We start from the raw sequence: 121896 nt of genomic DNA, 5'->3' as shown, positions 1-121896 counted from the left end.
GAATGCCACGTAGGCATACTAGGGGTTTGCGTGGAGCAAGTGCACCCTCTCCACCAACGGGCTCGCCTTGTGGAGTCGGACGTGCTTACGGAGAAGCACGGTTCCCGGAACTGCGAGCCAAGTAGGGTGCGACACCCCAGATGTGGACTTCCTGGGGAAGGCAAAAAGACGTTCATGGGGTGTATTGTTAATGGCAATGCAGAGTAATGAGCGAATGGACGGGAGTGCATCAGGGAGGATCTCCTGCCAGCGGGAGGCCGGGAGGTTTCTGGACCGTAGTGCCAGCTGGACGTCCCTCCATATCGTCCCATTCTCTCTTTCTACCTGTCCATTTGCCCGGAGGTTATAGCTTGTCGTTCTGCTGGAGGCGAAAACCCTGCTGAGCAGGAACTGACGCAGCTCATCACTCATGAATGAGGAGCCCCTGTCACTGTGGATGTAGGCGGGGAAACCGAACAGAGTGAAGATTGTGTTGCGGGCTTTAATGACGGTGGCTGACGTCATGTCGGGGCATGGGATGGCAAAGGGGAATCTGGAGTATTCATCGATCACACTGAGAAAATATGTGTGACGGTCCGTGGAGGGGAGGGGGCCTTTGAAGTCCACGCTGAGGCATTCAAAGGGGCGGGAGGCCTTCACCAGACACGAGCGGCCCGGCCGCTAGAAGTGTGGCCTGCACTCCGCATAGACCTGGCAGTCCCTGGTGATTGTCCTTACTTCCTCGACGGAGTAGGGCAGATTTTGTGCCTGAATGAAGTGGTACAACCGTGTGACTCCTGGGTGACTTTTGTAAGGGCCACGAAGAATCCAGCACGAGTTTTAAGGACACAAAGTAATAACATTTATTTACTATAACATGTATACATAACAGTAGCAGTGACTTCCCTTGCTACTTACTCCTTCCTGCTGGTTCCTGAACTGGCCAGCTTTATTTATACTAGGAGTTTACTAGTGGTTTCTCCACCCCCCTCATTGGGGAAGCTCATACTCCCACAGGATTGTGGGATTGTCATTAGTCCCCAGCCAATGGTAAGCAGGCAGGTTATAACATCCCTCCCCCCCAAAGTCCAAGGAATCCACCGAAGACCCTGGCGAAGGAGGGCATCGGACTCATTTGGCCGCAGGCCAGATACCATTTGCACGCGGCGCTGGATCAGGCGGCGTGTAACGAGACAGAGACCGGCGCTTCCGTGATGAACGGCGCAACGGTTGTATATCCACGGCCCGTGGACCCGAGGATTCCCCCTCTGATGCATCCTGTGTCTCCATCTCGGAGTCAGAGCCTGCTGCCTCCGTCATGTCAGCGTCTCTATCTCTATTCGGTTCTGTAAAGACCTGCGCAGGCTTCGAGTGAGGCACCAGTGGAAGATTGTGAGGACTACCTTCCCTTGTCTCTGGTCTCTGCGGCTGTAGAAATGAGCTCCGGGGGCGGGGAATCTTTTGAGGGGATAGTCTTCTGGACCGAACGTGGTCTACATGTTTTCACTGGAGATGACCCTGGGCTTGCACTTGGTAAGATTACGCCAGGAACCCACTGGGCACCACCAGCAAAATTCCAAACGAACACTGGGTCACCGGGCGCAAACTGCCGAATCGGCCGATGCCGAGAAAATCCCTGTCCCTGCCGTTCTTGTGTGCGACGTACTTTTGCGCCAATGTCCGGGAAAACCATACTAAGGCGGGTGCAAAGTCCCGGCCCATTAGGAGTTCTGCGGGAGCTACCCCAGTCACTGCATGGGGGGTGGTCCTGTACGTAAACAAAAAGCGAGCCAGTCTCGTGTCCATTGATCCGGAAGACTGCTTCTTTAGGCCTCTTTTGAATGTCTGCACTGCGCGCTCTGCCAACCCATTTGAAGCCGGGTGGTAAGGGGCAGTGCGGATAAGGCGGATGCCGTTCATCTTCGTGAACCTTGCAAACTCCTCACTCGTGAATGGTGTGCCGTTATCCGTGACCAGCACCTCGGGGAGGCCATGCGTACTAAACGATAAACGCATCTTTTCAATTGTTGCGCAGGACGTTGTCCCCTGCATCTTATGCACCTCTAGCCATTTGGACTGGGCGTCAATTAGTAGAAGGAACATGGATCCTTGAAAAGGGCCTGCGAAATCTGCATGCAAGCGCGCCCAAGGCCGCACTGGCCATTCCCAGTGACGTAGGGGCGCGGCCGGTGGAAGCTTCTGATGCTCCTGGCAAATGGAGCAGTTTTGGGCCACCTTCTCAATGTCGGTGTCGAGGCCTGGCCACCAGACATAACTCCGGGCCAACATTTTCATTTTGGTCACGCCTGGATGCCCATTGTGCAAGTCTGTTAGTATCAGCTCCTGGCCTTTTTCCGGGAGAATCACACGCGTCCCCCACAAGAGGATGCCATCTTCCACGCTGAATTCTGACAGCTTGGAGGAAAATGCCCGCAACTCGCCTGGGAGCTGTCTATGCTGCCCACCATACAGAACTATGTGCCGAACCTTTGACAGGACTGGCTCCGTCTGGGTCCACTCACGGATCTGTGATGCCGTGACAGGCAAGGTGTACATAAAATTTAGGGTTCCAACCACCTCACCGGTCGTGGGGGTTGACATGGGGCCGGTCGATAAAGGCAATCAGCTCAGTGCATCGGCATTTGCTATCTGCGTACCTGGTTTGTGCTCCAGAGAATACTCGTATGCAGCAAGCAACAAAGCCCAGCGCTGGATCCGTGCAGAAGCAATGGGCGGTATTGGCTTATCCTCTCTGAAAAGTCCCAGCAGGGGCTTATGATCAGTCACGATAGTGAAATGGCGGCCGTACACGTACTGGTGGAAGCGTTTCACCGCAAAAACCACTGCCAGGCCCTCCTTCTCGATCTGCCCGTACTTTTTCTCCGCTGCAGTCAATGTGCGGGAGGCGAAAGCTATCGGTCGCTCGGCCCTGTTCTCCATCTTGTGGGAGAGGACGGCCCCAATACCATACGGGGATGCATCACATGTGACGAGCAAAGGCTTTCCAGGATCATAGTGGGTTAGTAACCCAGACGACGACAATTGTTGCTTTACCCGCCGGAAAGCGGTTTCTTGCGTCTGACCCCAACCAAACCCAGGTGTGATTTTTCTTTAGCAGAAGGTGCAAAGGGGCCAGCGTAGTTGCCAGATTGGGGAGGAACTTCCCGTAATAGTTTACGAGACTGCGAAAAGAACGAAGATGCAAAGTGTCAGTCGGGGCGGGGGCATGTTGAATTGCACGCACCTTCTCTGCGACGGGGTGCAGACCTTCGCGGTCCACCCGATAACCTAGGTAGACTACTTCCTTTGCCTGAAATACGCACTTTGTGCGACGTAAATTGACTCCAGCCTCCGAAAGGCGTCGAAGGACAGCCTCCAGATTTTCCAAATGTTCCTGCTCCGACATCCCTGTAATCAAAACGTCATCTAGGTAGACAGCCACACGTGGTAAACCTCTCAAAATGCCCTCCATAACACGTTGAAAAATTGCGCAGGCAGAGGATACTCCAAAGGGCAACAGTGTATATTCATACAGGCCCCTGTGTGTATTAATCGTTACATATGGCAAATGGCGCAATCAGTCCCGACCCAACAGGCTGGGCCCATGGCCGCGCACCACGATAAGTGGGAAACGCCCCTCCTGGCGTCCATAAACAACAGGGGTCATTGTAATTCCTGCAATGTCCAGTGGTTCCCCCGTGTAGGTGGCCAACCTGGCCTGTGAGTCGGTTAATGTAAGGGTCTGTATACCCTGCTTGATGCGGTCGAATGTCCTCTGGGCGATCACGGAGACCGCTGCGCCAGTATCCAACGCCATCTCAAGCGGGTGGCCATTGACCCGTACTGTCACCTTAATGTGGGCCACACGGGGAGCTGCCACACAATGCAGCTGCAGGCAGTCGTCCTCCGTCTCCACATCCTCAAGAGTAGTCGCCGCAGGTTCATCCACATGAAAGGTACGGCCTCTGGGCTGGTCCCAGTTACGGCCCCTGGGCTGGTCCCAGTTTCGGTCGGAACGACGGCAGGACCGCCGTCCGCGACGGGGTCGGCGCCTACAAGTCTGACACGGACATGGCTCCTCATCCATTGGCTCTGGAGAAGGCTCCCTTCGGGGAGGAATGTCCGACAGCCTCTGGCGTCGGTCCGGACGTTGCCTCACCCAAGGTACCACAGGAGTGCGGGGGGACGTTTTCAGACGGAAGGGGTTGCGCCCCAAGGCATGCACTTCCATTCCCTGTAGCTCCTGTACTCTGCGCTCTCTCGGGACAATACTATTTGAATGGCCTGTTGAAAAGTCAATGTTGGCTCAGCTAACAACTTTCTCTGGGTGGCCGCATCGTTAATACCACAAACCAAACGGTCACGTAACATTTCTGACAAGGTCTCACCATAGTCACAGTACTCCGCGATCCTGCATAGCCTGGATAGAAAATCGGCAAGGGATTCTCCAAGGGTCCTCTCAGCGGTATTAAACCGGTAACGCTGGACTATCGTGGACGGGGTTGGGTTAAAATGTTGCCCCACTATATTCACAAGTTCATCAAACGTTTTGGTGTCCGGCGCAGCTGGGTACGTAAAGCTCCTAATCACCCAAACATATGCGGGCCGCAGGCGGTGAGCAATATGACCACCTGGCGCTCGTTTTCGTTGATATTGTTTGCCCGGAAATAGTAACGCATCCATTGTGTGTACTGGTTCCAGCTTTCCAGCGCAGCATCAAAAACATCCAAACGTCCGTACAGAGGCATGGTATAATAGAAAACAACTTCCAACCTGTATCCAACAAAAATCCAGGGAGGTGGCTTCAGCAGTGTAGACAGCTATTCACTTTAACCTTCATCGCCAGTTTTGTGAGGGCCACGAAGAATCCAGCACGAGTTTTAAGGATTCAAAGTAATAACATTTATTTACAATAACATATATATATACAGCCGCAGCAACGTCCCTTGCTACTTACTCCTTCCTGCTGGTTCCTGAACTGGCCAGCTTTATTTATACTAGGAGTTTACTAATGGTTTCTCCGCCCCCCTCATTGGGGAAGCTCATACTCCCACAGGATTGTGGGATAGTCATTAGTCCCCAGCCAATGGTAAGTAGGCAGGTTATAACAGTGACAAAGGCTGTCTTGCAGGGCCCGGAGTTGGTCTACCTGTCGCTGGCACATGTACCTCGTGATAGGGCGTCTGGAGGTTCATTGAGTTTGCCAGGGCGATACATAATCTCGTAATAATAGGTGGAGAGCTCGATTCTCCACCGCAAGATTTTATCATTTTTGATCTTGCCCCGCTGTGTGTTGTTGAACATGAAGGCTACCGACCGTTGATCAGTGAGGAGAGTGAATCTTCTGCCGGCCAGGTTTCATAGATTCATAGAATTTACAGTGCTGAAGGAGGCCATTTGGCCCATCGAGTCTGCACCGGCTCTTGGAAAGAGCACCCTACCCAACCACACACCTCCACCCTATCCCCATAACCCAGTAACCCCAGCCAACACTGAGGGCAATTTTGGACACTAAGGGTAATTTAGCATGGCCAATCCACCTAACCTGCACATCTTTGGACTGTGGGAGGAAACCGGAGCACTCGGAGGAAACCCATGCACACACGGGGAGAACGTGCAGACTCCACACAGACAGTGACCCAAGCTGGGAATCGAACCTGGGACCCTGGAGCTGTGAAGCAAGTGTGCTAATCACTATGCTACCGTGCTGCCCATTGGAGGTAATGCCGCCAATGCCACACAGCTTCAACGATAGCTTGGGCCTCCTTTTCGACGGATGAATGCCGAATTTCTGAGGCATGAAGGGTGCGGGAAAAGAATGCCACGGGCCTGCCTGCCTGATTGAGGGTGGCGGCAAAGTCGAGGTCTGATGCGTCGTTTTCTATTTGGAAGGGCAGTGTCTCATCTACAGCGTGCATTGTGGCCTTGGCAATATCAGCTCTGATCCGGGTGAAGGCCTGTTGGGCCTCAGCCGTTATGGGAAACTGGGTGGATGGTATGAGTGGGTGGGCCTTGTCAGCATAGTTTGGGACCCACTGAACGTAATACGAAAAGAACCCCAGGCAACGTCTGGGGGCCTGGGGGCAGTGGGGGATGGGGAGCTCCATGAGGGGGCGCATGCGGTCGGGATCGGGCCCCAGGACTCCGTTCTGGACCACATAGCCGAGGATGGCTAAGCGGTTCATGCTCAACACGCACTTCTCCTTGTTGTAAGTGAGGTTTAGGAAAGTAGCGGTGTGGAGAAATTTAGCAACCGTCGTGGTCCTACTGATCATGGCCGCAGATGGTGACGTTGTCTAGGTACAGAAAGGTGGCCCACAACCCGTACCGGTCGACCATTTGGTCCATCTCCCTTTGGAAGACCGAGACCCTGTTTGTGACGCCGAAGGGGGCCCTAAGAAAGTGGTATAGGCGGCCGTCTGCCTCAAAGGCGCTGTATGAACGGTCCGATTTACGGATGGGGAGGTGGTGGTAGGCGGATTTCAGGTCTACCGTTGAGAAGACCCGGTACTGCGCAAACTGGTTAACCATGTCAGATATGCGTGGTAGGGGGTACGCGTCGAGCTGCGTGTACCGGTTGATGGTCTGGCTGTAGTCCATGACCATTCGGTGTTTCCCCCCAGTTTTAACTACTACCACTTGAGCTCTCCAGGGGCTGTTGCTGGCCTCGATGATGCCTTCCTGAAGCAGCCGCTGGACTTCGGACCTGATGACGGTCTTGTCCTGGGTGCTGTACCGTCTGCTCCTGATGGTGACGGGTTTGCAATCTGGAGTTAGATTGGCAAAGAGGGAAGGTGGGTCGAGCTTTAGGGTTGCGAGGCCGCACACAGTAAGGGATGGTAAGGGCCCACCAAATTTCAGAGTTAGGCTCTGGAGGTTGCACTGGAAGTCCAGGCCGAGGATTAGTGCAGCGCAGAGGTTAGGGAAGACGTAGAGACGGAAGCCGTGGAATTCTACGCCCTGGACCGTGAGCGTACAGTACCCCCGGATCGCTACGCAATGGGATCCGGAGGCCAAGGAGATTTTTTGATTGGGGGGTTGTATCGTGAGGGAGCAGCGCCTTACCGTATCCGGGTGTATGAAGCCTTCGGTGCTCCCGGAGTCCAGCAGGCAGGAGGTTACATGTCCGTCGACTTTCACCCTGGTGGATGCGTTGGTCAGGTTATGCAGACGAGACTGTTCGATTGACATGGAGGTGAGTCTTGGTTGGTCGTTGGGTAATGGGGCGGCTGGTGAGCCCGTGTCCTGGAACGCTGGTGGTGCCCATGTGCTGAGGGGTAGACAAGATTGCAGCGCCCGAAGATCTTGTGGGTTACAAAATGGCAGCGCACGTGGAACGCACGTTGCAGGGGTGGAACAAGATGGCGGCGCCCATGAAATGCACGTGTTGCGTGGAGGGGAAGATGGCAGCGCCCACTGGCCGCACGTGGTCTGAGGGGGGGAATGGTGGTGCCCATTGTCCGTGACCGAGGGGGGTGGGGACGATAGCGGCTACTGAGCGGGCCTGGCACACCGCGGCGAAGTGGCCCTTCTTCCCGCAGGCTTTACAAAGGGCAGCGCGGACCGGGCAGCATTGGTGGGGGGGTACTTCTTTTGGCCGCAAAAATAGCATCGGGGGCCTCCGGGGTTCGCTGACTGGTGTGCAGCGCAGGCATATTGGGTGGCTGGGGCGGCTGTCTGTGGGGTCCATGGAGCATAGGCGGGGTGGGCAGCGCGGCTGGGGGTGTAGGACTGGATGTTGCGCAGGGTGACCGTCATGGAGAGCGCTAGCGTTTTAGTCTCTGCGAGGTCGCTGGCGTATGAGATCTGACCCAATTCAAGTCACAAAAGCGTCCCGCATAAGGTGGTCTGAGTGTTCCGTGGCCGTAACGGCCTGACAATCACAGTCCCGGACTAGTGGGATTAGGGCCCGCCAGAAGTCTTCTATGGATTCACCAGGGAGTTGAGAGCGAGTTGCGAGTGCGGGCCTGGCGAAGAGCGTGTTCGTTTTCTGTGCGTAGTTGTCCTTGAGTAGAGTCATGGCTTCGGCGTAGTTCGGCGCGTCCTGGATTAACGGAAAGACTTTGGAGCTCAACCTGGAATATAAAATCTGAATCTTCTGAGCCTCCGGTACAGGGGTTGGTGCCGCGTTGATATACGCTTCGAAGCAAGCTAGCCAGTGCTGGAAGTCCTTTCTGGCAACACTTGAGTGCAGATCCAGCTGCAGGCGATCCGGTTTGATATGGAGGTCCATCCTTAGAAACTGATAGCAATAAATTGAGGCACGATTCATTGGACAAAAGACGATAGTTGAATCCAACTGAGGCTTTATTGCTAGCAGATGTGTGTCCTCCCACAGCAGCTGCCGAAATGGCTGCTGGCTGGAGGACATGCATATTTATACCCCGCCTCCTGGGCGGAGCCAGCAGGCAGGGACTACCGGCGAACCTGTAGTACAGGTCCTACCGTACATCACCTAATACAGGTGCAACAGTGGTTTACCACAGAGGTAACCCACCCTCCCCCCAGGACCAGGATGTCCAGGCACTGACCACTATTGCCACGGCCTGCAAGTCAGCCATCTTGCTGCACCCCCCACTGTGGCCCGTGGCTGTGCAGAGTGACACTGGCCGTGGGTGCACCAACCCCCGCACTCCAACTCTCAGCCTCCGGATCGGCCGGGTGTGGGGACGGGGATTGGGGGGGGGGGGCACATGCAGGCGCAGGGTCGGGTTTGCTACAATAAAAGTTTTAAGAAGTGAAATCTTGACCAGCAGTTGTCTTTTCATGACATAGAACGGATTCTTTTCTTTTGAAAAGTTATCAGCCTACAGTGATTGTAAACAATCTGCAGTTCATTTCTGAAGGATTGTAGAGGCTGCTAAAAAGAAATGTTTAATTGTCATGGAGGATTCCGGAAAGGAGAGTTAAAAAGTGATTCATTTCCAAAAGGAAAGTATTCACAAGTATCAGTCCCAGTCCCAGTTGAGATTACTCTGCTGCTCGACTCCTACCTGAGCCGGCCGGCTTCTATGGTACTGAATTAACTCGCCCGCTGATGGACCTCTGCCCTTCAGCGGAGAGCTGGTACTCCTCAAGGCTCACCCCTCGGAGAGATTAATCGGGTAACCCCCGTGCGCCTCGTGGGGGTTAGAACAAAACTGATACTGCATTCACTCAGCATTGGATGCAAAAAAACTAAATGGACATATTAAAGTGACAATTACTAAAATATGATTTTCTAAGGCCTCACAGCCGAATTAAAGTGCAGACTGATAGTGAGAGAAAACAATTGAAACAGTTTTGTAAATATCAAGACTTTATTGAGACATCAACATAGGAATAAACCATGAATACACTTATTATAAGTTTCCTTTTTTTGAGCCAAGCAATTTAGCAGAAGCTTTGCTACTTTCACACCTAAAATTCCTCTGCCTTTTGCAAAAAACTTGAAAATGCAGCAAAACCTGAAAAGCCAGTTTCACAATCATGACTGCAGTGATGCCATGTTGCTCAGAAAAGCCAATATTGGCGAGCATGCCCACGCACAAGTGGTAGGAGCCAGTGGCAGAAATCCAGCTCAGACACGTGTGAAGCTACAAAGGGTCCGAAAACCTCCTCAACATCTTGTGATGCAGTGCAAAGTGATATTTTTGGAAAATGGAACTACTTTTCGGTCTGGCATATTTTCTAATGCTCCCCTCTCACCACCTTCCCCTGCCAGCAACAGCCCCCCCCCCCCCTGCAAACTATGAAATTTAACATGCTACCAGCCACCTTCAAACCTTCACCTGACATTGGTACGAAGCACGTTGGAATATTTGAGTCACTTCCAGTTTAAATTGGTCCCAAATGGTAAGTGAGCAATGTCCGTCTGTGTCTTCCCTATTCAAGTTGTAAACATCCAATGCGCAAGCCTCTTGTAACATCTGTGACAACTGATCACAGGAACATCACACAGATCCCCTTCTGACATCTCCTATTTGCCACTTGATTTAGTTCAAGTCACATTCTTACCTACAAGAGTGATCAAAACTCCTTCAAATAACGTTATTGTGTTTGACAGTGACTTGAGAGTCTAAACCAAATGTCAAATCTGAGCTCAGGTTTTCCGTGACTCCATCCCGACAAGCACAATCCTGATTTACAGGGAAAGATCACAACTTAAACTTTGGGTCAGTAGCTGGCTCATGATTCATAGATTTCAGAGTTTGAACCAGCATGGGCAGAGGCAACATTGAATCCGTTACTATTCCCAATTTAAATGATGAAATGTCAAGCATCTTTGAGCACACATTTAGTCACTCAGTTTTCCTTAAACGGTGAAAGATGTTGCTGTATTTCTACTGGCACTATAATAGCCAGCTCTTCAGCGCTTTACAGCTAGGGCATGCAAATAAAGGAAAGGGTGGCTTGTGTAATCTCCTCTTAGCACTACACCCTGAGGCTGGCCAAATATTTTTCCAGGGGGCTCATATCCCACATTTTGGGGTCCCAAGCTAAGAACCACCCTGTGAATGTTGGGAGTTCTTTTCCTTGCTTCATAATGGTAATAGGAGTCCCCATGTCTCTTCCAGTTGGGTCAGCTTCCAAGTATTGTTTTGCTGGAAGATGAAAAATAAATATATTCGTTTATAAAATGTATACAAGAGGTGACACAAACTCAGTTTCTTCACATTCAATTTTACATACGTTTAGAGTGATTTTATAGTCAGGGGGGTAAGACCTTTTTTTTTACCTATCAAATTTGATTGAGGTTTGATGTCTGCCAGAGAAACCAGAAGATTATATCAGGGAAGAATATTTGTTCTTTTTCGCTTTTTAAAACTTCTTTTCTTGTTAATTTTGTTTTGCACAGTGTTCAAGAGATAAATGGTTCTGGTCCTCACACATATGATTGGCTGCGCAAGCAGTCCAAAAAGCCATTCTATTTCATAAGGCAACAGATTGCATTATCTGTACATGACATTATGACCATGGAGCCAATTCCTGAATAGGTGAGGATCTTTTTAAAGGTGCGAACCAACACATTGCGAACAGCTTCATGCAGGAGACTCTTTTGAATATGGACTATTCTCTGACAAAAGAAAACATTTTTAGTCTTGCCTGAGGTTTGTTCACTTTATGATAATGCCCCTCATTCAGAGTCCGAGTAAAATAATTTATCAACATTATCCATTCCTCTTGGAATTTTAAGACATGAAATTGATTCCGACTAAAGACCTTTTCTCCATAGTGAACAAAGGTTAGTTCATTTCTCCCTAATTCAAGTTCCAAGACCTCGAACATTCCCTGCCATTTTTCTCTTAATGAATGTTAATAATGCTTTCCACTTGCCTGGATGAATGCAGCTCTCATAAGACTCAAGAAGCTCAACACCATCCAGAGCAAAGCAGCCCTCTTGATTGGTACCACTTCCACCACCTTCAACATTCACTTCCTCTACCACCCATGCACGGTGGTGGCAGTGTGTACCACCCACAAGATGTAGCAACAACTCACCATGGCTCCTTCAACAGCACCATCCAAACCCACGACCACTACCATCTAGAAGGACAGGGGCAGCAGACTTCTGGCAGCACCATCGCCTGCAAGCTACCCTTCAAGTCACACATCATCTTACTAGGAAATCTGTCCTGTCACTGTTGTGGGACAAAAATCCTGGAACTCCCACACTAACAGCACTGTGGGTGTACCTACACCACATGAACTGCAGTGGTTCAAGAAGGCAGCTCACCAGCAGCTTCTCAAGGGCAATTAGGAACAGGGAATAAAGAGGGGCAGCACAGTAGCGCAGTGGTTAGCATTGCTGCCTCATGGCACCGAGGACCCGGGTTCGATCCCAGCCCCGGGTCACTGTCCGTGTGGAGCTTGCACATTCTCTGCGTGGGTCTCAACCCCACAAACCAAAAAGATGTGCACAGGCGGATTGGCCACGCTAATTGGGTACTCTAAATTTTAAAAAAGGAACAGCTAATAAATGCTGGCATTGTCATCAAAGCCTACGCCCCATGAATGAATAATAAATAAGTTCACTAGATGGAGGGTTCCGGAGATGGCAGAGAGCAGGGGTTGAGAGGATGGGAGACATGTTTATAGAGGGGAGCTTTCCCAACCTGAGGGAGTTGGAGGAGAAATTTGAATTGACGGGAGGGAATGAGTTTAGGATTTCCTATACAGGAAAGTCTCAACCTTCCCACTCCTACCACCAAGGGGGGATACAGGATAGGGTAATTTCTAGAGTGTGGTTGGGAGAAGGGAGGGTTTCGGACATTTATAAGGAGCTTATGGGGTCAGAGGAGACGCAGACTGAGGAGCTGAAACACAAATGGGAAGAGGAGTTAGGAGGAGAGATAGAGGACGGTCTCTGGGCGGATGTGTTGAATCGGGTCAACGCGTCCACAACATGTGCCAGGCTCAGCCTGATAGAATTTAAGATCGTTCACCGGGCTCACATGACAGTGGCCTGGATGAGCAGATTCTTTGGGATGGAAGACAGGTGCGCAAGGTGTGCGGGAGGACCAGCGAACCATGTCCTGGACATGCCCGAAGCTTCGGGGATTCAGGCAGGGGTTTGCGGACGTCATGCCCAACGTATTGAAAACAAGGGTGGCGCCGAGTCCAGAGGTGGCGATTTACGGGGTGTCGGAAGATCCAGGATTCCAGGAGAAGAAAGAGGCAGACGTTCTGGCCTTTGCCTCGCTGTTAGCCCGGAGACGGATATTATTAGCTTGGAGGGACTCAAAGCCCCCGAAGTCGGAGACATGGCTAACTGAAATGGCTAGCTTTCTCTGTCTGGAGAAAATCAAGTTCGCCTTCAGAGGGTCAATGTCAGGGTTCGCCCGGAGGTGGCAGCCGTTCGTCGACTTCTTTAGGGAAAATTAATCGTCAGCAGAAGGTGGGGGGGGGGGGGGGGGGGAGGGGGGGGGTGGAGGCTGTGGGGGTAGTTTAGTGTAGAGTAGGAGGCTAGTAAAGGTGGGACCTGTGAGAGAGGAAGACGGCTTTTGCACTATGTTTATAATTGTATGTACACTGTTTCTTCTGTTACTGTTATAAAACCATAAATACCTCAATAAAATGTTTATTAAAAAAAAGGAAATGTGGGCTTAAATGGGGTGCTCTTTCCAAAAGCCAGTGCAGACTTGATGGGCTGAATGGCCTCCTCCTGCACTGTAAATTCTATGATGCTATGATATAAACTAGTGGGAGAGAATGAGCAAGAGTTCGGGAGAGACTTCAGGGATATAAACCGGCAGGAGAGAGAAAGCAAGAATTGGAGGATATTTTAGGGATATAAACCAGCGGGATGGAGAGAGAGAGATAAGAGGAGATTTAGTTATATAGCCCATGGGGAGAGAGTGAACGAGAGATCAGAGATTGAGTTGTATAACCCATGGGGAGAGAGTGAGCGAGAGATCAGAGATTGAGTTGTATAGCCCATGGGGAGAGAGTGAGCGAGAGATCAGAGATTGAGTTGTATAACCCATGGGGAGATAGTGAGCGGGAGATCAGAGATTGAGTTGTATAGCCCATGGGGAGAGAGTGAGCGGGAGATCAGAGATTGAGTTGTATAGCCCATGGGGAGAGAGTGAGCGGGAGATCAGAGATTGAGTTTTATAACCCATGGGGAGAGAGTGAACGAGAGATCAGAGGAGATTGAGTTGTATAACCCATGGGGAGAGAGTGAACGCGAGATCAGAGGAGATTGAGTTGTATAACCCATGGGGAGAGAGTGAGCGGGAGATCAGAGATTTAGTTGTATAACCCATGGGGAGGGAGTGAGCGGGAGATCAGAGGGGGTTTGAGGGAGATAACCCAGTGGGAGAGAATGAGGGAGAGTTTGGAGGAAATTTCAGGGATATAAACCAGTGAGAGAGACACAGCAGAGATTTCTGGGTTTTAAAATGGTGGAAGAGAGAGCGTTTGAGGCGGTACAGAATACTGGGAGAGCACTAGAATAAAATCGTCCGGATTTGGGCGTCGGAGTCGATTCTCCGCCTGATCGCCGATTACCATAGTGGCGTCGGGCAACGGAGAATCCAGCCCAGAATCTATTTAGCTGGAGCCAAAGAACAAAGAAGATGTAATTACATTGCTTGGTGTAGTCTATAGACCTCCAAATTGTGGGAAAGATGCAGAGGAACAGATTTGCAAGGAAATTATAGAGAAGTGCAAAGATTATAGAGTAGTTATAATATGAACTTTTAATTATTTGAATATAGACTGGGATAGTGGTATTGAAAAGGGCAGCGCGGGGCAAGGATTCCTCAGATGTATTCTGATGATATCTGAATATAGACTGGGATAGTGGTATTGACAAGGGCAGCGTGGGGCAAGGATTCCTCAGATGTATTCTGATGATATCTGAATATAGACTGGGATAGTGGTATTGACAAGGGCAGCGCGGGGCAAGGATTCCTCAGATGTATTCTGATGATATCTGAATATAGACTGGGATAGTGGTATTGAAAAGGGCAGCGTGGGGCAAGGGTTCCTCTGATGTATTCTGATGATATCTGCATATAGACTGGGTCAGTGGTATTGACAAGGGCAGCGCGGGGCAAGGATTCCTCAGATGTATTCTGATGATATCTGAATATAGACTGGGATAGTGGTATTGAAAAGGGCAGCGTGGGGGCAAGGATTCCTCAGATGTATCCTGATGATATCTGAATATAGACTGGGATAGTGATATTGAAAAGGGCAGCGCGGGGCAAGGATTCCTCAGATGTATTCTGATGATATCTGAATATAGACTGGGATAGTGATATTGAAAAGGGCAGTGCGGGGCAAGGGTTCCTCAAATGTATTCAGGAACATTTTCTCCAGTAGCTTGTTACCAGTCCAATGAGAAAGGAGGCACTCCAAGCCTGGATCTTGGGAATGAGGCAGGCCAAGTGGAACAAGCATCAGTAGGCGAACATTTGTTGTGTCATAAGGTTTAGGCTGGCTATGGAGAACCCAACAATGAAACCATTGTTGATTATCGTAATAACCCATCTGGTTCATTAGTATCCTATAGGGAAGGGAAGTTGCCTGTCTGTCCTACATGTAACTCCAACTTTACCAGGTCTGGCCTACATGGGACTCCAGACGCACAGCAATATGGTTGATTCTTAAATGCCCTCTGAAATGGCCTAGCAAGCCATTCATTTCAGTACAAGGGCAATTCGGGAATAAATGTTTGCCTAGCCAGTGATGCTCACATCCCATGAATGAATAAAAATGAATCCAAAGTAAGAATAATTAAGTCAGGGAAGCCAACTTCAATGATCTGGGCTGAATAAACTGGAGTCAAAGGTTGGCAGAAAAAAATGGGAGTTGACCGGGGTCTACCTTCGAAGAGAAGATAGCTCAGGCACAGTCAAAGCATATTTCCTCAAAAGGGAAAGGTACGGCAAACCAAGCCAGAGTTCCCTGGATGACAAAAGGGATAGAAATGAAGATAAAGAAGAAAAGGTGTGCTTATGACAGATGCCTGGTAGAAGATATATTTGAGAACTAGGCTGAATTTAGAAGATTCAGAGGGGAGGAGGAAAGAAAGCAAATGAGAGGCACAAAGAAAGAGTATGAAAAGAAATTGTCAGCCAACATAAAAGGGAGTCCTAAAGCTTCTGTAGGCATATAAATAGTAAAAGGATGGTAAAAGGAGGAGTGATATCTATCAATTAAGGACCAAAATGGGTACTTATACACAAAGGTAGAGGCCGTAGATGAAGTATTAAATGAACAGTTTGTATTTGTCTTTACCAAGAAAGAAGATGCTACTCAGGACATTTTGTGAGGGCCATGAAGAATCCAACATGAGTCTATAGACTCCTCTCTCTAGCTGGCTCCATATTGGCCAGCTTTATTTATGCAGGGACCAGCTAATGATTTCTCCGCCCCCCCCCCGTCATTGGGGAAGCTCATACTCCCTAAGAAAATGAAATGAAAATCGCTTATTGTCACAAGTAGGCTTCAAATGAAGTGCCATTAGTCCCCAGCCAGTGGTAAGCAGGCAGGTTATAACAGGACAATTGAACAAAGAGACACTAGAAGGGTTTAAAATTTATAAGGAGAGGATATTGGATAAATTATCTGTACAATTCTAAAGTGGGTGCAAGAGCAGATGGTCCTAGGTGCATACATGCATAAGTCATTGAGGTTGACAGGACAGGTTGAGAGTGCAGTTAATGAAGCATCCAGTATCCTAATTGTTATTAATAGCGGCATAGAACACATAGAACAAGGAAGTTATGTTGAAATTCTACAAGACACTAGTTCTCAGTTAGAGTATTGCTAGCAGTTCTGGGAACCGCACTTTAGGAAGGGTGTGAAGCCATTCGGGAAGATGCAGGAAAGATTCCCGAGAATGGTTATAGGGATGAGGAACACCAGTTATGATGATAGATTGGAGAAGTTAGGACTGTTTTCCGTGGAGAAAAGAAGGCTGAGAGTAATTTGTTCGAGGTATTCAAAATCATGAGGGGTCTGGACAGAGTAGACAGGGAGAAACTGTTCCCACTCGTAGAAGGATCAAGAACGAGAGGGCACAGATTGACAAGAGAAGTAAAAGCGACTTGAAGAGAAACTTTTGCACCCAGCGAGTGGTTGAGGTATACAATGCACTGCCTGAGAGTGTGGAGGAGGCAGGTTCAATCGAAGCATTCAAAAGGAAATTGGACGATTGTATCTTAAAGGAACGATGTGCAGGGTTATGTTAACTCACCTGATGAAGGAGCTGCGTTCCGAAAGCTAGTGATTCCAAATAAACCTGTTGGACTTCAACCTGGTGTTGTAAAACCTCTTATTGTGCCCACCCCAGTCCAACGCCGGCATCTCCACATCAGGGTGATGGAGAAAAGGCAGGAGAATGGCACTAAGTAAACTGCTCATTCGAAGAGCCAGACATGATGGACCAAATAACCTCTCTCTGCACTGTAACAATTCCACCATTCTCTAATTCTGCATAATTTTATAGGATGTTCCTGCACAATACATGTTACTTATTCTTGCTCCTCCTACAAATAGCACTGATTTTTTGTTTCTTTTTATAAATTTAGAGTACCCAATTGATTTTTTCCAATTAAGGGGCAATTTAGCGTGGCCAATCCACTTACCCTGCACATCTTTCTGGGTTGTGGGGGCGAAACCCACGCAAACACGGGGAGAATGTGCAAACTCCATACAGGTAGTGACCCAAGGCTGGGATCAAACCTGGGACCTCGGCGCCGTGAGGCAGCAGTGTTAGCCACTGTGCCACCGTGCTGCCCCACAAATAGCACCGTTGCTTCACCGCGCCAGGGTCCCAGATTCGATTCCCGGCTTGGGTCACTGTCTGTGCGGAGTTTGCACGTTCTCCCCGTGTCTGCGTGGGTTTCCTCCGGGTTCTCCGGTTTCCTCCCACAAGTCCCAAAAGACATGCTGTTAGATGAATTGGGCATTCCAAGTTCTCCCTCAGTGTACACGAACAGGCGCCGGAGTGTGGCGACTGGGGAATTTTCTCAGTAACTTCATTGCAGTGTTGATGTCAGCCAACTTGTGACAATAATAAAGATTATTGTTATTAAAATTGATGCTTGTTCTAGTTACTCACCGCATTTCACCGATTCCGCCTTCTCCACTTCATTTGCAGAACTGCCAAGCCAAAGAAAGATCTACAAATTTGTGAATAAATAAAATGTCAATTCTTGACCTTATACTGGTTATAAATCCACTTTGTTACTTGTAGTTTCTGCACATTTCTCGCAGCCCCACTCTGACCATCCACTCACCACAATCTTTCCTCCTGAAGCCATTAGGACCTAAATTCGCTGGTGCCCAAAATCGGGAGTGATTCAAACCGCCAGGCCTGAATTTGGAGGACCGAGGGCCACCCTGAATTTTTCCTTGGGCCTATAGTTATTAGAATTCAGGCTAGCTGTTCCATGGTCCTGAAACAGTTTACCTGCCCTGGTATCAGGCACCGAGGGCCGAGTGGTGGAGGGGTGGGTGCTCAGTGCAAAGGGAGTTGCTTTGTGAAGTCAGGAGGAGGACAGCAAAACTGGGTCTGATTCAGTCCTGATTCTGAAGCTCGTGCACAGACCTCTTTGAGCTGTTGTCTGTCACTCGTTAACATCCCAGGAGCAGCAATTATCAGGAACCAAAGCTGGGACCTTCAAGTCTGCTTTACGTGCTGCACCGATGCCTATAGAAAATATCCATGTTAACACGCAGCAAGTTAAACGAGCCAGAACTTTACCTGCTCCCCAGTATCTAAAAGCATCACATCATCAACTGCCAAGTCACCCTGCGTGAAGTCACCCGGAACTTCCTCAATCTACATGGAAAGAAATGGACATTAACTTTGTTCAATAATCAAAGCAGCAATGCTTTAGAAATGAAATCAGTCTTGAGGAGAAACAATTTCAATGTTCCAGGATTCCAAGTGCATCAACTCACAATAAATGTTCCAGTTTTGTTTGAGCAGCCAAACAAACGAATTGGGTGGGTTGCAACTTCCTCCTTCAGGCCTTTGGAACTCTGATATGGCTTCTTACCACCAAGACCCTTCCAGAATGAATCTATAGTTGGGAGGAAGCAGAGAGTGAATTGCAACGATGGGGTAGGTTTTCCACAGCTATTTCTCGCCAATCACCCACTTGGTGGAAATCCCAGTGGAGCAGGGGCAGCGGCTGTTCGCGCCATCTCTTTGAGAAGGTCCGCCGAAGATACGACGGGAGAGTGGGAAGACCCACTGCCGAAACTGCAGGTGAGGGCATTTACCTAATACTTTGCAACTATTTACAGGATGTGCTTGATGGCCGGCACAGACACAATGGGCTGAAGGGCCTCTTTCTGTGCTGCATGACCCTATGTCAGTATTATCCTAAGATAAGTTGTGGCTTGGTAATTCAGAGGACACCAATTACATTTCAGATTTGAATGGTGTCGATGGTGGCCAAGTTGGACACAGTTATAGTTCAGAAATGGACCATTTGGCCATCCACTCCATTCCTTACTGGCGGTTGTTCCCCACTCAGATTGATATCTGAATCCAGGCCTGTCCCTGCATATACTGCACAGAAAGCTGCAAGAGCAAACATCCAGGGTTAGGGGGAATAAGCAAGGGGGGAGGGATTAATTTGCGAGCTTTACCAAAAAGCTAAGAAGGGCTAATGATGAGCTAAATGGCCTCATTCTGTGCTCTTTAATTCTACTTGAGTCTACAACACAGGCCATTCAGTTCAACAGCTTTATATTGAACTTCTTGCCCCTCCCACCCTACTTCACCCAACCCCGTTGACATACCATTCTATTCCTATCTCTCGTGTGTTTAGCGAGTTTCTCCACAGTTATTCTCCATGCAAATTATTTCCACATTCTGACATCTCTCTGGTAAAAGCGGTTTCTCCAGAATTCTTTATTGGATTTAAAGGAAGAAGTGAAAAGTCTACCTGGCTCATTTCCTTCTTGGATCTCTGTTACACTTCCTCCAAGGACACTAGCCACGTACTTTGCAGTCTTTAATTCAGCAGCACTGGCACCCGTGCCCTTCCAAATGAAATTCCCTTGAGGTGTTTTCAAAACAAATGTGTCGTTGCTGTTTAGTGAGCTCGAGTCAACATTCACCTGGAACGTGGACAAACATACTGTGAGCAACCGCAGGTCATTGTAAAACCTTAGAAAACTGAGAAGTTGCAATGATTCATTATTTTTTTGAAGTTGAATAGATCAGACTTCTTAATAAAAGGGGAATTCATGCTTTGTAACTGAAAGTGATGTAAACAGTGGTCCCGGAGCTGTGCTGTGGGTAGGGGGCGCGGGGGCAGTTGAGCCAGTCCATTTTGGCCCTCACCTTTACCCAATCCCCAGGACCATCTGAATTCTGCTTTTCACCAACAACAACCATGATGTCTGAGTGAGACCAGGCCAACGTGTTGAAGGGGAAGCCAGACTGGCTTCTCACCAAAGTTGCGGACCTGCCTGAGGCTGATCTGACTATGTCGCGGCAGCGACCAATCTCTCATGTTGTTTTGGAAAAGGCATTGTAATAATAATAATAATCGCTTATTGTCACAAGTAGGCTTCAAAGAAGTTACTGTGAAAAACCCCGAGTCACCACATTCCGGCATCTGTTCGGGGAGGCCGGTACGGGAATTGAACCCGCGCTACTTGTCTTCTGCAATACAAGCCAGCTGTTTAGCCCACTGTGCTAAATCAGCCCCAGACACAAACCTACAGCCACAGCAAGCAGCAAACACGACTGCTAACGTCCTTACAGTGGGGCAAATAGGCTGGGATTTCGAGGGAAGCTTGACATTCCCGCTCCCAGAAAACTGACAGAAGGAGAAATGGGTCGTAAAAATGCCAGTCACCACTCCCTTTACTCCCCCACATTAATTTGTATCAGAACAGCCAGAACAAACCATGTCTTAAATATTCCCAATTGCAACCTCTTTCTCCCACCCACCCTACTGAATCACTTCAACTTCTAAGTTTAGGTCTTCACTGAAATTGCATTTTAGTTAGGCAAGGGAATCAAAAGTTATTGTGGGTGGATGGGTATGGGAATGGAACATGAAACTCAAACTGTTCAGCCATGATCTTATCAAAAGGCAGAGCAGGCTCAAAGGGCCAATCGGTCTACTTCTGTTCCTGTTTCTCATGTCTGTATGTTCGTATTGTTTATGTGAAGTGAAGTGGAATGAGACAGTGTCCTCCGGGGAACCTCACCTCATGAGGAAAGAACATCAGTGCAAAATGGAAACCGGTCACATCAGCGTGGCGTCACGGTGGTTAGCAGTGCTGCCTCACAGCGTCAGGAACCCGGTTTCGATTCCGGCCTCGGGTGACTGTGCGGAGTTTGCACTTTCTCCCATGTTTGCGTGGGTTTCCTCCGGAGTTCCGGTTTCCGTCCAGAGTCCAAAGATGTGCAGGTTAGGCGGATTGACGGGGTGACACGGATAGGGCAGGGGGAAGTGGGCTCAGCTAAGGTGCTTTTTTGGAGGGTCATTGCAGACCCGATGGGCAAAAAGGCCTCCTTCGGCACAGTGGAGATTCTATTTTTAAAATCTCCAGTTGTACTGTAAATGGGGGAAAGGCAATGGGCTGGATTTCCCTGCCCCTCCCACAGGCTGGGTCCTCCGTTCCTGCTGAAGTTAACAGGGATTTAAATGGATCTGCTGTGGGCAAACGTGCCGCAGCGTGGCCGGAAAGACACGGAGAACGTCTTTACAATGCAATAACGACAGTCAAGACAACGGGCGGCACGGTCGCACAGTGGTTAGCACTGCTGCTTCACAGCGCCAGGATCCCAGGTTCAATTTCCAGCTTGGGTCACTGTCTGTGCGAAGTCTGCACGTTCTCCCCGTGTCTGCGTGGGTTTCCTCCGGGTGCTCCGGTTTCCTCCCACAAATCCCGAAAGACGTGCTTGTTAGGTAATTTGAACATACTGAATTCTCCCTCTGTGTACCCGAACAGGCGCCGAATGTGGCGACTAGGGGATTTTCACAGTAACTTCATTGCAGTGTTAATGTTATCCTATTTCCACTTCCAGTTGCGGCGATGCACTGCTAAGCCGCACATTTCGGCAGCTCCCGTTCTAACGGACTTTTGGGCTCTTTTCGGGAGCCCCAACGGAAATTGTTTCCAGACCAAACCCAGTGTGGGGTGACGAAGGAAGGTGTCCCCCCGGGTGTGTATGGAAAAGACCAGTGGCAGTGGCCAGATTGCGAAGGATCCTCTGGAGCAGCGGCAGAGAAGAGAAGGAAGAAGCAAGATGGCGGCGGATGGAGCCCAGGCGACATGGGGCCCGGACCAGCAGGAATTCCTCCGACGGTGTGTGGAGGAACTAAAGAAGGAGGTGCTGGCGCCGATGTTATTGCCAATCGATGGGCTGAAAGAAACACAAAAGGCCCAGGCGATAGAGCTCCGTGGGGTGAAGGCAAAGGCAGCCGAAAACGAGGATGAGATACAGGGCCTCGTGGTAAAAACGGAGACGCATGAGGCGCTACATAAGAGATGTAGCGAAAGGCTCGAAGTCCTGGAGAACAGCTCGAGGAGGAAGAACCTCCGGATTCTGGGTCTCCCCGAGAATGGAGGGAGCCGACGTTGTGGCTTATGTGAGCACGATGCTCCATACGCCAATGGGAGCTGAGGCCCCCTCGGGCCCCCTGGAGGTGGAAGGGGCTCACCGGGTCCTTGCGAGAAGACCAAAGGCTGGAGAACTACCAAGGGCGATAGTGGTGAGATTTCACCGCTTCACGGACAGAGAGGCTGTCTTGAGCTGGGCCAAGAGGGTACGGAGTAGCAGGTGGGAGAATGCGGTGATACGAGTGTATCAGGACTGGAGCGCGGAGGTGGCGAGAAGGAGGGCGAGCTTTAATCGGGCCAAGGCGGTGCTTCACAGGAAGAAAATAAAATTTGGGATGCTGCAGCCGGCGCGATTGTGGTCACGCACCAGGGAAAGCACTACTATTTCAAAACGGCAGATGAGGCATGGACCTTCATCCAAGAAGAGAAACTGGACTAGATCTGAGAGTTTGATGTTGGGGGGGAGACAACGAGGTTGTTGTACAGAAGTGTAAATTGGGGAATGGGAGGTTTATAGTATTGAAACTATAGACGGGGAATGTTTCTCCTCTTGATGGGGGGGGCACGGAGAAATGTGGGCGCCGGTGGAAAAAGGGACTGAAAGGGGGGATGGGGAATGAGGGAGCTGTGCCATAGGGGCGGGGCCGATAGGAAAGCGCAGGGTTTTTCCCGCGCTATGGAGATGATGGCGGGAAGATAGGCGCAGGAAGGAAGAGAGTTCCACGCACAGGGGGGTCAAGGAGAGAACGGGGGAAGCCGGGGTCAGTTAGAGTTAGCTGACTTTCAAAAGCATCATGGGGGGAGTAACCATGCTAGATGGGGATCTAGTGGGGGGGGGGGGGAATTAACTGGGTTGCTGCTGCTGAGAGCAAGGGGGAGCTGGCAAGAGAAGAGGTGCTCGGGACAGGAAGGCGCCGCCTGGGAGATGGGTGGGTGCGCGGGACCCGGACGGGGGGCTGGCCAGAATAGGGGATGGCCCCCCAATCCGGCTGATCACGTGGAATGTGAGAGGCCTGAATGGGCCGATTAAGAGGTCCCGGGTGTTCGCGCACTTAAAAAGACTGAAGGCGGATGTAGTCATGCTTCAGGAGACGCATCTGAAGGTGGCGGATCAGGTTAGGTTAAGGAAAGGATGGGTGGGACAGGTGTTCCACTCAGGGTTGGACGCGAACAATAGGGGGGTGGCGATATTGGTGGGGAAACGGGTGTCGTTCGAGGCTAGGAATATAGTGGTGGATAACGGGGGTAGCTACGTGATGGTGAGTGGTAGATTGCAGGGAAAGGGGGTCGTGCTGGTAAATGTATATGTCCCGAACTGGGACGACGCGGGATTTATGAATTTATGGCGAGGGAGATTGGGGGAGTTAGGGATGAAACGGGAACTACGGAGCGGAGAGCAGGGAAGGTAAATGAGGTGTTTAAGACCTTTTATGAGAGGCTATATAAGTCCCAACCCCCGGAGGGAAAAGAGGGAATACAACAGTTTCTGGACCAACTAAGGTTCCTGAGGGTGGAGGAGCAGGAGGTGGCAGGTCTGGGGGCGCCAATTGAGGTGGATGAGGTGACTAAACGGCTGGGGAACATGCAGGCAGGGAAGGCCCCGGGACCAGATGGGTTCCCGGTGGAATTTTACAGGAAATATGTGGACTTGCTGGCACCGCTGCTGGCGAGAACCTTTAACGAGGCCAGAGAAGGGGGGACGCTACCCCCGACAATGTCGGAGGCGACGATATCACTAATCCTGAAGCGGGATAAAGATCCGCTGCAATGCGGGTCATATAGGCCTATCTCACTCCTAAATGTAGATGCCAAGCTGCTGGCAAAAGTGCTGGCGATGAGGATTGAGGATTGTGTCCCGGGGGTGGTGCATGAAGACCAGACAGGGTTTGTAAAGGGGAGACAACTGAATGTCAACGTGCGACGGCTGTTGGGGGTGATAATGATGCCCCTAGCAGAGGGGGAGGCAGAGATAGTGGTGGCGATGGATGCGGAGAAGGCATTCGATAGGGTAGAGTGGGAGTATTTATGGGAGGTGTTGAGGAGGTTTGGGTTCGGGGAGGGGTTTGTCAGTTGGGTCAGACTCCTATATGTGGCCCCAGTGGCAAGTGTAGTCACAAACCGGCAAAGATTGGAGTATTTTCGGTTTCATAGGGGAACAAGGCAGGGGTGCCCCCTGTCCCCACTACTGTTCGCGTTGGCAATTGAACCACTGGCCATAGCGTTGAGAGACTCTAAGAAATGGAGGGGGAGAGGAACATAGAGTGTCACTCTACGCAGATGACCTACTGCTATATGTTGCGGACCCTGTAGAGGGGATGACAGAGGTTATGCAGATATTGAGGGAGTTTGGAGATTTTTCGGGATACAGGCTAAATATGGGGAAGAGTGAGATTTTTGTAATACACCCCGGGGATCAGGGAAGAGGAATAGACGCCCTGCCGTTAAGGAGAGTGGAAAGGAGCTTCCGATATTTGGGGATCCAGGTAGCTAGGAGCTGGGGAACGCTACACAAACTTAATCTGACGCGGCTGCTGGAGCAGATGGAGGAGGATTTCAAGAGGTGGGATATGCTGCCGCTCTCATTGGCGGGCAGAGTGCAGGCGGTAAAAGTGATGGTTCTCCCAAGGTTTCTTTTCGTGTTTCAATGTCTCCCCATTCTGATCACGAAGGCCTTTTTCAAGAAAATAGACAGGAGCGTTATGAGTTTTGTGTGGGCAGGGAAGACCCCGAGGGTAAGGAGGGGGTTCCTGCAGCGTAGCAGGGACAGAGGGGGACTGGCGTGCCGAACCTGGACGACTACTACTGGGCCGCCAATGTGGCGATGGTTTGTAAGTGGATGGGGGAGGGAGAGGGGGCGGCGTGGAAGAGGCTGGAGACGGCGTCCTGTAAGGGAACGAGCCTAAAGGCGCTGGTGACGGTGCCGCTGCTGCTCTCCCCGAAAAGGTATACCACAAACCCAGTGGTGGTGGCAACCTTAAGGATCTGGGGGCAGTGGAGGCGACACAGGGGGGTGACGGGTGCCTCAGTGTGGTCCCCGATCAGGAACAACCATAGGTTTGTCCCAGGAAAGATGGACGGAGGGTTCCAGAGCTGGCAATGGGCAGGAATTAGGAGACTGAGAGATTTGTTTATCGACGGGACATTTGCGAGCCTGGAAGCGCTGGAGGAAAAGTATGAGTTGCCCCCGGGGAACAATTTTAGATACATGCAAGTGAGGGCGTTTATGAGGCAACAGGTGAGGGAATTTCCGCTGCTCCCGACACAGGGGATCCAAGATAGAGTGATTTCCGGGGTATGGGTCGGGGAGGGCAAAGTGTCCGAAATATATCAGGAGATGAGAGACAGGTCCACAGGTCATTGAAAGGGGCAACACAGGTGGAGAAGGTAGTCAAGAAGGCATACGGCATGCTTGCCTTCACTGGCCGGGGCATTGAGTATAAGAATTGGCAAGTCATGTTGCAGCTGTATAGAACCTTAGTTAGGCCACACTTGGAGTATAGTGTTCAATTCTGGTCGCCACACTACCAGAAGGATGTGGAGGCTTTAGAGAGGGTGCAGAAGAGATTTACCAGAATGTTGCCTGGTATGGAGGGCATTAGCTATGAGGAGCGGTTGAATAAACTCGGTTTGTTCTCACTGGAACGAAGGAGGTTGAGGGGAGACCTGATAGAGGTATACAAAATTATGAGGGGCATAGACAGAGTGGATAGTCAGAGGCTTTTCCCCAGGGTAGAGGGGTCAATTACTAGGGGGCACAGGTTTAAGGTGAGAGGGGCAAGGTTGAGAGTAGATGTACGAGGCAAGTTTATTACGCAGAGGGTAGTGGGTGCCTGGAACTCGCTACCGGAGGAGGTAGTGGAAGCAGGGACGATAGGGACATTTAAGGGGCATCTTGACAAATATATGAATAGGATGGGAATAGAAGGATACGGACCCAGGAAGTGTAGAAGATTGTAGTTTAGTCGGGCAGCATGGTCGGCACGGGCTTGGAGGGCCGAAGGGCCTGTTCCTGAGCTGTACATTTCTTTGTTCTTTGTTCTTTGTTTGAGGGGGAGGCGCTGGTAGAGGAGCTGAAGGGAAAATGGGAAGAAGAGCTGGGAGTGGAGATAGAGGAGGGTCTGTGGGCTGATGCCCTAAGTAGGGTAAATTCCTCGTCTTCGTGTGCCAGGCTTAGCCTGATACAATTTAAGGTTCTACACAGAGCACATATGACGGGAGCAAGGCTGAGCAGGTTCTTTGGAGTGGAGGACAGGTGCGGGAGGTGCTTGGGAAGCCCGGCGAACCACACACACATGTTCTGGTCGTGTCCGGCACTGGATGAGTACTGGAGGGGAGTGGCAAGAGTGATTTCAAAGGTGGTGAAGGTCCGGGTCAAGCCAGGCTGGGGGTTAGCGATATTTGGGGTAGCGGAAGAGCCGGGAGTGCAGGAGGCGAAAGAGGCCGATATTCTGGCCTTTGCGTCCCTGATAGCCTGGCGAAGGATCTTACTCATGTGGAAGGAAGCGAAATCCCCCGGCGTGGAGGCCTGGACAAACGATATGGCAGGGTTCATAAAACTAGAACGAATGAAATTTGCGCTGAGAGGATCGGCTCAGGGGTTCTCCAGGCGGTGGCAGCCGTTCCTTGACTATCTCGCGGAACGTTAAGGGAAAATAGATCGTCGTCAGCAGCAGCCCAGGGGTGGGGGGGGAGCACTATTTTTTGTTACTTTGTTAGTTCACTATTTTAGTTAAATGTTATTTATCAGTTATTGTGTTATTTTTCTGTTGATTTGTAAAGTGTAAAAATTCTGTTTGAAAACTTTAATAAAATATATATATTTTTTAAAAGTTATCCTATTTGTGACACTATTTTGGACACTACAATATAGGACACGTATCAAGACCCTGAACAGTGTACAAAGAAGACTTACTGAAGTGATACCGAGAATCGGGGATTTCATTTCTGTGAAACTAGAGAAACTGTGCTTGTTCTCGTTAGAGCAGAGATGGTTATGAGTTGCTCGAGTAAAAGCGGAATACTGCGGATGCTGGAAATCCATATGACTATTTCAGCTCACCATCTGTGGAGAGGGAAATAGAGTTAATGTTTCAAGTCCGGATGACTCTTCTTTAGCTCGGAAGAAGAGTAATACGGACTCGGAATGTTAACTCTGTCGCCCTCGCCACAGGTGCTGCCGGATCGGCCGTGTTTATCCAGCATTTTACGTGGTTATTTCATATTTGAAAAAAGCTTTCAAAACCGTAAAGGATTTTGCTGGACAAAATCAGGAGATACTGTTCCAAGTGGCAGAAGGGTCAGTGACCTGAGGACATGGATTTAAGATAATTGGAAAACGATTCCGAGGAGCGATGACGAGGATTCTTTTTAAAGAAGCAAGCTGTTATGACACAGAATGCGTTAGCTAAAAATGGCAGTGGAAGCAAAACCAATACTAACTTACAGAAGGAAATACTTAGCAGTAAAAAATTGGGAGGGTTATGTGCGAAGGGCAAGGGAGAGGGATTATTAAAAAACCATGTGGTGCTGTCAAAGCGGCAGCATCAGTACAATGGACTGTATGGTCCCCTTCTGCACTAATCATTTTATGGGCACCATTGTCCGGTCATGCCCATCCCAAGACCACAACATCCCGCCTGAGGTCAACGGGCCTCTAAATGGACCGCCATACTTTCTGTCTCGTTCGCTACAATTCCCGCGACTGGCAGGACCAGATAATTTACCCCTATGATTTGACATAATGGGCGGGATTCTCCGAACCCCTGCCGGGTCAGAGAATCGCCGGGGGCGGGGGGGGGGGGGGGGGAGTGAATCCCGCCCCCGCCGGCTGCCGAATTCTCCGGTGCCGGGGATTTGGCGTGGGCGGGAATCGTGCCATGCCGGTCGGTGGCCGTTGGCAGTGCCCCCCCCCCCCCCGGCGATTCTCCGGCCTGCGATGGGCCGAGTGGCTGCCCGTTTTCGGTCCCGCCGGCATAAATTAGAGTAGGTACTTACCGGTGGGACCTGGCTGCGCGGGCGGCCTCCGGGGTCCTCGGGGGGGGGGGGGGGGGGGGGGCGCGGGGGGATCTGGCCCCGGGAGGTGCCCCCACGGTGGCCTGGCCCGTGATCGGGGCCCACCGATCCGCGGGCGGGCCTGTGCCGTGGGGGCACTCTATTCTTCCGCGTCGGCCGCTGTGGTCCTCCGCCATGGCCGTCGCGGAGATGAACCCCCCTTGCGGATGCACTGGGATGATGCCGATTGGCCTGGCGCCAAGCACGGCGCATACCACCCCTGCGCTGGCCTAGCCCCTGAAGGTGCAGAGGATTCTGCACCTTTGGGGCAGCCCTATGCCGGAGTGGTTCACGCTACTCCTTCCCGCCGGAGTTGCCCACCCCGCCGATTCCCGCAGAATCCCACCCCTCATCTTTGTCAGCCAGGAAGCAAACTGCCTGACTCTGAATTGCTGATTGAGCTCCTGCCTGAATGTCTGATTATGGAAAGTATCCTAAATATAAATGTCCCAATAAATGTGACTGGGAGCAGCACGGTGGCACAGTGGTTAGCACTGCTGCCTCACGGCACCGAGAACTTGGGTTCGATCCTGGTCCCGGGTCACTGTCTGTGTGGAGTTTGCACATTCTACCAGTGTCTGCGTGGGCCTCACCCTCACAACCCACAAAGATGTGCAGGGTACGTGGATTGGCCGCGCTAAATTGCCCTTTAATTTGAAAAAAAGAATTGGGTAGTCTAAATTTATTTTAAAAATATAAATGTGACTGAAATTAGTGCCAAAACGTATCAGTCACAAATTATATCGAAGTACCACAGAACTTATTTAAACTAAAACCACAATCTGGGCTGGGATTCTCCCCTACCCGGCGGGGCGGGGGGTCCCGGCGGGATGGAGTGGCGTGAACCACTCCGGTGTCGGGCCGCCCCAAAGGTGTGGATTTCTCCGCACCTTTAGCGGCCAAGCCCTCATCTTTAGGGGCTAGGCCCACACCAGAGTGGTTGCCGTCCCGCCGGCTGGTGTGGAAGGCCTTTGGCGCCACGCCAGCCGGGGCCGAAGGGACTCCACCAGCCGGCGGAAGCCACGCATGCGCGGGAGCGTCAGCGACTGCTGATGTCATCCCCATGCATGCGCAGGGGGGGAGGATCACCTCCGCGTCGGCCATCGTGGAGGCTATGGCCAACGCGGAGGGGAAAGAGTGCCCCCACGGCACAGTCCCGCCCGTGGATCGGTGGGCCCCGATCGTGGTCCACGCAACCGTGGGGGCACCCCTGGGGCCAGATCGCCCCACGCCCCCCCCCCCCCCCCAGGACCCCGGAGCCCGCTCGCGCTGCCTGGTCCCGCCGATAATAGAGGTGGTTTAATTCACGCCGGAGGGACTGGCATTACAGCAGCGGGACTTCGGCCCATCGCGGGCCGGAGAATCGCCGGGGGGGGGGGGGGGGGGGCCGCCGACCGGTGCGGCGCGATTCCCGCCCCCGCCGAATCTTCGGTGCCGGAGAATTCGGCGGGGGCGGGATTCCCGCCGCCCCCCCCCCCCCCCCCCGGCGATTCTCCGACCCGGCGGGGGGGGTCGGAGAATCCAGACCCTATTTCCTCATCCTTCCGTCATTTCCTTATTTCATATTTTTAATCTGAGTTGAAAAGGCTACTTAAAATGTAATTATAATAGAGGTCTGTTGTAATGATAGTAATTTATAGCAGATAGTCCCTTTAATCAAAGTAGACATTAATCAAACATTTCCTTTGATGCAGTAAATATTGAGTAGAATGGAGTCACTTTGGGTTGACTCACCTCAACAGCTCTAGTTGCTCCCGTTGAGCTTTTCCGAATGTGGAAAAGTCGGACTGCTGCAGCAGCACTCTGGCCATCCTTCCGGGAGGTCCCTCCAAGGTATACAATGACCGGCTTATCTTTGAATATGCTCAGTAGGTGAGGAGGCTCCTGACCCTGTGACACTCGTACCTAGAAAGCAGACAACAACCCTCTTACAATATTGAAGTAAAAATGAATGTTTAAATCAGAACCACGGTGACCAGAAAGGTTTAAAAAAAAATGAAGTGAAGTTGAGGTTGATGAGGAAGTAACGATGCCAGGCTTGGCTTATTAAAAAGCTTAATGATTACCAGATGAAAGCAAATCTGATGGAAGGCCAGAGTTCTGAGGTTTTGTGGCCCTGAGAAATGAGTTAGAGAAGGAAAAGTTGGATACCGAGTCTTAGACTTGGAGTATCATCGGAGGTGCAGTAGAGCTGAAGGAAATCTGAGGAAATCCATGTCTTCAGGGATACCTGTCCCTGTCTACCGGGCGGCACAGTAGCACAGTGGTTAGCACTGTTACTTCAAAGCGGCAGGGTCCCAGGTTCGATTCCCGGCTTGGGTCACTGTCTGTGTGGAGCCTGCACATTCTCCCTGTGTCTGCGTGGGTTTCCTCCGGGTGCTCCGGTTTCCTCCCACAAGTCCCGAAAGACATGCTTGTTAGGTAAACTGGACATTCTGAATTCTCCCTCTGTGTACCCGAACAGGCACTGGAGTGTGGTGACTAGGGGCTTTTCACTAACTTCATTGCAGTGTTAATGTAAGCCTACTTGCGACAATAATGAAGATTATTATAATTATTTCACTGCAGTGGGAATATATGGGGGGGATGAACTGTACATGATATTGGTTTTGGAGTTTAGAAGGGGGAACAGTAAACCTAGTGGTATTAGATGATAGATAAAGGGGAGAAAGTAATGACATTCCTTACTCCATTCTCCGTTATATTCTCTTGCATATTCCTCCCAACTGAACAAATCAAGGCACAGTCCTCAAGAAATAGAGATGAATGTTCAAAAAAAAATGTTTCTAAACATCTGAGGCTGAGTTTTACTTCAGGCTTTGAGGCCCCGATGTCAGGACCAAACTGGTTCTCCAACCCGTAAATTGCAAGCAGCGACACCTGCTTATCATTGATGCCCGAGGTACTCATCTAACTGGCAGGATCTAGACCTGGTTAGGCCAATCACGGAATTTAAAAAAAAAATTTAGAGTACCCAATTCACTTTTTCCAATTATGGGGCAATTTAACGTGGCCAATCCACCTAGCCTGCACATCTTTGGGTTGTGGGGGTGAAACCCAAGCAAACACGGGGAGAATGTGCAAACTCCACACGGACAGTGACCTGGGGCTGGGATCGAACATGCGACCTCAGCGCCGTGAGGCAGCAATGCTAACCAGTGCGCCACCGTGCTGCCCGCCAATCACAGTTTAAAAAAAATATATATTTATTTATTTGTAACACAATTTTTCTCCCTTACAAACAATAACCCCCCCCACCCCGTAACAAAGTAGCAAGAAATCGCACAGAGCAAGATATATACATGGCAAAATGATATGTTTACATAGCTTTGTACACTGGCTCTCTCCCGTACGTGCCAGTTTCCCCAACCCTTCATGTTATCTCTTGCTCATCCACCCACCCAGGCAGTCTCCCCCCCCCCCCCAGGGCATTCCCCCCCCCCCCTAGGTTGCTGCTGCTGCTGACCGACCTTCCTCTAACGCTCCGCGAGATAGTCTAGGAACGGTTGCCACCGCCTGTAGAACCCCTCAAGGCAAACTTAATCCTCTCCAGCTTTATGAACCCAGCCATATCATTTATCCAGGCCTCCACGCTGGGGGGCTTCGCCTCCTTCCACATTAGCAAGATCCTTCGCCGGGCTACTAGGGACGCAAAGGCCAGAATGCCGGCCTCTTTCGCCTCCTGCACTCCCGGCTCGTCCACTACTCCGAATATTGCTAGCCCCCAGCTTGGCTTGACCCGGACTTTCACCACCTGGGATATTGGTCCCGCCACTCCTCTCCAGAACGCCTCCTGTGCCGGGCATGACCAAAACATATGGACATGGTTCGCCGGGCTCCCTGAGCACCTTCCACATCTGTCCTCTACCCCAAAGAACCTACTCAACCTCGCCCCCGTCAAGTGAGCTCTGTGAACCACCTTAAATTGTATCAGGCTGAGCCTGGCACACGAGGAGGAGGAATTAACCCTACCTAGGGCATCAGCCCACAGACCTTCCTCGATCTCCTCCCCCAGCTCCTCCTCCCATTTACCCTTCAGCTCTTCTACCAGCCCTTCCCCCTCTTCTTTCATCTCCTGGTGTATTGCCGACACCTTGCCCTCCCCAACCCATACACCCGAGATCACCCTGTCTTTAATTTCTTGTGCCGGGAGCAACGGGAATTCCCTCACCTGTCGCCTCACAAATGCCCTCACCTGCATATATCTAAAGGCATTTCCCGGGGGTAACTCGAACTTCTCCTCCAGTGTCCCTAGGCTCGCAAACGTCCCGTCGATGAACAGGTCCCCCATTCTTCTAATCTCTGCCCAATGCCAGCTCTGGAACCCCCCCGTCCATCTTCCCTGGGACAAACCGGTGGTTACCCCTGATCGGGGACCACACCGAGGCTCCCATTGCACCCCTGTGCCGTCTCCACTGGCCCCAGATCCATAGCGTTGCCGCCACCACCGGGCTCGTGGTGTACCTTGTCGGCGAGAGCGGCAGCGGTGCCGTCACCAACGCCCCAAGGCTCGTTCCTTTGCAGGTCGCCATCTCCATCCTCTTCCATGCCGCCCCCTCTCCCTCCATCACCCACTTGCGGATCATCGCCACATTTGCTGCCCAGTAGTAGCTCTCTAGGTTTGGCAGCGCCAACCCTCCTTGGTCCCTACTGCGTTCCAGGAACCCTCTCCTTACCCTCGGGGTCCTATTCGTCCACAGAAGCCCCGTTATACTCCTACCTACTCTCTTGAAAAAGGCCTTGGTGATCACGATGGGAAGGCACTGAAACACAAACAGAAACCTCGGAAGGACCACCATTTTGACCGGCTGCACTCTACCCGCCAGCGAGAGCGGTAACATGTCCCATCTTTTGAAGGCCTCCTCCATTTGCTCCACCAACCTCGTCAGATTCAGTTTATGTAGGGCCCCCCAACTCGTGGCTATCTGGATCCCCAGATACCGAAAGCTCCCCTCCGCCCTCCTCAGCGGTAGGTCCCCTATCCCTCTTTCTTGGTCCCGTGCCTGTAATACAAAGAGCTCACTCTTCCCTACATTGAGCTTATAGCCCACAAACTCCCCAAACTCCCTTAGAGTCTGCATGACCTCCACCATCCCCTCCATTGGATCCGCCACATACAGCAACAGGTCATCCGCATATAGCGACACCCGATGCTCTTCTCCCCTCGGACCACCCCCCTCCATTTATTAGACTCCCTCAATGACATGGTCAAGGGTTCGATCGCCAATGCAAACAACAGGGGGTATCCCTGCCTCGTTCCTCGGTACAGCCGAAAGTACTCCAACCTCCGCCGGTTCGTCACTACACTCGCCACCGGGGCTCTGTAAAGGAGCTTAACCCAGCTAATAAACCCTCCCCCGAACCCAAACCTACGCAGCACTTCCCAGAGGTACTCCCACTCTACTCGGTTAAAGGCCTTCTCCGCGTCCATAGCTGCCACTATCTCCGCCTCTCCCTCCTCCGATGGCATCATTATCACGTTTAAGAACCACCGCACATTAGTGTTTAATTGCCTGCCCTTTACGAATCCCGTCTGGTCCTCGTGGATCACCCCCGGGATACAGTCCTCGATCCTCGTGGCCAGCACTTTTGCCAGCAACTTTGCATCCACATTGAGGAGCGAGATCGGCCTGTACGATCCACATTGCAGTGGGCCCTTGACCCGCTTTAGGATCAAAGAAATTGTCGCTTCCGACATTGTCGGGGGCAGGGTCCCCTCCTCTCTTGCCTCATTAAAGGTCCTCACTAGTAGTGGGGCCAACAGGTCTACGTACTTCCTGTAGAACTCCACCAGGAACCCGTCCGGTCCCGGGGCCTTCCCCGACGGCATACTCCCCAAACCCTTGCTCAGCTCCTCCAACCCAATTGGTGCCCCAAACCAGCCACCTCTTGCTCCTCCACCCTCGGGAATCTCAGTTGGTCTAGGAATCGTCTCATCCCTTCTTCACCCGCTGGGGACTGGGATCTGTACAGCTCTTCATAGAAGGCTTTCAATACCTCGTTTATTTTCGTTGCACTCCGAACCGTGGCTCCCCTTCCATCTTTGACTCCCCCTATTTCCCTCGCTGCCATCCTCTTACGGAGCTGGTGTGCCAGTATCCGACTAGCCTTTTCCCCATACTCGTAGGTCGCCCCCTGTGCCTTCCTCCACTGTGCCTCCGCCTTCCCTGTGGTCAACAGGTCAAACTCCGTCTGGAGCCGCCGTCTTTCCCCAAGTAATCTTTCCTCCGGGGCCTCTGCGTATCTCCTGTCCACTCTCAAAATCTCCCCCACTAACCTCTCCCTTTCCATGCCCTCTGTCTTCTCCCTATGAGCCCTGATGGAGATTGGCTCTCCCCTGATCACCTCCAATCACAGAGTTGGCAGCTTCATTGAGCGAGGCAGGTGCTGCTGAGCTCGGGTGAGGTGTGAGGGGCCGCCTCAAAGTGGAGACACCCACAAAGGTGAAATTGTAGCTTAATGTTCCGGGTGGTCTGTGGGAAGGCCTCCAAATGTAGCATTAGGGCCGCAGGGGATGCCTTTTCCCTCTTTGGGGCCTCCAGCTTCAATGCTCTCCCAGCCCCACAAACTGAACTGGACCAGCCATATAAACACTGTGGCTACAAGAGTAGCTCAAGGGCGAGGAATCCTGAGGTGTGGAACTCACCTCCTGACTCCACAAAGCATGTCCATCATCTACAAGGCACAAGTCAGGATTGTAATGGAACACTTTCCATGTGCAGCTCCACCAACTCTCAAAAAGCTTGACACCATCCAGAACAAAGCAGCCTGCTTGATTGGCTTCTATCCACAAACATTCACTCCCTCCACTACCAAGTACAGCAGCAACGGTCTGTACCATGTATGACATAGGCACATTAAGAAGTCTTACAACACCAGGTTAAAGTCCAAGAGGTTTGTTTCGAATCACTAGCTTTCGGAGCGCAGCTCCTTCATCAGGTGACTCAGTGATTCGAAACAAACCCGTTGGACTTTAACCTGGTGTTGTAAGGCTTCTTACTGCGCCCGCCCCCAGTCCAACGCTGGCATCTCCACATCACATTCATGAGATGCACTGCAGCAACTCACCAAGCCTCCCGAGATAGTATCTTCCAAACCCACAACCACTACCACCCAGAGGGACAAGGGTAGCAGGCACATGGGAATACCACCACCTGGACGTTCCCCTCCAAGCCACACACCATGCCAACTTGGAAATATATTACTGTTCCTTGACTGTCATTGGGTCAAAATCCTAGAACCTCTGTCCTAACAGCACTGTAGGTGTACTTACACCACATGGATGCAGTGGTTGAAGAAGGTAACTCACCACCAACTTCTCATGAGCAATTAGGGATGGGCAATAAATGCTGGCCTAGCAAGGACACCCACACCCCGTGAATGATTTTTAAAAAGCAGCCTAGGAGGGTGGGCATGGGTTGGGGATTGGATTGGCCTTTTCAGAATCAACTGGTGCAGTCTGTGGTCATTGTGAGCAGTGGGCCGTCTCTGTCGTTGCCGTCACAAATAATTAAGAACTGATAGCCACATGACTCTGTGCCTGTAGGTGGCACTGTGATGCCTACATCATGTGGTTCACAGAGGTTAATGCTATCTCCCAGGAAACTCAAGGCTCTTGAACAGAAACCCCTCTAGAGACAGTTAACACATACCTGGACAGGCAGACCACTCATCTGATCATCAAGTTCAATCGTGAGGACAGCTGATGTTCCCAGCTCATCTTTTGTTGCTTTGGTGCCTTGCCTTAAAAAGTAAACAAAAGTAAAATATCCTTGTTTGCTTTTCAGTCCGCCATTTTAGCTTTCTTACTCCGTCCTCGGGGAGTCAGCAAATCAGATGGTTGAACCTCACCGGGTCCTCTCTCTCTCTGTCGGACAGTTCCTATCTGCCCAACCGTACATACAACATGGTTGTCAACCCCGTAGTTAGCGGGGGAGCTCATACCCCTCGAGCCACACAGAGAAAACAATCGATCCCACCTCAGTTGTCCTGTGCAAGTTATTACACTACTTTTGCATTTCACGTGCAGGTGAAGAGGCTTACCAAGTATAAATGAGGTGCTTGTCTCTGTTGTCCAATTTGTAAGAGTAGAGAATAATGTAACAGTCTCCGCCATAGAATTGGCCGTATAATGAAGGGTCAACGGGCTCTTTCTTGAAGTCTTCAATCCGCCAGATCTGCAGAGAAACATTGAATACATTTTCATGCACATTACTGACCCTAGGTCCCTGCGCTTCAGCAAGATTGAAACATACAGCGAGAGCTGTGGACTTGTTACCTGGACTTTGCCTGATCCATCATCCACCATGTTGTGTTGTGCGGCCATGGCGGCTGACGTGTAAAGCTTTGTGACATCAAAGGGAACGGATTTGATTTTGGCAATAGTGCCAATAGTGTACACGTTTCCAAGCCCTTCACTCTGGTCTTTAACCTTCCAGTCTGAAAAGAATTGGGTGAACAGCGGTGTCTCACCAAATTCTGGAAGTATTTCTATCTATAAAATAAAGCAAGACTTAGGTTTCTGTCCTTCACCTCATTCCCATATACCACCCATACCCCCATCCACCACCCGATAAATGAGAAAAAGAGTTCAGTAAGTACGTAACTGCAATCACGGTATGTAAAAATTCATCTGGAAATGTTCTCCTCATGACCTACAGAATTGTACATCGTTTGGACCTTGTCACGCATTGTCAAACTCGGGTGGGTCGCGGGCGGGTGTTGGAGGGCCGCGGAGCCGTCCGTCGCGGCGCTCCCGATCGCGCAACAGCCGGCTGTTAAGAACGCCAGCTGCAAGCGGCCTTCAAAATGGCCACGAACATGTAAAAAATATGCGACCGCATTGCGCATGCATGCCAGATCATCGGCGCGCATGCGCAGTGTGGCCGCTTTTTTAAAAAACGGTCGCAGCTTTTTTTTTTACAAGTTCGGGGGAGTTTTATTTGATAAAATTTTACAGGAAAAAAATGCAGAACTTTGGACAGATTGAGACTCCATACATTCAGACACCGGAAGGCTTCACCTTCATCCAACAGGTTCCATTGGAGGGGAGTGTACGAGGGCCAAAGGGACCCAAAACCATTTCCTCTATTTTTGTCAGCAGCAAACAAGGTATGAGAAAATGGTGGGTTGCGCAGGTCGGCCGGCGTGGGTCGCGAAGGTCGGCCGGCGTGGGTCGCGAAGGTTGGGCGGCTGGTAAAAATGGGTCCCCAGAAAAATAGTTTGAAGAACACTGCGCTAGAGAGAGGTGTGCATGGATGGTATCATTGGCTTTTAAAAAATTATTAAACAAGAACTGGGTCAAGATCTGGGTTGTAGGGCAGCACGGTGGCGCAGTGGTTAGCACTGCTGCCTCACGGGGCCGAGGTCCCAGGTTCGATCCCGGCTCTGGGTCACTGTGCGTGTGGAGTTTGTACATTCTCCCCGTGTTTGCGTGGCTTTCGCCCCCACAACCCAAAGATGTGCAGGGGAGGCACTAAAACTAATCTGAGTTGTACTTGTGGCATTTGGTTGTGTACCATAATGGTAACGTGCAAGGCTCTCGTGTATTGGTTCTCAGGCTTTGCCATAATCAAGCCAATCAGCCAAGACTAGTGAAAAATCAGACCTCTGCGAACATTTGTGGCAGCATTGGCTGCCTCAGGGAACACCAAGGGCATCAAAACATTCATGAGGCTCCTTATTTGCATATACAAATCATCTAACATCTGCTTCAATTTGGAGGAAAGGGTAGCTCTTCGTTGTCTACTTTCTAATACTTTGTTTGCAGGCCTGCCCAAGGAGTCGCTGAACATTAAAGGTCTGATTCAGCAATGATGGAGGAAACTACCAACGGTTTGTGCATCCTTCCCATGTTCATCTGATATCAGATAATCATGTATCCCATTAGATCATCTCACAAATACAGTGATCATTTATCAGTTAATCTACAGCACAGACTGTGTGCTCTCCTTTGAAAGAGGATGTGTGTTCTTCACAGAGGAGGAAATGGAAATCTACAGAGAAACATGCACTTCCTCAATAAATTGAACAAAAATGATGGCACCGTTTGCTACAGACATATATTAAAAGAATTACCCGATTTCAGAGCTAAACAGTGATCACAATACGGATAAGGATGTGATACCATGCAAAGTGGAGGTTAAAACCCCTCTTTAACTTGAATCTTGCAAATAGTATTTTATCTTAATTAGAAGCTAAGGAACTAGCACAGGCCTCCTGTTACTTGCCTATTCGGAATCATCTAAAGGTTTAAGAAGGTGAATTCAGTACCCTCCATGCCTTTGCCCCTCCCTATCTCTATAATCTCTCCAGCCCCACAACCTTGCACACTCATTTAATTTCAACCATTTGATTTTAATGGCTCAGTAATTGGTGGCGGTGGCTTCCGTGGCCTTGGACCCAGTCTCTGGAATTTCCTTCCTTTATCTGTCCATCTCTCAACCTAATTTTCCTCCATTAAGGCGCTTTTTAAAACCAAGCCTTTGGCCTTCTGTTGTAATATCTCCTTATGTGTTTCGATTTGTTTTATAATGTCCTTATGAAGTGCCTTGGTGTATTTTATTACTTAAAAAGGAACAATATAAACGAGAGATTGTTGCTATTGAATTTCCTCAGAGCTATCCTGATCAGCTACCAGACCTTTGGTGGGAATCTTGGCCAAATTACTCTCATACTTTTTTCCCCTTGAAATCGCACTACTCTGAAGTGGGGATATTTTTGAGGAGGTTCACCCCATAGTATTTCCTACTGCTGTGTCCTATTAGACTTGTACATTTTATATTGGCAATGATGCAATTTCACAGACTTTATTAGAAACACAAAAGGATTTATTAACAAGAAGAATTGTACAGCAGCCATACAGCAGCACCTAATCCCCTCCATATCTCCCGCTTAAGAGAGGGCTCCATCCCCCTGGGGTGATTACCCACTCTGAGTCCTAATTGGCCGCACAGGTCATATGACCCAAACACTAGATACACAAACTGTGGGGTTTAACTGTTTCTTGTAGGGCGGCATAATTCTGTAGTTTGTTCCACAGGATTGACATACAACAGGAACTGTAATAAAATGGGTACCTCTTCTGGCACAGGTAATTCATCACTACATGTTTCCACGGAGATATCAGTTATGTCTATAAACAGGTTGGATCAGCTACTTTGGTGCTGATGGGTTTGAAAATGTTTCTTGATGGCTACACTAATTACTGGAGCATCTCTCTACTCCTCAAGTGATCCGTCCCAAGTCTCGAAAGACGTCTTGTTAGGTGAATTGGACATTCTGAATTCTCCCTGTGTACCCGAACAGGCGCCGGAATGTGGCGACAAGGGGCTTTTCACAGTAACTTCAGTGCAGTGTTAATGTAAGCCTACTTGTGACAGTAAAGATTGTTATTATGTTAATTAACCGTTCAGAAGTTTTAGAAATACCAATGACATCTCGCAAATTCTTATTTTAAGCATAAGAGGAGTAGCCCAACCTTGGATAGTTCGTGATTGGGTTACAAGACAGACGACTGGCCATCAAAGACCATGTTAATTTTGAATGGAATACACGGCATCCATTTGAAGTGTACATTACCACACCTTTTAAAATATTGTGGTGATTTGTGGTGAATCTCCCTTTAAAGGCAATACAGTAGAGTAAGGGTCACATGGCCTGTGCGTCCATTTGGGACTCAGAGTGGGAAATCACACCAGGAGTGGAGTCCTCACTTAAGCAGGAGACATGACGGCTGTGTGGCTGCTGTACTGCGATACAATTTTCCTTATAAATAAATCCTTTTGTGTTTCTAATGAAGTCTGTGAAAGTGCATCATTGCACCTGGTGACGAGGATGGGATTATCATGACACTGCCCCCTGTAGGTGAAGTGGGCCAGGAGGCTCAGTGCATTTGAGGGGCAGACGCAGAACAAACTTGAGTTGCCGATACAGTCAAAAGTTTTGAAACGTATAGAGATAAAAAAATCAAGAGAAAATTACCCTGCAAAGCAGGAGCTGTGGCTTTAACTTTAAAAAAAAACTTGAGTAAAGAAAAACAGTGTTGCTGATAAGTTTTGTTTACAAAGAGCACAGAAAATAGTGCTTTAAGTTCAAATAAAAAAATGCCCCAAGTGAGCTGCAGCGAGGTGTCCTAATGCAAGGGAAAATCAAGGAGCTCGAAACTGACAAGCTCCCGATGTGGAGGATGGGAGCTGAGCTGTGAGGTTTCCATGGCAGCAATTGCTGCACTGATGGGCTTCAAGCAGAGAAGTTTTCAAAAGTTAACAAGTTTTAAAAAAAACAACGGCCCCTTGGATCTCAAGTGGCTCGGTCTCCGAGTGAAAGCGACAAAAAAAAAACAGCACCTTAAAAAAAAAGAACAAAAGAAAAAAATAGACTTTCCAAATGGTCAGAGGAGACAAAATCTCAAAAGATCGCTGAAAGAGCTTGCCATCAGTAAACGTGGAAATTTAAAAAATTCAAAAATGAGCAGCCAGGTTCACAGCAAAACTCCAGCAAAAATGCGGGAAAAGCAGAGAGAGAGAAAGCCGACAAGCTGTTGACTGTTGAGGGGAAAAGATGGGAGTCTTAACGTGAAATGCATTCAAAGTGGTAATGCATTGAAATTCACTGTAACATGGGTTACAGTTCAAGTGACTCCCGGGCACCCACTGGTTTTCCCATCCAAATGACTGTTGTGACAGTGAATGTTGGAAAATTGTTGATTACCTGAGTATTTTTGGAATATCCTTTGGAATTTATGAAGAACTCGCATGTCTCAAATCCAACCTTCCGTTCTCTCGTGCTGGATTCCTTTCCTGAAAAAAGAAGAGTGGTCTATATCTGAACCTTGAAGTCGTTAATCTGACATGGGGGTCATGGTTAGCCTAGTTGGCTGGATGGCTGGTTCATGATGCGGAGAGAAGCCAACTGTGCGGGTTCAATTCCCAGACCGGCTGAGGTAATTCTTGAAGGCTCACCGTCTTAAACCTGCCCATCACCTGAGATTTGATAACCCTCAGGTTGAATCACCACCAGTCATTTCTCAAAGGAGAGAGCATTCTATTGTCCTCTGGGTCTGTGGCAACATTTACATTACTAATGTAGAAGCTCGTGCACGGTAGCTCAGTGGTTAGCACTGTTGCTTCACAGTGCCAGGGTCCCCGGTTCGATTCCCAGCTTGGGTCATTCTCTGTGCGAAGTCTGCACATTCTCCCCGTGTCTGCGTGGGTTTCCTCCGGCTGCTCTGGTTTCCTCCCACAAGTCCCGAAGGACGTCCTTGTTAGGTGAATTGGACATTCTGAATTTTCCCTCTGTGTACCCAAACAGGCACCGGAGTGTGGCGCCTAGGGAATTTTCACAGTAACTTCATTGCAGTGTTAATGTAAGCCTACTTGTGACAATAAAGATTATTATTACGAGTACAGGCCTCTTATCACCTGTCCATCTCCATTTTCCCACTGCTCTTGGGTCTCCCTTTATAAATTGAATGGAAAAAATCAGCAGGATCACCAGAGAGAACTTTGTGACACACCATCAGGAATTGGACATGGAATGCATTGGGCTTTGAAGGAACCTCCTAGCCATTTGGCCAGGGCACACAGTTGGTGCAATTTCAATTTTTATACTTCATAGAAAATGCAGAAATTAGACCAAACCTGTGTTCTAGAACTTGTTAAAAACATGTTAAATTTGCAATTTCCACCCCTCAATGGGTTACAGTGGGAGACCAGGAGATTTCCTGAGGAAATTAATGGAGTTAATATTCCCCATTGCTGTACAGAAATGTTAATGGGGTCACAGGGCTATTTACGGCAGAGGAAGAGGTCACTTGGACAATCAGGCCCATGCTTGCTCGCTGTTGGGCAATCCAGTCAGTCCCATTCCCCATGACCCTCCAAAGTATCTGCGCCCATCTAATTCCAACCACTTGAGCAACCCCCATTTTAATCTATCTCCACAGCCCTGCACTTCCCTTTTCCTTCAAGTGCCCACACAACTTCCCGGTGGGCACTGAGATCTGTGTCAGTACCACTTGCTGCGTACATTGCCCTGCCCATCGCTCAAAATTCTTTACAAAATGACTAAATTGATTTTGAATCACTGGAAACGAGAGGTGGCTAAACTAATCAAAGTAAAAGGGTTTGGTTTCTTTGGGAGATTTAACCGCACTTTGTTGAAAGTAAAATCCCTAAAATTCTTAATATTCATATGTGGCAGCAAAGAATACAAATATAATTTGTTGACATCCAAGATGTCTGATTCACAGGTCATGTTCATGATTCTGTCAGAACAAGGGCCACCAGTAGAGAGCAAATTTTGCCTTTGAATCAAGGGGTGTGGAAAATATTGGGCAGTGGTGGAGAAATAGCGCCTCAGGTCCATTTCATGAAATGCATGCAGTAATTGGTGGAGAGCCCATCATGAATACATCATTTGGCTGACCCACTGTAAAACTTTGAAATTAACATTGCTAGAAAATGATGATAGCATCGCGTTTGTCACATGATTGGTCAACTGTTTTTTCTGACCTTGGACAGGCCAAAGTGGTGGAGCGAAGGCCAAAATCAGATCTGCCACCATCTTACTGAGTGACGGAACAGGCTCGAAGGGCTGAATGGCATACTCCTGCTCCTATGTCTCGTGTTCAGCACTGAGTATCTGACCTTTAGTGTGAATACACGAGTAAATGCACAGGAGAAAATAAAGATCCCTATGATGAAGCACAGTCAAGTGATTGGGGAGGATGTGCAATTAAATTTAGCTGTTTAGCACAGGGCTAAATCGCTGGCTTTGAAAGCAGACCCAGGCAGGCCAGCAGCACGGTTCAATTCCCGTAACAGCCTCCCCAAACAGGCGCCGGAATGTGGCGACTAGGGGCTTTTCACAGTAACTTCATTTGAAGCCTACTTGTGACAATAAGCGATTTTCATTTCATTTCAAAAGGGTTTGGTTTCTTTGGGAGATTTAACAACACTTTGTTGTAAGCAGAGTCCTGAAACAGGTGCCATTATTAATCACTGTCAGGGGAAAAGGAACCTGATCAACTCAGGGGAGGCTTTGATCTGGACGTGATGTGCAAATATTGACTGAATGTGGACGTTGTTTGTCTTTTAACTAATCTCATAAACTGCGATACAAAACATGCAATTGCTCTTGATTACATTTAGCTGTACCTGAAAATCACTGGTGCGTTGCCCACCATTTCCTATCAAGCTCTGATTGGCATCAACCTACAGCACAAAGCTGCCCCCAATCCTCAAGAGATTCCCCCCCTGCAGTATCCACTTCCACTTGTACTTCAGAGGTAAACAAAGGGCCTTTTATGTCTTATCACATTCATCAAAACAAACAGAAAACCTTTCTCTTTCACTGCACCTGTAGAAAGACTTCTCAACAAAGAGCTCTCACAGAATTTGAGCCTTTGTGAGTGCATTGCAGATAAACAAATTAGGTGAGGATAAAGGCTGCTTTTTGTGAGCTCTGCAGCATTTGACAGAGGCGATTAAAAGCTTTCTCTGTGATAGTCACAAGGGACACACTGAACGGCTGCGTAGGACATTGCGCAAGAGTGGCATGGTATGATGCAAACAGTTACCATCGCCTCGGTGAGACAGATATCCTGAACCAAAAGGTCCATGCTTGGGCTAGCGAAACACGCCATTTGCTGCCATTTGCTGCTTCATTTCCAACTTCACCTAATTGATGGACCTTACTCGTCAAACGAGAGAAGAGACTGCAGAGGCCAGTTGAACAATATAAGCCTGAGAGTATGTCTATCCCAGGGACTAGGAAATTAGTAATAGTGTTGAGATAGACTTTCCGAGGCAGCACTCTCACCTATGGACATCAGACGGCTAAAGTGCCTCAACATTAAGCATCTATTTGAACATGCAGGGCATCAGAAGGCATAGGGTAGCAGTAGAAGGGTGTTTTTCTGAATGGAAGGTTGTGACTAATGGGGCCCGATTCTCCGAGCCCTGCACTGGGCCGGAGAATCGCCACGACCGCGTCCCGACGCTGGCGCCAGATTCTCCGAGGTGCGGAGAATCGGCGCCATTTGCGCCGGCGCATTTGGTGCTGCGCCGGCCGCTGGAATCGGCGGGGCCGCCAATTCTCCGGCCCAGGTGGGCCGAGCGACCGCGCGGATACGACAGAGTCCCGCCGGCTCCGTTCACCCCTGGTCGCTGCCGGCGGGTACTCTGCGCGAACGGTCGGGGAGGCGGCCTGTGGGGCGGGGAAAAGCTCTCCTTCACCGGTGGGGGGGGGGGGGGGGGGCTCTGATGGGGTCTGGACGGTGATCGGGGTCCACTGATCAGCGGGCCGGCCTCCCACGCCCCCCGGGCCTACTTTGTTGCGCGACCGGCCCCTGAACCCCAACGTCATGTTGAGTCGGGGCCGGCATGCTGAAGAAGTCCCCCGCACGTGCGCGGGTTAGCATGGCGCCCATTTGGCGCCGGGAAGGGAGGCTGGAGCGGCGTGAACCACTCCAGCGCTGTGCTGGCCTCTTGTGGGGGCCAGAATCAGTCATCCCTGTGCCCGTTTCGCGCCGTCGCATTCACAACGCCGCAAACACTTGGGCTCCATTTTGGAGAATCGCCCCCATGGTGCTCTACAGGGATCGGTGCTGGGGCCTCTGTTGTTTGTAGTATACATAAACGGTTTAGAGGAAAATGTAGCCGGTCTGATTAGTAAGTTCACGGATGACACCAAGGTTGGTGGAGTGGCAGATAGTGTTGAGGATTGTCAGAAGATACAGCAGGACATAGATAGGTTGGAGGCTTGGGCAGAGAAATGGCAAATGGAGTTTATCCAGACAAATGTGAGGTGATGCATTTTGGTAGGTGGTAGGTATAACAGAGGGGAAATATATCGTAAATGGCAAAACTCTTAGGAATATAGAAAGTCAGAGAGATCTGGGCGTGCAGGTCCACAGATTTTTGAAAGTGGCAAAACAAGAGGACAAGGTAGTCAAGAAAGCATCTGGAATGCTTGCCTTCAGCACGGCAGAACAGTGAGGGCAGCACGGTAGCACAGTGATTAGCACAATTGCTTCACAGCTTCAGGACCCCAGGTTCGATTCCTGGCTTGGGTCACTGTCTGTGCGTAAGCAGCACGTTCTCCCCGTGTGTGCGTGGGTTTCCTCCGGGTGCTCCGGTTTCCTCCCACAGTCCAAAGCTGTGCAGGTTAGGTGGATTGGCTATGCTAAATTGCCCTTAGTGTCCAAAAAGTGTAGGTAGGGTTACTGGGGTACGTGGATAGCGTGAAGGCGTGGATTTAAGTGGCGTGCTCTTTCCAAGAGCTGGTGCAGACTCGATGGGCCGATTGGCCTCCTTATGCACTGTATATTCTATGATTCTACGATTGGATGGGGCATCAATTATAAAAACTGGCAAGGCATGCTACAGCTATATAGAACCTTGGTAAGGCCGCACTTGGAATATTGCGCACAATTCTGGTCCCACATTACCAGAAGGATGTGGAGACTTTGGAAAGGGTGCAGAGGAGATTCACCAGGATGTTACCTGGTCTGGAGGGCGTTAGCTCTGCGGAGAGGCTGAATAGACCCGGACTGTTTTCATTAGAACGACAGAGGTCGAGGGGTGACCTGATAGAGGTCTACAAGATTATGAGGGGCATGGATAGAGTGGATGGGCAGGAACTCTTTCCCAGGGTGGAGGGGTCAGTCACCAGGGGGCATAGGTTTAAGGTCTGTGGGGCAAAGAAAGAGGAGATGTGTGAGGCAGGTTTTTTTACAGAGAGAGTGGTGAGTGCCTGGAACGTGTTGCCTGGGGAGGTTGTGGAAGCAGATACGGCGTTCAAAAGGCATCTTGACAAATACATGGATAGGCTGGGGAGAGGGATACGGCACAACGAAGTGCAGAGGGTTTTGGTCAAGGTTGGTATCATGGTCGGTCCAGGCGTGGAGGGCCGAAGGGCCTGTTCCTGTGCTGTATTGTTCTTTGTTCTTTAGACCCCAATCTACTCCTGTCTTCAGAGTTATACCTGGGCACATTCCGATGGAGTCTTAGAGTCATGGAGCTTTACAGCACAGAAAGAGACCCTTCGGCCCATCATGTCTGAGCCGGCCATCAAGCACCTATCTACACTAATCCCATTTCCCAGCACTTGGGCTGTAGCCTTGTATGCTGTGGCATTTCAAGTGCTCATCTGTGCAGAACATTGACAAACAAAACCCTTTGGTCAATGTCAATTGCGATATTGGGATTGCTGTCCCAGGTGAAATGAGGTACATATTATGAGACAATGGGCCCGATTCTCCCCCAAAATTTCAAAGTTAATTTGTGGCGGGTTTTTCAGGGAACTTCCCGCCAGCTGTCCCAGCAAGTGTGGGCTAAACTGGTGAGAAACTCCCCAGGGCCCAAAAAAGTGACTAAGTGTCATTGAATAGCGATGGGGAACTCTCCACATTGGGTTCTACAGTTAAATTGCGATTTGTTTTCATGATTTTAGATCTGTTGAGTTTGTTTTATATCTGTATTAATGACTTTGATGAATGAACAGACCGTATTGTAGCTAAATTCGCTAAGGATACAAGGACAGGTAGGAAAGCAAGTTGTGAGGAGGATACAAAGCTTCTGTAAAGGGATACAGTTTGGTTAAGTGAATGAGCAAAAAATGGCAGATGGAGTACAATGTGGGGAAATGTGGGGTTTTCCACTTTGGCAGGAAGAATAGAAAAACAGAACATTATTTAAATGGAGAGAGACAACAGAATGCTGCAGTACAGAGGGATCTGGGTGACCTGGTACATAAATCACAGAAAGTTAGCATGCAGGTACAGCAAGTAATTAGGAAGGCAAGGGGGGTGGAGTATAAACTGTACAGGGCATTGGTGAGATTCCACTTGGAATACTGTGTGCAGCTTTGATTGCCTTATTTAAGGATCAAAGAAAATCATATAAAATCCCTACAGTGCAGAAGGAGGCCATTTGGCCCATCAAGTCTGCACCGACCCTCCGAAAGAACACCCTACCTAGGCCCAATCCCCAGCCCGATCCCCGCAACTCCAGCTAACCTTTGGGCGCTTAGGGGCAATTTAGCACGGCTAAGCCACCTAACCTGCACATCTTTGGACTGTTGGAGGAGACCGGAGCACCCGGAGGAAACCCACGCAGACACTGGGAGAGATATACTTGCATTGGAACCATTTCTGAGAAGGTTCGCTGGTCTGGTTCCTGAAGGAAGTATCTTATGAGGAAAGGTTGAGCAGGTTGTGTCAATACTCACTGGAGTTTAAGAGAATGAGAGATGATGATATGGAAAAATAAGATCCTCAGGGGATTCGACACGATAGATGCTGAGAGGATGGTTCCTCTTGTGGGGAAATCTAGATCCATGGGACACAGTTTCAAAATAAGAGGGTTCTCATTTAAGATAGAGATGAAGAGGAATTTCTTCTCTCAGAGGGCCATAGTCACAGAGAACAGTGGAGGCCACGTCATTGAATATATTCAAGGCCAAGTGTGACAGAATTTTGATTGACAAAGGAGTCAAGGGGGCAGACAGGAAAGTGGAGTTAAGGCCATAATCAGCCCGGGCCCGCGGGAAGTCACATTCGGGGTGCCGGACCAGCCAGGGTTGGAAACGGGTGCGGAGGCAGATGTTGTAGCCTTCGCCTCGTTGATCGCCCGAAGGCGGATCCTGATGGGATGGAGAGCAGCCTCTCCACCCTGTGCCCTGGCGTGGCGGGGGGGGGGGGGGGGGGGGGGTCTGTTGGAATTCTTGACTCTTGAGAAGGTTAAGTTTGAACTGAGGGGAAGGATGGAGGGGTTCTACAATTCATGGGCATTATTCATTATGCACTTTTAAGAATTGGATCACATCGCATATTAGGGGGGTTGGGGGCTGGGAGGGTTGGGGGGAGGGGGACTGTATGTGTTAATGGTAACTATGGGTGATTCCTGATTCCGTTTTATCATTTGTTTATGTTAACATGCGGGCCAATGTTTGGGGTTTGGCAGGAGGACGGGATCATTGTTATTGATATGGGGATTGACATTATATTTGTTACTGATTATTGTTTATTTAGGAGAAAATGTGAAAAAGGAGGAGAATAAAAATATATATTTTTAAAAAACTGTTGAATGGCAGCAGATGAAGGATCTTCTGCTCTTTGATCATTTACCAAAATTCACTCGACTCTGGGGTGGTCCCGGCGGATTGGAAATTAGCAAACGTGACACCACTGTTTAAAAAAGGAGGTAGGCAGAAAGCGGGTAATTATAGGCCAGTGAGCTTAACTTCGGTAGTTGGGAAGATGCTGGAATCTATCATCAAGGAAGAAATAGCGAGGCATCTGGGTGGAAATTGTCCCATTGGGCAGACGCCGCATGGGTTCATAAAGGGCAGGTCGTGCCTTACTAATTTAGTGGAATTTTTTGAGGACATTAACAGTGCGGTAGATAATGGGGAGGCAATGGATGTGGTATATCTGGATTTTCAGAACGCCTTTGACAAGGTGCCACACAAAAGGTTGTTGCATAAGATAAAGATGCATGGCATTAAGGGGAAAGTAGTAGCATGGATAGAGGATTGGTTAATTAATAGAAAGCAAAGAGTGGGGATTAATGGGTGTTTCTCTGGTTGGCAATCAGTAGCTAGTGGTGTCCCTCAGGGATCAGTGTTGGGCTCACATCTGTTCACAATTTACATAGATGATTTGGAGTTGGGGACCAAGGGCAATGTGTCCAAGTTTGCAGACGACACTAAGATAAGTGGTAAAGCAAAAAGTGCAGAGGATACTGGAAGTCTGCAGAGGGATTTGGATAGGCTAAGTGAATGGGCTAGGGTCTGGCAGATGGAATACAATGTTGACAAATGTGAGGTTATCCATTTTGGTAGGAATAACAGCAAAAGGGATTATTATTTAAATGATAAAATATTAAAACATGCTGCTGTGCAGAGAGACCTGGGTGTGCTAGTGCATGAGTCGCAAAAAGTTGGTTTACAGGTGCAACAGGTGATTAAGAAGGCAAATGGAATTTTGTCCTTCATTGCTAGAGGGATGGAGTTTAAGACTAGGGAGGTTATGCTGCAATTGTATAAGGTGTTAGTGAGGCCACACCTGGAGTATTGTGTTCAGTTTTGGTCTCCTTACTTGGGAAAGGACGTACTGGCACTGGAGGGTGTGCAGAGGAGATTCACTAGGTTAATCCCAGAGCTGAAGGGGTTGGATTACGAGGAGAGGTTGAGTAGACTGGGACTGTACTCGTTGGAATTTAGAAGGATGAGGGGGGATCTTATAGAAACATATAAGATTATGAAGGGAATAGATAGGATAGATGCGGGCAGGTTGTTTCCACTGGCGGGTGAAAGCAGAACTAGGGAGCATAGCCTCAAAATAAGGGGAAGTAGATTTAGGACTGAGTTTAGGAGGAACTTCTTCAACCAAAGGGTTGTGAATCTATGGAATTCCTTGCCCAGTGAAGCAGTAGAGGCTCCTTCATTAAATGTTTTTAAGATAAAGATAGATAGTTTATTGAAGAATAAAGGGATGGAGGGTTATGGTGTTCGGGCCGGAAAGTGGAGCTGAGTCCACAAAAGATCAGCCATGATCTCATTGAATGGTGGAGCAGGCTCGAGGGGCTAGATGGCCTACTCCTGCTCCTAGTTCTTATGTTCTTATGTTCTTATTGACATGTTTTTGAGTATTTACTAGTTTTTGACAAAGGTTTGCTCTGTTTTCAGTTCTTACGGTTTTACGGATTTTATAAACGCACATTTAATTTAAAAAATAACTAAACAAAAAGGCCATAATCAGATCAGACATGATGTTAGTAAACAGCAGAGCAGGCTCGATGGGCTGAATGGCCTACTCCTGCTCCTATTTCTTACGATCTTATGATCAGTGAGAAATTCTGTAAATTGCGTTAACACCTAATCTGCTGATAGAGTTAGTGCAGGAATTTGGGGAACTGATGTGGAATTCCTTCTTCCATGTATAGACTGAAGTGCGGTCTTGGATCATAGTTTATAGAATCACTACAGTGCAGAAAGAGGCCATTCGGCCCATCGAGCCTGCACCGACCCTCTGAAAGAACACCTTACCTAGACTCACTCCCCTGCAACCCCACCTAACCGTTGGACACTAAGGGGCAATTTAGAATAGGCAATTCACCTCACCTCCCCATCTTTGGACTGCGGGAGGAAACTGGACAAAGCACAAACAAGACGGAAAAGGCAGTGGTTTTGGAAAAGAAGGCACAAACAGTCTTGGTGCGGATGTTGTGGGGCTGGAGTTTCCCAATCCAGTGGGAATGCTGCTTGTTCAATGGCAGTGCAGGTTTTATACACGGACCATAGTAGCTATTCTGGAGACACTTACACTCAACTGGGTCACAAGCCAGTATTGGGAGGGAGAAACTGCTGTGTTTGCTGTAACGTGGCATGACTAATGATAAATGTGGACACTTCTCCCATCCCTGCATCTCTAGCCCAAATACAATGCTCAGAAATCCACTGCACTGGTCCAGAGCCTCCCTGCATCTCCGTGATCCTACCAATGGCTCTCAGCAGCATGGCGGTGTGTCTGACAACCAGTGTTGCCAATGCATCATTGACAAGGAACGCATTGGACGTTGTATTGCTGCCACCCGCGCGAACCTGCCCCAACATCAGTGGGCACCCTGAATGTTCCACCTCACTTTCAATGGGACGTCCCATAAGCGGTGGCTGAAGCATGGGAGCCACCTGAACGGATTCTCGCTGCATTTCCCATTCCCAACATTCTGAGACGGCTCCAAAACGGACAGATTTGCACGTTCCAACCCTCAAAAATTGCTGGAACAAAATCGTTTGAAGATACATTTGAAAATGCTGAAAATCCTATGCCACAGGGAATCATTAAAGCACAGTCATTTTTAATAAATTGCAATCATTATAATCACACAAATAAATTAACTTTTTAAAATAAGAGAACTGAACTGCACACCGAGTAACATTCACGATGTATTAAAGGTACAAGACTTTCCTACCTTTCCACATAAATATGTGGCCATTAGCCCCATTGTCAAGAATATAACATTCCTTGGTTGAAAGTGTTGCCATGCGGAACGGATTGGTCGAGGCCACCTCTGTTAAAGACAACTGTCCACTGGCATCAGAAATCTGAAAGAAACGGCAGTGATGTTGATATCCAGTGTGACGTTTCTTGCATTGTATTCTATTAAAGCATTTCTGCTGATCAGGAAATTTGCAGCACTGATCTTTGGCAGTGAAATCATACATTAACAGAGAGCGTCTTTTAAAAGTAAATGGCTAGTTACCATGTGGAGTTTGGCTTTCTGCTTGCTGGATTTTTCTGCTGCAGCATCTTCAACAAGCGCATCGGGAATCACTGGTTTGGAGCCCAGCAACTGCCATTTTTGTAAAATAAAGAGGAAAGTTTAACTTTGCAGCATCCCCCACACCTTTATCTTTGCAAAAATAGGTGTTATTCATAAAATATCTGAAAGAACATTAAGAAACATTTCAAAATGGCAGGGATGTTCAAATTTTCCACGTGACACCCTGAGGCGCTTCGATACAATTCTGATACATGTGATGCTCACTGTATCCATTCGATGTGAGTCATACGGCCCAAGGAATTCAATACAATTCCCAGCCCCTCGGTGCAGTGTGGACCAAAGGGCTGAAGACAGTGACCATTACACCTGGCGTCTCTGCAGCGGCTGTCCCAAGCTTTACTACAGTCCTGGACTTTAGAGTGTGCCAGTCTGATTGATTGGGGACAGCTCTTTGCACTGGAAGACCAACAGGTTTTGGACAGACCAAAGGGCTTCTTTCACTGGGTTGATGATCCTCCAGATCACATTTGTCTTGGTGAGGGTCTTTGGGAACAGTCCGTAGAGCAGAGTCCTGCGACAGAACCGCTTGGGATGAACTTCGACAAAAACCACTGCATCTCTCCACAGACCTTCTTTGCCAAGACACATTCCACAATGTGAGACTCTGGGCTTATAGTAAGGATTCTATGGGGTGGGCCTTTCTCAGCTCCAGCCAATCTATGTCTTGGTGCTTGTTTGAAAGCTCCTGTGATGATGCATCCTGTCAATCGACTTTGACAGTCTGCTCAGGGAATCAACCGACAGAATCCATTATCTGCTGTTCCAGCAGGGCCTCTAGGACAGTACGCTCAGACCACTGCCTCATGGACTTGTGGTCAAAGCTGCTTCTCTGTGTTTAGTTTTACACGAGGGACAGGTGGTGCAGCACGGTCTAACTATTTGGAGCATTTCGCGGCAGAATGACCAGATCCATCCTTCACAACACCGGAGACAGGTGGAACCTCAACACATAGTGACACTTGGGGCGGAATTTTTCCAAGAAATGGCAGCGGATCACGTGGTTCAGTCAAAAACCGAAGTATTTCAGGCAGGTTTCCTGACGTGGTCTTTGCCATTTTTTTGAAGGGGGGTATGTTTTGCGCTGTCATTGGGAGGAGCGGGGTCAAATCATGCCAGCAAGCCCAGAAAAAGGGCACCCCAAACTCAAAGTGAAATTAAAGACACCCATGGGCATCGGGGCTATCCCCTCATAGGTGTCATGTCCCCCGTCCCCTAATTCAAACATTGATCACCAGGATGATCTCCTCCTCCTTCCCCCTACCGTGAACATTGAGTGCATTGGGGCCCCGCCAATGGGTTGCCCTTCACGCCCTGCCCCTTCATGCCCTGCCCCTTCACGCCCTGCCCCTTCACGCCCTGCCCCTTCACGCCCTGCCCCTTCACGCCCTGCCCCTTCACACCCTGCCCCTTCAGGTCCCGTCTCTTCTGGTCTCGCCCCCTTCAGGCCCACCGCTTTGGTACTGCAGGATGCCGGCATGTTCCTGACCACCTGGCGGCTACAATAGCCTCCGGGTCCGTGGTGTGGTCATGGAGACCAGTAGTGACTCCCACTGGTGCAATGTCACACTGATGGGTGGGAACATATATTCCTGGAAGCTTTCGCGTCAATTGACTTTGCATATTAAAATCTATTTAAATGCATGGTAATCACATTCACGCCCAGCGGATTATGTCTGCTGAGAGGGCCCAGGAACATAGCGGACAGTCAACATGGGGAATATAGTCAACATAGGGAATATAGTCAACATGGGGAATATAGTGAATGGAAAATTGCCCCCTTGGTGTTTGCGTACCGAGGATCTACACATTGCTTAATGCAGCCACACACAAAGGAGATCATCAGGATGAGGGTGATGTTGGGCACATTTTGACACCCTTTATCTGGAGGTTTGCATTTCACGGCCCTTCGAACACAGTCCATTTTATGACCCCCAGATAAAGTGGAGGATGGTTCAAGTAATCACCACAGCGCAGGGGTGAGGAATGGGTCAGGCCTGCACCACATACAGCGACATCGAGAGTGCGTCATACCTGATGGCCAGGTTCCTCACCACAATGGAGAGGAGGCGTCACTGTCTCATGCTCAGGTTTTTTTTTTACTATGACTATTCATTCCTTTCGGTTTCTAACGCATATCCTGGTCCCTACAAACCATGTTTCAGGCAGTCTGACCTGACGGTGAAGGGGACAAAGACAAAGGATCGGTCAGCCAAGTTCCCAAAGAACATGGCCTTGATCTTGCCACAATCTACCCTGGAACCCAAGCCAGTTCAAACTGGTTGCAGATGAGCCTGTGGGTCCAAGCAGACGGCGCTGACATTGTCCATATGCGGGGAGACTTTGACTAGAGTGCCTCCGCTGCTTGGGATCGGTATCCCCATTATGCTAAAATCCTTCGAGATGGACTGAGCAACCGTTTCTATCCAACGCACGAACAGGATAGGGGAGAGAGGGCAGCCCTGCTCCACTCCAGATTTGATTGGAAAGCTCCCTAACTCCCACCCATGGATTGAAACTGTGCTGTTGATGTCTGTGTGGGTCCAATTGCGGATTCCCTCACCAAACCCCATTTTGGAGCGTACATCCAGCATGCAGGTATGTGATACTCTCTTGTTTTACATTAAACTCCCACATGTTCTCCAGATACTCACGTCAATAACTCCTGCGGGCTCACTTCCTTCATCCACCACCTCTACCTTGGCACGACCCATCCTCTCGCGATCACGGATATTGTTAGCAAGTTGAGAGCACTTCAGTCGCTCATACATGTTGCTCTTTGATCCATTCCACTGATATATCACCTGCAAGTGCAACATTTAATTGTGATTTCATATTCCATAAAATGTGTATTTGAGGCTCGAGTGCTTGCCAGTTTAATTATAATTCAGAATCTTTTAGAGTACCATTAATGTTTGGTACCAACTGGAAAAAAAACTTGCTGAGCTCAATGGGCATTCTTGTTCTGTGCTTTCTGCTTACCATATAGAAATAGATGTGCTACCAACTAATCGGCAGTAATATTCTATGTTCCCTTTTAATACATGATGGAGAGCAGGAAATGTCTTTTGATCAATAGCTGAAACTTTTAAATATACAGTAACCCAGCGTTGCTTCCCCAGCACCTAAACGGAGTCTGTTCCTTGCCTATGACTTTTTTCACCCTCCCCCATTCTCATTGCTTTAGACCAAGATGGTCAAATAGTTCAAAGGTGCAGAATGTTGTCTACACTGCTGAAGCTGGGCGGCATGGAGCAGCGGGGCCAATGGGCTTGTTTCCATGCTGTAAGCATCTATGACTCTATGAAGTCGTGGGGTAGGGGAGGGAGAGGGGCATTGATTAGGGTGTTTCTGCTTTGAGTTGAGCACACCAGGGTGTTATATGGATTAGTGAGGAAGCATAAATAATCTCGAGATTTTGCTTGATCAAAGACCGAGCGGCATGGTGGCACAGTGGTTAGCACTGTTGCCACACAGCTCCAGGGACCTGGGTTGAATTATGGCCTCAGTTGTCTGTGTGGAGTTTGCACGTTCTCCCCGTGTCCGCGTGGGTTTCCTCCGGGTGCTCCGGTTTCCTCCCACAGTCCACAGAAGTGCAGGTTAGGTGGATTGGCCATGCTAAATTGCCCCTTAGTGTCCAGAAGGTTAGGTGGGGTTACAGGGATACGGTGGAGGTGTGGGCTTAGGTAGGATGCTCTTTCCAAGGGCCGGTGCAGACTCGATGGGCCGAATGACATCCGCCTGCACTGTAAATTCTATGATTCCATGATCCAAAGGGTATTCAGCCGGAACATTTCTTCAGGACTTTAAATACACAGTGAAGTAGAATCAATGATAGGATACTGTCTACGGGCTGTGGAAAAAAAACTTGCTGAGCTCAATGGACATTCTTGTTCTGTGCTTTCTGCTTACCATATAGAAATAGATGTGCTACCAACTGATCGGCAGTAATATTCTATGTTCCCTTTTAATACATGATGGAGAGCAGGAAATTCTAGTAATTCAGAGAAGTCCAATGTGTTCAGCTGTGGTTTTTCAAATCCATGACTGACAGGAGGCCCTCATAAAACCAAAGGCTTGTATGCACCTAGAATTGTTACAGAAGAGAAGGAAGCCATTTGGTCCATCCTTCCCATCCTAGCTCTCTGCAAGAGCAACTCAGCTGCTCCCTCTCCCCTGCCCTTACTCCATAGCCATTTAAACCCTTCATTTCATTGCACTTACCCAATGCCGTCTCAAAAATCACAATTGAATTTGCCTCCCCCACGTTCTCGGGCAGTACACTCCAGGTCCTAGCCCCTTGCTGTGTAAAAATGCTTCTCCTTACGCCAATCACCTTAAATCCTCTGTTTTTTGACTCTTCCCCCATAGGGAACAGTTTCTCCCTCTGCCTCAGCCATCGTGATTTTGAACACCTCAATAATTCTTGTCTTCTCGAAAGAGAACAAATCCTAGCTTGTCCAATCGATCCGCGTGGCTGACGCGCCTCATGCCAGGAACCATTCTTTTTTGTACCCTCTATCATGCTTTCACACCTTTCCTAACATGCACCTTCCAGAATTGAACACAATACTCCAGTTGCGACTAGACCAGTGTTTTATAATGGTTCACCTTCCTGGGGGGGTAGGGGGGGATTTTTCCATTTCTTTTCTAAGTGTTGGCTCTGACAGGAAAAGTGGAGGGCAGTTCACCTACTGCCTTACCAGATGTTCCTGGCATATTTTTAAACCAAAGATGGGAGGGGTGGGTCGCAGAACATCATGGTGACAGAGCTTGCCTTTTCAGCAACCTCGGCTACTGACAGATTGGGGCGCCAATGAAAACAAAACAGAACCTCTCCCCATGGACTCAAGAGGCCACCCTTCCCCCGTTGTCCCAGGAACCCCTCCCCATGGACACACCCCGCCCCCAGGGAACTCTTCACGCCCCCACCCTAAACATACCAATGGAAGCCCCCCCACCCCCTGTAACACCCAGACCCTTTCCCCCTGGAGGGCTGTACTTATCTATGTCCCCCTGTTGATTTCTGTTCGCCAGACCCATTGGGAGATGATACAGTAGGAAAGTCCATTCAGTGGCTGCTAATATATGCTAATGGAGTTCTCGACCTTTCATGATGGGAACATGATGGGATGGGGACAATTTCAAGGGGAAATCGCACTGGCGTGAAAGCTATTTTGGGATTCCTATTGAATTTTCTAAACCAGCCTCCCCCCCCCCCGCCCCAGTCTTCCCACCTGTCAAATACAGGGGCGGAATATCTACCACACCCTTGTTTTTGTCAACCATACCTCCAATCATGAAGCCCAGGATCCCATCTATCTTTTTAGACACTTTATCAATCTGCCCTCAATGATAGCCCAACATCTCTCTGCTTCCAAATCCCCCCTTAAAATTATATCCGTTATTTTATATTGCATCTCCTCATTAGTCCTCCCACTTCACAGTGAAGTGTTACCTGTGAAGTCTCCCCCCACCCCCATTCCACCAGCCCGCCTATGTCCTCTATCACTAGTCTATCACTAACCCCCTCACTGTTCGTAATATTAACGAGTTTTGTGTCATCTGGAAATCTTGAAGTTGTCCCCAACACATTCAAGTCTGGGTCATTAATATCCATCAAGAAAAGTATTGCACCTAGTACCTGGCACTTAGTACCTGGGGAATCCCCACTCGGCACCTTCCTCCAGGCCAAAAAGCAATCATTTGTTGCTTCAGTTACCTGTCACTCAGCCAACCTCATACCAATGGTGACACGGTTCCTTTTATCCCATTGGTTTAACTTTCCTGGCAAATCTATTATGTGGCATTATAATAAGCACCTTTCTGGATGTTCCTGTAAAGCTGATCAACTGCATCACCCTCAGTAACCTTCTCTTTTATCTCATGAAAAGCTTAAAGTACGTTTTATCTTCAATAAATCTGAGCTAGATTTCCTTCATTCATCTACACTTGTCCAATTGAAATTATGTTTTATTATGGATTATCATTTCTAAAGAATTCCCATCCCTGAGGTCAAACTGACTGGCCTGTAGTTGTTAAATTTATCCTTTCCTTCAGCAAGGGTGTAATATTTACAATTTTTCAGCTCTCTGTACATATAAAGCATTGGAAGATTACGGCCAGTGCCTCTGCAATTTCCGTCCTTGCCACAATATCCTTGGTTGCATCCCCTTTGGTCCTGGTGACTAATCAATATTAAGTATGGCCAGCCTTTCGGGCAGCACGGTAGCACAGTGGTTGCTTCACAGCTCCAGTGTACCAGGTTCGATTCCCAGCTTGGGTCACTGGCTGTGCGGAGTCTGCACGTTCTTCCCGTGTCTGTGTGGGTTTCCTCCGGGTGCTCCGGTTTCCTCCCACAGTCCAAAGATGTGCAGGTTTGGTGGATTGGCCATGCTAAATTGCCCTTAATGTCCAAGAAGGTGGGGTGAAGTTATTGGGATAGGGTGGAGTTGTGGGCCGGTGCAGACTAGATGGGCCGAATGGCCTCCTTCTGCACTGTAAATTCTATGGCAGGATTCTCTCAGCCCGGGACCGGGCCGGAGAATCCCCGGGACCGTTTCAAATCACGGCACGTCCGGACGCAGAGAGGAGAATCGGCGCCGCGCCAGTCGGGGGCCACTCTACGCGGTCCCCTCGCCGATTCTCAGCCCGGGGGGGGGGGCCTCCGATGTGGCCTGGCCCGCGATCGGGGCTCACCGATCGGTGGGCCGGCCTCTCTGGCTGGGGGCCAGCTTTCTTCCACGTCGGCCCCTGTAGCCCTGAGCCATGTTGCGTCGGGGCCGGCGCGTTGAAGGGAGCCACTGCGCATGCGAGCGTCGATGCCGGTGCCACTGCGCATGCGTGGACCCCGCAGCGCCCAGTTCACATCAGGATCAGCAGCTGCAGCGGCGGTGTCCGCTCCAGTGCCATGCTGGCCCCCTGTATGGGCCAGAATTGCTGATCCTGAGGCCGTGTTAGCCTCAGGATCACAGAATTCCACCCTACGATTCTAGTATCTCGTCGTTATCAATTTTTAGCCCATCCAGCGTATCAAATCTCTTCTCCACAGAGACATCTTTTTCCTTAGTAAATACAGGTGCAAAGAACTAATTTACTATCTCACCCATGCTCCTTGCTTCCATGTGTACATCCCCTTTTTGGTCTGTAATCGGCCCACCCCTCCTCTTAGAACCAAATTATTAGTTTTCTATGGAAGACTCTATAGTCAGCCTGTTCCTCAATTGTATTACCTACCTGACATCTGTCATGTGCACCCTTTTTGTGCTTCAGGTGCTCTCTAGGTCTTTTGTCACCCAGGGAGCTCGGGCTTTGCCCTACCTTTCCCGAATCATTGGAATGTACCTCAATCATACCCATATCACCCCCTCTTTAAAGGCAGTCCATTGTTCTGTCACAGTTTAGCCGGTCAATCTTTGATTCCGATTTATCTGAGCTGGATCTGTTCACACCTCATTGAAATTGGCACTCATCCAATTGAGTACTTTTACTCCGGATTGCTTCCTGTCCTTTTCCATAGCTAATCTAAACCTCTATGATGTTATGATCACTATTCCCTGACTTGACATTTGATCCACTTCATTCCACTTGGTTCATCAGAGAGAAATGGAGGAAGGAACTCCAGAAACTCAGGGGGCAGGTTAACTCGTGTTGTCACTACTCAGTGACGCCACAGAACTGGACCTTCCCTATCATCATAACCTGGGGTGATAGCCTGATGACCGTAGGTAAGATGGCGAGGGGGAGCTACTGAAAGGAATAGGGATCAAAGTGCAATCGAACTTGCCCCCATTTCTGTGAAACATTAACATGTTGCACTCACAGCTCCTGTATCAATGATGAAGCAGTCTCCATTGTTAAAGCTGGACCACTTTAGAGCCACTTCACTGGCTTTCACATTCCGTCTGCCTTTAACATGCAACAGCCTCTTTACATTGGCTTCATTGGTGACGACATGCTCAAACCCAGACGCGACACCTCCTTCCTACAAAGAAAAAAAAAAAATTAAATGTCGCAGAATGTTATGACAGTAACAATAAAGTGAGTTGTTTACAGAAAAAGACCAAAATATTTAATCAAATCCCACAGGTCCTTCCCGGTGGCACAGTAGTTAGCACTGCTGCCTCACTGCTCCAGGGATCCGGGTTCAATTCCAGCCTCGGATGACTGTCGGTGCAGAGTTTGCACTTTCTCCCTGTGTCTGCGTGGGTTTCCTCCGGGTGCTCCGGTTTCCTCCCACAGTCCAAAGATGTGCAGGTTAAGTCACTGGCCATGCTGAATTGCCCTTAGTGTCCAAAAAAGGTTAGGTGGGGTTACGGGTATAGGGTGGAGGTGTGGGCTTGCCAAGGGTGATCTTTCCAAGGGATGGGACAGACTCGATGGGCTGAATGGCTTCCTTCTGCATTGTAAATTCGAAAAACCAATGGGCGGCACGGTGGAACAGTGGTTAGCACTGCTGCCTCACAGCTCCAGGCTCCCAGGTTCAATTCTGGTCTCGGGTGACTGTGTGGAGTTTGCACTTTCTCCCCTGTCTGCGTGGGTTTCCTCCGGGTGCTCCGGTTTCCTCCCACAGATCAAAGATGTGCAGTTTAGGTGAATTGGCCATGCTAAATTGCCCAAACTTTAGGTGGTGTTATGGGCCTAGGAGTGGGGGATTGGGCCTAGGTAGGGTACTCTATCGGAGCTAGGGCTGGTGAAGACTCGGTGGGCCTAATGGCCTCCTTCTGTACTGTAGAGATTCTATAATCCTTTGTGCTGTGGGTTTTCAACATTTCACCCAGGTTACAGATTGCACTGTAACCGTCTCCGATGGGAAATCTATTGATCGGAAACACCAGTTGTCCAGACCCAAGGATTCGCCCCTTGATTGTTCCGCAGTATTTTGGGAATGAAAGCTAGAAAATACAGCATTTGGATAAGTTAAAGAAAAGTTACTGCTTTATAATGTTTTATCATTGTTTTATGTTTCTGGCAAATATTTATTTCTGCGGTGTTTTCCAGTTCACACTCTTGTGGTCAGGCATTCTAACGTCGCTCTGTAATCCTGAAAATTCCAAAATCCTGAAATAACTTGGTCCTAAAGCATTCCAATTGGAGTGGTTACAGTGTATTATGGGCAGAAATGTCAAACAATGCACCAAATTAGTCCAAAGTTCATCTATGAATGACAGACTGTAGCCTGGGGCCTGCATTATATTCCAATTCAGATTGATTATTATAAGGCTCCTGAGTAAAAGGAATCTGGTTAGTTTTACGCCAATTTCAAGGCGTCATATATAAAGCCAGTTATAATGTTGAGCAAATGGGAAATCTCACATAAATACACCATCAGATCGATGGTATGGAATACAGAGATATTAAAGAGATAGAAAGAGTGCGTTAGCCTCAAAGTAACTCATGCTTTTCATTCCCTGAATGGTTGACAATAACGCCAGACACAAAAAGGAAAAATGGTTAATTCGCGGACAGTCATCTCTCGTCGTATGAGCATAAAATTCACCCAAAACAAAAAAAAAACATATGCATGAGGTTTTACAGATTATAGCTCACAAAGGAATGCAGGGGAATAATCAAAAGGATTTGAAGCATGAACTCTGCTCTTCTTCCCACAGATGCTGCCAGACCTGCTGAGATTTTCCAGCATTTAAATTTTAGTTTGGAGGAGCGCAGAGTTCCACAGAATATTAGGCAAGGATAACTCTTCCAGCCCATGGCTTTCCCAATCTAATCAGAGGCCTGACATTCCAACTGGACATTCCCATTGGGAAAAGCCCTGCACTAGAAGCTTTAATTGATAGAGGCTATCCCTCACTGTGAAAGAAACCGCTCCAGCATCCTGCCTAGTTGCTCTCCACGTCTCCCTGTCTTTGGGTCCGGCTGCTGTATTTTACAAATGACAATGCTTCAGCAGATTTAATTCTCACCAATAGAGTATTTTTTTAAAAGAGCATGATGTAATTTGGCTGTGGATTTTCCACTCTCTGTGTATAACTAGGAAGAAAGCGAGTTATACCAGGCATACTGTGGGCTACATAAGGAACTCCCTTGGGATCCGAAAGACTTACTGTTCTCTGAAACCATTAAGCCCAAATTGTAATGAATTATTTAAACATTCAGAGAGTACAATGAAAAAAAAAATCAATACTTATTCCAGTAAAGCTTCATGCGCCCTACATTTAAGACAGAATCCAACTGAAACAGGAGATAGGTACAAATAAAAACAGAAAATGCTGGAAAGACTCAGCCGGTCTGGAAGGAGAGAAAAGAGCTAACGTTTCGAGGCAAGATGACCCTTTGTCAAAGCTAAAACGTTTAGAAAGTGGGAGATATTTATACTGTAGGGCGAGGGAATGAAAGATGAGGCATAGGTTTCGGTTTAATCATGGTAGTACCACTTAACCAGCTCATTTCACCCCCATCTCAGGGTGAGGAGGAAGCAAAAGAAAATGAGCAGGGATGACTGCATCAGAGGATCTGGGCGAGGGCCGGGTGTGGCACTGTTCAGGGATTCCCAGCTGAGGAAGGCCACCTTGTCACCAAGTGGGAGTGGAAGGCCATCCAGCTCAATTCATGTCCTCCAGCCAGAAAACCTTATAGTCTCCCAATCACAGAATGCAATGATACTTCTAGATTGTCACCTCTCCTACCAACCCACAAGCTTTAAAATCAGTCCTACCTCCTGCCATTTGTAGTTTGAATAAAGTCAACTTATCCAACTCTCCCTATTCGGCTAAATGTAGTTTTCCAGGTCTGCTTGATCTGTACTGCTGATGAACTTTTATATCTTTGGTAGAGCATTTCTCAATTGTTTTCCCTCGTATCCCAATGTTCTTGATGCTGAAAAGGATCTTCACTCCTCTCTGATTCAGCCTCCAAGTGTTGGTGGTCAGGACGAGACAGGGTACTCAAGGTGTGATCTCACCAGAGCAGCATATGGTTCAAACATCCTTGAGGTTTTATTTGTTCTGGTTGTACACTTCAATATCTGATTTGTTTTGTTAATTTTGTTTTGTTGATTGCTGCTCCCTTTAGCTTGTTGATTGCTAAAGCCTGTTAAAATGCCAAGTTTTCTTTCAACTTCACCCCATTGACATTTCAGGACCACTCATGTTTCAACACTTACTACCCATTTTCTTCTGACATGCAGTATTTACACATGTGTGCATTCAATTTAATCTGTCACTGTTCTGCCCACTTGCACACTTTCCCCTTATCTCGCACTGTGTCCTCTGTTTCAGTTGTCCAAGTTGGAAGGAATTAAGCAGGAGTAAAAAGCCAGAAAGTGGGCGAGTATCAAAGTAGGGAGAATCCCAAACCAAATATATTTTAAAAACGCTTAGGAAAGGTGACTTTTCATTGATACAATGGGTGACATTATTTTTTTTAAATCCCAGGTAGGGGTGGGGGGAGAGGGGAATGCATAGAATATCCGAGTAAATCAGCAAGCCATGATAACAACTCTTTATTTTATCCATTCATGCAATGTGGCCATTTATTGCCCATGAACTGGGTGGCTTGTTGGGCCATTCCAGAGGGTATTTAAGAGTCAAACACATTCCTGTAGGCCAGACCAGGTAAGGACAGCGGATTTCCTCCCCTAAAGGGGCATCAGTAAACCAATTTTTTAAAAAATGACAATCAATTAATAATCATCATTAGACTATTAATTCCAGATTTTTATTGAATTCAAATGTCACCATTGGCTGTGGTGGGATTTGACCCAGAGCGTTACCCTGGGTCTTTGGATTATCAGTCCAGTGACAATACACTGCCACCTCCCCACTTTCAAAGCCAGTTAGGCCCATTTCCAAGTAACTGCTGAAATTTAGATGCTTATAAATCAGCTTAAATGCTTATAAACAGGCCAAAGTTAGCGGCTAAAACTGATTGAATATAGCACGGAGCAGAAATTTTTAAAATCCGCTTGAAATAGCTACTATAGTCACTGGTGAATAGGCAATCATTTTTAGACAACAAATAAAAATAGTTTCACGTACACCAGATAATCTAAAAGCAGAGCAGCGATGCCTACAGCACTATGGTGACAGTTCACACATCAGCGTTAACGAGTACACACAAACATTAGACAGTTCAGGGACTTGATATCTGTGAATTCAAAGATTCCGAGCTCCTCAAAAGATGCTGTTTGTTGTCTACATTACCTTGTACACAAGTCCAGTTTTAAAGTAGCCCACGAACTTGCTTGACTCATTGCCTTGTGTTTCCCTATTCTGCACAGCTTTGCCTGCAAGACTGTCATCCAGCTGAACGCATAAAAAGGCCCCAGATCCAGATTCATCAGGACTGCACTGATTTCCTGGAAGACAGCATGTTATCAAAGATCAACCTGAAATAGTTTTTAAACAAAACCTTCAAGCGCTATTGCTTTATTGGCAGTCTGAAAACCTCACATGACCATGGACATACCTAGCCACAAGTGGGCACTGAATTCAAAACGTGAAGTTGTCTGGAGCACGATGTAGGCATCACCCATGTAAAAATTCCCATGCAGATTTTCAGGAACTAGAACCGGGTTCATTTTCACAATCCTCCAGACGGTCAGCCCAGGATTTTTGCCAACATTTTCAAACGCCTTGTGAAAACCCATTATCTGTGGAGAGGAAAATAAAAGATGGGGATATGGATAACTGGAAATTGACACCAGCGATAAATGGAGCTAACAAATAAAATGCTGAGACACAGAGATTTTTTTTGCCAGCAGACAGGGACAGTTTCAAAGGGAGGTCAATAATTATTAATATACGGGACAGACTAGCAACTCACCAAGTATCTGTGTAACATGGTAACTTTCCATATCCTCCATATTACAATGGAGGGAAAATCAGGCGCAGTTCAGGCATTCAGTAAAAGCCAATATTTTTTGCAACTTACTCACAGGGAGGAACTAACGAAGAATATATTTACCTTAATGGTAAATCAGAAATGTCTAACAGGAATTAGAACCTATTCCCCGTAACCCCACCTAACCTTTTGGACACTAAGGGGCAATTTAGCATGACCAATCCACCTAACCTGCATATCTTTGGACTGTGGGAGGAAACCGGAGCACCCGGAGGAAACCCACGCAGACACGGGGAGAACGTGAAAACTCCACACAGACAGTGACCCAAGGCCGGAATTGAAACCATGTCCCTGGCGCTGTGAAGCAGCAGTGCTAACCACTGAGCCACCATGCTGCCCTTATCTAGTGTTAATAAAACAATATCAAAATACTGCTCTGGCAAACAACAACTGTACCCATAATATTATTTAAATAGTGCACATAATTTGCATTCATACCCTATACAATTGCCCCACCGATGTCCTATTGGCAAATTTACAATTCTGGTTGGAAGTCTTGATTCAGTTCATTAATGCCTGAAAGTAAGGGACTGAGCACAGATTGTCCAATAAATAAAGGGCGGCACGGTAGCACAGCGGTTAGCACAGTTGCTTCCCCGCTCCACGGTCCCAGGTTCGATTCACGGCTTGGGTCACTGTCTGTGCGGAGTCGGCATGTTCTCCCCGTGTCTGCGTGGGTTTCCTCCGGGCGCTCCGGTTTCCTCCCACAGTCCAAAGATGTGCAGATCAGGTTGATTGGCCATGCTAAATTGCCCTTAGTGTCCAAAAATGAGCAGATGGGGTTTACTGGGTTACGAGGATAGGGTGGAAGTGTGGGCTTAGGGAGGGTGATCTTTCCATGGGCCGGTGCAGACTCGATGGGCCGAATGGCCTCTTTCTGCACTGTAAATTCTATGGCTTCTACTTTAATGCAGTATCACATCGGCACCAATTTGATTCAAAGCTGATCATGTAAATTGTTTCCTATCGGGACATTGATCGATCATCGGTCATCGATCGACAGTTCCAATGCGCCACAGCGAAAAACCGCACCGACCTCCTCAGAAGACAAACATGGGACACAACTGACAGAATACCCTTCGTCGTCCAGTACTTCCCCGGAGCGGAGAAACTACGACATCTTCTTCACAGCCTTCAACACGTCATTGATGAAGATGAACATCTTGCCAAGGTCATCCCCACACCCCCACTACTTGCCTTCAAACAACCGCGCAACCTCAAACAAACCATTGTTTGCAGCAAACTACCCAGTCTTCAGAACAGTGACCACGACACCACACAACCCTGCCATGGCAATCTCTGCAAGACGTGCCAGATCATCGACATGGATACCACCATTACACGTGAGAACACCACCCACCAGGTACGCGGTACATACTCGTGCGACTCGGCCAACGTTGTCTACCTCATACGCTGCAGGAAAGGATGTCCCGAAGCGTGGTACATTGGCGAGACCATGCAGACGCTGCGACAACGAATGAACGGACATCGCGCGACAATCACCAGGCAGGAATGTTCCCTTCCAATCGGGGAACACTTCAGCAATCAAGGGCATTCAGCCTCTGATCTCCGGGTAAGCGTTCTCCAAGGCGGCCTTCAGGACGCGCGACAACGCAGAATCGCCGAGCAGAAACCTATAGCCAAGTTCCGCACACATGAGTGCGGCCTCAACCGGGACCTGGGATTCATGTCGCATTACATTCATCCCCCACCATCTGGCCTGCGAAATCCTACCAACTGTCCTGGCTTGACACAATTCACACCTCTTTAACCTGGGGTTACCCCATCTCTGGATCTGTAAAGATTTAATCACCTGCTAATGCTCGCATTCCAAGCATTGTCTGGCAGCTTTGAACTTGTCTATATATTTGTTTCTGGAACATACCTCTTCATTCACCTGAGGAAGGAGCAGCGCTCCGAAAGCTAGTGACATCGAAACAAACCTGTTGGACTTTAACCTGGTGTTGTAAGACTTCGTACTGTGCTCACCCCAGTCCAACGCCAGCATCTCCACATCATATTCATTACAAGACATGGAACCACATACTGGGTGAGTTCTGAATGTCTCCGTAAAACTCTTAAAAGCTGACTCTCTGAAGACCTCAACCTGTGCTTATCTCTTATGGTGGCGAGTTTCTCAGGAGCATTGAATGCAGGATATTAAAACAAAATGAAATAAAACTATTTGGCACTTTGACATGTTTGAGAATATAATCAATGGCAACATCTGAGGCTTCTTAACCATTATTTTTCTTACAATCATTTTGAATTGCTTTTTAAATTCTCTGAAGGTGACCAGGCAAGTTGAAACAGTTGTTAAGAAATCTGATAGGATCCTTGGGTTTATAAATAGAGGCATAGAGTATAGAAGCAAGGAAGTGATGCTGCACCTCTACAAATCATTGGTCAGACCACATTTGGAGTATTGTGTTCAGTTCTGGGCACCTTATTTAAGGAAGGATGTTAAAGCCCGAGAGAAAGAGCAGAAGAGAGTTATGAGAATGATACCAGGAATGAGCAGCACGGTAGCATTGTGGTTAGCACAATTGCTTCACAGCTCCAGGGTCCCAGGTTCGATTCCTGGCTTGGGTCACTGTCTGTGCGGAGTGTGCACATCCTCCCCGTGTGTGCGTGGGTTTCCTCCGGGTGCTCTGGTTTCCTCCCACAGTCCAAAGATGTGCAGGTTAGGTGGATTGGCCATGCTAAATTGCCCTTAGTGTCCAAAATTGCCCTTAGTGTTGGGTGGGGTTGCTGGGTTATGGGGATAGGGTGGAGGTGTTGACCTTGGGTAGGGTGCTCTTTCCAAGAGCCGGTGCAGACTCGATGGGCCAAGTGGCCTCCTTCTGCACTGTAAATTCTATGAAATGAGGAATTTTAGATACAAGGAAAGATTGGATAAATTGGGCTTGTTCACCTTGCAGCAGAAAAGATTAAGAGGCAACCTTATTGAAGTTTTCAAAATTCTGAACAATTTTGACAGGGTAAAGAAAGATATTCTGTTTCCACTGGTTGATATGTCAGTGACTAGGGGGGTCACGATTTCAAGATGGCAGCAAGCGAGCTAGGAGTGAGATGAGGAGAAACTTCTTTACTCAGAGAATTGTTGGGGTATGGAATGCACTGCCTGGGAGACTGGTGGAGGTGCTTTCCATCTGAGGTTTCAAAAGAGAGCTGGATATATATTTGAAAGTGGTTAATTTAGAGGGCTATGGAGATTGGGCTGGGGAATGGGACTAGCTTGGTTGCTCAGTTGGAAGCCGGTGCAGACACAGTGTTGTGCACACACAATGGGCCGAATGGCCTCCTTCTGTGCTGTAAATAAAAATAACAGCAGCAAAAAATAACAAATTGACTTTGGAAATATGTCACATACAAAATTTGAAGAATGTATTCCTCCCAATCATTTTATCAACATTTTACATAAGCATCTGGGGTAAACATAATCATTTTGCTGTTGAACATGTGATGTGGATGCACAAGAAAATAAATTGTTTAACTCGGCTAATGATTCAGGCTCCAGGGTACTAAGTAGATGCAATTGTAGGATATAGTAATTCACCTGACAGTGCCTTGTGGGACGTGTGGGAGTGTTCCTCTCAATTGAAACACATTTTTCAGAAGAAGCAAGTTGAATTTTTGAAGCTGCCGAATAGGTAACTAATATATTAAGTCATTTCACGGAAACATTTTAAGAAGTACCCAATGTTCATACACTTAAATCAAAGAAAAGGTCACTCTATATTTGTTCAGTGAGCTGAAAATCTTTCAACAAATTCATTGATAAACTAGTAAGATTTTGAAAGTAATATCATTTGCACAGTAGTATCGGCAATGTACTGAAGACTTGTGCTCCAGAACTTGCCAGTTCCCTGGCCAAGTTGTCCCAGTACAGCTACAACATTGGCACCTACCCAGCAATGTGGAAAATTGCCCAGGTTGTACAGGGGCTTTTCACAGTAACTTCATTGAAGCCTACTTGTGACAATAAGCGATTATTATTATTAAAAGGCAGGACAAATCTAACTCAGCCAATTACTGCCCCATCAGTCTACTCTTGATCATCACGGCACGGTAGCACAGTGGTTAGCACTTTTGCTTCACAGCTCCAGGGTCCCAAGTCCATTCCTGGCTTGGGTCACTGTCTGTGTGGAGTTTGCACATTCTCCCAGTATCTGCGTGGGTTTCCTCCGGATGCTCCAATTTCCTCCCACAGTCCAAAGATGTGCAGGTTAGGTGTACTGGCCATGATCAATTGTCCTTAGTGTCCCAAATAAAGGTTAGGTGGGGTTACACGGATAGGGTGGAGGTGCAGGCTTGAGTCGGGTGCTCTTTCCAATGGCCGATGCAGACTCAATGGGCCAAATGGCCTCTTTCTGCACTGTAAATTCTATGATCAGCAAAGTGATGGGAGGAGTCATCAACACTGCTATCAAGCGGCAGTTGCTTAGCAATAACCTGCTCATAGATGCTCAGTTTGGGTTCAGCCAGGGTCACTCGGCTTCTGACCTCAGTCGAACTTTGGTTCAAACATTGGCAAAAGAGTTGAATTCCAGAGGTGAGGTGAGAGTGACTGCTCTTGACATCAAGGCCTCATTTGACCGAATATGGCATCAAGGAGCCCTAGCTAAACTGGAGTCAATGGGAATCAGGGGGAAAACTCTCCGCTGGTTGCAGTCATACCGAGCACAAAGAAAGATGGTGGTGGTGGTTGGAGGTCAGTTATGTCAGTTCCAGGACATCAGTTCCTCAGGGTGTGTCCTAGGCCCAACCATCCTCAGCTGCTTCACCAGTGACCTCCCTTCCACCAAAAGGTCAGAAGAGGGGATGTTTGTTATTGATTGGACAATGTTCAGCACCATTCGCGACTTTCATTTAATAATAGAATCACCACAGTGTAGAAGGAGACCATTTGGCCCATCGAGTCCACACCGACCCTCTGAAAGGGCACCCTACTTACGGTCAGACCCCCCACCCTATCCCCTTAACCCAGTAACACCACCTAACCTAACCTCTAACCTTTTGGACACTAAGGGGCAATTGGTCATGGCCAATCCACCTAAACTGTAAATCTTTGGACTGTAGGCGGAAATCGGAGCACCTGGAGGAAACCCACGCAGGCACGGGGAGAACGTACAGACTCCGCACAGACACTCACCCGAGGCCGGAATTGAAGCCGAGTCCCTGGAGCTGTGAGGCAGCAGTGCTAACCACTATGCCCATAGGCAGGCAGGGTGGGCAGATAGGTGACAGAAGCAGTTTAATGTGCAGTCGCACATTCTGGCAGAATGGGGAAGAAAATAAATGCTAAATGGTAAAGTGTAAAGGAACAGAGGGGCTGAATGGTCAGAAAGAAAAGGTGGCAGGGCAAGTAGAATGCAAAATTGAAAGGGGGAAGAACAGGAAGGTGTGTTTTACAAGTTAAAAAGCATTGACTCCCCATGTCTGCGTGAGTTTCACCCCCACAACCCAAAGATGGGCTGGTTAGATGGATTGGCCACTCTAAATTGCCCATTCATTGGAAAAAAAATAATTGGGTACTCTAAATTTATTTTTAAAAAGCAAAAAAAAGCATTAAAGCAGTTGAGCAGTGGTCAATGTGTGTATTTTTGTGGCTGGTGCTTTTATTCTGTGGGACAAGGGTGGGCGGGGTCAGGAGGGGCGTGACGTCATCGGGGAGCCCCAGAAATGACGATGAGTGCGGGTCCCACCAAGTGTAAATCCCACTCTGCCCTCCGCCTATTGTTCAAGTGTAAATCACCCTCTGCCTATTGTTCAAATCAAGAGAAAAGTGAAGCGACACCGTATAAGCAGCTTTGGAACTGCTGGGGTCGCAGGCTTTAATGGTGAAAGCCTCAAACTCCCAAGTCTTTCAAACGTTTAACAATAGGAGCCAGAAACAGGAGTTGTCCCCATCAATAAGCCAGATGCTTCTGGGGAGCGAAGTGAACAATGTAGCGCTGGACAATGTAGCACAATATAGCGCTGGGCAATATCACAATGTAGCTCTGGACAATATCACAATACAGCGCTGGACAATATCACAATACAGCCCCGGACAATGTAGCACAATATAGCGCTGGGCAATATCACAATGTAGCTCTGGACAATATCACAATATAGCGCTGGACAATATCACAATACAGCCCCGGACAATGTAGCACAATATAGCGCTGGGCAATATCACAATACAGCGCTGGACAATATCACAATACAGCGCTGGACAATATCACAATGTAGCCGTTGACAATATTACAATACAGCGCTGGGCAATATTACAATACAGCACTGGACAATATTACAATACAGCACTGGACAATATAACAATACAGCGCTGGACAATATTACAATACAGCGCTGGACAATATCACAATACAGCGCTGGACAATATTACAATACAGAACTGGACAATATCACAATACAGCGCTGGACAATATCGCAATACAGCGCTGGACAATATTACAATACGGCCCTGGACAATATTACAATATATCGCTGGACAATATTACAATACCGCCCTGGACAGTATTGCAATACAGTGCTGGACAATATTAAAATACAGCGCTGGAAAATATCACAATGTAGCGCTGGACAGTATCACAATGCAGTGCTAGACAATATCATAATGTAGCGCTGGACAATATCACAATGTAGCGCTGGACAATATCACAATGCAGCGCTGTGGCAATGTAGCGCTGTGACAGGCGGCGAGAGGAGGGCGCTCTTTCAACCAGGGATACAAGCGAATGGACAGATCTGTGAAAGCGCAAGGAGCGGAAGAGGTTACCATCCGGAATGGACCCAGCCCACATCCTGCTCAAATCGAACAGAGTAGAATTTATTCCTGAATGCTCAGTCATTCGGCTGCAACACATAGCTAGAACTAACCCAGCCAATCCAACTAACCCATCCAGTCTGTGTCTAACTCAAAATTTGGGAACTTTTTGGAAAAAAAAGTAAATATCCATTTTTAAGAAATATAAATTGGATTTTATTTTCATTTCCAACAACATTGGCACGACAAATAAAACACTCCTAACTCTCAAATTGTGTTACAGTCCACTAAAACCTACAACTGTGTTACAGCCCATTACGATCTGCAGCTGTGTTACAGTCCATTACAATCCGCAGCAGTTTTCGAGTCCATTACAATCTGCAGCTGTGTTACAGACAATAACCGGGAGTAGCTGTGTTACAGTCCATTACCATCTGCAGCTGTGTTAGTCCATTACAACCCAGAGCTGTGTTACAGTCCATTACAATCTGCAATTGTGTTACAGACAATAACCCGTAGTAGGTGTGTTACAGTCCATTACAATCTGCAGCGTTGTTGCAGTCCATTACAACCCATAGCTGTGTTACAGTCCGTTACGATCTGCAGATGTGTTACAGTTCATTACAGTCCGGAGCTGTGTTACAGCCCGTTACGTTCTGTAGAAGTGTTACAGTCCGCTACAAGCTACACCAAGTTTGTTACAGCTCGCACTGGCACGGTCTGTTACAGCCTGAACTGAGTTATATAGTCTGTTACAATCTGCAACCCGGAGTTATAGACTGTTAGAGTCTGCGCTAAATTACAATCTGTTAGGATCTGCTCCGTTTTCGTACCATCTTTCCTATCGGTAATCCGCCTCCGCTAAACAACAAGCACCAACTACTCTGCAAGCCAACAAACTCCAGAAAATTGCCAGGATTTCCTAAAGCGCACAACTAAAATCCTTCAAAATGGAGAGGGGCGAAGTCCATTTCCTCTTGAGCTCTGCAGTCGATCGCATCTTTCCCCCAGATGCTCAGAGTAAGGAGGGGCGAAGCATTCGACCTCTCAGACTCTTACTTTTTACAAACACAACTAACAGAGGGCTCGGGTGCCATTTTTATTCAATCGGTGCTGAATTTGTGAAGCCAGGGTGGGGTTTGCATTAACTGCAGCAGAGCAGTGGGCAAGGGGCGATGCAAACTCCTTCTCCCCCTCCACCCCCCCAATTAATATTGGAATGGTCACTGCATTCAGTACAGTTTCAGATCTATCCCCCAACCTTTGCAGATTCACCCAAAGCACTTCTACATTGAATTGATCCCACTTGGGAAATTGAGAGCTGTCAATGAAACCGACGAGACCTGTTTTCACGGGGGGAAGAGCGAGAAAGTCGACAGCACTAGTAAAAGTGGTAAAACTGCACCTACCAGAAAGCAAGCGAGAAGTCAATCTGATCCTTGCAGTAATATCAAAGCGCAGATGCTCAATTCTCCCCGGTTCGCTTTAACTCAAGACTTTATATCAAAAAGGGTGTGGAAATCATAACTGCAATTCTATTGGCCAGCGTTTACCTAAATGACATATTAACATATTTGAATATGTTAATTTCCAGCTCTTCCTCCAACTGGCATTTGCCACCCATCAAAATAAAGGTAAAATATAATAGAGACACAAAAAATATTTTAATCTCCTCACTGATCTCCCAAGAAGGGGAGTTTGGATCAGTTCAAGCCTGAACTGACACAGGCTTAAAGTGATTTGCAAATCACTTTAGCACAGTGGGTAGGTAGCACAGTTGCTTCACAGCTCCAGGGTTGATTCCTGGCTTGGGTCACTATGTGCAGAGTCTACATGTTCTCCCTGTGTCAGCGTGGGTTTCCTCTGGGTGCTCTGGTTTCCTCCCACAGTTCAAAGATGTGCAGGTTAGCTGAATTGGCCATGCTTAGGTCTGTGCTCTTGCCAAGGGCCAGTGCTGACTCAATGGGCCGAATGGAAGTGTGGTGGAGGCAGATTCAATCAGGGGGCATTAGATGATTTTTTTTATTTGTTCATGGGATGTGGGCATTGCGGGCTGTGTCAGCATTTATTGCCCATTCCTAATTGCCCTTGAGGGGACAGTTAAGAGTCCAACCACATTGCTGTGGATCTGGAGTCACATGTAGGCCAGACCAGGTAAGGACAGCAGATTTCCTTCCCCAAAGGACATTAGTGAACCAGATGGTTTTTTTTCATCACTATTGAATTCAAATTTCACCATCTGCCATGGTGGGATTCGAACCTGGGTCCCCAGAGCATTACCCTGTGTCTCTGGATTACAAGCCTCCCCTATGGTTACTTGAATAGAAGGAATGTGCAGGGGTACAGGGGAATGGCATTATGTCATGATGCTCATTGGAGAGCTGGTGCAGACACGATGGGCCAAATGGCCGCCTTCAGCAACATCACTGGCAGACTTGCACTTTGCGAGGTTCCGCACTCACCTTCATTTCTCAGGCCCCCCAATAACATCATGTCCCCAATGGTGTCACGCCCCTCCCGAACTCACCCACCCTCACCCCACAGAATGCCAAGGCGCAAGACACAAAAATACACAAATTGATCACTGCTTAACTCCTTTTTAACATGTAAAAACACACCTTCCTGTTTGCCCCTCTTCCTGTTTGCCCCTCTTCCTGTTTTGCCCCCTTCCAGTTTTGCCCTCTCTCCAGTTTTGCACCTCTTCCTGTTTACCCCACTTCCTGTTTTGCCCTTCTTCCTGTTTGCCCCTCTTCCTGTTTGCCCCTTTCCTGTTTTGCCCCTCTTCATGTTTTACCCCCTCTAGTTTTGCCCACCTCCAGCTTTTTACCTCTTTCCAGATTTGCCCCCTCACAATTTGGCCTCCCACAAATTTCCCCCCCTCTCTCCCAATATTATCTCCTCTCTCCCAATTTTATCCCCATCCGAGCTCTGCTCCCTATCTCAGCATTGTCCCATCTCTCAACTTTACCCTCCTCCCAGTTTTGTCCTCTCTTTCCCAGTTTTGCTCCCACATTCCCAGTTCTGACCTCTCATACCAGTCTTATCCCCTCTTCCAATCTTGTCTCCGTATGAAGTCTTACAACACCAGGTTAAAGTCCAACAGGTTTGTTTCGATGTCACCAGCTTTCGGAGCGCTGCTCCTTCCTCAGGTGAATGAAGAGGCCTGTTCCAGAAACACATATATAGAGAAATTCAAAGATGCCAAACAATGCTTGGAATGCGAGCATTAGCAGGTGATTAAATCTTTACAGATCCAGAGATGGGGTAACCCCAGGTTAAAGAGGTGTGAATTGTACCAAGCCAGGACAGTTGGTAGGATTTCGCAGGCCAGATGGTGGGGGATGAATGTAATGCGACATGAATCCCAGGTCCCGGTTGAGGCCGCACTCATGTGTGCGGAACTTGGCTATAAGTTTCTGCTCGGCGATTCTGCGTTGTCGCGGGTCCTGAAGGCCGCCTTGGAGAATGCTTACCCGGAGATCAGAGGCTGAATGCCCTTGACTGCTGAAGAGTTCCCCGACTGGAAGGGAACATTCCTGCCTGGTGATTGTTGAACAGGACCTACTCACCGCACAGGACCTTCAACCGATGTTATACACCAGATACATCAATGACATTTTTTCCCTTTGGACCCACGGCGAAGAATCACTGAAACGACTACACGATGACATTAATAAGTTCCATCCAACCATCAGACTCACCATGGACTACTCTCCAAAATCAGTTGCATTCTTGGACACACTCGTCTCCATCAAGGACGGTCACCTCAGCACTTCGCTTTACCGCAAACGTATGGATAACCTCATGATGCTCCACTTCTCCAGCTTCCACCCTAAACACATTAAAGAAGCCATCCCCTATGGACAAGCGCTCCGTATACACAGGATCTGCTCAGACGAGGAGGAGCGTAACAGACATCTACAGACGTTGAAAGATGCCCTCGTACGAACGGGATATGGCACTCGACTCATCGATCGACAGTTCCAACGCGCCACAGCGAAAAACCGGACCGACCTCCTCAGAAGACAAACATGGGACACAACCGACAGAATACCCTTCGTCGTCCAGTACTTCCCCGGAGCGGAGAAACTACGTCATCTTCTTCACAGCCTTCAACACGTCATTGATGACGATGAACATCTTGCCAAGGTCATCCCCACACCCCCACTACTTGCCTTCAAACAACCGCGCAACCTCAAACGAACCATTGTTTGCAGCAAACTACCCAGTCTTCAGAACAGTGACCACGACACCACACAACCCTGCCATGGCAATCTCTGCAAGACGTGCCAGATCATCGACATGGATACCACCATTACACGTGAGAACACCACCCACCAGGTACGCGGTACATACTCGTGCGACTCGGCCAACGTTGTCTACCTCATACGCTGCAGGAAAGGATGTCCCGAAGCGTGGTACATTGGCGAGACCATGCAGACGCTGCGACAACGAATGAACGGACATCGCGCAACAATCACCAGGCAGGAATGTTCCCTTCCAGTCGGGGAACACTTCAGCAGTCAAGGGCATTCAGCCTCTGATCTCCGGATAAGCGTTCTCCAAGGCGGCCTTCAGGACCCGCGACAACGCAGAATCGCCGAGCAGAAACTGATAGCCAAGTTCCGCACACATGAGTGCGGCCTCAACCGGGACCTGGGATTCATGTCGCATTACATTCATCCCCCACCATCTGGCCTGCAAAATCCTACCAACTGTCCTGGCTTGGTACAATTCACACCTCTTTAACCTGGGGTTACCCCATCTCTGGATCTGTAAAGATTTAATCACCTGCTAATGCTCGCATTCCAAGCATTGTTTGGCATCTTTGAATTTCTCTATATATGTATTTCTGGAACAGACCTCTTCATTCACCTGAGGAAGGAGCAGCGCTCCGAAAGCTGGTGACATCGAAACAAACCTGTTGGACTTTAACCTGGTGTTGTAAGACTTCGTACTGTGCTCACCCCAGTCCGACGCCGGCATCTCCACATCAATCTTGTCTCCATCGCAGCTTTGTCCCTTCCCCCAGTTTTGCCACCTCTCCTGCAGTTTTGCCTCCTTCAAAGTTTGCCCCACCTTGCGCCTCACCTCAATGACCTTGCTTCGCTGCTGGCTGTCCAGCCCTCCTCAACCCTGGCTTAGGGGTCGAGTCGAGTCACCACGCTGCTCCCCTCGATGACTGGCGCCTCACACCTCACCTCGCTCAGTGACCTCACCTCGCTGCTGGCTGACTGCCTGCCTTTGGCCTGGCTTCCTTAGCTCTGGTTGAGATCGAGAAAGCTGATGCTTCTTTTGTAAAAACACAGGAGACCTTCGCCTTGACTGCTGCCACTCTCCTCATCACCTCAATAACTTTGGATCAATGTTTTGCCGCTCTAGTGGGCCTCAACCAATCCGAGTTTGATGTCGCTCTGCATTGCCTGCTGATAGGCTCATTTGGATTTGGAGAGCCTATCAGCAACTAATAATAATAATCACTTATTGTCACAAGTAGGCTTCAATGAAGTTACTGTGAAAAGCCCCTAGTCGTCACATTCCAGCTCCTGTTCGGGGAGGCTGGTACGGGAATTTTCATTGTGTTGGGGAAGGAACCCAGTGGCAGAGGGAAACCCCAAAAGTGACCGTGTCCAAGGCTTCAGGTGCGATGTGGTGGGCCGGGGGGGTGGGGGGGTTCCTCCATCAAAGGCCTCCTTCCCAGAAGAAAAATGCAGCATGGATCAATGTCAAGCCTAAGTTGTCCTGAACTGACTCAACTGGTTTAGAACAGGCCTCAGTTGGATTTTAACTGGCAATTCTACTGGTCTCATCAGAAATCCAACAGGGGCCCCCAGTTTCTGAGGAGTCACCAGTAGGCATCAATTCTTCTCTGCTGACTTTGAGCTGGAACCATATGGTGCCCTCTCTCACAGTGGAGGTAGAGTGCAGCATATGCTTGGCACTGGCACTGGCGCTGTTTCTCCCTCTCTGTCCCCTAGCTCCAGCTGTCTCACACCAACCTTCCATCCACCTAACTATGTCTCCCTCCCTCAGTTTCCCCCCCTTCCCAGTCTTTATACCCCCTCCTGCTCCTGCGTCCCGAAAACATTATATATTGTCTTGTGATTGGCATGTTGTGTGAATGAAGTTCCATCGAGCAACATGTTGATTGTCTCTTTTCTTTAGTTTAAATGCCGCAAGAGAACATTACAGGTCGTGGCAGCATCACCAGACAGAATTTGCAGCCTGGCAAGAAATGATTAAATCACTGCATCACATTTGCCTACTACATCGGGAAAGGTTAATTTTTGTAACAGGTGGGAAGAAATTTACACCAGCACCACCCAGTGATTTGAATAAATATGTGAGAGTATCTTACTTTAAAATGCCAAGCTGTAGAACGATAGCCACGTTCAGAGACCTTCCAGCATTTCCTTGCAGCTAATGGTCTGGGGGACCTGGCTCCAATTGGAAAGCAAGCAGTCATCCAGCACCACTATATTCCAGGGAGACTGGTCCCAGGGATGAGAAACCTCAGTTATGCGGATAGGCTGGCGGGATTGGGACGGTTCTCCTTGGAGAGAAAGCGGAGAGGAGATTTGGTGGAGATGTTTAAGCGCATGGTGGTGGGGGGGGGCGGGGGGGAGGCAGCTGCTGCTGCTGGGCAGAGTAGACAGAGAGAAACTGCTCCTGCTCGTAAAAGGATTAAGGATGAGAGGACACAGATTTAAAGTGATTTGCGAAACAAATCACATGTGACGTGAGAAAATGCTTTTTCGCATCAGGAGTGGTTCGGGTCTGGAATGCGCTGCCTGAGAGTGTGGTGGAGGACGGTTCGATTGAGGCATTCAACAGGGCAATAGATGATTATTTGAATAGAAGCAACGTACAGGAGTACGGGCAAAAGGCATTAAGTCACAATGCTCATTTGTAGAGTCGGTGTAGACACGATGGGCAGAATGGCTTCCTTCTGCACTGTAACAATTCTATGAATTGTGATTCTGTGTGAGAATCCATTTGCTGGTGACGAGCGCAGCAATTCAGTTAACTGTCTGGCAACTCCCAATGGACAGCAGTGCATCAGTGTGGGGGATGTCCCCAGGTATGGAGGAATTGTTTTATGAGCAAAGGTTAAACAGGTTGGGACGCTACTCACTGGAGTTTAGAGGAATGAGAGGTGATCCTCATTGAAACATACAGGATTCTTCAGGGGTTTGACTGAGTAAATGCTGAGCGGATGTTTCCCCTCCTGGGAGAATCTAGGGCCAGAGGGCATAGTCTCAGAATAAAGGGAAGCCAATTTAAGACTGAGATGAGGAGGAATTTCTTCTCTCAGAGAGTTGTGGGTCTTTGGTACTCCTTGCCACCGAGAGCTGGGGAGGGAGAGTCCTGGGGCGGGATTCTCTGACCCTCCGCTTCGGAATCGCGCCCGGCGCGGGGGCGGAGAATAGCCGTTCACTGCGGAAATCCGGCGCGCCGACACTTCCGCGATTCTCCGCAGACCCGCCAGTCCCGCGCGCAGTCGACGCGGCGCCGGTCGGGGGCTGTTGGAACAGGCCCACGCGGCGATTCTCCGCGATCGACCGGCCGAACACCCGCCAGCGTGGTTTACATCTGGTACCACCCGGCGGGAGCTCGGACCCGCGGCCGCGGTGGCGGTCCTGGTGGGGGCGGGGCATATCTGACTCCTGGGGGGCCTCAGCGGTGGCCAGGCCCGTGATCGGTACCACCGATCGGCGGATATCGTGATGAGTGGGGGACCTACCCTACTCCGCGCGGGCCCGCTGTGTGGCTCCGCCAATCCGGCGGTGCCCGCGCACAGGTGGGCCGCTACGTTCATGCGCGGCCGTGCGGTCTTGACAGCAGGGCCCCGCGGGTAACCAGAGCTGCGGGACGCACGCCGAGGCTCTGCTAGCCCCCTGGAAAACGGAGTACCACCCCGGACCTTTGAGGAAAAAGTCCGGAGTGATTCTCACCCGTTGTACGGCGGGTGTGGGGGACTTAGTCCCCAGAAAGGAGAAGCCCGCCCCTGGTGTATATTTAAGGCTGAGATAGATAGATCCTTGATCAGTAAAAAAATCAAGGGTTTCAGGGAAAGAGCAGGAAAGTGGATGTGAGGAATTTCAAATCAGCCATGATGTAATTAAATGGCGGAGCAGATGGTCTTAATAAAGAAAATGTGGCAAGTTCACAAAGGCACTAAATCGCTTAACACCTTGAGCTGTTCCCCCGCCTCTTTCACTGCCCTTGACAAGCCAGAAAGTATTTCATCATCCATTCTGTCCTCAGAGTTAAGGGCAGCATGGTAAGTGGATAGCACTGTGGCTTCACAGCGCCAGGGTCCCAGGTTCGATTCCCCCTGGGTTAAAGTCTGTGCAGAGTTTGCACGTTGAGGCACGATCAATTTGGCAGGAGACGAAGTTGAATCCAAACTGAGGCTTTATTAGTCTCTGAAGTGTGGCCTCCTACAGCAGCTGACAAAATGGCTGCGAGCTGAAGGCCACGCATATTTATAACCCGGCTCCTGGGCGGAACTAGCATGCAGGGTCCACAGGTGAACCTGTAGTGCAGGTTCTACTATACAACCATTAATATAAGAACACAGTGGTTTACCACATTCACCCCCTGTTAAAATTGAGACCGGCGGGGGTGGTGGATAACTATATACAATTTGCAATCTTTAATATTTACAGAATGGTTAAAAAAATGACTCTGGTCATCTGGTGGGCCGGTCAGAGGTTCAACCGGTTCGCGCATTGATCGTCCTCTGGGATCGACGAAGTGGAGCCGGCGATGTTGGTGCTGTCATGGTTGAAGTTGACTCCGGGAGCATGCCAAATTCCTCTTCATCAATGGGGGTGGGCAGGGGGAGGACAGACAGTCCTGGAGAGGAGGGTGGCGACGGGGGTGGTGTGGGGGCGGAACCTGCTGGTGCCAGGTCTCTGAGGGAGACGGTATCCTGGCGGCCGTCGGGGAACGCCATGTAGGCGTACTGTGGGTTTGCGTGGAGCAGGTGCACCCTTTCCACCAACGTATCCGCCTTGTGGAGCCGCACATGTTTACGGAGAAGCACGGTTCCCGGAGCTGTGAGCCAAGTTGGGAGTGATACCCCGGATGTGGACTTCCTGGGGAAGGCAAAAAGACATTCATGTGGTGTACTGTTAGTAGCAGTGCAGAGTAATGAGCGAATGGAATGTAGTGCATCAGGGAGGACCTCTTGCCAGCGGGAGGCCGGGAGATTTCTGGACCATAGGGCCAGCTGGACGGCCCTCCATACCGTCCCATTCTCCCTTTCTACATGTCCATTTCCCCGGGGGTTGTAGCTCGACGTTCTGCTGGAGGCAATACCCCTGCTGAGCAGGAACTGGCGTAGCTCATCACTCATGAATGAGGATCCCCTGTCACTGTGGACGTAGGCGGGGAAGCCGAACAGAGTGAACATAGAATTAAGGGCTTTAATGACGGTGGCAGACGTCATGTCGGGGCATGGGATGGCGAAGGGAAAACGGGAGTATTCATCGATCTGGTGCTGTCGTGTGGAAATACGTGTGTCGGTCGGAGGAGGGGAGGGGGCCTTTGAAATCCACGCTGAGGCGTTCAAAGGGGCGGGAGGCCTTCACCAGGTACGCGCAGTCCGGCCGGTAGAAGTGCGGTTTGCACTCCGCACAGACCTGGCAGTCCTTGGTAATCGTCCTTACTTCCTTGATGGAATAGGGCAAATTTTGTGCCTTAATGAAGTGGTACAACCAAGTGACCCCTGGGTGACAAAGGCTGTCGTGCAGTGCCCGGAGTCGGTCTACCTGTGCGCTGGCACATGTACCTCGGGATAGGGCATCTGGGGGCTCGTTGAGTTTGCCAGGGCAATACTTAATCTCGTAGTTATAGGTGGAGAGCTCGATTCTCCACCGCAAGATTTTGTCATTTTTGATCTTGCCCCGATGTGTGTTGTTGAACTTGAAGGCAACCGACCGTTGGTCAGTGAGGAGAGTGAATCTCCTGCCGGCCAAGTAATGCCTCCAATGTCGCACAGCTTCAACGATAGCCTGGGCCTCCTTTTCGCCGGATACGTGCCGAATTTCGGAGGCATGGAGGGTGCGGGAAAAGAATGCCACGGGCTTGCCTGCCTGGTTGAGGGTGGCGGTAAGGGCGATGTCCGATGCGTCGCTTTCTACTTGGAAAGGAAGTCTACAGCATGCATTCCAGCTTTGGCAATATCAGCTCTGATCTGGGCGAAAGCCTGTTGGGCCTTGGCTGTCAGTGGGAAATGAGTGGACTGTATGAGTGGGCGGGCCTTGTCTGCATAGTTTGGGACCCACTGAGCGTAATATGAGAAGAACCCCAGGCATCGTTTGAGGGCCTTGGGGCAGTGGGGGAGGGGAAGCTCCATGAGGGGGCGCATGCGGTCGGGATCGGGCCCCAGAACTCCGTTCTGGACCATGTAGCCGTTGACTCTCACGCTGGTGGATGCGTTGGTCAGAGTGTGCGGTCGGGCCTGGTCGATTGCCATGGATGCGAGTCGTGGTTGATCATCGGGTAGTGAGGCAGCCGCTGAGTCGGGGTCCTGAAACGCCGTTGGTCTCCATGTGCTGCGGGGTGGACAATATGGCGGTGCCCGGAGGTCCTGGGGGTCACAAAATGGCGGCGCCCATGGAACGCACGTTGCGGGGGTGGAGCAAAATGGCTGTGCCCATGAATTTCCTCTCACGGTCCAAAGACATGCAGGTTAGGTGAATTGGCCATGGTAAATTGCTCTTAGTGACCAAAAAAAAGATTACGAGGGGTTATTGGGTTGCGGGGATAGAGTGGAAGTGAGGGCTTAAGTGGGTCGGTGCAGACTCGATGGGCCGAATGGCCTCCTTCTGCATTGTATGTTCTATGTCTATGTCTAAGAGTCACAGACGTGAGTATCGGGTATTTCACAGGCTGCAGCCATATTATCCATGAAATGTGAGTGTGTTTTGCATTGCTGCCCATGCGGGAGAAGCCATTCAGCAGCAAAATGGAAGCTATCTGCCAGTTACTAATTCCCCTCTCGGTTCCATTCAACCCTTCTTCTGACAGCCTCCTCACTTCTTGGAATAATCCCATTTTTGGTGCCAGTTTTCCAAACCATAATCCAACTAGAATAAGATTACTAGTTCTGAATGTCGGGAGGATCTTAATAATCCTTAAATACCCAGGCAATAATGGGCATTTGGAACAGTTAAAGAGGCAATGTCCATTGGTGTGGGTGTGAGGGTGGAGCTATGCCCAAGGGTGGCAGCCTTCGGGGTATCAGACCAGTGTGAACTTCATATGGGGAAGAGGGCCGGCACCCTTACATTTGCTTCCGTAATCGCCCGCCGGAGAATCCGGTCTGACTATGTATGGGAAGTCATTGCTTTTTTTAATAAATATTTTTATTGAACTTTACATCTGTACACTGTACAGGAGATGGTTGAAATTGTTATTATTTACAGTTTACATGCTGTTCCTTTTTTGGCCCAGGTGGGCGCGTACACGTTCACAGGACTATCGGTGCCCCGTCCAGGACACCGCTGACCATGACGTACCATCCCTCTTGGTCCGTAACCGTCTTTGTCACCGTAAATACCGTCTTCTTTCTTATCAAAATATCTACACCCCTAGCCCTCGTCCCGTAGCAGGAATGGTAGGTCTGTCCCACCCAGCCCTTCCTTACCTGCAGTCGGTCCTTCTCCCTCAGGTGCGTCTCTTGGAGGAAGACTATGTGGGCTTTCAAACTTCTCAAATCAGCAAACTCTGGATCTTTTCACTGGGCCATTAAGTCCACCGACGTTCCAGGTTATAATCCTGGTGGGGTTTTTTTGTCCCCCCACTTCCTGCGGGATCAACCATATTTACCTGGTGGACACGCCCCTGCACTCCGCGGTTTCCCTTTGTTAGGGGGCCGTCCAAAATGGCCGCAGTTACCGTTCTCACCATGAGGCTGGACCCCTGCACTCTGGGATTTCCCTATGTCCAGGGGGCCCCGAACATGGCCACCAACCATGTACACGCCACGTGGGTACGCCCCTGCACTCCAGGGTTTCTCTTTGTTTAGGGACCCTCCAAAGTGGCTGCTTATGGCGCTATCTTGTTCCCTCAACATGAACCTTACCTGCTGAGGCCAATCTGAAACCCTTCCCTTCTTTATCATTGTGTGTCCCTCGTGGTCCCCTTTCCCTCCTCTGTCCCCCTTTCTACCCTCTCCATGTCCCCTCTCCCTATTTCCCCCCTTACAGTCCCCCTCCCTGCCCCAGTGGTTCCCCCGCTCCCCCGTTGCCAGATGCTCCCTCCCCACCAGAAGGTGTGCCCCGGCCCCCCTTTCCGCTTGGACCGCTGCAGTCCCTCAAGGGTAGGTACACTCACAGTGCTGTTAGGGAAGGACTTCCAGGATTTTGACTCAACGACAGTGAGGGAACGGCAATATATTTCCAAGCCAGGGTGGCGAGTGACTTGGAGGGGAATCTCCAAGTGGTGGGGTTCCCAGGTATCTGCTGCTCTTGTCCTTCTAGATGGTAGTTGGTGTGGGTTTGGAAGGTGTTGTCGACGGAACCTTGGTGAGTTACTGCATTGCATCCTGTAGATTATACACACGGCTGCCACTATTCGTCGGTGGTGGAGGGTTTGAATGTTTGTGGAAGGGGGAGAAATCAAGTGGGCTGCTTTGTCCTGGATGGTGTTGAGCTTCTTGAGTGTTGTTGAAGCTGCACTCATCCAGGCAAGTGGAGAGTGTTCCATTACACTCCTGACTTGAAGACAGGGAGATGGGAGTCAGGAGATGAGTTACTCGCCGCAGGATTCCTAACATTTGACCTGCCCTGGTAGCCCTGGTATTTATATGGCTAGCCCAGTTCAGTTTCTGATCAATGGTAACCGCCAGGATGTCGATTGTGGGGGATTCGGCAATTGTAATACCATTGAATGTCAAGGGGCGGTGATTAGATCCTCTCTTGTAGCAGATATTGCCTGACACTTGGGTGGCATGAATGTTACTTGCAACTTGTCAGCCCAAGCCTGTGTAGTGTACATATCTTGCTGCATTTGGATATGGACTGCTTGAATATCTGAAGAGGCGTAACTTGTGCTTAACATTGTAAAATCACCAGCGAACGTCCCCACTTCTGTGACGGAGGAAGGTCATTAATGAAACAGTAGAAGCTGTGGGATGGTAAAACTCTGTCCATAGTGTGGGATGGTAAAACTGTCCATAGTGTGGGATGCTAAAACTGTCCATAGTGTGGGATGGTAAAACTGTCCATAGTGTGGGATGGTAAAACTCTGTCCATAGTGTGGGATGGTAAAACTCTGTCCATAGTGTGGGATGGTAAAACTGTCCATAGTGTGGGATGGTAAAACTCTGTCCATAGTGTGGGATGGTGAAACTGTCCATAGTGTGGGATGGTAAAACTCTGTCTGTAGTGTGGGATGGTATAACTCTGTCCGTAGTGTGGGATGGTAAAACTGTCCATAGTATGGGATGCTAAAACTGTCCATAGTGTGGGATGGTAAAACTGTCCATAGTGTGGGATGGTAAAACTGTTCATAGAGTGGGGTGGTAAACTCTGTCCATTGTGTGGGATGCTAAAACTGTCCATAGTGTGGGATGCTAAAACTGTCCATAGTGCGGGATGGTAAAACTCTGTCCATAGTGTGGGATGGTAAAACTGTCCATAGTGTGGGATGGTAAAACTCTGTCTATAGTGTGGGATGGTAAAACTCTGTCCATAGTGTGGGATGGTTAAACTGTCCAGAGTGTGGGATGGTAAAACTCTGTCCATAGTGTGGGATGGTAAAACTATCTATAGTGTGGGATGGTAAAACTGTCCATAGTGTGGGATGGTAAAACTATCTATAGTGTGAGATGGTAAAATTGTCCATAGTGTGGGATGGTAAATCTCTGTCCATAGTGTGGGATGGTTAAACTGTCCAGAGTGTGGGATGGTAAAACTGTCCATAGTGTGGGATGGTAAAACTATCTATAGTGTGAGATGGTAAAATTGTCCATAGTGTGGGATGCTAAAGCTGACCATAGTGTGGGATGGTAAACTCTGTCCATAGTGTGCAATGCTAAAATTCTGTCCATAGTGTGGGATGGTAAAACTCTGTCCATAGTGCGGGATGGTACTCTCAGTCCATAGTGTGGGATGGTAAAACTCTGTCCATAGTGTGGTATGGTAAAACTGTCCATAGTGTGGGATGGTAAAACTCTGTCTATAGTGTGGGATGGTAAAACTCTGTCCATAGTGTGGGATGGTAAAACTATCTATAGTGTGGGATGGTAAAACTGTCCATAGTGTGGGATGGTAAAACTATCTATAGTGTGAGATGGTAAAATTGTCCATAGTGTGGGATGCTAAAGCTGACCATAGTGTGGGATGGTAAAACTCTGTCCATAGTGTGGGATGGTAAAACTGTCCATAGTGTGGGATGGTAAAACTGTCCATAGTGTGGGATGGTAAAACTGTACATACTGTGGGATGGTAAAACTCTGTCTCTTGTGTGGGATGGTAAAACTGTACATAGTGTGCAATGGTAAAACTGTCCATAGTGTGGGATGGTAAAACTGTCCATAGTGTGGGATGGTAAAACTGTCTATAGTGTGGGATGGTAAAACTGTCCATAGTGTGGGATGGTAAAACTGTACATAGTGTGGGATGGTAAAACTCTGTCTCTTGTGTGGGATGGTAAAACTGTACATAGTGTGCGATGGTAAAACTGTCCATAGTGTGGGATGGTAAAACTGTCCATAGTGTGGGATGGTAAAACTCTGTCCATAGTGTGGGATGGTAAAACTGTCCATCGTGTGGGATGGTAAAACTCTGTCCATAGTGTGGGATGGTAAAACTGTCCATCGTGTGGGATGGTAAAACTCTGTCCATAGTGCGGGATGGTAATCTCAGTCCATAGTGTGGGATGGTAAAACTCTGTCCATAGTGTGGGATGGTAAAACTGTCCATAGTGTGGGATGGTAAAACTCTGTCTATAGTGTGGGATGGTAAAACTGTCCTAGTGTGGGATGGTAAACTCTGTCCAGAGTGTTTGCTGGTAAAACTGTCCATAGTGTGGGATGGTAAAACTGTCCATAGTGTTTGCTGGTAAAACTGTCCATAGTGTGGGATGGTAAAACTCTGTCCATAGTGTGGGATGGTAAAACTGTCCATAGTGTGGGATGGTAAAACTGTCCATAGTGTGGGATGGTAAAACTGTCCAAGTGTGGGATGGTAAAACTGTCCATAGTGTTTGCTGGTAAAACTGTCCATAGTGTGGGATGGTAAAACTCTGTCCATAGTGTGGGATGGTAAAACTGTCCATAGTGTGGGATGGATAAACTCTGTCCATAATGTGGGATGGTAAAACTGTCCATAGTGTGGGATGGTAAAACTGTACATAGTGTGGGATGGTAAACTCTGTCCAGAGTGTGGAATGGTAAAATTCTGTCCATAGTGTGGGATGGTAAAACTCTGTCCATAGTGTGGGATGGTAAACTCTGTACATAGAGTGGGATGGTAAAACTCTGTCTATAGTGTAGGATGGTAAAACTGTCCATAGTGTGGGATGGCAAAACTGTCCATAGTGTGGGATGGTAAAACTGTCTACAGTGTGGGATGGTAAAACTGTCCATAGTGTGGGATGGTAAAACTGTCCATAGTGTGGGATGGTAAACTCTGTCCATAGTGTGGAATGGTAAAGTTCTGTCCATAGTGTGGGATGGTAAAACTCTGTCCATAGTGTGGGATGGTAAACTCTGTCCATAGTGTGGGATGGTAAAACTCTGTCCATAGTGTGGGATGGTAAAACTCTGTCCATAGTGCGGGATGGCAACACTGTCCATAGTGTGGGATAGCAAAACCATCTATAGTGTGGGATGGTTAAACTCTGTCCATAGTGTGGGATGGTAAAACTGTCCACAGTGTGGGATGGTTTAACTGTCCATAGTGTGGGATGGTAAAACTCTGTCCATAGTGTGGGATGGTAAAACTGTCCATAGTGTGGGATGGTAAAACTGTCTATAGTGTGGGATGGTAAAACTGTCCATAGTGTGGGATGGTAAACTCTGTCCAGAGTGTGGGATGGTAAACTCTGTCCATAGTGTGGGATGGTAAAACTGTCTATAGTGTGGGATGGTAAACTCTGTCCATAGTGTGGGATGGTAAAACTCTGTCCACAGTGTGGGATGGTAAAACTCTGTCCATAGTGTGGGATGGTTAAACTGTCCATAGTGTGGGATGGTAAAACTGTCCATAATGTGGGATGGTAAAACTATCTATAGTGTGGGATGGTAAAATTGTCCATAGTATGGGATGGTAAAACTCTGTCCATAGTGTGGGATGGTTAAACTGTCCAGAGTGTGGGATGGTAAAACTGTCCATAGTGTGGGATGGTAAAACTATCTATAGTGTGAGATGGTAAAATTGTCCATAGTGTGGGATGCTAAAGCTGACCATAGTGTGGGATGGTAAACTCTGTCCATAGTGTGCAATGCTAAAATTCTGTCCATAGTGTGGGATGGTAAAACTCTGTCCATAGCGCGGGATGGTACTCTCAGTCCATAGTGTGGGATGGTAAAACTCTGTCCATAGTGTGGGATGGTAAAACTGTCCATAGTGTGGGATGGTAAAACTCTGTCTATAGTGTGGGATGGTAAAACTCTGTCCATAGTGTGGGATGGTTAAACTGTCCAGAGTGTGGGATGGTAAAACTCTGTCCATAGTGTGGGATGGTAAAACTATCTATAGTGTGGGATGGTAAAACTGTCCATAGTGTGGGATGGTAAAACTATCTATAGTGTGAGATGGTAAAATTGTCCATAGTGTGGGATGGTAAATCTCTGTCCATAGTGTGGGATGGTTAAACTGTCCAGAGTGTGGGATGGTAAAACTGTCCATAGTGTGGGATGGTAAAACTATCTATAGTGTGAGATGGTAAAATTGTCCATAGTGTGGGATGCTAAAGCTGACCATAGTGTGGGATGGTAAACTCTGTCCATAGTGTGCAATGCTAAAATTCTGTCCATAGTGTGGGATGGTAAAACTCTGTCCATAGTGCGGGATGGTACTCTCAGTCCATAGTGTGGGATGGTAAAACTCTGTCCATAGTGTGGTATGGTAAAACTGTCCATAGTGTGGGATGGTAAAACTCTGTCTATAGTGTGGGATGGTAAAACTCTGTCCATAGTGTGGGATGGTAAAACTATCTATAGTGTGGGATGGTAAAACTGTCCATAGTGTGGGATGGTAAAACTATCTATAGTGTGAGATGGTAAAATTGTCCATAGTGTGGGATGCTAAAGCTGACCATAGTGTGGGATGGTAAAACTCTGTCCATAGTGTGGGATGGTAAAACTGTCCATAGTGTGGGATGGTAAAACTGTCCATAGTGTGGGATGGTAAAACTGTACATACTGTGGGATGGTAAAACTCTGTCTCTTGTGTGGGATGGTAAAACTGTACATAGTGTGCAATGGTAAAACTGTCCATAGTGTGGGATGGTAAAACTGTCCATAGTGTGGGATGGTAAAACTGTCTATAGTGTGGGATGGTAAAACTGTCCATAGTGTGGGATGGTAAAACTGTACATAGTGTGGGATGGTAAAACTCTGTCTCTTGTGTGGGATGGTAAAACTGTACATAGTGTGCGATGGTAAAACTGTCCATAGTGTGGGATGGTAAAACTGTCCATAGTGTGGGATGGTAAAACTCTGTCCATAGTGTGGGATGGTAAAACTGTCCATCGTGTGGGATGGTAAAACTCTGTCCATAGTGTGGGATGGTAAAACTGTCCATCGTGTGGGATGGTAAAACTCTGTCCATCGTGTGGGATGGTAAAACCTTGTCTATAGTGTGCGCTGGTAAAACTCTGCAACTATGGTAAAGGTAAAACAAAAACTACAAGATTAGGTTGAAAATCGGGGAGGCATGTGGCCAAACAGGTGGCGAAGATTTTCAAAGTTACTTGGAGTGTGGTTGGAAGAAGAATGTACATTAAACCTGACTCCAAATTCAAGGAACGTTATCTTTAAGATGGTGTCTCCTTCTTGATTCTTCCTTAAGAAGAAATACTTGCTCTCCGTCTATTCTATCGAATTCCTTTAATATTCAAAACACAGCAATCAGAAAATCCCCCAGCTCCTCATAAATGTAAGGGAACAAAAGCCATATTTATGGAACCTGCCCTCGTCATTTAATCCTCTAAACCCCTGTATCATTCTGGCAAACAAACTCCATGGCCAATATATGTTTCCATGACATGTGACACCCAAAATTGATTGCATTCTCCAGGTGAGTCTGACCTCTGTTCTGGCTGAAGTACATCTTCCCACCTTTGTAATGGGGTTTACTTGAGAGAAAGACCAACATTCCATTCACCTCTTTCGTTGTGGTTCGTGCCTGCCTGCCTGCCTTGATCTTGAAAACCTGTAATATCCCTGGGAAGACTGTGGGAGGTGAAATTTGTCTTTGGCAGTAGCATGAAATGGAGGACGGTGAATCAGCAGCTCACCATCATCAATGATAATGGGCGAGGGCGAGGTAATTAGAGTGGAAGGTGGCTCCTGTAGAACAAATGCAATTTGCCACTAGGGCTGAATTACTTATTTGTGACTGTAAATACTATGCAATACTTTATTCAACAAAATAGAAGTAGATTTTGAAAACTATTCAGGGCTAATTCTATCAAGCAATGGGAAAAGAAATGCTGCAGACATTGGGAAAAGAAATGCTGCAGACATTGGGAAGATTAGACTATTATACACCTTGAGGATAATTGTTATTTTACTTTCTGGATTTTTGCTTCTAATTCATGGTGCGGAATCACAAATGGTATCCTAAAATAATCCTTGGATCTTGGAAATGAGGTTTTATCAGTCATTTATTGGATGTCATTGGCCAACAACAACATTTTAAAATTGCCTTTGAGGGGACAGCTAAGAGTCAATGTTGCTGTGGATCTGGAGTCACATGTAGGCCAGACTTCCTTCCCTAAAGGACATTAGTGAACCAGGTGTGCTTTTATGACAGTCGGCAATGGTTTTATGGTCATTTTTAGACATTTAATTCCAGATTTTTGTTGCATTCAAACTTCACCATCTGCAGTGGTGGGATTCGAACCCGGGTCCCCAGAGCATTACTCTGGGTCTCTGGTTTACTAGTACAGTGACAATACCACTGTGCCACTGCCTCCCCTGGCAAACTTGCATTTATACAGCAGCTTTAACATAACAAACAGGAGCTTAATAAAACACAATTTGACACTGAGCCGGAAAGTGATTTTAGAGCAGATCGGAAGATTTTAAGGAGTGCCTTAGAAAAGCAAAGCAGAGCGAGGTTAAGAGTCAGAGTTCCAGGGCCAAGGCAACAGAAGGCACAGGCCACCAGTTAAAATCAAGACGCTCTGGAGGTCAGGATTTGATAAGCACAGATATCTCAGAGGGTTGTGCGGCTGGAAAAGAATGCCGAGGTAGGAAAGAATGAGGCCATGGAGAAATTTGAAAAAGAGGTGAGAATTTTAAAATCGAGGCATTGCTTACCCCTAAGCCAATGTAGGGTGATGTGTGAATGGGACTTGGGGTGAGCTCTTTTGGATGACCTCCGGTTTACAGCAGCTAAGACATGGGAATTCTGCCAGGAGTGCATTCGAATAGCCAATTCTGAAGGTAGCAATTCAAAGCAAAGCAGGAAGAATTCTCCTTGCACCTGACCAACATCCTCCCCACAATCAACACTACTAAAGATTGATGGGTTACCCACCTCGTGACAGCCTATTTGGGTGTTGTTGAAACATAAGAACATAAAGAATAGGCGCAGAAGTAGGCCATATGGCCTCAAGCATTCAATACAATCCGGGTTGACCTTCTTCAACTCTACATTTCTGCCCGATGCATCTTTCCAGTGATTCCCTGGGGGGATCAAAATTCTGTCCATCTCAGTTTTGAATACTCAATGATGTAGTACTCACAACCCTCTGGGGTATGGAATTCCAAAGATTTGCAATCCTCTGAGTGAAGAAATGTCTCCTAATCCCAGTCCTAAATGATCGACCCCTTGACTAGAGGCTGTGTCCCCTGTTCCAAAATCCCCAGTCAGTCTGTTCACAGAACAGAACAACACTCCCTTTATCTATATCACAACAAGCAGCGAGTGTTAAGAAGGAATTCTTTTGTAGCGTGCTTTGATTTCTACACAAGATGCTATGCAAACGCAGGAATGGTTAATTATTTATTTCTTAAAAGACAAAATGCAAGGGCAGCACGGTGGCGCAGTGGGTTAGCCCTGCTGCCTCACGGCGCTGAGGTCCCAGGTTCGATCTCGGCTCTGGGTCACTGTCCGTGTGGAGTTTGCACATTCTCCCTGTGTTTGCGTGGGTTTCGCCCCCACAACCAAAGATGTGCAGAGGAGGTGGATTGAACACACTAAATTGCCCCTTAATTGGAAAAAAATTAATTGGGTACACTAAATTTAAAAAAAAAGAAGAAATGCAGCACAGTTCTATAAGTAACCTTCACACAACAACAGCAACCAGTGTGGTCTCACAGTAGACGCGCAATGAAAAATAATGTGGTGAATCGATCTCTTTGAGGCCTAGCCAAAAAAAGCATCATGTGTCCTTTGGTATAATTTTATGTAGCTGCAATGAATATCTTAAAATATGGTTGCTGCCTTTAAAGCTTAATGTAATTGAAGCTGGGCCTGAGTTCCGAAGGATATACTCTCCGGGTCTGTGAGTGTACGCCCCTGCACCAGATATTACAGGTTTTGTAAGATACTAACTAAGATAAACAATACACTCTGGGCTGCACTAGCGAAACCACAATCTCCAAACATCTGAAGATGCGAGCAGCATGAGATGTCACAACCTTATAATTTCTGAAAAGGATTAAGAGTTTTGAACAGTGCAGCACTGAATCAGAATTTCAGTAGGTGCTGGGCCCACAGCCCGGAGGCTGATGGTTGCCGTCTCAGGACAGGACCTCGGTTTGGTGAGGATTATCTTTGATTATACTCCTGACTGGGTGCTGGCAAGTAGCTCAGCCAACAAGCAGCATATCTGAACTCAGAGTAAACCAATCCAGATTAAGGGAGTGTGTGTGAAACAGAGAGAGGCACATCCCTCGAGAGACCCCAAAGAGGTGAAGCACATTCTGTGAAGCTCCTCTCTAGCGCTGTGGTGAGAGGGAAGTACATTCTGTGAAGTTCTGCCCTAGAGAAAGAGAGGGAGCAAAGTACACTTGGTGAAGCTCCTCCCGAGCGGAAGCGAGGGAAATGAAGAAAAGAGTGATGAAGTTTCTTACGAGGTAGGTGCCCCGAATTCACACAAAGTGTCTAGATTTTCTTCTCCTATAACTATTTAAATCTTCTATCACTGTAAGACGCTGCCTGGTCTCCTGACCAGGAATAGCTAGATAAAATAGACACGTCAGAGTCAGGAAAGGCAAAATTTGAAAAGGCAGAATTAGAGTTCATTGAGGAATGGGGAGGGGAAGGTCAATGGAGTTCTCCATTCTATGCGGCTCGCCCATGGCATTCTTGAAGCGGGCGGGGCAGGAGAATCCAGCCCTTAGTCTCTACTACAATAGGCTAACATTCTGCAGGAACACAATCTCAGCCCAGCAGCAGCAACTCCAGCTGTCCTCAGGGGTGACACACAATGTTTCTGGGTTATTGGAAGTGTTACATTCCAAATGCAGCGACCACCCCAAAGCTATAGAATGGGCTAGAGCCCAGCTCCAGGGACTCATGCCAAAGAGGAAATGCTGGAAAATCTCAGCAGGTCTGGCAGCATCTGCAAGGAGAGAAGAGAGCTAACGTTTTGAGTCTCTTTGTCAAAGCTATTGACTTCATTGATGTCTCATTGATGATTACATGTACCGGATTGCTCCGCAATCCTGAATATAGCAGAAGAGGAGCTTATGGGACTGAGTGCACACTGACTACCGTAGACCTACAGGGTGAAGGGCTCTTACAAACACTTAACCAAACAGTTACAGGGGTAATTAAAATTATGGAGGCTGGGGGGGAGGGTGGGGGGGAAAGGTAGCTAGGATTAGGAAGGATTAGGAAGGTTGCAGAGGGGACGGCAGTCGGGAGGATTGGGTCTCCCAAATTTACCATATTATTACTGGGCAGCGAACGGGGAGAAGTTGAGGAGCTGGGTTAGAGGGGGGACGGTGGGGGGGGGGGGGGGGGCTCCCAGTGGGTCAGAATGGAGGAGAGTCTGTGCAGGAGGTCAGGGCTGAGCGCATTGGCAACAGCGCCGCTCCCAATAGCCCCGGGGAAATACTCGGGGAGTTTGGTGGTAGTAGCGACATTGAAAATCTGGAGGCAGCTGCGGCAGCACTTTAGGCTGGGGGCGGGGTCAAGGGAAATGCTGATTCGTGGGAATCACAGATTTGAGCCAGGGAAGTGGGATGGGAGTTTTCAGAGATGAGAAGAGCGGGGAGTTAGGGCACTAAAGGATTTGTTTCTGGCGGGCCGGTTTGTGGAACTGGAGGAGCTGGAGGCGAAATATGAGTTGGGGCAGGGAGAAATGTTTAGATACATGCAGGTCCGGGATTTCGCTAAGAAGGAGATACAGAGCTTCCCGGTGGCGCCAGCCTCCACACTGTTGGAGGAGCTGCTGACAACAGGGGGAGTTAAGAAGGGAGTTGGGTTGACGATCCTGGGAGAAGAGAAGGCACCGCTGGAGGGGATTAAGACAAAGCGGGAGGAGGAGTTGGGGGAGGGCATGGAGGAGGGGTTGTAGTGTGAGGTGCACCGGAGAGTGAATGCCTCAACTTTGTACGTGAGGTTGGGGCTGATACAACTGAAGGTGGAGTATAGGGCGCACCTCACAAAGGCGAGGATGAGCCAACTCTTTGAGGGGGTAGAGGATGTTTGTGAACTTTGCGGGTTAGGGGGGGCCCCCGCAAACCACGTTCATATGTTTTGGTCCTGTCCAAAGCTGGAAGGGTATTGGAGCGAGGTTTTCAGGGTAATTTCGAAGGCAGTACATGTGAGGCTTGAGCCGGGTCCTCTGGAGGCCATATTCGAGGTATCGGATCGGCCGGGGTTGGAAGTTGGTGCGGAGGCAGATGTTGCAGCCTTCGCCTCGTTGATCGCCCGAAGGCGGATCCTGTCGGGGTGGAGGTCAGTCTCTCCACCCTGTGCCCTGGTGTGGCGGGGGGATCTGTTGGAGTTTTTAACACTCAAGAAGGTGAAGTTTGAGTTGAGCAGAAGTATGGAAGGGGGACTTCCGGTGGCGGCAGGGATGAGCTAGCCGCACGTTTCGGTGGCTCCAGCTCCGACGGACCTTCGGGCTCTTTTAAGAGCCCCAACGGGGACTTTGCCGGCCGAAAAACCCGGTGGGAGGTGCGTGGGAAGGGAGTCCCCCCCCGAACGACGGAGGATAAACCGGCGGCGGCGGCTGCAGCCCGAAGAATCTGCAACCAGAAGGTCAGAGGGAGTGGAACAAAATGGCGGCAGAGGGATCGCAGGTGACATGGGGGCCTGAGCAGGACGAGGTGGTGAGACGGTGCGTGGATCTGCTGAAGAAGGAGGTAATGACCCCGATGTTACAGGCAATTGAGGGGCTTAAAGAGACTTTAAAGACCCAGGAGACTGAGCTTCGCGTGATGGAGCAGAAGGTATCAGGTATTGAGGACGAGGTCCTGGGCCTGGCGGTTAAGACTCAGACGCACGAGGCACTTCATAAAAAGTCTGCTGACAGGATTGAGGCCCTTGAAAATGGAGCACGAAGGAAGAACCTTAGGATACTAGGTCTCCCGGAGGGTGTGGAAGGAGTGGACTGTGGAAGGAGTGGACTGTGGAGCGTACGCAAATAAGATGCTGAGCTCACTGATGGGTGCTGAGGCCCCTGCGGGCCCCATGGAGGTGGAGTGGGCAAATCGGATCCCGGCGAGAAGACCAAAAGCGGGAGAACCACCGAGGGCGATAAATCGTGCGATTCTACCGCCTTAAGGACAGAGAAGAGGTCCTGAGATGGGCTAAAAAGTGCGGAGTAGCAGATGGGAGAATGCTGTGGTAAGGATATACCAGGACTGGAGTGCGGAGGTGGCAAGAAGGAGGGCGAGCTTTAACCGAGCCAAAGAGGTTTTGCACAAAAGGAAGGTGAAGTTCGGGATGCTGCAGCCGGCAAGACTATGGGTCACTTATCAGGAGAGACACTATTATTTTGAGACGGCGGAGAAAGCATGGTCCTTTATCAATGAAGAGAAACTGGACCGGAACTGAGGGACTGACGCTGCAGGGAATTGTTATTGTTATTGTTTTTGTTAATGTTATGGTGAAAGTGAATCGAGAAGTAAACAGGGAAGGAGGGGGACACTGGGGAAATGTGGGCGCCGGTGAGGGGGGAAAGGCGGGACATAGTCGAAGAATAGGGAAGGGGAGGGGGAGGGGAAAGGGAGCTGCGCCATAAGAGGCGGGTTAGGTAAAGGGATGTTCCCGCGCCAGAAAGAATAAGGCGGGAAAACAGGCGCAAGGCGGATGGGAGTTCCCTCACACCGGGGGGGCCGAGGAGTGAGCAGGAGTAGCCGGGGTCAGTTGAAGTCAGCTGACTTACGGAAGTGATATGGGGGGAGCAATCAAGCTAGATAGGGATCTGGGGGGGGGGGGGACAACTGGGTTGCTGCTGCGGAAATCCAAAAGGAAATGGCTAAAGAGAAGGTGGTCGGGGGCGGAGTGCGACGCTGGGGGAGCGAGCGGGAGCGCGGAGGCGGGATATGGGAATGGCCTAGAGAAGGTAATGGCTAGTCGACACGGGAGGGGGGCAGGTAGCCCCCCAGTGAGGCTGATCACGTGGAACGTGAGAGGCCTGAATGGACCGATAAAAAGGGCCCGAGCGCTCGCGCATTTGAAAGGACTAAGGGCAGACGTGGCTATGCTCCAAGAGATGCACCTAAAGGTGGCGGACCAAGTTAGGCTAAGGAAAGGATGGGTGGGACAGGTGTTCCACTCAGGACTGGACGCAAAGAACAGAGGGGTGGCCATTTTGGTGGGGAAACGGGTAGCATTTGGAGCAAAGAACATCGTAGCAGACAGTGGAGGTAGATATGTAATGGTGAGTGGTAGGCTGGAGGGAATGGAGGTCATGTTGGTTAATGTGTATGCCCCAAATTGGGACGATGCGGGGTTCATGAGACGGATGCTGGGGCATATTCCGGACCTGGAGGCAGGAAATTTGATTTTAGGAGGGGACTTCAACACGGTGCTGGACCCGGGGCTAGATAGATCCAGCTCAAGGACCGGAAGAAGGCCGGCAGCGGCCAAGGTACTTAAGGGGTTTATGGACTGTAGCGCACAAAGACTCCATGAGACGAATATAGTGAAGTCGATGAGGCTTTATTAAGCGTGTCTGTTCCCCAGCAGCTCGATAGTAAACTGGCCTGCGGGGGAAGACACCGGCTTCTTATACTCCGCCTTCAGGGCGGAGCTTGAGGTCAACGGCCAACCAGGACCCGGGATCTGTCAGCCAATGACATCAGGGCTTCCAGTCCCACATGACCCCCAATACATACTACCACATGGACCAAATGGGGGGAGTGGATCCATGGCGATTTCTTAGACCCAGGGCTAGGGAGTATTCCTTCTTCTCCCATGTCCATAAAGTGTACTCCCGGATAGATTTTTTTGTTTTAGGAAGGTCGTTGATCTCTAGGGTGGAAGAAGCTGAATACTCAGCCATAGCGGTTTTGGACCATGCCCCACATTGGGTGGACCTGGAAGTAGGAGAGGACAGGGAGCAGAGAACACTCTGGCGATTAGATGTGGGACTGATGGCAGATGAGGGAGTGTGTGCAAGAGTGAGGGGGTGTATTGAGAGATACCTGGAGGTCAATGACGACGGCGAGGTCCCTGTGGGAGTGGTCTGGGAAGCACTAAAAGCGGTGGTCAGAGGAGAGCTGATTTCTATTGGGGCCTACAAAAGGAAAACAGAGGCCAAGGAAAGGGATAGACTACTGGGGGAGATTTTAAGGGTGGACAGGGAATTTGCAGAGACCCCGGAGGAGGAGCTGTACAGGGAGAGGAGACGACTCCAGACCGAGTTTGACCTTCTGACCACCAGAAAGGCGGAGGTACTGTGGAGGAAGGCACAGGGGAGGAGGTATGAATATGGGGAAAAGGCTAGTCGCCTGTTGGCGCACCAACTGCGAAAGAGGGCAGCAGCGAGGGAGATAGGAGGAATTAGGGATGAAAGGGGAGACACTGAGCGAAGGGCAGGAAAGATAAACGAGGTGTTTAAGACCTTTTATGAGGAACTGTATAGGTCTCAGCCCCCAGAGGGAGAGGAGGGGATGCGGCAGTTCCTGGACCAATTGAGGTTCCCGAAAGTGGAGGAGCGGGGGGTGGTAGGCCTGGGGGCACCGATTGAGGTGGATGAGGTTATTAAGGGACTGGGAAGCATGCAAGCAGGGAAGGCCCCGGGGCCGGACGGGTTCCCGGTGGAATACTACAGAAAATATGTGGACTTGTTGGCCCCGTTGTTGGCGTGGACGTTCAATGAGGCCAGGGAAGGGGGGACTCTACCCCCGACGATGTCGGAGGCGACGATATCGCTAATTTTGAAGAGGGACAAAGATCCGTTGCAGTGCGGGTCCTATAGACCTATTTCACTATTGAACGTGGACGCCAAATTGCTGGCAAAGGTGCTGGCATCGAGGATAGAGAACTGTGTCCCAGGGGTGGTGCACGAAGACCAGACTGGGTTCGTAAAAGGGAGACAACTGAATGTTAACGTGCGACGACTATTAGGGGTGATAATGATGCCCTCAGTGGAGGGGGAGGCAGAGATAGTGGCGGCAATGGACGCAGAGAAGGCATTTGATAGGGTGGAGTGGGAGTATTTATGGGAAGTGTTAAGGAGGTTTGGGTTTGGGAACGGGTTTATTCGCTGGGTTAGACTACTTTATGGGGCACCAACGGCAAGCGTAGTTACAGGTCGACATAGATCGGAGTATTTCCGATTATATAGGGGAACAAGACAGGGATGCCTGCTGTCTCTATTGTTGTTTGCATTGGCAATCGAACCTCTGGCCATGGCGTTGAGAGACTCCAGGAAATGCAGAGGGGTGACTAGAGGGGGAGAAGAACACCGAGTCTCGTTATACGCGGATGACCTATTGTTATACGTGTCGGACCCAGCGGGGGGGATGATAAAGGTTATGCGAATTCTGAGGAGGTTCGGGGAGTTTTCGGGGTATAGGTTAAACATGGGGAAGAGTGAATTATTTGTGATACATCCAGGGGACCAGAGTAGAGAGATAGAAGGCTTACCGCTGAGGAACGTGGAAAGAAATTTCCGATACCTGGGGATTCAGATCGCTAGGAGCTGGGGAACCTTGCACAGACTTAATCTGACACGGCTGGTAGAACAAATGGAGGAGGACTTTAAGAGGTGGGACATGCAGCCTTTATCGCTGGCGGGCAGGGTGCAAGCAATTAAGATGATGGTCCTCCCGAGGTTCTTATTTGTATCCCAATGTCTCCCTATTTTAATCACCAGGACCTTTTTTAATAAAATAGACAGGAGCTTTACGAGCTTTGTGTGGGCAGGGAAAGTTCCGAGAGTAAGGAGAGGGTTCCTTCAGCGCAGTAGGGACAGAGGAGGACTGGCACTACCGAACTTGAGAGATTATTATTGGGCCGCCAATGTGGCAATGATACCTAGATGGATGATGGAGGGTGAGGGAGCGGCGTGGAAAAGGCTGGAGAGAAGGTCCTGTAAAGGGACGAGTCTAGAGGCGCTGGTGACGGCACCGCTACCGCTCTCACCTAAAAAGTACACCACGAACCCGGTGGTGGCGGCAACACTGAACATATGGGGACAGTGGAGGCGACAGAGAGGGTTGCGGGGAGCCCTGGTGGGATCCCCTATCAGGAACAACCATAGGTTCGCCCCAGGAAGAATGGATGGAGGATTTCAGAGTTGGTACCAGTTGGGAATTAGGAAGGTGGGAGATTTATTCATAGATGGGACTTTTGCGAGTTTGGGAGCATTGGAGGAAAAGTATAAGTTACCCCGGGGAAATTTCTTGAGATATATGCAGGTGAGGGCGTTTACTAGACAACAGGTGAGGGAATTTCCGCAGCTCCCGACACAGGGGATACAGGACAGGGTGCTTTCAGGGGTGTGGGTTGGAGAGGGCAAGGTGTCAGAGATTTACAGAGAGATGAGGGAAGAGGGGGAGGAGTCGGTGGGCGAACTAAAAGGAAAGTGGGAAGAAGAATTAGGGGAGGAGATAGAGGAGGGTATGTGGGCTGATGCCCTAAGCAGGGTAAACTCCTCTTCCTCATGCGCCAGGCTTAGCCTGATTCAATTTAAGGTGCTACATAGAGCACACATAACGGGGGCAAGATTGAGCAGGTTCTTTGGAGTGGAGAACAGATGTGGGAGGTGTGGCGGGAGCCCGGCAAACCACGCACATATGTTTTGGGCGTGCCCGGCACTGGAAGGATACTGGAAGGGAGTTACGGGAGTGATCTCGCAGGTGGTGAATGCCCAGGTCAAACCTAGCTGGGGGTTAGCTATATTTGGAGTTGCGGAAGAGCCGGGAGTGCAGGAGGCGAAAGAGGCCGATGTCGTGGCCTTTGCGTCCCTCATAGCCCGGCGCAGGATCCTACTCATGTGGAAAGAGGCGAAACCCCCCGGACTGGAGGCCTGGGTAAACGATATGGCGGGGTTTATTAAACTGGAGCAGATAACGTTTGCCCTGAGAGGATCGGCTCAAGGGTTCACCAGGCGGTGGCAGCCATTTCTCGACTACCTAGGGGAATGTTAGAGGGAAGACAGATGACCAGCAGCAGCAACCCAGGGGGGAGGGGGGGGAGGGGGGGAGGAGGTTTAGTTGAGTTTAGGTCAATAGAGAATGAGGTTTTGTTACTTGTGTATTATTATTATTATTATTATTGTTAAAAAGTTAAAATTTCTGTTTTGTTATTGTTATCGTTTCGTTTGTTTTGTAAGCGGGAAAAATGTTGCTCAGGGAAAAAAATTTCAATAAAATATATTTTTAAAAAAAAGAAGTATGGAAGGGTTCTACAATTCATGGGCTTTGTTCATTATGCACTTTCAAGAATTGGATGACATTGAACATTAGGAAGGTATGTTTGAACTGTGTATGTTGTTGGTGACTATGTATGGGTGGGTGGTGGAATCCTGATTCCTTTTCTTTGATGTTTATATTTAAAATGTTGGGGGCTGTTTGGGGGTTGGTGGGAGGAGGGGATTGTTGACCAGGGGTTTGACATTGTATTTGTTATTGTTGATTGTTTGTTGGTGGGTTTAAATTTGGATGAAAATGTGAAAAAGGAGGCAAATAAAAATATTTTTTTAAAAAGCTACGGAGGCACAGGTCAAAGGAAGGAACAACTTAGTCCGAGACCTGCTAGTGGGCATTCGTTCAGACATCGAGGATTTAAGATTCGGAACTATTCCCCAACATTTATTTGTCTCCTTGTACAAACTAAACTTTCTTAACATCCACTGAGACAGACATGAATTGGTAGCCACAGAGAAAGGAGCTATAAAATTTATCACAGCCATTCAACAGGAAAGCGCAGCTACAGGATCTTTGAGCACAGTTATAGATTTGAATCACTGGAGACAGAGAAAGTGGGCTGGGTTTACCGACCTGGGTCTAAAGGATGCATAACCCATAAGGAGGGCCTGACATATGTAAGCACCTCAGAATGCTGCTCACAATCAGAGCATATTGTGTGTGCTTGTCGGACCTTAGAGCCTCTCTACACAACAACAGCAAAGTAATCGTTGACATCTTACCAATAAAGGAGGCATTTAAAGCAGTGCAGGTGGGCCCCACCCAGTGGTGCATCGTTACCCCAGAGACAGAGATAATCTCTGGGGGCTTACTCTGTGAAAGGGATCACAGTTTTTGTCTACAAGTTACAGATTCCCTGACTGTGGGGAAATTCCACCTGACTGGGAAAACTTCATGCTACTTGTCTGGTGCCTGGTGGGATGGCTCAGTCCCTATCGACGACACCGCAGGGCAGCTGATCTGACAAGCCATGCAGAGAGCTCCAAAGAACAGACCCCAAGGGACGATTACTGGTGGACCTAGTCACCCAGACTGAAACAATCGGGGACACAGCGTTGGTGAGATGTATTTGTTCCGGTAACGGCAGGGAATCGTTCAACCAGCTGGTGGGAAATAATCAGGTTTGGAATGACAATTGGCACGGGATTATTGCTCTTATAGACAACCATTCTGTGCTTCCTGAAATGTAAATAGCCTAAGGCCACAGTCACATCCCAAGATGTACCAATGGCACCCTTGCAAGTGGAAAAGGGGGAAGGATTAGCGACTGACATTTACAGCAGTGTAGTTTAGAATGCCTCCCTGTATCTGAAGGGCTGGCCATTCAAAGGATTCAAAGAGGTACTCTCAACGCTGAATTAGTCCGTTCGGGTAAAACCAAGGGCCAGACAGGAGGGACGTAGAGGACAATTTGGGCATCTTTAGATATTAGATATTACACTGCAACCAGTTTAAAAACTCTAGCTCTATTATTTACTGGAGAAATTAGAATCTTCACTTCTGACTGTGGGAAACAAAGTGCCAATTGTAACAGATGCTACAAGGACAAAATCTGTCAATGAAGGGTCATCTTAGACCATAAGACCATAAGACATAGGAGCAGAATTAGGCCACTCGGCCCATCGAGTCTGCTCCGCCATTAAATCATGGCTGATATTTTTCTCATCCCCATTCTCCTGCCTTCTCCCCATAACCCCTTATTGATCAAAAACCTATCTATCTCTGTCGTAAAGACACGCCGTGATTTGGCCTCCACAGCCTTCTGCGGCAAAGAGTTCCACAGATTCACCACCCTCTGGCTGAAGAAATTCCTCCTCATCTCTGTTTTAAAGGATCGTCCCTTTAGTCTGAGATTGTGCCCTCTGGTTCTAGTTTTTCCTACAAGTGGAAACATCCTCTCCACATCCACTCTATACAGGCCTCGCAGTATCCTGTAAGTTTCAATAAGATCTCCCCTCATCCTTCTAAACTCCAACGAGTACAGATCCAGAGTCCTCAACCGTTCCTCATACGACAAGCTCTTCATTCCAGGGATCATTCTTGTGAACCTCCTCTGGACCCTTTCCAAGGCCAGCACATCCTTCCTTAGATATGGGGCCCAAAACTGCTCACAATACTCCAAATGGGGTCTGACCAGAGCCTTATACAGCCTCAGATGAATATCCCTGGTCTTGTATTCTAGCCCTCTTGACATGAATGCTAACATTGCATTTGCCTTCCTAATTGCCAACTGAACCTACACGTTAATCTTAAGAGGATCTTGAACAAGGACTCCCAAGTCCCTTTGTGCTTCGGATTTCCTAAGCATCTCCCCATTTAGAAGAGATGTCTATGCCTCCATTTCTCCTTCCAAAGTGCATAACCTCACACTTTTCCACATTGAATTCCATCTGCCACTTCTTTGCCCACTCTCCTAGCCTGTGTAAGTCCTTCTGCAGCCCGCCTGCTTCCTTAATAGTACCTGCCCCTCTGCAGATCTTTGTATCATCGTCAAACTTAACAACAGTACCTTCAGTTCCTTCCTCCAAATCATTAATGTATATTGTGAAATGTTGTGGTCCCAGCAATGACCCCTGAGGCACACCACTAGTCACCGGCTGCCATCCTGAAAAAGACTCCTTTATCCCCACTCTGCCTTCTGTCAGTCAGCCAATCCTCTATCCATGCCAGGATCCTACCCTTAACACCATGGGCTCTTAACTGATTAAACTGTCTCCTATGCGGCACCTTGTCAAAGGCCTTCTGGAAATGTAAATAAATCACGTCCATTGGTTCTTCTTTGTCTAACTTCCAGGCACAAAATCTGCAGGTGTTAAAACTCAAGGTCAGTGTGGGTCAGTGTTCCATTTGCTATGGCTCGAGGATGTCTGTCGAAAAAAGCAGCGAGGGGTGATGGATATTATCCATGCCTCCAGCCATCAAATATCAGGGAAGAAGTGATTGATAGCTACACACTAGATATCAGATCATTGATATCACTAATTGCAAGGCAACATACATGCCTTTGCAATAATTGGATAGTTTAATTAAACATGCGGAACTTTATTGTGATTGGTTAATTATTCCCAAATGCTATGTATGAAGTAACCTTAAGCGATAGTCATGATTGGCTATAGATAACTAGTAACAAATGATAGGTATATGCCAATTTCTTGTCATCGAATCTCGAAGTATAACTGTCTGTACTACCCTTCAATCTGTGCTCTCTGGTGTCTCCATTTGGAATGCTAATAGCCCTGCTATAACTTGGTGAATTGCACATTCTGAATTCTCCCTCAGTGTACCCGAACAGGGGGTTTTCACAGTCACTTCATTTCAGTGTTAATGTAAGCCTACTTGTGACAATAAAAAAGATTATAGATTATAGGACTGATTCTTTTACTCCAAGAGTCTTTGTCTGGTTTTTTTTGTGAGTGGAAAATGAAAGACATTAAGGTTGAACAGCTGCACCTTTCTCCGCAACAACTAACTAAGATAAAGAATACAATATCCTGGGGGGCAGATTTGCTAGTGCTTCAAGGGAGGGTTTAAACTAGATTGGCGGGTGGTGGTGGTGGGGGGGGTGGGGGTCCTCAGCCGCAGGGAAGCAAGTGAGGGACTAAAAGGAGATGCAGTACTCCGCAACGGCAATCTGAATAGACATGATAGGCAGGAGCAGGGCCAGGGTGGGGAAAATCTGTTGGATTAAATTGCATCTATTTCAGTGCAAGAGGGCTGACAGGTAAGGCTGATGAAATCAGGGCATGGATAGGTAGGGGGAACTAGGATATTACAGCCATAACTGAAATGTGGTTAAGGGAGGGACAAGACAGGCAGCTCAATGTTCCAGGGTACAGGTGCTTTAGGCGGGACAGAGGTGGCGGAAAGAGAGGAGGGGAGTTGCATTTTTGATTAAGGGAAGCATCACGGCAGTAGTCAGAGATGAAATAATCGAGGGATCATCCAGCGAGGCTTTATGGGTGGAACTAGGAAATAAGAAGGGGATGGTGACCTTACTGGGGTTGTACTACAGGCCCCCAAATTATCAACGGGAATTAGAAGAACAAATATGCAGGGAGATTTAGGAGACTTGCAGGAGTAATAGGGGTGTCATTGTCGGGGATTTTAACCTTCCTAACATAGACACAGACTGCCATAGTGTTAAGGGCTTAGATGGGGTGGAATTTGTCAAGTGTGTTCAGGAAAGTTTCCTCAGGCTGTATGTGGAGGACCCTACTCGGGAAAGGGCAAAACCTGACCTACTCTTGGGAAATAGGGCAAGGCAAGTGACTGAGGTGACAGTGGGGACTATTTTGAGAGCAGTGACCCATAGTTCTATTAATTTTAAAATAGTTATGGAAAGGGACATAACTGGTCCACAGGTGCAAGTTCTAAATTGGGGCAAGGGGAATTTTGATGGAATTAGACAGGAGCTTGCAAGGGTTGATTGGAGTAGCTTGTTAGAGGGCAAAGGGACCTCCGGCAAGTGGGAGGCCTTTAAAAGTGAAATAGCTAGAGTTGAGGGTTTATATAAAAGAGGGTTTATATAAAAGAGAAAATGCTGGAAAATCTCAGCAGGTCTGGCAGCATCTGTAGGGAGCTTTGACAAAGAGTCATCGGACTCGAAACGTTAGCTCCTTTCTCTCCCTACAGATGCTGCCAGACCTGCTGAGATTTTCCAGCATTTTCTCTTTCGTTTCAGATTCCTGCATTCGCAGCAATTTGCTTTTATTGAGGGTTTATATGTTCCTGTTAGGGTAAAGAGCAAGGCTGGCAGGAGTAGGGAACCCTGGAAGACAAAACATCCTGAGGTTTTGGCCAGGAAAAATAAGGAGGCATGGCTCAGATACAAGCAGCTGGAATCAAGGAATTCCCTGGAGGTGTACAGGGGATACAGGAGTATACGCAAGGAAGACATTAGGAGGGCGAAAAGGGGACATGAGGTAGCTTTGGCTGAGCGGATTAAGGTGAATCCAAAGGGATTCTTTAAGTATATTAAGGAAAAAGAATAACTAGAGAGAGAATAGGACCCCTCAAGAACCAAAGTGGACACATATGTGTGGAACATCAGACGATGGGCAAGGTTCTCAGTGAATATTTCTCCTCTGTGTTTACTGTGGAGAAAGACATGAAGACTTGGGAACCTGGGACGGTTAATGGCGATATATTGGGGACAATTCGCGTTACTGTGGAGGAGGTGTTGGACGTATTAAAATGTATGAAGGTGGATAAATCATCTGGCCCTGACCAGGTATATCCAAGAACACTGCGTGAGGCTAGAGAAAAATTTTCAGGCGCCCTGGCTGCGATATTTGCATCGTCGTTAGCCACAGGTGAGGTACCAGAAGACTGGAGGGTAGAAAATGTTGTGCCCCTATTTAAGAAGGGCTGCAAAGAAAAACCTGGAAATTATGGACCGGTAAGCCTAATATCTGTGGTGACGAAGTTACTAGAGAAGATTCTGAGGGATAAGATATACATGCATTTGGAAAGACAGGATTAGATGAGGGGTATTCAGCCCGGCTTTGTGAATGGGAGATCATGCCTTACAAATTTGTTAGAGTTCTTTGGTAAAGTGACCAGAAAGGTTGATGAGGGTAGGGCGGTTGACATAGTCTATATGGACTTCAGTAAGGCCTTTGATAAAGTTCCACAAGATAGGCTGCTCTGGAAGGTTAGATCACATGGAATCCAGGGAGAGCTGACAAATTGGATATACAATTGGTTTGATGGTAGGAAGCAGAGGGTAATGCTTGTCGCACTGGAGACCTGTGACTAGTGGTGTGCCTCAGGAGTCAGAGCTGGTCCCATTGCTGTTTGTTACTATCAACGATTTGGATGACAATATACAAGGCATGATCAGTAAGTTTGCAGATGACACGCAAATAGGAGGTATTGTAGACAGCAAGGAGGGTTATCAAAAATTGCAGCAGGATCTTGATCAGCTGGGGAAGTGGGCCAAGAAATGGCAAATGGAGTTCAATAGAGATAAGTGTGAGGTGTTACATTTTGGAAAGTCAAATCAAGGTAGGACTTTCACAGTGAATGGTAGGAACTTAGGGAGCATTGTCGAACAGAGGGACCTTGGAGTTCAGGTGTATGGTTCTCTAAAGTTGGAGTCACAGGTGGATAGGGCAGTGAAGAAGGCTTCTGGCATGCTGGCCTTCATCAGTCAGGGCATTGAGTTTAGAAGTTGGGAAGTTATGTTGCAGGACGTTGGTGAGGCCGCACCTGGAGTACTGTGTTCAGTTTTGGTCGCCTTGCTACAGGAAAGATGTGAGTAAACTGGAGAGAGTGCAGAAGGGATTTACATGGATGTTGCCAGGACTCAAGGGACTGAGTTATAGGGAGAGACTGGACAGGTGAGGACTTTTTTCTTTGGAGCGTAGGAGACTGAGGGGTGATCTTATAGAGGTGTATAAGATCATGAGAGGCATTGATAGGGTGAATGCAGTCAGTCATTTTCCCAGGTTTGGGGAATCAAGAACTAGAGGACATAGGTTTAAGTTAAAAGAGGAAAGAATTCCTCTTCCTCTCTTAATTTAAACCTATGCAGCACGGTAGCACATTGTTGCTTCACAGCTCCAGGGTCCCAGGTTCGATTCCTGCTTGGGTCACTGTCTATACGGAGTCTGCACGTTCTCCCCTGTGTCTGCGTGGGTTTCCTCCGGGTGCTCCGGTTTCCTCCCACAGTCCAAAGATGAGCAGGTTAGGTGGATTGGCCACGCTAAATTGCCCCTTAGTGTCCAAAAAGGTTGGGTTGGGTTGGGTTACGGGGATAGGGTGAAAGTGTGGGCTTAGGTGGGGTGCTCTTTCCAAGGGCCGGTGCATACTCGATGGGCCGAATGACCTCCGCCTGCACTGTTGATTCGACGATTCTATGAATTAATGGGAACCTGAGGAGCAACTTTTTTGCACAGAGGGTGGTACGTTTGTGGAATGAGCTGATGGAGGAAGTGGTTGAGGCAGGGACATTGACAACATTTAAAAGGCATTTGGACAGATACATGGGTAGGAAAGGGTTAGAGGGATATGGGCCAAATGCAGGTAAATGGTGTTAGCTTAGATGGGCTTTTTGGTTGACGTGGGCCAGTTTGGGCCGAAGGACCTGTCTCCTTGTCGTAGATTCTATGAATACACTCTGGGCTGGGCTAACCAAACCACAATCTCTGTGATGAACGGTTACTGCCTTATCATCATGTAAGGTGATGTCCCCTTTAAGACCAGGCTTGGAACCCTGGGGACTCCGCCTCTGGCTCTGCCCATCTGGGAGCCATACATAAAGGCCTGCCTCATGGTCTGCATAGCAGTCAGCTCTCGTCCAAATCTGTAGCATAGTTATTAGCCTAATAAAGCCTTCTTTACAGTTTAATCTCTAAGCATCATTATTGAGGGTACCTCAATTTATTAGGCTAAACTAGATTCAGGATGGACGCAGGCCTAAAACCAGAGAAGCTCAATCTGGAAGCACGAACGCCGGAGGCAAAGGAAATTTTTAAATACTGGCTGCGGTGCTTCAAGGCCTACCTGGACTCCGCAGAGACTCCCATCCTGGGGCCACGCAAGCTGCGTCTACTCCACGCCCGGGTGAGTCACAGAATCTCCGCCATGCTCGAAAAGGCGACGATTTATGAGGAAGCGATTGAGTTGCTCCGCAAGCGGTTTGTCAACCCCGTCAATGAGGTGCACGCCCGGCATCTGCTCTCTACCTGCCAGCAGCGCTCGGGGGAATCGCTCGACGAGTTTGTTGAGAAACTCACCGCGCTGGCCAGGGACTGTGACCATCAGGATGTGACAGGGGAAGTCCATATGAACCTGCACATCAGAGATTCTTTCGTGTCCGGCATCCGCTCAACCTACATCCGGCAGCGACTGCTCGAAAACGGGGCAAAAGACCTCCAGGAGACGCTAACGCTCACCTCCTCGCTGGAGGTGGCCCAACATAACTTGGGTATGTACCCCGCGGACTCTGCCAGCCCCCCCGGACTTCCTCAGACTCGCCCGTATTACAGGCCTGCGCCACGCGGCGACCCGCTCACCATGGGGGCACACCTTGCTACTTCTGCGGGCAGGGCCAGCACCCACGCCCACGCTGCCCAGCCCGCTCCGCGATCTGCAGCGACTGCGGGAAGAAAGGGCACTTTGCGAGGGTCTGCCAGGCCAGACCCAGGGGCCAGAAAAACAAAGAACAGCCGGCCCAAAAATCAGGCTCTCAGGCCCGCAGGCCTCGCAATGCTGCGGCGCACCGACCCGACACGTCCTCTTCTGATGCGTCATCAGCCTCGTGCGAATCATGGGAGCGGCCATCTGGTCGGCGGCCATCTTCTCGACCCGACACGTGTGACCAATGGCAGCGGCCATTTTACGACTCCGACTACCCGCGACTGGGTGCGATCACCCTCGATCAAACTCGGCCAAAACACCTGCAGAACTCCATGATGCAGGTCCAGGTCAACGGGCACGACACTGCATGCCTCTTCGACTCCGGGAGCACGGAGAGCTTTATCCACCCTGAAACGGTAAGGCGCTGCTCCCTACGCACCCATCCCACATCCCAAACCATAGCCCTCACATCTGGGTCCCACTCGGTACAAATCACGGGGTACTGTATTGCGGATCTCTCGATCCAGGGTGCCAAATACACCCGTTTCAAATTTCATATCCTCCCTCACCTCTGTGCCCCCCTGCTGCTCGGACTGGATTTCCAGTGCAGCCACCGAAGCCTGACACTGAAGTTCGGCGAACCCTTGCCCCCCCTCACGGTGTGCTGCCTTGCGACACTGAAAGTCGCACCCCCCTCGCTATTCGCTAACCTCACTCCCGACTGTAAGCCCGTCGCCACCAGGAGCCGGCGCTACAGTGCCCAAGATATAGCTTTTATCAAGTCAGGGGTCCAGCGTTTACTGGGAGAGGGGGTCGTCAAGGCTAGCAACAGCCCTTGGAGAGCGCAAGTGGTGGTAGTCCGGTCCGGGGAGAAGAAACGGATGGTCGTGGATTATAGCCAGACCATAAACCGATTCACGCAGCTTGATGCGTACCCCCTTCCTCGCATCGCGGAAATGGTAAATCGGATCGCCCAATACCGAGTCTTTTCCACGGTCGACCTCAAATCTGCCTACCACCAGCTCCCCATCCGACCAAAAGACCGCCCCTATACTGCCTTCGAAGCAGCCGGCCGGCTCTTCCACTTCCTCAGGGTCCCCTTTGGTGTCACAAATGGGGTCTCCGTCTTTCAAAGGGCGATGGACCAAATGGTGGACCAGTACGGTTTGCGGGCTACATACCCGTACTTGGACAATGTCACCATCTGCGGCCATGATCAGCAGGACCATGACGCTAACCTCAAAAAGTTCCTCCAGACCGCCCGAGCCCTTAACCTGACGTATAACGAGGGCAAATGCGTTTTCCACACCACCCGGCTGGCCATCCTCGGCTATGTCGTGGAAGACGGGGTCCTAGGTCCCTACCCCGACCGCATGCGCCCCCTTAAGGAACTCCCTCTCCCCCGCAGCCTCAAGGCCCTCAAACGGTGCTTGGGGCTTTTCTCCTATTACGCCCGGTGGGTCCCCAAGTATGCGGACAAAGCCCGCCCACTCCTAAAGACCACCACTTTTCCCCTCTCGGCTGAGGCTCAATTGGCCTTCAACCGCATCAAGGCCGACATCATCAAGGCCGCCATGCACGCGGTGGACGAAACCATCCCTTTCCAGGTAGAGAGCGATGCATCAGACATCGCCCTGGCTGCTACCCTCAATCAAGGAGGCAGACCAGTAGCGTTCTTCTCCCGAACCCTCACCGCCTCCGAGATTCGACACTCTGCAGTCGAAAAGGAGGCACAAGCCATTGTGGAGGCTGTGCGGCGCTGGAGACACTACCTCGCCGGTAGGAGGTTTACCCTCGTCACCGACCAACGGTCGGGGTCGCCTATATGTTCGATAACACGCAACGGGGCAAAATAAAAAAACGATAAAATTTTGAGGTGGAGGATCGAATTCTCCACCTACTCGTACGATATCAAGTATCGTCCAGGGGAGCTCAACGAGCCCCCAGATGCCCTGTCCCGCGGCACATGCGCCAACGCGCAGGAGGACCGCCTGCAAGCCATCCACAATGACCTCTGCCACCCGGGGGTTACCCGGCTCGTCCATTTCATCAAGTCCCGCAACCTACCTTACTCAACCAAGGAGGTCAAGGCCATGGTCAGGGCCTGCCAGGTCTGTGCGGAGTGCAAACCGCACTTCTATCGGCCAGACAAGGTTCGGCTCGTGAAGGCCTCGGGCCCCTTTGAGCGACTGAGCGTGGACTTCAAGGGGCCCCTCCCGTCCACCAACCGTTATGCCTATTTCCTCACCGTGATCGATGAGTTCTCCCGTTTCCCATTCACCATTCCCTGCACCAACATGACCTCAGCCACGGTGATTAAGGCACTGCACAGCATCTTCACCCTGTTCGGTTTCCCTGCTTATATCCACAGCGACCGGGGTACATCGTTCATGAGCGATGAACTGCGTCGGTATCTGCTCAGCAAATGCATCGCCTCGAGCAGAACGACCAGCTATAACCCACGGGGAAACGGGCAGGTGGAGAGGGAGAACGCGACCGTGTGGCAGGCTGTCCTTCTGGCCCTGCGGTCGAGAAATCTCCCAACCACCCGCTGGCAGGAGGTCCTACCCGATGCCCTACACTCCATTAGGTCACTCCTCTGCACGGCCACAAATGAGACCCCTCATGAGCAGCATGGGGCAGCACGGTAGCCTTGTGGATAGCACAATTGCTTCACAGCTCCAGGGTCCCAGGTTCGATTCCGGCTTGGGTCACTGTCTGTGCGGAGTCTGCACATCCTCCCCGTGTGTGCGTGGGTTTCCTCCGGGTGCTCCGGTTTCCTCCCACAGTCCAAAGATGTGCAGGTTAGGTGGATTGGCCATGATAAATTGCCCTTAGTGTGCAAAATTGCCCTTAGTGTTGGGTGGGGCTATGGGGGTAGGGTGGCGGTGTTGACCTTGGGTAGGGTGCTCTTTCCAAGAGCCGGTGCAGACTCGATGGGCCGAATGGCCTCCTTCTACACTGTAAATTCTATGAAATTCTATGAAAATTCTATGAGCGATTGTTTCTCTTCCCCAGGAAGTCTACCTCCGGGGTCTCGCTTCCACCTTGGCTGACGGCTCCGGGACCTGTTCTTCTCCGGAGGCACGCGAGGAGCCATAAAACTGACCCCCTAGTTGAAAAGGTCCGACTGCTCCACGCCAACCCCAGTTACGCCTACGTGGAGTACTCCGACGGCAGGCAAGATACGGTTTCCCTCCGGGATCTGGCGCCCGCTGGATCCTCCACCACAGACGCCCCTTCCCGCGCCGCTCCCCTGCAGGACCCGTCGCCCCCTATAACACACCCCCTTCCGGCCCTACCACCCGTTGGTGAGCTCCTACCGTGCGCCCCCCCTTGCGCCCCCCCTTTACACACCCCGCCGGCGCCGGCTCCGCTACCCCCGGCCCTGCCTAGTTCCTCTGCCCCGACCCGGACCGAAGCTCCGACCGCTGTGCCCCCGGATGTGCCCTCAACCGGGACGTCAGTGCCCGCCGCACCACCGCCCGAACTGAGGAGATCGAGGAGGACGATCCGGCCGCCAAGACGGATGGACCTATGATGGCACTTCACCCCCGCCGGTCTCCTTTTTAAACAGGGGGTGAATGTGATGAACGGTTACTGCCTTATCATCATGTAAGGTGATGTCCCCTTTAAGACCAGGCTTGGAACCCTGGGGACTCCGCCTCTGGCTCCGCCCATCTGGGAGCCATACATAAAGGGCTGCCTCATGGTCTGTATAGCAGTCAGCTCTCGTCCAAATCTGTAGCATAGTTATTAGCCTAATAAAGCCTTCTTTACAGTTTAATCTCTAAGCATCATTATTGAGGGTACCTCAATCTCTAAACAGGAGATGTCACAACCTTATCATTTATGAAGAGGAAAAGAATTCTGAATAATGCAGCACTGATTCTGACGTTCAGTAATTTTCAACATCCTGGTTGTCAGCACTGACCAGAGACTGATGGACTAGCCATATAACTACTGTGACTACGAGAGCAGGTCAGAGGTCGGGAATTAGCAGCAAGTAACTCACTCCCTATCTTCTCAAAACCTGTCCACCATCCACAAGGCCCCAGTCAGGAGTCTGATGGAATAGTTTCCACTTGCCAGCATGCATGAATGCCTGACGTCACTCGGTAACTTCAAAGCTATCCAAGCAAAGGCAGCCCAGTAGATTGGCAACCCATCCTCCACCTTAAACATTCACCACACCATGGTTACAGTGCGTACCATCCACAAGTGGCACTGCAGCAACTTGCCAAGGCTCCTTCCAAACCCGAGTCCTCTATAGCCGGAGAAACGGGGCAACAGCCACGTGGGACCACCATCACCCCCAAGCTCTCCTCTGGGCCATATGCCATCCTGACTTGGAATTGTATCAACGTTCCTTTTCAGCCACTGGGCCAAAATCCTGGAACTTCCTCCCTAACAGCATGATGAGTGCACCTACACTTTACAAACTGGAACAGGTAGAGAAGGGTGCAATCAATCCCGGAAGGGCATTCAGTGTTGCCCTTGCCAGCGATGTTCAAATCTCATGAAATTTTTTTTAAAATTGCGAAGATAATCAGAAAATAACCTGCAAGGAAAATAAACTAAATTCAGGGGTTGAGTCAAATTATTCAGCCGACTCCTCACTGATTACAAATATTTACATTCTTTGTTCCTATGGAGCCTTAGAGAATTATTTTCCTTTCATGTATTGTGTTTAAGCGATATATTGTTCCCTGTACAACATTTATTCTAAATTATGGGCAATTAAATAGGATGCAGTGATTAATCTTTATGAATGACTGATCTTCAAAAGTACTATCTTGTGGATAGTGTCTATCTGAGGACTTGCCAATATCTCCCCCCCCCCCCCCCCCACCCCCGCCCCCACCCCCTCTCCTCGCCGACCCTTCTCCAATAATCTCTTCATTGACAAACCGAGCGTCCCCCATCCCTCCTTCCCTCTCTCCAGATCCCCTCTGTCTTTGTCAGCGGGCGCTGTGTGTGGGTGGGTGTGTGTGTGAAGGGGGGGGTGTCATCGAAATCCGTGAGGGGAGCGCAACCCACCCCCAACCACCACCACCACCGCACAAAAGAATAAATAAATACCCCCCCTCTCTCCCCTCTCTCCCCCTCAGCGCTATTGCTTTGTGAAGCGGTGCTTGTTTTTGTCCAGCCCCCCACCCCCACTCAAGGCCCTCCTCCCTCCCTCCTCAGTGTCATCCTCTCCTCCCTCTCCCTCTCCCTCCATCCCTCCCCCACTCATGTGCCGTGGCCGACTGTGGAATGGATAATCGACTTGCCAATATCTAAGACTAACCAATGACTATGTGATTTTAAATTCTACAAAGGGAGATGGGAGGTGTAATGAGAGGACAAATGTGGATTAGGTGCAAAGTAAAATGTTAGCGATAAGGGGAAAACACATACAAAAACAACATTCCGAGCATTTGTAATAACTTCAAAGGAGTAAAACATCCCAAGATGCTTCACAGGAGTTTTATTGAACACAATTTCTCATTGAGCTTGTGGTAAACACCACTAGTGGTATATTGTATGTATTACGGCACTGCCTGTATATTACAGGTACGACAGTAAATCCCAGCCTGCTGGCTCCGCCCAGCAGGCGGTGTATAAAAGTGTGTGCTCTCCTGTGCTGCAGCCATTCTGGTTCCAGCTACAGGAGGCACAACATCTTGTTCAATAAAGCCTCGATTGTTCCACCATTCTCGTTGTTGTGGTACATCAGAGATGCATTAGGAGATGCTGAGATGGATGACTAAAAGCTTAGTTTAAAGGTTTAATTTGCATCCTGAAGGAGGAGAGAGGGGAAGCTTAGGGCCTACTCTGCTGAAGGAGTGGCTGATAATGGAAGTAATTAAAATCAGGGATGGTCAAGGACCAAGAATTGGAGCACGGTCGTGTCAAAGACTCACAGGAGGAGATTAGAGAGAGAGGAAGGAACAAGGCCATGGAGAGATCTGCAAACAAGGATGAGAGTTTTTAATTGTGGTGTTGCAGGACCACGAGCCACTGTAGTTCCGCGAGAACAGGAGTGATGGTTGAGCAGGAAGATAGGGTTAGAAAGACATTGAAAAGACATGAAGAAGGGCAGCACAGTGGTGCGGTGGTTACCACTGGGACTACGGCACTGAGGACCTGGGTTCGAATCCCGGCCCTGGGTCACTGTCCGTGTGGAGTTTGCACATTCTCCCCGTGTCTGCGTGGGTTTCACCCTCACAGCCCAAAGATGTGCAGGGTAGGTGGATTGGCCACGCTGAATTGCCCCTTAATTGGAAAAAAAAATAATTGGATACTCTAAATTTATCAAAAAAAAAGAAGACATGAAGAGAGCAAAAGAGTGCTAAAATAAAACATAGAAGGGAAAATATTAAATGAAAATGGGGCAGTTGGACAACTGGAAATAAAAGTGTTACATTCTTTGTTGTAGCCGCAAAGAGAAAGAATCAGAGGTGGCACATGTTGAGTTTGTATAACACGGTGAAAGGGGTTTAGTTACAAGATGCTGGTCAAACAGGGTACAACGGTGAACTCCACAAAAGCCCGCAAAACGCTCCGTGACATCATTCCGAAACACGTGACAGCACACCAGCCAATGGTGTTACTCTGATACATAGCACCTCTCCCTCTTTGCTCCTTTAGTGCCCCCAGCATTTTGACTTAATCAAACACTTTAACACAGATCCAATACATTATGGCATAACTAACATTGTTTTGTTACGGATCCATATGTACGTTAGTAAGACAGTCTCTTGGGTGGATATCTGTCTCATTTTGACATGATGGTCAGGATGTTGGCTCTATGAGGTACTCAAAGTGTTTTCCTGCACATTGGCCAATGGTACATCTGGTGGAGCCAATTTAGGAACTGTCTCTGGTTGTGTGAATCATTCTGTCGTAACAGGTTCCATAATCTCAGCAGTTGTAGTCCTCAAGTCGGACATGACACAGTCCATAACATGACATGACACTGTCTCTGTGATGTAAACATCTGGCACAGATTCTGTAATCTCACTGCATGCAGACAACAATTGGACAGCGTGCCAACGCCAACTTCATTCGTTGTCAGATTGTACAGAATATGAAACCACACCTGTTTTAACTAATATAATTGCTGGAGTCCATTTTCTGCCTGAGGTGTAATTTCCCACAAGAACACGTTCCCCACAGTCAAAGACTCTGGGCGGGATTCTCCGTTGCCTGATGCCGATATGGTAATCGGTGATTGGGCGGAGAATCTCTTCCGATGCCCAAATTGGGGGCGGCGCCAGTTTGACGCCGGTTTCCTATTCTCCACCCCCTCCGAAGTGGCGTCATCGCGTTGCGAGCCGCACACTGTTGGGACGATGTCAGGATGTCACCTGAAGACCTTCCTGTGATGCTCCGCCCCCGATGGGCCGAGTTCCCGACCGCGCGGGGGACGTGTGGTCTCAGCGCTAGGGAACCCGGCGTGGCGGCCGCGGACTGTGTCCAGCGCGGCCACAGTCAATCAGGAGCCGTGCTGTTGGCCATGGGGGCTTTCGAGGGCTTGAGGGACTGGTGGGGGGGTGGCCACGGGGTAGCCAGGGGATGGCCAGGGGGGCAGTATTTGGCAGGTCGGGTCCGCGCATGGCCGGCGCTATGTTGCAGATCGTCGCCGTGCGCGTGCGCGGGCCATGGACCCGGCCATCCTCCGGCCGTTTTTGCCGCGGGAGCTGGGAGGTTTGCCTGGCACGGCTGCTTGCCCACCACCGGTCCCAGGATCGGTGAGGGTTCAGGGCCGATTTTGGCATCATGAAACGCCACAGTTCGCACACCTGCGTTGGCACTTAGCTGCAAAATCGGAGAATCCATCCCTCTGTTTTTGGAATGTTGTTCCCTTCTAGTTGTCTGACTATCTCTGGAGTTGAAGGGAGAGTCAAAAGATCGAACTGTGTGCGTAGTTTCCTTTTGAATTCAGTATAGACGGCAAGCTTTGTGTTGTTGAATGCGCAGTGTTTCTGTATGTCATCAAAAAGCTATTTTTAAAAAACATTTTTTTTTTGATGCTGCCACAATGTGTTTAATTTAAATTAGAGGCACAGGTAAAACCATCATTTTTGTTTCATTGCATAACTGTAGATATACTTGGAAAGTAACTTGTTAAATTCTTATTTCCTGAGTTGATTTATTTTAGTCATAAATTTCTTAATCCGTTCAAAATCAACTTCATTGGCCCAGTATCCTGCTTTCTTGAAATGTGACCCAATAATCATAGCATCTGCAGCCATGTACTCCTCCACGTTTTCAACGGACACACCCGAGCCAATGAAGGCTGGAATTCTCACAGCTTGTTTAATCTCCATCGGCTCCTTCGGATTTGCCTGCATCCCAGTGGCAATTCCGGTCAGTATGACTCCATCAGACAGGAAGAACTCAGCAGCCCTGGCTGTCTCTGCTACACTGATATCGGATGTCACACCATGTGAGCTGTGCTTTTTCTTAATGTCAGTAAAGATTTGAATGTGCTCAGCTCCAATTTGCTTGCGGTACCTCAGAAGGCTACCAGCACATGCATCTAGAAAACCTTCACCTGATATCTGAGAGAACACAAAACCTTCAACTCGAATAAAATCAGCATCTGCAGCAAGTGCAACTGGCAATGCTTGTTTATTGGCTGCAGAAAGGATCTGAACACCCAGAGGAATGTTGGGATAGGAATGTCTCACAGTGGCACAAATAGTTGCCATCGTAGCAGTCACTTCTGGACCAACAGTCATGCTGGTAGCGGCCACAGGTGCACCATCCCCAGCACGACACAGCGAAGCCGGCTCCACAGCTGCTGCAACCTCAAGACGGCCGAGTGCTGGACGTGGATGGGGTGGCCGCGGCCCTTTCAAAGTGGGTTCAGAATCAGCTGGGCCAGAGGGAGGCCTCATTCACAGTGGGGCCCACTTCAGTCACACCGGGCAGGCTGGGCGGGGCCTGGGCCCAGCATCAAAAAGCGATTGACACGTTATGGTAGAGAGCCTTTATCCCTCGAAACCTTCACTGCATGCCTGAGTGATTGTATGAAACGTTTAGCTAAGCCACTGGTAGCTGGATGGTGAGGAGAAGATTTGATATGGCGGATGCCACACCCCTTCAGGTAGTCCTGAAATGTGGCTCACAACTTGTTCAGGTCCCTCGAATCTTGCAAATACTTCGTCAAGCCTTTCTCTGGTCTGTTCTGTAGTTGCTGATTTCATGATGACAACCTCTGGCCATTTTGAATGTGCATCAACCATGACCAAGAACATGTGTCTTTTGACTGGTCCCACATAATCGACATGGATTCTTCGCCACGGCCTGGTGAGCCATTCCCATGGACGCAAAGGTTGTGATGGAGGTAGATTTCCCAATGCAGCGCAGGATTGGATTAGTCCCACCTTCTCTTCTATCTGGACAACCAACCTTAGCCACCAGAAGTAGCTTCTTGCCAACTCCTTCATTCTAACTACACCGGGATAGCCCTCCTGCAGCTGTTCCAGAATTCTACTTCATAGACATGGCGGAATGATTAACCGAAGACCGCACAATAATACTCCATTTTATATGTCATTGAAGTGTCCATCAGATTTGTTCTTATCCTTTCGGTCTTGCTGATTTTGCAGCTGCAGTCTGGACAAAGTATCCACATTCATGCGTTGTGCAGGCCTTCGGTATTCGATTGCATAATCATGTGCTGACAAGATTAATGTCCAACATTGTAATCGACCAGCGGGGAATGAAGGGATGCCCTTACGCGGCCCAAATATTGTTGCTAAGGGATGATGGTCGGTCAATGGAGTAAATTGACAGCCAATAAATAATGATGGAACCTTCAAATACCAAAAATAATGCAGAGAGTTTCTTTCTCAAGTCGAGCATAGCTGGGCTCAGATCATAGCGCGAGTCAACGTCCTGGGAGCAAATGCTATTTCACCTGAAAAAGACAACTGCTCCAACCCCATCGGGCGATGCATCACAAGCAAGCTGCAGCTTCAGTTTTGGGTTATAATGGACAAATAACTCCGATTCCTGTAATTTGCTTTGACACTTTGGTAAGCATCCTCACAACCTTTCATCCAGAGCCAAGCTTGTTTGTTACAAAACAAAGTGTGTAAAGGCTTCAGCCTTGCTGCTTGGTGCGGTACGAACTTTCCGTTGTAATTCAATCATCCTAGTAATTATTTTAACTGAGTTACTTTTGCGGCCGTGGAGCATCCAGGATCTCCGAAATCTTCTCAGGTTCTTCGTGAAGACCGTCTTAGTCGATGATGTGTCCAAAATAGTGAATAGAAGATTTTAAAATTCACACTTCTCTTTCTTGACCGTGAGATTATGCAGTTGACACCTTGCAAGAGTAGCTTTGAAGGTTCTTTACATGGTCTACATCGTTCGAATCTGTAACCAAAATGTCGTCCAGGTCCCATTGCCCACCCAATAGCCCACTCAAGTTCCGATCCATAGATTGTCGGAAGAGAGGCGTGTTGACGTTATCCTGAACGAAGGCCTCCGATACCGAAACAGACACTTGTGTGTTACTATAGTCACTAATGGTTGAGACTCCATGGCCGGGATTCTCTGAAATCCCGGCCAGGTTTGACGCCGGCGCCAAGAACAGCGCGAGCGACTCTGGCATCAACGGGCCTCCAGGCCGAGGCATTCACCCTTTCCTAGGGGGCTAGTACGGCGCCAGAGTGCTGTCCGCTAGTCAACGTCCTGGAAGCAAATGCTATTTGTTGCTCTTCACCTGAAAAAGACAACTGCTCCAACCCCATAGGATGATGCATTGCAACCAACCTGAGCCACCAGAAGTAGCCATGGCTGGCGAGGGCTCGCGCATGCGCGCCACGGCCGATTCCGCGCCGGCCCACGGGCAACATGGCGGAGCCCTACAGGGGCCCGGCGCGGAGGAACATAGGCCCCCCCCCCCGGAATGAGCGCCCCCGCCGATTGGTTGACCCCGATCGCAGGCCTGGCCACCGTGGAGACCTCCCCCGGAGTCGGCTCCACCCCGCCCCCCCCCCCCCCCCCCCCCCCACCAGGACGTTCCCCGCAGCCAGAACTCCGAGGTCGCGCGGGGTAGGACCATACGCAAACGATGCCGGTGGGACCCGGTGGAACCTGGCAGGCACTTGAACAGTCGAGGCGCGGAGAATCGCCGGGGGGGGGGGGGGGTGGGCCGCGTTTGCGACCAGAGAATCGGTGGCACGGCGTTGGAGCGGCGTGGCGAGATTCGCACGCGCCCCCGGCGATTCTCCAACCCGGCACGAGATCGGAGAATCCCAGCCCATAGCTAGGTTCATTTTCAGATAGGCTTGGGAAAGATCAATTTTGCTACGTTTCTGGCCGCCTGAGTGGCCTGAACAAATATCTTTGATAAGTGGTAGAGGGTGCTCATCGGCACCTAATACAGGGTTGATATTCATTTTGAAATCCCCGCATATTCATACTTTACCAACCGTCTTTAGACTGGGATGATTGGGATTGCCCAATCGCTGGTGGTAACAGGCTCAATGACTCCTGTCTTCAGTAACCTCTCAAGTTGTTCTTCTACTTTAGGTTGAACGGCATGGGGTACAGTATACGCTTTCAAACACTGAGGCTCGCTGTCTGCCTTTATCTTGAGGTTCACTTCAACCCCGTCATGGATCCAAGAGATTCCTCGAATACCTTTGCATACTTTCTCAGAAGTGGTTGAAGATCATTCGTAGAATCAAAAGTTAGTTCACGACAGCCCAGTTTAATCTTCCTTAACCAAGATCTCCCAAACAACACTGGAAAGTTTCCTTCAACAATGTGAAGAGGCAACTCCACTTTCTGCTTGTTAACTTCCACAGTCACCTTGATGAAGCCCTTCAGCAGCACAACCTCCTCAGTATATGTCCTCAAGACCACATCAGGTGGTTGCAATGGCACTGGAAGCTGGCAGACAAGTCCAATTGTACCCGGCGACAAAGGAACATGGTTTTGCTAAGCAGGAATGTCAGAACCCGATGCAGATTTTTCCAAGCGCATCAACGTAGAAGCTCCAGAAGGTGATACTGCAGCACTCGGATCCACTGTCATCTTAATAGTGTTCCCATTTAATTTGGGACAGACCTGAAACCGTTGCTGGTCTCCTTTTACTGCTAGAATGCTGAGCTTCAATTCCTGAAGTTGACGTGACACGTTGGTACTTGGTGAGTCCTCAGTTGAATCACTTCACTTTGCAGTATTTTTCTTGGTACACCTCTTTTGTGCCGATGAAGGTTGGCGTGACCAACGCGCCTTGGCAATGTGACCAACGTTACCACAATTTTTGCATTTGTTCTCCTTGCTCCAACAATAGCTGCAGTGATGACGCGGGAGGTTCATAGTGGACCTGCTTCTTACAGACTCCATCTTATGAACTTTAACACGAGCTCTAATCAGTGAAGCTTCTCTCGCAGCAAGTTCCATAGATGTTTTGATTTCTACAGCAGATTTAAGAGTAAATACACCTTCAGTCAACAACTTCCTGTCGATGGCTTCATCCCTGAGGTCACAAGCTAATCGGTTGCAAAGTGCATCATTCAACTCTGGCCAAATTCACAGCACTTTGCAGCTTTCACAGAGACGCAGCAGATTGTGAAATGTTTTCCCCTTCCTCCTGAGACAACGTTGAAAGTGGAATCATTCAGGTATTAACAGTGGACGGGGCGAGAAATGTTTTTTGTAAGACAGTCATTCATTCATCATGTGACATGTCTGCAGGTTGAGCTGGGCGTACTAAATTCTGCAGCAATGTAAATGATTTACTCCCAGCTGAGCTGAGAAAGGTCACAGCAGACAGGTCTGCTGATGTCTGATTGGATTTAAGGAAGGGCTGGAACCACCTCCTCATCAAACACATCCATGGTGCCTTTTCTTCCCGCCATTTATGGCTGTTCTTGTGCCTCGCTATCGGTTCCCGGGCAGGGGGTTGCAGAGGCGTCAGCCCGTGGGTCGCGGCCTGTTTCAGCGCCTCGTGTGCGGCCTCCGCAGCTCTACCCACACTGGTGAGCGTACTGCAAACCTCCATCCTCCGCATGAAGTAAGCCCCAGTAATTCACAGTTGTCCGATAGCTTTTTTAACAGAACCTATTTGCTGGCACTAGCGGCTGTGGCGAACGACCAGATGATTCACCAACGCTCCGCTAGAAACTGTACGATGTCCAAATAACTTGCCACAACGATGATTTCTCTTGGAAATCAATTGTATCTCCCCCCCCCCCCCCCCCCCCCCGATCTGACTCCCGATGGGGTATGGCCCTGGATGCCGGTGATCATTCCTTCTCCTGGCTCACAAAATCATCACCGAAAGTTGTTTTTCTCCCCTTTTTTGTTTACAGCCCAGATCTTGTCGGCAGTTCCCCGTTTGTCATATTCTTTGTTGTAGCCACAAAGAGAAAGACTCAGAGACGGCACGTTGAGTTTGTAGAAAGTGCCTGACAGCGGAGAGGGTGAGGGGATGGATGTGAGAGCCCAACACGGGATGGGTGAGGCTGGAGGAGACTTCCTGGAAGGGAATGACCCTCCGGACCCTCGTCATGGCGACGCTCCCCCCCCCCACCTCCCCCGATGAAATGCACGTCCTTCCCAGTGGTGGTAGCCACAGTGAAGACATGGAAGCAAATGAGGCAACACCCAGCTGCGGCAAACACAAATTCCTGCCAGCCCTGCTCGTGCTGCCTTTAAAAAATGGAGACAGGACGGTGGGGCGGGGGGGTGGAGAACGCTAGCAGTCAAGGGCTTTTACA

At 49.0% G+C, this 121896-nt stretch overlaps 2 protein-coding genes across 3 annotated transcripts; both read right to left on the bottom strand.

Moving 5' to 3' along the window:
• Positions 1 to 9259: 9259 nt before the first annotated feature.
• Positions 9260 to 72607, bottom strand: LOC140426125 (scinderin-like). Of its 2 annotated transcripts, none has more exons than XM_072510513.1 (17): positions 72456 to 72607; positions 63840 to 64023; positions 63575 to 63729; positions 59236 to 59397; positions 54068 to 54217; positions 51336 to 51425; positions 51045 to 51177; positions 40777 to 40865; positions 36344 to 36559; positions 36109 to 36242; positions 35718 to 35808; positions 29800 to 29970; positions 19377 to 19551; positions 18382 to 18503; positions 18182 to 18259; positions 17537 to 17597; positions 9260 to 10562 (listed from the first exon to the last, which is right to left on the bottom strand). In XM_072510513.1, exons 2-17 carry the CDS (start codon positions 64018 to 64020, stop codon positions 10393 to 10395), a joined length of 2178 nt encoding a protein of 725 aa, XP_072366614.1. In that variant the 5' UTR covers positions 64021 to 64023; positions 72456 to 72607; the 3' UTR covers positions 9260 to 10392. The 2 variants fall into 2 exon arrangements, with proteins under 2 accessions (XP_072366614.1, XP_072366613.1); XM_072510512.1 differs by lacking the exon at positions 72456 to 72607 and adding an exon at positions 71880 to 72016.
• Positions 72608 to 116280: 43673 nt separating this feature from the next.
• On the bottom strand, positions 116281 to 117344 carry LOC140427265 (uncharacterized protein F13E9.13, mitochondrial-like). Its single transcript, XM_072512855.1, has one exon. It carries the CDS (start codon positions 117049 to 117051, stop codon positions 116284 to 116286), a length of 768 nt encoding a protein of 255 aa, XP_072368956.1. The 5' UTR covers positions 117052 to 117344; the 3' UTR covers positions 116281 to 116283.
• Positions 117345 to 121896: the final 4552 nt, after the last annotated feature.

This window comes from Scyliorhinus torazame, chromosome 7 (assembly GCF_047496885.1).
Source record: "Scyliorhinus torazame isolate Kashiwa2021f chromosome 7, sScyTor2.1, whole genome shotgun sequence".
Lineage (NCBI taxonomy): Eukaryota > Metazoa > Chordata > Chondrichthyes > Carcharhiniformes > Scyliorhinidae > Scyliorhinus > Scyliorhinus torazame.
This window is presented reverse-complemented; position numbering and strand designations above follow the sequence as displayed.

What these genes read in the sequence shown, in the direction of transcription:
- LOC140426125 (XM_072510512.1), bottom strand. An exon ending in GATATTCCAAAAATACTCAG is followed by an intron (nt 36,560 to 40,776) that starts GTAATCAACAAT and finishes TTTATTTTATAG; the next exon opens with ATAGAAATACTTCCAGAATT. An exon ending in TTTTAGATACTGGGGAGCAG is followed by an intron (nt 17,598 to 18,181) that starts GTAAAGTTCTGG and finishes ACAAATTTGTAG; the next exon opens with ATCTTTCTTTGGCTTGGCAG.
- LOC140427265 (XM_072512855.1), bottom strand. Translation starts at nt 117,051, where the DNA reads ATGAGGCCTCCCTCTGGCCCAGCTGATTCTGAACCCACTTTGAAAGGG.